Consider the following 140,884-nt stretch of genomic DNA (forward strand, 5'->3'; position numbering starts at 1 on the left):
CAGTTTCCTTTGCCTTGATTTCTATAGGATTTGAGGGGCTCCTGGGTGGCTAGGTCGGTTAAGCGTCTGACTTCAGCTCGGGTCATGACTTTCACGGTTCCTGGGTTCCAGCCCCAGAGCCTGGAGCCTGCTTCAGTTTCTGTGCCTCCCCCCGCCCCCTCTAAAAAATAAACATTAAAAAAAAGTAGCAAGAAAGGATTCGAAAAGGACATTCTAGTGCTTCTGGAGCCAGTTACCCCTGGTTTCAAACCACTGCCTCCTCCGTAATTAAATGTCCGACCTTTGCAAGTAACTCAACCTCTCTGAGCCCGACCCTGATGGACGTGGGTTCGGGCTTCAGCCCTGCCACTTAGCACGGGTGACTTTGGGCACGTTATGTCCCCGCCTGTACACTGGAGACAACACTATCTCCCTGGAGAGTTAGGAGCAATCAATGAATCAGTCCGCGGAAGGCCCACAAGAGTAGGTGATGAGCCCGTAGCGCAGCGCTCGCCAGCGGCTCCCCGGCACCCTGACTCCGGTCACTGGATCCCGGGTCCTCGAGGAGTTCGAGAACCACTCCGACAGTTGGGCTGCAGGCAGGGAGGCCGGCTCGAGGCGCCGGGCCCAGGCGCGACCCAGCGGACGCAGCTCCTCGCGCCGCGAGCCCCGCCCGCCCCTCGCCCCGAGGCCCCCCGCACGCCGGGCCGCCCCGCGCCGGGCACCGCCGGCCCCGGGAGGCTCGAGGCCTGGGCCGGACGCGGGCAGGCCACGCCCCGCGCGCACAGCCAGGCCGGAGCGCCCACGGCTACTGCCCCCGTCAAATTCCGGGATTCTGTCGCGATGAACCACCACCCACCGCGGAGTCTGGTGCCCGCTCGCCGGCCTCCATCTTTGGAGTCGGAAGAATGAGAGCGGGCCGAAGGGGAATCCCGGTTTGGGGAGACTGCGGTACGGCGGCTGCCTGGGGACCAAAACGTCTCTGAGGTAAAGTTGCAGCCTGAAGCGATTTTTTGACCCCCGACACTTAATGGGCTGCTGAAGACCCGGATGTGTCTGGGACTGGCCGAGGTACCCATTAACGCGCCCCCGCTAGACCATCCCCCTCCTCCGTTTAGGATTGGGTACTACGTACGCCAGTCATCACTTCTCCAGCCACTCACTCCTCAAGGGTGGGGTGTAGTCCCAGCATCCCGTCTCCTATTGGTGTGGCCGAGAAGAAGAGGGCGGGGAGGCCGGCTTAGGTCGCCCAATGGGCGTCGTGGCGTGTGGGGAAGGCGGAGCCGAGGCGCTTGGCAGCTGCCCAATCAGCGTCCTTGTTTGTGTGGTGCCGCCGCCGGTGCAGCCGCCGCCGCCGCCGCCGCCGCCGCTGCCCCCGTCTGTACCGCAGTGTCTGCTCCGCCCGCCCGCCCCGGGCCGGCCCGCCCCCCTCCCCCGCCCCCGCCCCCGGTCCCGTCGGCGGGGCCCGGAACCCGCTGTGCCGTCGCCTCCCTTTTTCGACGCCTCCGCCGCCGCCTGAGGAGGCGAGCTCGCCGGGAGTTACACCGCCACCGCCAGGTGAGGAGCTTTGGCCTAGGCCCGCCTGGCCGCCCGCCCGCCCGGGGGCGGTGAGCAGCGAGGACGGCAGGGAGCCGGGAGGAGGAGGAGGAGGAGGAGGAGGCGGCGGCGGCGGCGGCGGCGGCGGCGGCGGAGGTGGGGGAAGGGAAAGGTGGAGGGCGGGGGAGGGGAAGCGCCCGCGAGCCGACGCCCGCCCGCGCGCCCCCGCCTCGCGTCCCCCTCCCCCGCCCGGCCCCGCGCGCCCCCGCCTCGCGCTCCCCTCACCTCGTCCCCTCCCCCGCCCGCGCGCGCGCGCCCCGGCCGTTCCCTTCGGCCTCGCGCGCCCCCGCCTCGCGTCCCTCCGTTCCTTCTGCTTTTACTCTCTCTCCCCTCCCGCGCGCCCCGTTTCCCCCGCCATCCCCGCTTCCACTCCCGGCCTCCCGCCCGCCATGCGTCCCCTCCGCTCCTCTCTAGCGCCCCCCCCCCACCCTCTCCGCCCCCGGGGGCGCCCTCGGGGCGTGGGGGCCGCTCCCCGCGCGCAGGGCCGGGTCTCCTGGCCGCCGGGGCCCCCGGGGGGTCCGCAGGGTGCGGGCGGCGCGAGGGTTTTTCTTTATGTAGGTGAAGGGCTCGGCAGCGCGGAACCTGGCCCCTTTATTCCGTCGCCCTCCCGCCGGGGAAGGGAATTGTCCCCGCCCGTGTGGGCGCTTCTCTTCTGAGCTGAGTAGCGACTCAGCTGCCCCTGACCCCGCGGGGCTCCCGGGACGCCCTGCGCGTGCATCCCAGCTCGGCGCCTGGGGGTCGTCGGGACTGGGACCGGCCCTCCCCTAGCCACTCCGGGACCTAGCGTCCTTTCTGCCGCCCCGCCCGCGGCTGCCCCGAGGAGCGAGCCCCGCTGTGGGCGCCCTGCGCCAGCCCGGGACAGCCTTCCCCTCCGTGAAGGCTTGCTCGCCTCTTCGCACTCTTTCCAGACACAAGGTGTTAGCGCCCAGGGCTGGCGCCGCGGTGGGGACAGAGGCCCTGATGGCGGGTGGGTGGCATGTGCGTGTTCGCCGAGCCAGCTCTCAGCCTTTTTTTTTTTGCTGCTGTCATCCGGAGAACCGGGAGTTTTCTCGTTTCCGATGCGTGGTGGTGCGGAGGGCTTTTGTGTGCGCGTGGGCGAGCCGGGGGACGCTTACTATGTTTCGGCGAAGGGGAGGCCACACTGCAGCGCGAGCTCTGGGTAGCAGCAGCTGGGGCAAAGCGGTGTGCACAGATCCGCGGGGAAGAGCTGGTGCTTTTGAGTGTCTGAAACATTTTTATCTCTAAGAATTTAGTTTTGGGTAGACAGTGCGTGCGTGTGATACAAAGTGAATTCTTCCCTTCCGCCGGTGCTTCTTCGCAGTCCTCCTCCCCGTCCACTGATGTCCCATTGTTTTCTGGCAGCAGCAGTGGTGTCTGTGTGTTGGAGGCTAACCTGTTGGGGTGTTGAGTGCTGACTCCGCTGCTTTCTCTGTGCTGCCCTGACCTGCACGCTTCCTGGAAGTCTCCTTCACGTGCTTGGTGCCGGAGCCCCGCGGATAGAGTACCGTTCTGGAGTACCATTCCCGTGCGCGCCGCGCCGGGTGAAGGAGGCTGCCTCTGGGGCTGCTGCAGGTGGTGCTGTGGAGGGCTCCGGTACGTGTGCAAGGAGGGCCCCCCCGTCTGTGCCGCTCCTTTGGTGACCGACACCTAGTCACCGCTTGGGGATGGGCTGGGCCCAGCGTCCTCTTTCCTTGGGCGTCCTGAGCGGGTAGGTTGCCCGAGTACCGACGCGGTAGCGCTGTCTTCCGTTTGTAGAGGAGCGAGGGTTCTAGCCTAGCGGCCGAGGTAGTCAGCGTGGTGAGGAGCGCAGCAGACGGCTGTTGACCAGTAGGAATCAGAACCCAGACCTGCAGGCTGAGTGACCCAGTTTGAGAAGCGGTGAGGCCCCTGGACTTCTGTCCTGTTTATTCCTTGCTTGACCACATGTCCCTGAAGTGACAGGGACCCGTAGCTGGCAGCAGCATCCGTCTTTACCACACTGTGGTCTGCCTCCCCTGACGGTGTGACGGCTGTTAACTTCCTGTTTAGAGGCGGCTCGCAAAGGGTCTGAATAGAGGCTGCCTTCACACCCTTGTTTAGGGTCGGTGTTGACCAGGTTCCCTCATCAGCCCTTTACATCTGCGTTCTGGCGGTGACTTTCACTGCTGTGTTAGCATAAATCAGGCCACGGGGTTGGGGAGGGAAGAAGTGAAGATTTTCTCTGAACTTCATAGTCCCAGAGTTCATTGAAGTGCTGCTTGTCTCACCCCCTTTCCCCTTCCTCCTTTCCTTTTTCCCATTCTTCCTTTCTTTAATGGTGGTGGTTGGTTTTTTGTTTTTTTGGTTTTTTGGACAGATGTTTCTAACCCGCTACACCCTTCCTCCCCGCCGGTTGGGCCTGGTCAGACCTTCAGGTTGGTTGGAATTTGGTTACAGACCTGCAGCATGTGGGGTGGGGTCAGTGTGTCAGTAGTATTGTCCTCCTGATCTTAGGCTGGGTCCTCCGGATTCATCCTGGCTTTAAGGAGTGTGTTGTATGTAAACCAGGCCTCTTGTTTCAGTTTACCGTTCCCTCCTTCCTCACCTTCCCCACCCACCAGGCTGGAGGTGCGCGTGTAGGGGAGCAGCAGTTGTTTCGGGACTTTGGAGTATATTCCATGTTAGCCAACCCACTGGGACAAGCATGCTGACAAGCAGCCCTCTGCACTCAGAATGCTCGTGTTGCTGGGCTCATTGAGAAAAGCCAAGCCAACTTTGATTGATTAACACAACTGCTAGAGAAAGTGTAAGGTTTGGGCCATAACTCGGACGAAGGAATTTTCTTTCCCAGACCGTTTGCAGTATTGAACGGCATCATAACACATCAAGGTCCGGTAGTCAGGCATTTTCTGAAGCAGTTTGGAGGGGAGGGAAGAAGAAAAAAAAAAAAAAAAAAAGACACACCCAGATTGACTATAAATCTAGCCCTGGCGTAAAGCTGTCCACCTCTTGCTCAGGAAAAATCCAACCTATCAGACAATGCCACACAAAGTTGCAGTTCGCCTGCATTGGCTAAGCTTGGGAAAAGATGCATGAGGAAGTTCAGTTTTTGTTGAAAAGGGCTGGCTTTTGGGGGGAGAGCTTCTCTTAGCTGTGCTGTTTAGTTTATCCTCAGTATTCTATTTCTGCGATACTTTCTGCAGATCTTGGTGGCTCCAGAGTCCATAGAGCAGAGACCCCTGTATTCAGGTGGTAATGATGAAAGCATTGGAGGATAGATCTGATTTGAAATGCCTCCTTTTCATGTTGCATCTTTTACTCTCTTGCGGATGTATGAAATATTCCTGTGTAGTTTTTTGAGTTCATTCAGTTGGAGAGCAGTGACCCAGGGTGGTCAAAGAGCTTAGCCCATCTTTTACACTTCTTAGCTGGTGTCTCCCTCAAATCCTTTCATCTTTGTCTTAACGTTGCCATTAACTGGCAAGAAGCTATCAAGAGTTTTGGGTTATTGTACCAAAAGCAACAGGTGAATAAGAACACATATTTTGTTACTTTTGAGGTGTGAGACTGGTCAAATTCCAGACCTCAAAGAGCTCTAGTAATTGCAGAAGCAGCTTTGACAACACGTGAATTTAATTGTTACTAACCAGTAAACTATTGACAAAAAATGACAACACTTCCACATTCCTGAGCCATTTTCTCCTTGATTTTCACAGGTAATATAAAAACATACACATTTTGAAAATAATTCAAGTTATCATTACTTGAATCTGAAAGTCGTGCTTTAAACCTCTTGATGAAAAGTTTCTTGATGTTGTCTCATTTTGGGGGAAGGTGGAATTTGTAATCTCCCCAGATGTAGGCTGGAATGTCAGTAGGATTTAGATTAGACATGAGGATTAATAAGTACCCGTTATAGTTGTGAGGGATTAGAAATGTTAACTGGAGAGTTTGTGCATTTCTTACCTAGAAGTTATTTCCGAAGTAGCTTTTTGAGAGTATTTAAATTCAGACTTCCTGGGAGGAAGGTTGTGGGACTAGTAACTGGCAGGTGGGCCTAGTAGAACACTGGTATAGAGAATCTAGAAATCCTGGGTCAAATCCTAGTTTTAACATTTGTTAGCTACGTGACCTTGAAGAATGCTTCTAATTTTTTCCCCCATCTCACCTGCTCTTACAAGGCTCCTAATTTTTAAATTCTCGTATTCCTCAGTAAAAGTCTGTCCTTACAGTGGCCATCAAGATCTTAAATGATCTGCGGTTCCCTGCCCCTTCTCTGCTGACCTGTCCCTCTCCCTGTTGCTTACTCAGTTCCAGCTGCCTTGACTTGTTACTTAAATACATTAGTTACATTCTGTATCTTAGGATTTTGGCACTAGCTCTTCCTGCCAGTGGGAAATAGTTTTTCCTACAGAGATAATACAAATGACTAATTTCCTCAACTTTAAGTTTATGTTTAAATATGTCACCTTTTCAGTGAGGTCTTATCCTACCTCTTAAAATTGCACCTTCACCACCCCTCACCCCTAATTCTTCCATGCTCTATTTTTGTTTTTTATTTTTTACAAAAACTTTTAATATTTATTTATTTTTGAGAGAGACAGAACATGAGCTGGGGTGGGGCAGGGAGAGAGGGAGACATAGAATCTGAAGCAGGCTCCAGGCTCTGAGCTGTCAGCACAGAGCCCGACGCAGGGCTCGAACTCATGAACTGTGAGATCATGACCTGAGCCGAAGTCGGATGCTTAACCAACTGAGCCACCTAGGCACCCCTCTATTTTTGTTCTTTATAGCACTTATAACTTTATAACGCATTTGTTACATTTATTGCTTTTTTAAAAAGTTTATTTAAGTGATTTCTATAGCAAAGTGGGGCTCAAACTCACGACCCTGAGATCAAGAGTCACATGCTCCCTCTGACTGAGCAAGCCAGGGCCAGGTGCCCCACCCACCCCTTTCTTTTTTTTTTTTTTTTTTTTTTTTTTTTTTTTTTTTTTTTTACATTTATTGCTTACTGTTTCCCTTCCTATGATACAAGGTCCATGAAAGCATGGATTTATTTTGGTATTTTAATGCCTAATACAGTGCTTGATACATAGTTAATAAATATTTGTTGATCAAATGAGACTCATAACTGTTTTCCTAATCTCACAGTTGTTTATAACAAACGTACGAAATGTGATTAGCATAATATGGGATTTTAAAGTGTGAACTTCGAAGCATCATACAAATAATGATAAAATTACTGCCTTCCCATTGAAATGATAAATAACACTTGATTATTCAAAAAAAACCTTCATGTGTTCATATACATTATCGCATCTCTCTTAAAGTCTAGCCTCTTGTTTCTGGTGTTCTACTCTGTGCTAGGCTCCTCTGCCTCTGATTTCCATCCGTACCTCACACCCGGCGTGTTCATTGTCGGCTCCCCTTCTGTGTCACCTAAGCCAGCAATGGGTTGTCCAGTTCTCTCTTACTCATTATTTTCTAAATATTTCTGAATCAGTATCTCTTTCTCTATTTCCATTGCTGGTCTACTTTGGGCCTACAACTCTCATTTGGAAGATCGCCATGATCTCTTTGCTTTTAGTTTTGTTCCCTTTTAAACTCTCAATCATATTGTATTCAGAATGGCTTAACACAGAGATCTGATTATTCTCTTGGTCTTTCTCGAAAGTATTCAATAGTTTCCACTTGTGTAAAGGTGCAATTTAAACCTTTCATAGTATTCGGGCCCTGGAATCTTGGCCCTTGCCGTTCTGTCCAGCCTTGCATCTCTCCCTTACGGTTTGTACGTGAGCAGATACAGTTCTTCTGGTTCCTAGATCAGCTTCCAGGTCCCACCTCAAATGCTACTTTGTGGGAAGCCTTCCCTGACTTTCCCAGAGAGACTTAGATACGCTTTCTTCTTTGATCTCACTCTATAAATATTGCTTGTCTCCCCTCCGTGGTCTGTAAACAGCCTCAAAAACACCACGTCTTTCTACTGTTGTGTCTCCAGTGCCTAGCACGGCGCCCGTCACCTAAAAGATTCTAAAAATAGGAATATGAGAAAATGCCGCATACATTTAGAAGGTATCCCTTTTGTTATATTCTGGGGCAGAAGGACAGAGTTGGGAGTCCTGGCTCTGCTAGTTATCGTCTGTGTGACCTTGGTTTGGTCATTTGTAACCTTCAGGCCATAGTTTCCTCACCTCAGAAATGGGGATCGGAGAGCTGCTGTACACCCCAGAAATCCAGAGATTTCTGTCAGATGAGACCATACATAAAGGTGCTTAATAAGCTGTGAGACACTGCACACTTTTTACTGGTTATGTGCTCTCCTCATAACTCCTTTTTCTCGTTCATATTCTTTTTATCACTGAAGACGGAAAGACCCTTCTACGACAGGAGTTCTGTTCGCAGCTGTTTTCATCTGTAGGTGTGGCGTACTCCTGTTTCTCGTCTTAAATGTGACAGATTTAAATCTGCCCCAGTATCCCAGTGAACAGAAAAGGTCGCAAAATCCTGGGAAGTTTATACCGCTCAAGGAGTGTCTCAGTCATGGATTCTGTAATTTTTTTCTCAGATTTTTTTGGGTTGGATTTTTGCAACTTTTAGAATTTAAAAGAATTTTTTAAATGTAAGCTCTTTTTTCAAGCACTTTCTTTGTGTACAGGCTTTGTACTATTTTAATTCAGATGGTAACTCTGTGAGGGAGATATTGTAACCATTTTATAGATGAGAAAACCCAGTTTCCAGAGATGTTGTCATTTTGCTGGAATCCGTATTTGGACAACTCTGCCTGACCCCGAAAGTTGTGATCTTACCATTCTCCTAACATTTCTCACAGAGTTTTCTTTTGCTCTAAAAACAAAAGCAAAAGCAAAAACAAAACAAAAAATAGAATAGCATCTATCGGTCTTATGTGAAAAAAGTTCTGTGGTCATACAGTGTTTTGAAAAATTTGGGGTTACGTTAAGTTAAGGCACATTTCCTCCCAGCATGACTTCTCAGAGCCTTGCGTGTCTAAATACACGTTGTACGTCGGGAGTGGTAAAAGAATGGCTAAAGTATGCAAAGGCTCTCACGACTCCTTGACCATGAAAGAGCTTCTTAAGGTATTAGTGATCTCAGTGCTTGGAGAGTACTGTGCTTTGCCATTCTGCTTTCCTCTTTGAGGTGAAAGTTTTCTAAGGGTTGTCACTCTGGAATGAGGGAATTGATTGCTTTTGTGTGCTGGTTTTCCAGAGAATTAGAATGGTGACATTAAGCTAGATATTTTTTAGAAATTTCACTGGTATGGAGGCTGCCATTCCCCCCACCCCCCCACCCCCATGAGTCCTCCAAGGCGAGTGGCACCATTCATCCAGCTTGGCCTCACTTTCAGTGAACTCGCAGGGGGATGCTGCCCCCACCACCTTCGATCTCATGTGCTAGACGCAGGAGAGGAAGGTTGCAGTCTTGTAAGTGAACAGAAACCTGTGAGCCAAGAGCAAGAAGCCCTTCCTTTCTGTGAAGACGTCGCTGTCATACTAAGGAATCTGCAAAGCCCATCTGTCTTTCTCTCCTGTGAGGCATGCAGACCGACCTGGGGATCAGAGGACAGAAAGAGTAAAACCTTTGGTTTTTCAGTCCTTTGAAGGTGATATGTTTGTCTTGAAATTAAAACAAAACCGAGAAATTTGTCCTTACATCGTTTAAAGGCATAAAGGTTACCTGAATGGTGCGGACTCCTGAATTTCAAACTTTTATCTCCTACTTTGAGCTGCCAGTGAAAAGTATTGAAAATGTTTCCCCTGTAGGATAACATTAGTTGGATGGAGGAGCTGTTTTCTAATCGTTCTTTAACATATTTTATATGGCTAGGCTGATGCATTGCTATCAGAAAGATGGAAACAGTTGATCTTGTGAATTCCTTAGTGCCCTGGACAGGTTGGCTAGAAGACTGTGTATTAGATTCTATGAAAATTTGATGTGAGTGTCCTGACACTCTTGACATATACTAGATTTTGGCTTGTAAGTGTCCATTAGTAAATTAGTATGTTTCTCTGATGCTGTTTTGTTTGTTTTATTTCCAAGTAATAAAAAATGCTCTGTTCCTTAGCTGAGTGCTTTATATATTTGAAAGGCTTGGTTTAAAAAAAAAAAAACAAAACTTTTTTAAAGTTTCTTTATTTTGAGGGGCGCCTGGGTGGCGCAGTCGGTTAAGCGTCCGACTTCAACCAGGTCACGATCTCCCGGTCCGTGAGTTCGAGCCCCACGTCAGGCTCTGGGCTGATGGCTCGGAGCCTGGAGCCTGTTTCCGATTCTGTGTCTCCCTCTCTCTCTGCCCCTCCCCCGTTCATGCTCTGTCTCTCTCTGTCCCAAAAATAAACGTTGAAAAAAAAAAAATTAAAAAAAAAAAAGAAAAAAAAAAGTTTCTTTATTTTGAGAGAGAGCAAGCAGGGGAGGGCCAGAGTGGGGAGAGAGAGAGGGAGGGAGGGAGAGAGAATCCCAAGCAGGCTCTGCACTGTCATCACAGAGCCTGATTCAGGGCTTGATCCCATGAACCTTGAGATCATGACTTGAGCGAAACCAAGAGTGGGACACTTAACCAACCGAGCCACCCATGTGGCCCTGAAGTTTTGGTTTTTTAGAGTATTTTAAATCCAGGTATTTTGTGCCAAACAAATAGGAACTAGAATAATGGTTTCTGATTATACTAAGACTCAATACGAAGTTTTCATTAGCCTTCATTTTTAACTCTTCACTTTCTGCTTAGCATGCTATTTCCCATCTAAATTCTGTATAGTGCATCAGTATTGACTGAAAGGTTTCAAGGAATATGGGTGACTGGAAAAGGGTTTTTTTTTTTTTTTTTTTTTTTTAATGGTTATTTATTTTTGAGAGAGAGAGAGGGCAGACTACAAGCGGGGTTGGGGCAGAGAGAGAGGGAGAGACAGAATCTGAAGCAGGCTCTGGGCTCTGAGCTGTCAGCACAGAGCCCAATGTGGGGCTCGAATTCAAGAACTGTGAGATCATGACTTGAGCCCAAGTTGGATACTCAACCGACTGAGCCACCCAGGCACCCCTGGAAAAAGATTTTTTACAGCTGTGTTTTGCAGTGGACAGAAACATCTTAAAAATAACAAGTGCATCTTTGAAAAATCTTGAGGATTCAAGGGAATAAGACCTTTCTAGCCTAAATAGGGATGTAAAAATTTATTTGAAGTATAATGAGTTACTACAGTTCATGAGTAGTTATGAGTTGATTGTTGCGTGACTATTGCATCAAGATATCAAGGCTTTGATATCTATCTGGTATTAAATTGTTGGCTCCCAGTTCTGTCATATACAGAGTGGTGGATGTCACAGAAGTGTATAACCAAGGTTAGAATCTGGGCAGTTTTCATTTCCAGATGAAACCTGGTATTCTGGCTGGCCGAATACGATGACGTTCACAGGAGGGAATAAAATACAATTTGATAAAATTGTATCAAAAATAAAATGTTAGGGGCGCCTGGGTAGCTCAGTTGGTTAAGCATCTGACTTCTGCTCAGGTTATGATCTCATGTTTTGTGAGTTGGAGCCCCACGTCAGGCTCTGCTGACAGCTCCAATTCTGTGCCTCCCTCTCTCTCTGCCCCTCCCCTGCTCATGTGCGCCCTCATGCTCTGTCTCAAAAAATGAACATTAAAAAAATTTTTTTTTAATAAAACGTTAGGGGCCTGGATGGCGCAGTTGGTTAAGTTTCCGCTCTTGATTTTGGCTCAGGTCATGATCTCATGGTTTGTGAGTTCGAGCCCTGCATCCAGGCTCCACGCTGTCAGTGTGGAACCTGCTTGGGATTTTCTCTTCTCTTCCCCCCCCCCCCCCCTTCTCTCTCTCCCTCTCTGTCAAGGTAAATAAATAAACTTAAAATAAGATTTTAAGGGTCCCTGGGGGGCTCAGTCGGTTAAGTGTCCGACTGCGGCTCAGGTCATGATCTCTCGGCTCGTGAGTTCAAGCCTGCATCTGGTTCTGTGCTGACAGCTCAGAGCCTGGAGCCTGCTTCGGATTCTGTCTCCCTCTCTCTCTGCCCCTCCCCTGCTCATGCTCACTCGCTCGCTCTCTCTCAAAAATAAACATTAAAAAATAAAATTTTAAGGTGTCTGTAGTTCCTTTGATTCTGCCATCTTCTGGATTCAGTTGGGTTGAGGGTGTGAAAAGGACTGTATAAGGGGTACTGTTATGGTTCAAAAAATTATTGTAGGAGAATGGTGAAATGTTTTAGTCATTGTTTTATAGCTATATAGATTAACTGAAGAAGCCTTTGGACGTGGGTGTTTCAATTCTGTTGTTACTGGAGCTGCTTAGTGCATATCAGTGTGCTGTCTAGACTGGGCCCCGTTAGCTTTTGCTTGTTATTCTGAAAACCTTTGGTGTTGTGTCCCCCTTCCCCAACCCCCCATCCCTGAACCAACCATTCTCCGTGTTGTGCATAAATTGAATTCAGGTGTCTGGATATGAGAACACAGTCTAGTATTGCTACTACTCTTAGTGGAGATTTTTCACTTAATTACTTCAAAGCTTGCTTTCTTTGGTTAAACTAGAATAACTTTTGGACATGGTAATGATTAAAAGTATAGCTCCACAGTCAAAGTCCTGGGTTCACATTTCTACTCCACCATTTACTGGTAGTTGTAAGATCTTTTACTTACCTTTTCTGTACTGTGCAGATAGTAATTATTCAGTAAATGTTAGACATTCTTTTAAAAGATAATGGTGAATTTGCCACATAGTTTGTGGTCAAATATACATAAATTCACCATTTTAAGCATTTTTAAGTACACAGTTCAGTGTCATTAAGTACATTCTCGTTGTCATGCAACCATTACCACTATCCATCTCCAGACTTTTTCAGCTTCCCGTACTGAAATTCCCATACCTATGAAAAAATAACTCGCTATTATCCCTCCCCTGACCAGCTCCTTACAACCATTCTGCTTTGTCTCTATACATTCTACTGCTTTAGGTACCTCATGTAAGTGGAGTCATACAATATTTGTCCTATCGTGTCTGGCTCATTTTGCTTGGATGATGTTTTCGAGGTTCATCCGTATCTTGTAGTGTGTGTCAGAATTTCATTCCTTTTTAAGGCTAAATATATATCCCATTTTATGTATATATCACATTTTATCTTTTTATCTGTCAGTGGATACTTGGGCTATTTCTACCTTTGGGCTGTTGTGTATAATGCTGCTGTGAACACGGGTGTGCAGATATTTGTTTGAGTCCTTGCTTTCAAATCTTTGGGGGTATATACCCAGAGTTGGAATTGGTGGATCATGTAATTTTTCAAGGAACCATCATAACTATTTTCTGCAGTGACTGTACCATTTACATTCCCACCAGCAATGCACAAGGAGTCCAACATCCTTACCAACACTTTATTTTCTGCTTTTAAAAAAATTTTTTTAAATGTTTATTTTGAATTTTTTGAAGTTTATTTAATTTGAGAGAGAGTGCACATGTGGGAGGGGCAGAGAGAGAGCGCGAGCGAGCGCGGGACAGGGAATTTCAAGCAGGAGCACAGAAATCGACGCAGTACTGGAACTCAGGAACTGTGAGGTCATGACCTGAGCCAAAACCAAGAGTCGCACACTTAACCGACTGAGCCACCCAGGAGCCCCCTATTTATTTATTTTGAGAGAGAGAGCGTGCATGCACAGGGAAGGGGCAGAGAGAGAGAATCCCAAGCAGGCTCTGAACTCGGAACCATGAGATCATGACCTGAGCCAGTATCAAGAGTCAACTAGCTTAGGGGCACCTGGGTGGCTCAGTTGGTTGAGTGTCCGACTTCGCTCAGGTCATGATCTTGCAGTTCATGAGTTCAAGCCCTGCATCGGGCTCTGTGCTGACAGCTCAGAGCCTGGAGCCTGCTTCCAATTCTGTGTGTCTCTCTGCCCCCCTCCCACTTGCACTCTCTCTCTCAAAAATAAACATTAAAAAAAAAATTTTTTTTTTAAGTCAACCAGCTGAGCCACCCAGGCACCCCTTCTGTTGGTTATTTCTATAAAAGCCTTCCAAATTGGTGTGAAATGGTATCTTGCTTTTTTGGTGTTGTAATAAGAGTTTTTTCCCTGTGTGTGTGTGTGTGTGTGTGTGTGTGTGTGTGTGTGTATAATTCTTTAAATGAAAATTTTAAGGGTGAAATATTTTCATGGATATCAGAGCAATTTCAACCAGGAAAGAATATTTGAGTTTATGGCTGTGTACCTTTCCTGTTGCCGACAAGTCTTGATCTTTGAGGACTTTCATTGCTTTTATTCTCTTCACATTGAATATACATAATTTGAGTATTACTTACGAGGTTATTAAACTTAATTTAGGAGGGGTGCCTGGCTGGCTCAGTCCATAGAGTATGCGACTCTTGATCTTGGGGTTGTGAGTTCAGGCCCCATGTTGGGTGTAGAGGTTACTTGAAAATAAAATCTTAAAAAAAAGAAATTTAGGAATGTTGACTACCTAGTTTGTGAAATAAGATTATGTCAGAAAATCCAAAGCTCTGATCAGTGATGTGGGGTTATTCTTCCAGTTCATGGAATATAGATCCCAGGTGTTTTTCCCTATCCTAGATTTTTTCAGTCTAGGAAAATGACAGTTAATCACTCTGATAAAGAGAAAACTTGGTTTTCTTCTCTTGTTCTACCTGTCAGAGCTTTGTAACCACTTAAGTCCACTGGTTGTGGAGAACTAAAATACCCTGACCATTTGTATATTCATAGAATGTTTGTTGCACACCTACTATGGGAAAGACATATGTAGGTGTTGTAGAGTGTAAGTATAGAGATAAATGAGATAGAGATAAATGACACAACCTCAGTCTTGAAGACGATGTATAGCCCAGAAGAGAATATGTGTCTTAAAATAACTATACTACTTGACACAGTGTATGTATAAATTAAGTAACAGCATATTAGGACCAAGTGCCTTTTAAGTAGGAATAGTGCCTTTATTCAGCAGTTTTTACAATTCAGGTGTAAGTATGAGACAGGCTTACCAAATCCTGAGTATACTACTTTCAAAATCTCTCAATGTTTGCCCCAGTTGCTTAGTTTTAGCTATTGTGATTGCTTGCCCATATTCATTTAATACCTTGGATATGCTTTTAATGATGACTGACAACTTACTGAGCTTTTCTATGTGCCAGGCACTATTCTGAGCACTTCACCTTAATTAACTTGTCTAATCTTTGCAATATTCTAAAGGTAGATGCTGTTATCATTCCCATTTTACAAATGAAAACAAGTCCTGGAGAAGTTCAGTGACTTGCCTGTAGCCACGGACCTGTAAGCACAAGAGCTGGGATAAGGGGTCGGAAAGTCTGACCAGAGGGACGCCTGCTGGCTCAGCTGGTTAAGATTTGACTCTTGATCTTGGCTCAGGTCATGATCTAACAGTTTGTGGGATCCAGCCCTGTGTGGGGCTCTGCACTGATAGTGTAGAGCCTGCTTGGGATTCTCTCTCTTTCTTTCTTTCTTTCTCGGCCCCTCCCCCACTTGTGTGCTTTCTCTCTCTCTCTTTCTCAAAAATAAATAAACGTTAAAAAAATGTTAATAAACGGTGGGTTTTTTGTTGTTGTTGTTGTTTTGTTTTGTTTTTTTTTTTTGAGAGAGAAAGAGAGAGCGCGCGCGCAGGTAGGGGCAGAGAGAGAGGGAGATGCAGAATCCAAAACAACTCCAGACTGAGCTGTCAGCACAGGGCTCGATGCCGGGCTCAAACCCATGAACTGTGAGATCATGACCTGAGCCGCAGTCGGACTCTTAACTGACTGAACCACCCAGGCACCCCAAAATAATTAAACATTAAAAGAAAAAGAAGGTCTGACTCTTAAGCTCAAACTCTTGCACATTATGCTGTACTCTTCTACGTGTGTGTGCGCTTGCATAGGTATATAGATGATACACATGTGTGTGTCATTGTTTAGTGTCTGTAATACTTCATTGTGTGGCTATGCCTTAATTTACTTAATCTCTTTCCTCTGAGGGACAATTAGGATGTTTCCAGTGTGTGTATGCATGTATGTGTTTTGTCATAACCAGGGTTCCACTGAAACATCTTACATACGTCTTTGTACATTATAGTGTATCTGTAAGTAAAATTTCTAGAAATGTAATTTTTGGATCAAGGGTATACATATTTAATATTTTGTTAGATATTATTAAATTACTCTCCAAAAACGTGTACCAGTTTACATTCATACCAACAGGCTGTGAGAGTTTCTAAAACCACCCAGTTTTATAAATTTTTTTTTTTCAACGTTTATTTATTTTTGGGACAGAGAGAGACAGAGCATGAACGGGGGAGGGGCCGAGAGAGAGGGAGACACAGAATCGGAAACAGGCTCCAGGCTCTGAGCCATCAGCCCAGAGCCCGACGCGGGGCTCGAACTCACGGACCGCGAGATCGTGACCTGGCTGAAGTCGGACACTTAACCGACTGCGCCACCCAGGCGCCCCTAAAACCACCCAGTTTTAAATTTGACGGAAGTAGTGTGGCTGGACAGTGATGAGAATTGTCTTCAAGTATCTTTGGGAACACTATGTACTTTATTAGCATTTCTTTTCTTAAAAGCAGATATCTTTGAGTTTTGATTGTTGGCCACGTGACTGTAACCAATTGTTGGAAAGAGGAGTAGGCATTTAAAAGAAAAATTTGGGGGGCGCCTGGGTGGCGCAGTCGGTTAAGCGTCCGACTTCAGCCAGGTCACGATCTCGCGGTCCGGGAGTTCGAGCCCCGCGTCAGGTTCTGGGCTGATGGCTCAGAGCCTGGAGCCTGCTTCCGATTCTGTGTCTCCCTCTCTCTCTGCCCCTCCCCCGTTCATGCTCTGTCTCTCTCTGTCCCAAAAATAAATAAAAACGTTAAAAAAAAAAAAAAAAAAAGAAAAGAAAAATTTGGGGGGCTCCTGGGTGGCTCAGTTGGTTACATGTTGCGTCTGATTTCATGGTTTGTGAGATCGAGACCCTGGTGTTGGGCTCTGTGCTGACAGTGTAGAGTCTGCTTGAGATTCTTTCTCTTTCAAAATAAAAATACTTAAAAAAAAAGAAAAAATTTTCATGTTTGGAATGTGCCTCACCCCTGTCAGTTGTCAAAATCTAAATGTAAAAGTTTTGCTACAGTCATCTCTTGTCACCACAGTCTTTTTAGATCAGAACAGCTCCAGGAGTAAGGAGCACGTACAGTTCCCAGTCACTGACTGCTCACGTGGAAACCCCTACTGGAGTTCTGGCTGAACTCCCAATAGGCAGAGGCAGAGAGTTAAGCACTCCTCTGTCGGGAGGGTCATGCTGTTTTCAGGAGATGGGTAAGACCAAACGTCTTGTATAACTTAGATTTCCTTTTGACTAGTTTTCCTGCCTGTGGGTCATTTATTTGTCTTCCTCATTCTGTTTCTATGCATTTAGCGTGAAGGCAATTTGTTTTATTTAATAGCTTTATTTTATTTTATTTTATTTTATTTTATTTTATTTTTTTAGTGAACTTAGAACTTATTAGTAGGCATTAATAGGGTTAGAATAGAGGGGTTAACTTTGGTGGTACCACAGTCCCACATTCTTTATTTTATCCTATATTCAGAGCCTGCTGTACAGAGTAAAATGAAACAAACTTAGTTTTCATAAACATCCTTAGGGAATAATAGGATATTTGAGTAATTCAGGGCCATGAGATATTCAAAGTTACCATCTCCCTTGATTAAAAAAACATTGGAGACTTTCATTAATTATTGTTGGTGGTATTCTCTTGCTTAATTCCTATTCAAGAAGTCTGTTATCTTAGGGGTGTCTGGGTGGCTCAGTCAGTTGAGTGTCCCAACTACCACTCAGGTCATGATCTCAAGGTTCGTGGGTTTGAGCCCCGCGTCAGGCTCTGGGCTGACAGCTCAGAGCCTGGAGCCTGCTTCGGATTCTGTGTCTCCCTCTCTCTCTGCCCCTCCTCTGCGTGTGTGCGTGCTCTCTTTCTCTCTCTCTCTCTCAAAAATAAATATTTTAAAAAATTGAAACAAAAAAAGTCTGTTATTTTAAAATACTTCCAAGGAGCAGAGCTTGTCTTCTGGGCCAGCTAATATCAATTCTATCCGTCTCTCTCTGTTTTTTTTTTAAGATTTTATTTTTAAGTAATCTTTGTACCCAACATGGGCTCAAACCCACAACCCCAACATCAAGATCACAGCCCTACCAATTGAGCCAGCCAGGCGCCCCTATTATCAGTTCTCTTAAGGTTTGGATTATTGAGATCTTTCCTTTTGCTGATTGACCAAAAGATTTATATACACTATTTATCTTTATCTTCCCTTCTGCCTGACACTGGTTTTTGGAAATGAAAAGGAAAAGCAACTGGAATCAATTGTCTTATCAGTACCGACCTATTTGTGGCATAAGCTTCAATGAAGGCAACTGCAGAGGAGTTTCTAATTTTAGAATGTTGAAAGCTTAACACTTTTGATAGTTGGGCTGAGATTTATTCCTGGAGGGTTTTTTTTTTTTTTTAAGTTTGTTTGTTTGTTTATTTATTTATTTATTTTTAGAGAGAGAGCGAGCGAGAAAGAGAAGCCCAAGCAGGCTCTGCACCACCAGCGCAGAGCCTGATGTGGGGCTCAAACTCACGAATGGTTAAATGACCCAAGCTGAAATCAAGAGTCAGATGCTTAACTGACTGAGCCATCCAGGCACCCTCTTTAAACCTTAAGGGAAGGGAAAATTTTTCTCATCCATTTACTTAAATTGGTAGCCTTCTCCCCCTGCCCCCACCCCACCCTCAACACTCTGCATTTTTTTGGATAAAATTAGCTTATGGGCACTTTGGAGACTTCACTTGGGAAAAGGGGATAATATCAATAAAGGGAAAGTGCTAGTGTTCATCAGAGTAAACTCTGTGGAGGTAAGAACTATGCCTTATCCACGGTTGTAGCCCTTGCACCTAGAACAGTACCTGCCATATGATGTATGATTAATTTGTTGTGTGAATAGGAAATTGAAAATTTAAATTGTGGTATACTCATAATTGGCATTTTTTTTTTAAAGGTTATTATTTTGAGAGAGGGAGTGAGAGCATGAGTGGAAGAGAAGCAGCAGGGACGGGGGGCGATGGGGGGGTAGAGAATCCTAAGCAGGCTCCGTTCTTTCAGCACGGAGCCCATCCTGGGGCTAGAACTCACGAACTGTGAGATCATGACCTGAGCCAAAAATCAAGAGTCGGACACTTAACTGAGTGAGCCACCAAAGTGCCCCTCGTAATTGGCATTTTGTATACTATTTAAATGAATAATCTAGTTACGTGTATCAACTTGGATAAATATCAAAAGTAATATTTAAAAAAATGAGTTGATGTAATACCATATATAATACCATAAAAACTTTTAAACTTGACAAACAACACAGTATTTCTTCTTCTTTTTTTTTTAAGTAACCTCTGTGCCCAATGTGAGGCTCAAACTCATGACCCAGAGATCAAGAGTCGCATGCTCTACTGACTGAGCCAGCCAGGCACCCTGTATTTATCATATAGATATACCTGCATACATAAAATAAAAGTATTAAGAAAAAGCATGGCAATGATAAATACTAAATTCAGTATAGTAGTTACCTGTGAGGAAAAGAGAGGAAAATAGGATTGGAATAGTTAAGTCAGAGAGCTTCAGTGTTTTTGTGATGTTTTATTTCTTTTTTTTTTTTTTCCAACTTTTTTTTTTTTTTTTTTTGTAGGGGGGACAGAGAGAGACAGAGCATGAACGGGGGAGGGGCAGAGAGAGAGGGAGACACAGAATCGGAAACAGGCTCCAGGCTCTGAGCCATCAGCCCAGAGCCCAATGCGGGGCTCGAACTCACGGAGCGCGAGATTGTGACCTGGCTGAAGTCGGACGCTTAACCGACTGTGCCACCCAGGCGCCCCTGTGATGTTTTATTTCTTAAGTTAGGTGATAAGTAAATGGTTGTTAGAATATTCTCTATACTTTTTTGTAAATTTGAAATGTTTAATAAAAATAAATGAGAGGGGTGCCTGGCTGGCTCCTTTGGCAGAGCATATGACTCTCGATTTCAGGGCTGTGAGTTTGAGCCCCATGTTGGCTGCAGATATTACTTAAAAATAAGTAAAGGGGCACCTGGGTGGCTCAGTTGGTTAAGGGCCTGACTTCGGCTCAGGTCATGATCTCATGGTTCACGGGTTCGAGCCCCACATCGGGCTCTGTGCTGACAGCTCGGAGCCCGGATCCTGCTTTGGATTGTCTGCTCTCTCTACCCTGCTGCCTCTCGCACTCTGTGTGTGTGTGTGTGTGTGTGTGTGTGTGTGTGTGTCTCTAAAATAAATACACATTAAAAAAAATTTTTTTTAAATAATGAGTAAATGAAAGCATATAGATCAGGAGTCAGCAAACTAAGGGCTAGTAAACTTTGCTTGCTGCATGAGCTAAGAAGTATGAATGGTTTTACAAAGTTATAAATGGTTGAAAAAGGTCAAAAATATATTTTACTATATGCAAAAATTATATAAAATTCAGATTTTGGTGTCCATAAATAAGGTTTCATTGGAAATAACCATACTTTTTACATATTGTCTATGGCTGCTTTCACACTGCTCCAGTGTCACAGTTAGTAGTCACAACAAAGATGATGTCCACAAAGACTTAAATATTTACTATCTGGCCCTTTATAGAAAAGGCTAATCTGTGGTGTAGATGAATTCCAGTCCCAGATTAATGGTGGTATAACTGGACAAATAAGCTATTATTTGGTAAATGTTTGTAATAGGTTTAAGGTAGTTATCCCGAGATTGTGTTCTTTGAAAGAACATTTTATTCAGAGGAAAATCAATCAGCCAGGAATTGACTTTCATGGAAGTTTCAAAATGTCTACCCAGGAGTAATCTCATTTTGTTGGATGAATCCAAATCCGATGCCCTTTCCCCTTTGACTCCCTCTTTAACTTGCTTGTTATTAAAGTTCCTGATTCTAGTTTAATCTTGGATATTTGACAAGTTTGTTGCTGTTGCTGTTTTTTAGTAGGCTCCATACCCAGCGTGGAGCTCGAACTCACGACCTTGACATTAAGAGTCACACACTCCACCAACTGAGCCAGCCAGGTGCCCTGATACTTGACAGTTTTAAATACCTACCAGAGCTGCATGATTTGGAATTGGTGTTTTGGTAGCTCATTATTTCTTGTTTCCAACAACTTTTAGCAAACCAGCAGTGTTTTAGAGGAATATAGTATTTGAATATGCAAACATACAGTCACTGAAGTAAGGGCAACTTTTTTGTAATCCTTTTAGTTTTAAGATGTATTAAACTCTGGCCAAGCTTTGGAAACTTTATGGCAGAAGTAGTGATTTGAATCCATTACAATATAGTTGGTACTTTTTAAATACATAGTGCTGGGTCCCTAAAGAAGAAATTTTTCTTTAAAAAAAAATTTTTTTTTTAACGTTTATTTATTTTTGAGACCGAGAGAGACAGAGTATGAATGGGGCAGGGGCAGAGAGAGAGGGAGACACAGAATTGGAAGCAGGCTCCAGGCTCTGAGCCATCAGCCCAGAGCCCGACGCGGGGCTCGAACTCACAGACCGTGAGATCGTGACCTGAGCTGAAGTCGGACGCTTAACCGACTGAGCCACCCAGGCGCCCCAAGAAGAAATTTTTCTTAAGCAGACTTCTGCTTCAGAGTGACATGATGATTATTTGTAGAAAAATATTGATTTACTCAGTATTTCCTTGAAAAGCACTAATCTTACCCTTGCACACCATTGGGTGGTTTGAAACAGCACCAAAAGTCAAGTAACCCTGTTTCAGGTAAGTGTTGTTGTTTTGTTGTTGTCGTTCACGTTCTCTCCAGGTTGCATAAGATTATTCTGCTCTCATCATATTAGAAGAAATGGACAAGGGAAAAATCAGATGATTTGAGTGCTCTTCAGTTTTCTTCCTTATGGAAAGTGGGTTTTTTTTTATGTTTATTTATTTATTTTGAGGGAGAGGGTGTGCATGCGCATGAGTTGGGGAACCAGCAGAGAGAGAGGGAGAGAGAGAATCTCAAGCAGGCTCCGAGCTGTCAGTGCAGAGCCTGACGACATGGAGCTCGATCCCATGAGCTGAACCATGATATCATGACCTGAGCAAAACTAGGAGCCAGATGCTCAACCCAGCTGAGCCACTCAGGTGCTCCTAAAAAGTATTTTTAAGGGGCGCCTGGTGGCGCAGTCGGTTAAGCGTCCGACTTCAGCCAGGTCACGATCTCGCGGTCCGTGAGTTCGAGCCCCGCGTCAGGCTCTGGGCTGACGGCTCGGAGCCAGGAGCCTGTTTCCGATTCTGTGTCTCCCTCTCTCTTTGCCCCTCCCCCGTTCATGCTCTGTGTCTCTCTGTCCCAAAAATAAATAAACGTTGAAAAAAAATTAAAAAAAAAAAAGTATTTTTAAGAGATACTACTTTAGTTTTCAAAGCTATAGCTGCAGACTTTTTTAATTAATCCAAAAGAGATCTTAATAAAATTGTAATATAAAACTATAAAAAATAGTGAAACATAAAATGTCTAGAGTGATGACTCTTTTTTCCTAAGAAATCTATGGATGTATATGTAGAACATATAAGGAAGATCCTCTAAACTCCTTTGTAGTTAATATTTGAGTCAATATTGGAAATTGCTTTCTTTTTTTTTTTTTTAATTTTTTTTTTTAATGTTTATTTCTGAGAGAGAGAGACAGAGTGTAAGCAGGGGAGGGACAGAGAAAGATGGAGACACAGAATCTGAAGCAGGCTCCAGGCTCTGAGCTGTCAGCACAGAGCCTGATTTGGGGCTCGAACTCACAGACCACGAGATCATAACCTGAGCTGAAGTTGGACGCCCAACTGACTGAGCCACCCTGGTGCCCCAAGGAAATTGCTTTCTTGGTCTGAAAATTTTCCTGTCAACAGAAATACCTACAAGTCATTCTGTGTTTTGTTTTGTTTGGTCCCTCCTGCTTTCCTTTTTTGATTCAGATTATCTTACTGCTCTAAGTGGAGTAGAGAATCTAGTTCTTGTTGAATGGTGTTCTTGCTTGGGAACAGGCAACTGTCTTGATATTAGGAGCCATTATGTTTCATGACTGATCTCATGCAGACTTCTTTAATGCTAGAGATTGTCTTGTTAGAGGGATTTTTTTTTAATTTTTTTTTTTTTTGTACATTTATTCATTTTTGAAAGAGACAGAGCACAAGTAGGGGCAGGGCGTGGTGGAGCGGGGGAGAGACACAAAATCTGAAGCAGGCTCCAGGCTCTGAGCTGTCAGCACAGAGCCCGATGTGGGGCTTGAACTCACGAACCATGAGATCATGACCTGAGCCGAAGTCAGATGCTCAACCGACAGCCACCCAGGCACCCCTAAAGGGATTTTTGAAGAGCCTTTCTTAACTTCCAGAGTCAAAGGTACGAAAGTCTTGGTGAAAAGGATATGTGACCCCTGACCTCAGATGTGTTATCAATCTTAGAAATTTTCTTAGGTAAAAAGGAATAGGTAGCTTTTGCTGTGTGGCTAAGGGAAGGACCTGGATACTGTCAGCTGTCTTGAATTTAAGGGTAAATCATGTCATCAAGAAACATTTAGTGACTTCTCTTCCTGCCCCTCAGATGCCTTGGTTCTGTACCTCTTGCACCTGATTTCTCACAGCATTGAGGCAAGGAAATACTACCAGTCTCTTGTTAATCTTGTTTTTCTTTTTGTCATATTTTTTGGGTGATCTTCTCCCCCTCCAGATGTAATATACAAGTAGAAAAAGCTTTAGGGGCGCCTGGGTGGGTTCAGTCGGTTAAGCGTCCAACTTCGGCTCAGGTCATGATCTCACAGCTCAGCTCGTGGGTTGGAGCCCTGCGTCGGGCTCTGTGCTGACAGCTCAGAGCCTGGAGCCTGCTTCAGATTCTGCATCTCCCTCTTTCTACCCCTCCTGCTCACGCTGTCTCTCTCTCCTTCAAAAATAAATACACATTTTAAAAAATATTTAAAAAAGAAAAAGCTTTAAAAGATGACCACCTAAATGGAGGTCTGGAAGATTACCTCCACCCACAAGTCTTTTTCATGCTCCCTCCTAGCCTTTATCCTTCTTTCCCCACCCCCAAAGCTAGCCACTGTTCTGACTTCCTCTGCTAGTATTGTCCTACTTCGGGGTTGAGACTATTGGTAATAATAGCCACAGACCTCCTTGCGGTTAAAATCCTTTTGGTGGTGTTAAATATAATGGTTTTCAACTGGGAGTATTTAGCCCCCCAGGGGACATTTAGCTGTGTATGGGGACATTTCTGGTCCTCAAAACGGGTGATGGTTGTTACTGACATCTGGTATGTGGAGGCTGGAGGTGCTGCTACTGTCCTACAGTGCACAGGACAGTTTCCCACAACAAAGGATTATCTGGCCCAGAGTGTCCATAGTACTAAAGTTGAGAAAGCCTGTTCTAATAGCTAGTGCCTACTGAAGTTATTGTGGCCGTGAGTGGTACATTAGGTTGTTGAAAATCTGTTTTGCTTTTGAAACTTTTGTCATTAATCGAAAATCTTTGTAGGAGAAAACATATTTATTTACAGGGAACTCTTGAGTGTAAATTTCTTAAGGTAAATATTGACTACATGAAAAAATGATAAATCTCTTTCTTGATCATGTAAGATACCAGATCCTACCAACAGTCCCAGGTCTTTGTCTCCGTGTTGAAGAAAAGTGATACCTTTTGTCCTAAAGGCTCCATGTGCTTGTTAATGCTGATAGGCAAATCTCAGCTAATAGACTGCCAGCAGCAACCCCCTAGGTGAAATCCAGACCAGGCAAGTTGTCGCCTTTGGACTGGGTTTAGGTGCAGTTTCATCATACTTAATCTAACACTACTGTGTGAATATGTTCTGCCCTCGTTTCAGTAAAAAAAGATTCTTTGCAGGTATAGTGGATGAAATATACATCTAATCCTAGGCCAATTTTGATGTCTAGATTCTTATTTTTACATATTGCTATACATAGTTAACTATACAGTTCAAACCCCCCATTGGAATATTTCATCTATGAGTTTTGAATTTAAACTTCTCGACCATTTGTAGGGGTGCCTGGGTGGCTCAATCGGTTAAGCGTCCGACTTCGGCTCAAGTCATGATCTTGCAGTCCGTGAGTTCGAGCCCCGCGTCGGGCTCTGTGCTGACAGCTCAGAGCCTGGAGCCTGTTTCAGATTCTGTGTCTCCCTCTCTCTCTGACCCTCCCCCGTTCATGCTCTGTTTCTCTCTGTCTCAAAAATAAATCAACGTTAAAAAAAAAATTTTAAACTTATCTACCATTTACAAGTTAATTGCCTAAGCAGATATGTGTTAGTGTAACCCTGTATAGTATTACAATGCTAGATGAGTAATGTTTCTTTGACCCTGAAAGATCCTTTAATTTATCAGCATATTTAGTATTTGGTCAAGGAAATAGTTCTTCTAGATGTCTGATCTGTAGCCTTTAGGGCATCTTCACTAGTGTTCTGTGAACCACATGTCCCCTGGGGAGTGCATCTGGATGGGCCTGGGAACTCTGTCCCTTCCTTTCATTGTGCATGTATGTCTTTTAGAAATTATGTTAAGTTCAATCAGTATGTTTATTTTAAAGTTTATTTAAGCTTTGGTTAGGTAGTATATGCACATGATGCAGTACTCACAGTTGGAAAAAGAATTTCAGTAAAAAAGTGTATCTCCTTCTCTGGAGGTGGAACTTACCTGTTTGTTGCTATCTTTCAATAGATAAGGTGGACATTATAAACTTAAAAAGACTTTTCTGTCTCCCCTTTTTATTTATTTATTTGTTTGTTTATTTATTTATTTATTTATTAAAACAATTTTCTTAGGGGCGCCTGGGTGGCTCAGTCGGTTAAGCGGCCGACTTCGGCTCGGGTCACGATCTCGCGGTCCGTGAGTTCGAGCCCCGCGTCGGGCTCTGGGCTGATGGCTCAGAGCCTGGAGCCTGTTTCAGATTCTGTGTCTCCCTCTCTCTGACCCTGCCCCATTCATGCTCTGTCTCTCTCTGTCTCAAAAATAAATAAACGTTAAAAAAAAAATCTTAAAAAAATTTTTTTTAATGGTTATTTAGTTTTTGAGAGACAGAGTTGAGCTGGAAAGGGCAGACAGAGAGGGAGACACAGAATCTGAGCTGTCAGCACAGAGCCTGACACAGGGCTTGAACTCACAAACTATGAAATCATGACTTGAGCCAAAGTTGGATGCTTAACCAACTGAGCCATTCAGGTGCCCCTACCCCCCCCCCCTTAACCTTTTTTATTCTGAAGAATTTAAGATACACACTTAAATAAAGGGTATAGAATAGTTCACTTCTGTGTCCCTACCACCAAACTGCAAAAATGTCAACATTTTGCCATTCTTTAAAAAAAATTTTTTTTTAATGTTTATTTTTGAGAGACAGCAAGAGACAGAGCAAGAGCAGGGGAGGGGCAGAGAGAGAGGGAGACACAGAATCCCACGCAGGTTCCCGGCTCTGAGCTGTCAGCACAGAGCCTGACACCGAGCTTGAACTCACAAACTGCAAGATCATGACCTGAGCTGAAGTCGGACGCTTAACTGACTGAGCCACACAGACGCCCCAGCATTTTGCTATTCTTTACAGTTAATTTCAGTGTTGAAAATGTAGAGAAAATATTTTGAAGGCATGTAAAATTTAATAACACGAAGGTTTATTTTAACACTTAACTTTTGGTAACATCTACACCCAGCATGGCGCTTGAATTCGTGACCCTGAGGTCAAGAGTCACAGCTATATTGACTGAGCCAGCCAGGTGCCCCATGAAAGTTTATTTTAAATTTGATAGTCACACATATACCACTTTTGTGTTTCCTGATCTTTCCTTTTGTATTGGCCTCCATTTTTCTCATTAGTGTAATATGAGGAGATAATTGTGTGGTCATCCTGAAAGTTTGGGAACTGATACCTCCTGAGTCTACTGAGACTATCATAGAAATCTGAGTGAAGTGCATTCTGAGCTTGCCCAGTCAGGGCAGTAGGATGGACAGACTCTCCATCTTCAATCATCAGTAGTTAGTTAGATCATGCTCTAGCATAGAGCATTATTGATCTTAGGGAATCCAGGGTGATAGCTACTGAAACGTGGAGGGTAGACTTAAAAGTTTATGGAGGTTATTGACTGTGTAGCTGTAATAATTTTCTTATCTTGGTTTCTCTTTTTCCTTCCTGTTTGGAGACTCTTAAAGTCAGAGATTGAGTGGAACATCAGCTTATAGAAGGTAGGTGGCTTTTGGTTTTGTTTTGGCATTGTTTGTGACATCAGGGAATGATAAAGACGAGAGCAGTGTTCCCAACAAAAGTGAAAGATGAGAAGCTTATTGGAGAGTAAAATATCTGAAGCTCCAAGTGAAGCTGTTCCTAGTCTGGGAGCCTCTACCCTTGGAAAGGTAAACGGGGGGGGGGGGGGGGGGGACACTGGTGAATATTTAGTAACAGAAAGAAAGTCAAGTCAAAAAGTAGAATCTAAGTGCTTAGAAAATCTGTGGCAAAACATCATTAATAAGACTATTAAATCATGGCTTTGTGGCATGTGGCACTTAGTTGTGGCACTTAGTTGATGACCGGTGTTAGCACATTGAGATGTCTAGGTTGAGTTTTTCATTGTTGGATAAATTCATTTATTCTGATAGTTTTTTGGTGGCATCTTTAGGGTTTTCTACATATAGTATCATGTCACCTTCAAATAGTGAAAGTTTTCCTTTTTCCTTTTTTTTTTTTTTTTAATTTTTTAAATGTTTATTTATTCCTGAGTGAGTGAGCCACAGAGCATGAATGGGGGAGGGACAGAGAAGAGGGACACACAGAATCCGAAGCAGGCTCCAGGCTCTGAGCTGTCAGCACGGAGCCCAACGCAGACTCAAACCCATGAACCCCAAAATCATGACCTGAGCCAAAGTCAGATGCTTAACCAACTGAGCCACCCAGGTGCCCCACTCCTTCCTTTTGAGTTTGGATGTCTTTTACTTATTTTTCTTGCCTAATTGCTGTGGCTAGGACTTCCAACACATATGTTGAATAAAAGTGGTGAGAGTGGGTATCCTTGTCTTGTTCCTCTTTGAGGAAAAGCTTTTAGCTTTTTACCACTGAACATGATATTAGCTATGGGTTTGTCATATATGGCCCTTAATGTGTTGAGGTGTGTTCCTTCTAAACCTGCTTTGTTGAGATTTGTTTTCTTAAGATTTTATTTGGGGGGCACCTGGGTGTGTCCGTCTGTTAAGGGTCTGACTCTTGATTTCAGCTCAAGTCATGATCATTTTGTGAAATGAAGTTTGTGAGATCAAGCCCTGCACTGGGCTCTGCACTGGCAGCGCAGAGCTTGCTTGGGATTCTCTCTCTCTCTCTCTCTCTCTCTCTCTCTCTCTCTCTCTCCCTCCCTCCCTCCCTCCCCCTCCCTCCCTCCCTCCCTCCCTCCCTCTCTCTCTCTTCCCCTCCTTCCCCCCCTCCCCCCTCCCCCTCTCCTCCCTCCCCCTCTCCCCCCTCCCCCTCCCCCCCTCCCCCTCCCCCCTCCCCCCTCCCCCTTCCCCCTCCCTCCCTTCCTCCCCTCTTCTCCTGCTTGTGCATATGCTCTTGCTCTCTCTGAAAATAAGTATATAAACGTTTAAAAAAAAAAGATTTTACTTTTAGGTAATCTCTATACCCAGTGTGGGGCTCGAACTCACAACCCTGGGATTTTTTTTTTTTATCATAAATGGATGTTGAATTTTGTCAAATGTTTTTTCTGCATCTATTGAGACAGTCATTTAAAAAAAATTTTTTTTAGTGTTTATTCATTTTCTGAGAGATAGAGTGTGAGTGGGGGAGGGGCAGAGAGAGAGGAAGACTGAGAATCCTAAGCAGGCTCCACTGCTAGCACAGTGCCTGACATGAGGCTCGAACCCACTAAACCACAAGATAATGACCTGAGCTGAAACCAAGAGTCACTCAACCGACACTCAACCGACTGAGCCACCTAGGTGCTCCTGAACCTTTTTAATGTATTGTTGACTTTGATTTGCTAATATTTTGTTGAGAATTTTTGCATCTATATTCATCAGGGATATTGGCCTATAATTTTTGTGTATGTGTGGTATCTTTGTGTGGTTTTTGTATTATGTTAATGCTGGCCTTAAAAATGAGTTTGGAAGTGTTCCTTCCTCTTCAGTTTTTTGGAGTAATTTGAGAAAGGTAGATACTAAGTCTTTTTTTAACTGTTTGGCCGACTTCACCTATGAAGCCATTGTGCTGTGGACTTTTGTATTTTGGGAGTTTTTAAGTTATGGATTCAGTTTCCTTACTTGTACTTGATCTACTCAGATTTTCTGTTTCCTTGTGCTTCAGTCTTGGAAGGTTGTATGTTTCTAGGGATTTATCTGTTTCTTCTAGGTTATCCAGTTTGCTGGCATATCATTGTTCATAGTGGTCGCTTACGATCCTTTGTATTTCTGTGGTGTCATCTGTAACTTCTCTTTCATTTCTGATTTTATTTATTTTGGCCCTCTCTTTTTCTTAATGAGTCAGCCTGGAGGTTTATCAGTTTCATTTATCTTTTCAAAGAAGCAGAATTTTATTGTTCAAATAGGTATGAACATTTGGGGCTTGCCTGAAAAGACCTTGACCCTGCAAAGATACAGGGAAGGTACAGATAGGAGAGAATGAAAATACTTAGCAATCAAATATTAAGAAATGAGATGTTCTCAGACCTGGTCACTGAGTACCAGTAGATGAGAATAATAAGTTAGGGATTCAAGACTTTCCTAGTTAGGTATCTTGTGGGCCCTTGTTAGAAAGTTGCTTTGTTTTTTGGAAGAAAAGAATTATAATTTTGTAGGTGTCAGGTCCTAATTTAATGTTCTAGATGATTTTCAGGTTTCTGTTTCCTAGGGGTAGGCAGAGGAAGGAATTCCCTAGTGCTGATGGGAAAATAAACCACCCTTATAGAAAAGAATTTGGGGTTTAGAAACATGTTGTGCCACATGAGAGATGAAATACTCGATGTAATTTACTTCCTGTATTTCTTTATGGTGATTAAGTCATTGAGACTAGAGTTTGACAGTAGTTTTTTGTGCCTGTTTGCAGTATGAGTCAGTAGAGGTTTTTGTGACCTCTGCAGCAATCTTGCTTCCTGTGAACCCAGGAGTGGACTTGTTAAGGAACACTACTCTGAGAAAACCAGTGCTTCCTAATTCAGATGCTGCCTCAGGACAGGGAGTCTTGTTCCCCTTTCCTCCTCTTCCTGTGTAAGACCCACTCTGTGCTCTGCTTGATAAGGTAGTGTCCTTAGCTTTTATTTGGCTGTAACTAAAATTTTAATAGATACATTGTCCCAGTTAGGGGTAGACTTCAGTATCAGTCAGTCAGTCCCTATTTTATAATCCCCAAGTAATTGAAGACTGACACCCCCCCCCCCCTTAAGCAGAAGTTATTCTGTTTCAGCAATGAGTACACGTCACCTGTTTCTAGAAACTAAAACCAATATATTATTTTGGATGTCATTCCCAATTTGTGTATTAGGCATTTGGGAAAGCAAAATGTTTTGGTTTTTTTTAACTAATTTTTTTTTTAATGTTTATTTTTGAGAGACAGAGAAAGAACAAGAGAAAGCAGGGGAGGGGAAGGGGGGGAGGGGGGGAGGGGAGGGTGCGGATTCTGAAGCAGGCTCCAGGCTCCGAGCTGTCTGCACAGAGCCAGAGACGGGGCTCCAACCCATGAGCAGCGAGATCATGACCTGAGCCGAAGTCAGCCCCCAACCGACTGAGCCACCTCAGGAGGCACCCCGCAAAATGGTTTTTGGTTTTGGGGTTTTTGTTTGTTTTTGTTTTTTTAGTACTGCTTGATTGTATTGTATACTATTTCTAAATAATCTGGAAATGAACTCCCATCTCCTAAGAATTAACTTCTTTTGACTAAGCTTTTCTGGATTTAACTTAAAAAGTGAATCTTATTGATCATATGAATGGGGTTTTGGCTCTTCTGTAATCTGATTTGTTGTTGTAATAGTAATTTTGAAATATCATGAGCTGATTTATCCAAATAGACTATACCCACTGAAAACAGAACTGTAGAGAGTTTGCAGGAGAGGACTGACAGGTAGATAAACTGTGGCTCATTTTTCTTGGCCACCAATAAATAGCTTGTCCATTTTATACAGAATTTTAAGGTTGGCTTTTTAAAAAATAAATTTTATTTTCAACCTTAACAGTGCTTCTGATTTTGATCCTCTTGTTCCGAGTCCAAGGTCATAGGTTAAAATTGGCGCGAAAAAGTTAGCAGGTTATTTATAAAATTTGTGAAGAGCAAAGATGGTGACTGTATGGCTTTTGCCAATTTGTTCCTATTATTGGTGAGGTGGTTTTTTTTTTTTTTATGCGTTTGATTGTACAAAGTTCATATTTCTTTTGTATGAGTACCTTCAAGCTTTTAGTTGTAATTAATTTGAAGTCTTATTTCCTGAATTCAGATAATCATTTCTTTCTGTATCATGGTTACCCTTTATGAACTGGCCTTCCCAGTCATTTATCAGATGTCTTTTGTACGTATCTAGGTTATATGGACTTACTGTGTACTTTATTTTTTTTTTAATGTTTTTTTCTTAATGTTTATATTTATTTTTGAGACAGAGAGAGACAGAGCATGAGCAGGGAAGGGGCAGAGAGAGAGGGAGACACAGAATCGGAAGCAGGCTCCAGGCTCTGAGCCATCAGCACAGAGCCCGATGCGGGGCTCGAACTCACAGACTGTAAGATCATGACCTGAGCCGAAGTCGGACGCTCAGCCGACTGAGCCACCCAGGCGCCCCCTTACTGTGTACTTTAAAAAGAAGTCCTGGATCAAATCTTCTTGTGAGTGGAAATCATACATGGCTTGTTGGGACGAATACTGGGTATTATATGTAAGTGATGAATCCCTAAATTCTACTTCTGAAATCATAATTACACTATTTAACCAACTTGGATGTAAATTTAAAAAAGAAAGAAAGAAAGAAATCATACATGCCTGTCAAAGAACATGTATATTTTACCTCAGTTGTATTTGGCTAATATTTTCTTTAACCTAGTGGCTTAGAGTAGAGATCAATGAGGCAAGCAGAGTGAATTGGGCTCTTGAGTTTTGGCCAAGAAATGCTCAAGCCATCGTGGTGTAATGGAATGAGTACGGGCTTTGGAGCCAGCATCTACTATTGTTAGCTGAGTGAATGACCTCATTCAAATTTCTTAATTTCACCAAGTTAATTTCCATATCTGTAAAATAGGAAAAGGACCCTATCTTCTTGCTTTGTTGTATGGATTAAATAAATATTTAGTGCATTAAATTTAATGCATTAAAATTCTCAGTGAATGTTAGATCTTTTCTTTTTCTTCAGAGCATTACAATTTGGATAACAGTTACCAAGAAGTATTTTAAAATTTACAATTTTCAGCTCACACAATAAGCAGCTTGGTTTGGGATGATTATGATTTGGCTGAAAAAAAGCAGGGGTGTTGGCTGCCACATAGTTCTTAATTTTCCAGGATCTGAAGAAAAATACCTGTTGATGTGTGAGCATCTCTGGTACCTCTAGACTACTAATCAATTTAGTAAACAGAGGAGATACTGTGGTGAACATAGTGTACTGCTTTAGCCTGTGTCAAGTTGGAGAATTAAACTGCGTGCTAATGGTAATCACTACCAACTGCTTAGTTGTATCTAAGCCTTTCATACTGTCTCAAAGACTGGTAAAAATTGACCAGTGTTTAAAATGCAGTTAAGGGGCGCCTGGGTGGCTCAGTTGGTTAAGCATCCGACTTCGGCTCAGGTCATGATCTCGCGGTCCATGAGTTCAAGCCCCGCATCAGGCTCTGTGCTGACAGCTCAGAGCCTGGAGCCTGTTTCAAATTCTGTGTCTCCCTCTCTCTCTGACCCTCCCCCATTCATGCTGTCTCTCCCTGTCTCAAAAATAAATAAACGTTTAAAAAAAATTTTTTTAAAATTAAAATAAATAAATAAATAAATAAATAAATAAATAAATAAAATGCAGTTAAGTGTATTCAGTGGACTTAAATGAGCATGATGTCTGAACGAAAGTTGAAAAAATACAGTCTCCCCTGCCACGATTAAACATAGAACCTAGTGAGCTTCAGTTTGAAATTCATAGTTTGTCTCTTGTGGAAATGTATTGAATAAGTGGAAAATGGACTATTTTCTTGGCCCCATTTATCACAGACACGATGATTTCTCTTATCTCCTAAAATAGTACAGTACCTAGATCTGGAGACCTCTGATGGGCTTCTGTTAAGTACGACTTACTGTGACTGAGATATTACAACATCATCCACTTGAAGCTTAGCTTGGCAAAGTGTAGGGTTTTCCTCTGTAGTTTGTAAATTATTGAATGCCTTTTGCTAGTGGCCAGTACTGCCTATTTCAGATTTACCTCAGTATTTGTTTTCTGAAAACAGAAATTAATATCAGATTGCTCAGGAAAACTTCTTTTACAGACTGAAATCTTTGGGTAGGGCATAGATTATTTTTCTCTGTATTCTCTAGACTCTAGAAGCTTTAGCAGTTGGAAAAATGAGGGTTTTGTGAGAGATCCTGAAGGAAGTCCGTACAATTATGATTTGAGTTTCAGAAGCCCAAATGAGGCAGGTATTTGGGGTGGTTTATTGATAGGAGAGGTCGATTGAAAAATAAGGACACCCCCTCCCCCTTGTTATTCCTTGTTCCTGTTTATAAAGAACTTATTTCCTTAAACAAAGATCCTAGCGTAAGGGTCCTCCAGCGGGTACATGTCTAAAACAATTACTACCGTTCCCCTTCTCTTTGGTTTGCTTGGGTTTCTTCCCCACCACTTTCTGACCTTTTATGAGTACGTTTGAGAGATGAAAACTCTTTATAAAGTGATTGGAGACAGTCTCTCTAAAACAGAAAAAGGAAAATTAGGAGAAAGTTTCAAACATGTCTAGAGTCTCGATCAGTCTATAGAAGGACATAGGTGGTGTGGTAAGTGGTTTATGGTGGGTGGGACGTTGGCTGGAGTCTGAGGAGGAAGAGTTCTAGGCTGGGACACAGGAAAATGAGTATTGCAGCCTCACTATGGCTAGGCCTAAACCATTACACATTGTTCAGTTGTGGTAAAATATACGTAACAAGGACCTAACCCATTTTTATGGAGTGTACACGTGCTGTCATGACTACTTTGCTCGGAAACCGTGCTGTGATTTGTGCTAGATGTGGGTTCAGCTGCCCCGAGTGGTGTGAGTGGTGTGAATCTGCGTATACCTACCTGTGGGACAGCTCCAGGAACAGATCTCCAAGGAACACGTCTCCTGTCTTACTGATGTCTGTTCTTTAGCACTAGCAGTCGGGTTTATTTGTAATTTGGAACATGTTTTGTCATTGATGCTGTGATTTCCTGTCCTGGATGTTGGCTTTGGAAGCTAAACAGTTAAAGCATCATGATTTCAGAGGAAACTAGCTCTCATGAATGAAGGCAAAGTTTGGCACTAGGCCAGAATAATGGGGGGCAGTTAGGGTGGGGAGACTAACTGACTTTTGTACCACAAATGACATTTAAAAAATTAAGAGATAATTCCATGTCCTGAGGTTATAAACCGGCTTCAACTGGTTTCCCCCCCCCCTTTCTGCCCCCGCTAGGCATCATGGGTAAAAGTAAGCATCCCCCTGTTTCTTTTGTTTAATGTAACAGTACGCCATGTGATTGGCAGGGCAGTGCCCGCTTGGAGACCGGGTTTATGCAGGTCTCTCAAGGGGGCTGGCACGTATGGGGTCGTCCCTGTGCTATAGAAAAAGCCTTTCTTACGATAGAAAAGAGAAAGGGAGCCTCTCTCCACCTCCTCCTCCCAAAGCCCCCCACAAAAACAAAAACCTAAACCCATCTTTTATTCCTTCTTTTCCTCCTTTTTCTGTCCTCCCTCCCCCCATCCCCTTCTTGTCTCCAGCTTTCCTGGCAGCTAGAGGAGGGAGCAGAAAAATGTATACCTGTAAGTACTTTTAACTGTCCTTGCTCCCCCCTCCCTTTTTTCTTTATCTAAAAGCAGAAACTCAGAATTGCTCTGAGTTCTTCACAGCCTTTTCCTGACTGTGTGTAGAAGGTGATATGCTGAGGTTTCTAATGGGATTGAAATAATAAATACTGTTGCTTTTTACAATTTGTTGTGGAGTAATTGTTTCTCATACAGAGCTCCTTTCGGTTTGGATCCTCAGTCGTTCTGCTTCATCCTTTTGCTGTAATGGTCTCTGGCTTCTAGTTTTCTTTGAGCTGAAGCTATAAGAAGGATATTATGCTAAGGTTTCCTTTTTCTTTCTTTTTGAAAAAAATTTCTTTTGTCTGTAGCAGTGATGGTTCTACTCCCCCTTACCCTCACTTACTCCCCCCCCCCCTTTTCCATGTCAGCTTCAACCCTGCTCTGTGAATGGAGTCAGCCAGCTGACTGAGTGCTGGCATCACGCCAGCGGCTGCAAAGCAGTGAGAATGTGCGCGCGCTCGCGTGTGTAAGTGTGTACAGAACACAAAGGGAGAGGCCTGCAGCCTAGGAAATCACAGGCTATTATATAAGGAAGTCTGCGTCATCTCTGCTTACTTGGGCCGATGGACAAGGAAAAGGGGACGGTTTAGAGCAAGAAAAATACCCGTTTGATACACACACACACACACACACACACACACACACACACATATACATTTTTTTCCTTGCAGTCTTTAAATAAAATTAGATTTTTTTGTTGTGGCAAAATGAGAGGGAGCTTGTCTGTCCGAGTGACAGTGACTGTGTTCCTAGTGGAGCTAGTAACTCTTCTGGGAGGTGAAGCAGTCTGTTCCGCATCTGTTTTCCTGCCTCCATTTAGAGATGTGCCTGCTCAATGAAGAAGGGTCCCCAAAAGAGAGATGCTGCCTGGATTTAACAGCTGTAATTTGTTAAGATACCTCCCCCCCCCCCCAAAAAAAATGTTTCTAATCATTCCAGATTGCCGAGGGTCCAGGAGTGGATGGCCATGGGGGTGCTCTTAGGAGACACAAAAAGCCATATAATAGAGCAAATAATATCGGCTAACTACTCCTTTGAGCAACCCCCCCATTTCCTCTTTTATTTCTTATTATTGTTCTATTTAGTGTATTATAAAAATGCAGTGTTCTCCCCTGCCATGTGCTGCGGAGTTAGAGTTACACAAAAGGAAAGTGAGGTAGCACATGGAAAGAAGGAAAAAAATCTAAGCTTCCAGACTTTGCAAGTGTTGCAGTTTAGAGATTCACTTGGAATGATTGTATGTTTCATTGGTTATTAGGAGCTCAACATTCAGTTAGAAATTATATTTCAATTTACCACCAATTTACTCTGGTGTCTTTTTTCTCAGTTTCTCTTTATGTGCTTCCTGGCTGTGATACATACATGAAGCGGCTCTTGTGTTAGGTGGAGTGTGAAATAAAGTGTATTAATGAATAAAAGAGGGACATGCTGTTACAGTTGTTTTATGTGAGTTTATTTTTATTTCTTATCTGACCATTCAGAATAATGGTGCTGATATGCAATAATCAAGTAGGGAGAGTTTGGAATGGGAGGAAGCTTTTGAAGTACTTTATCCTATAGTAAGGTTTGTCAGGTTGCAGTCTAGAGGAAGCTCCTTAATTCAGTCTTTTTGTTATAGCCTATGAATTTGTACTCTTGCCACATTTTTACATCCAACAATCTTTGAGTATATGTATATTTTTCCCTTTGGCATATGAATTTTGGTGCAAGTGTTAAGAGGTGCACTCTGATCTGTGTCTCCCTCTCTCTCTGCTCCTCCCCTACACTCTGTCTCAAAAAATAATAATAATAATAATAATACATTAAACAAAAATTAAAAAACAAAAAAAGGGGGGTGTCTGGGTGGCCCGGTCGATTAAGTGTCTGACTTCGGCTCAGGTCATGATCTCACAGCTTATGAGTTCGAGCCCCACGTTGGGCTCTGTGCTGACAGCTCAGAGCCTGGAGCCTGCTTCAGATTCTGTGTCTCCCTCTCTTTCTGGCCCTACCCTGCTCACACTCTGTCTCTCTCTTTCTCAAAATCAAAATAATAAACATTCAAAAACACAAACAAAAAGACATGCATATGAGGTTATACTTTTTTGTGTCTTATCTTTTAATGTTTATTTTTTGAGAGAGAGAACACAAACAGGGGAAGGGCAGTGAGCAAGACAGAGACAGATGATCCAAAGCAGTCTCCACACTGAGAGCAGAAAGCCCGATGTGGGGCTCAACCGGGAGATCATTGACCTGAGTCGAAGTCGGATGGGGATGCTTAGCAGACTGAGCCACCCAGGCGCCCTGAGGTTATACTTTCTTTAAGGGTTGCTGGGTGGGATTTACCAGAGTAGCTGGCCTGAGCTTATTTCCTAGGCTGCCCCCAGTTATATTCCCCCCAGATAGCTGGGGCCACTCTTCTTTTCCTTTATAAATGAGTTAAGGGAGATTGTTTCCCAGTCGGTTGAATCCTGGGAGACAAAACAGTATCAGACCAGCCTAGCTCAAACCTCGAGACCAAAGATTCAGAGTTGTGAGATTCCCTGGTTCTTAGAAATAATAATTACCGGGGCGCCTGGGTGGCGCAGTCGGTTAAGCGTCCGACTTCAGCCAGGTCACGATCTTGCGGTCCGGGAGTTCGAGCCCTGCGTCGGGCTCTGGGCTGATGGCTCAGAGCCTGGAGCCTGTTTCCGATTCTGTGTCTCCCTCTCTCTCTGCCCCTCCCCCGTTCATGCTCTGTCTCTCTCTGTCCCAAAAATAAATAAACGTTGAAAAAAAAATTAAAAAAAAAAAAAAAAGAAATAATAATTACCTTTTTAAGTTGATGCTATTTTTAAATTCTATTTGGTAATGTTTTTTTCCATGGGGAATAACCATTTTACATGTGTGTATGTGTGGTGTTATGCTTACCTCTTACATTGGTTTATATTAAATATAAAGAGAACTGAAGATGTAAAGTTTATTTCACCCCTTACCATCATCTCTAATTTAAGATTCTGTCTGTATTGTGATGCTTGCTTATTGGACCGATAAGTTTTAAAAAAGATCTTTTGCAGCCTTTTATTTCTAACTTTTTTCCTGGTGCCTGGAAGCAGATTAGTAGGGATAATCTTACGATTAGGTAGTTATAATCAGTGAGGCATAAGTTAATACATTCTATTAATGGAAAGACTTTGTGTTTCTTCTCATAGGCCCTAGTTATTGTTTAGGAGTGGATGAAGAGTCGTTTTGAAGGATGCGTGGAATCTGTCCTTTGACCATCTCTGTCTCTATCACTTGTTTTAAGTGATGTCTGGCAGAGTTTTCTTTATATGTCAGAACTCTTGTACTGATTTATTATATGTGCTAGCATAACTATTATTATTTTTTTCTGACTTATTATAAGAGGGTGGGGGGGAGGATTGCTTACCTCCTATTCATTAGGCTTTTAGGCAACACACCCTAACTTGTCATATTTAAGCATAGAGGCCTTTATGATCCTTGGTGTACAATAACTGAACACTGTCACCTAAAGCTGGATCACCTAAGTTCTTGCATTCAGTGAAGTTAATGTGGTAGTTAATGTGGTAAACTCAGTGAAACAGAAGAAACGCTATAAGAGCAAGTAAATAGCAACCGGCTTTGCGTTCTTATTCAGAATAACTGTCTCACCAGTTTGGATCAAAAAACCAAAAATGCCAATATAGATAGATACTACATAATATGATGATTAAGAATATGGACCTTGGCTCAGTCAGTTGAGCATCCGACTTCAGCTCAGGTCATGGTCTTGCATAGTGGGTTTGAACCCTGCATCGGGCTCTGTGCTAACAAAGAGCTCAGAGCCTGGAGCCTGCTTCAGATACTGTGTCTCCCTCTCTCCCCCTCCCCTGCCCATGCTCGCTCGCGCTCTCTCTCTCTCTCTCTCTCTCTCTCTGTCTCTCTCTCTGTCTCTCAAAAATAAATCAATGTTAAAAAGGAAAAAAAAAATGGCCATTGAAGTAAGAGAGACCTTTGTGTTTGAATTAGGCTTAACTATTTACAGACTGTGAGACCTTGGAAAGTTATGTAGTTTATCTGTTTTCTGTAAAAGGATAATTATTAAAATTTAAAACTCTCCTATAAAGGGCTTAAATGAGATAAGGTATTATAAAGCACTTTAGAGCTTAGCCAATAAGAACTCAGTGAATGTTAACAACTGTTACTGATATTCTGTCTGTTGGGTTTACTGCTGTTTTCAGTGCTCTTACTAGTTTCTTTTAGCCAGTCTGTGGCTACCTCTATTTTTTATTTTCGTGATGTATTTTGATTAAGAGTGGGTTTATCGACCTACACGTTGGAAGAGTTTAGATCAGAAGTCAGCAAACTACTGATTGTTTTTGTAAATAAAATTTTATTGGAACACAGCCACACATATTTCCTTACAACAATGGAATTGAATAGATGGCCCACAAAGTCTGTAAAATATTTACTATCTGGGGTGCCTGAGGGGCTCAGTGGGTTAAGTGTCCAACTTCGACTCAGGTCCTGATCTCTTGGTTCATGAGTTTGAGCCCCACGTCAAGCTCCGTGCTGACAACTCAGAGCCTGGAGTCTGTTTTGTATTCTGTGTCTCCCTCCCTCTCTCTCTCTGCCCCTCCTCTCTGCACGCTCTCTCTCTGTCTCTCTCTCTCTCAAAAATAAATAAACATTAAAAAATTTTTTTTAAAGTGGAGCCTGAGTGGCTCAGTTGATTAAGCATCCGACTTCGGCTCAGGTCATGATCTCGTGGGTTGAGTACGAGCCCCAGGTGGGAATCTGTGCTGACAGCTTGGAGCATGGAGCCTGCTTCCAATTGTGTGTCTCCCTCTTTCTCTCCACCCCTCCCCCACTCATGCTCTTTATCTGGCTCTCATAAGTAAACATTAAAAAAATTTTTAATAAATAAATTAAATTAAATATTTATTATCTGGCCCTTGACAGAAGCAAGCTTGCAGACCCGTGGTCTAGGTCTAGATCACTTTTCCTAGAAAAGTGAGCCAGGAAGGAAGTTCTAGAAATCCAAAGGGAGGTAATTAAAATTGACTAAACTTAAATGAACTAGAAGGAGTGGGTTTTTGGTATGGGATTTTGTAGCCTGGCGGATAGCAGAAGGAAGATACGTTGACATAGCTGATATGAATTAAGGTGAAGGAAAGTAACGTTTGGAGTTGGTTAGATAATAGTATTGGGGCATTTCATATGGTGGTAGTAAAGAGCAGTACAGACAAGAAGGCTTTGCCACCAAGTAGTTTGCATTGAACCTGGGAGATAGGGGCGCCGGGCTGGCTCAGTTGGTGGAGCATGCAACTCTTGACCTTGGAGTTGTGAGTTTGAGCCCCACGTTGGGCATAGAGCTTACATTTTCAAAAATCTGGAAAATACATGAATTGGTAGGTTTCTTTATTAAACATGTGTATTAGTTGTCAGAGTGTGGTCTGTGGATTCCTTGGGATTCCTGAGAGCGTTTCGGAGAGTCTTGAGATCAAAACTGTTTTCTAGTAATACAAAGGCTTTTTTTGTTTGTTTGTTTGATTTTGCCTTTTTCACTGTGTTGACATTTGCACTGATGATCCAGAAGCAGTGGTCAGTAAAACTGCTGGTACCTTTGCATGAATCGGAGCAGTGGCATGAAACTATACTAATATTCATTGTATTCTTCACTGCTGTACAGTTTAAACTTGCAGTTTGAAAAGAAAGATGCAGTTTCACTTGAAGAGTATTTTGATGGAGTGGAAATAAGCTTTACTTTATCTTGACCTTTCAGAACATGGCTTTTGAATATTTTGTGTGATAAAGTGGGAAATGCTCATGAAGCCCTTCTGCTGTGTACTGAACTACAGTGGTCTCAAGGAAAAGGACAGTCGAGTCGCAGGCTAACTAGCTGCTTTCTTCGTAGAACCGTTCCTACTCGATGAAAGAATAATCAACACACTGTGGTCTGTAGACTTGGGTATTTGACAGACATTCTTGAAAACTTACAAGAACAACTTGATTATGTTTGTGCCCGGTGATAAAAGCAGAATAAAAATTAAACCAGAGTTTGACAGCTCAGAACTTACTTTTATGATGAGATCAGTGGTGACATTACCCAGTATGATTCGTTTTTATATTGTATAATGAAATATGTCAGCACTTGAAATGTACATGACTTAGTGGGCCAGAATTTTTCCAAATGACAAATGCATGATGTAACAAAATCACGTGTGGGTAAAAGATCTATTCAAAGTGTGAGATAAGATGGACCAATGGATTTTAATGTTACAGTGTGAAAAGTTCATTGATAAGGTTTCAGATTTCAAATTGCAACTAACCCTTGGAAACAGTTTTGTTAATTGAGGTAAAAGTCACATAACATAGAATTAACCATTTTAACTTGTATGATTCAGTGGCATTTAACACAGTTGCAGTGTTGGGCAACTACCACCTAAATCAAATCCCACAACAGTTTCATCACCCCAAAAGGAAACCTGTACCCACTAAGCCATCACTACCCATTTCTCCTTCCCTCAGCATCTGGCAACCACTAATGTGCTTCCTGTCTTTTTTTTTTTAATTTTTTTTCAATGTTTTTATTTATTTTTTGGGACAGAGAGAGACAGAGCATGAACGGGGGAGGGGCAGAGAGAGAGGGAGACACAGAATCGGAAACAGGCTCCAGGCTCCGAGCCATCAGCCCAGAGCCTGATGCGGGGCTCAAACTCACGGACGGCGAGATCGTGACCTGGCTGAAGTCGGACGCTTAACCGACTGCGCCACCCAGGCGCCCCACTGTGCTTCCTATCTTGATGGAGTATCTGTTCCGGATATTTTACACCTATGGAATCCTAGGACACATGTGACCTTTCGTGTCTGGTTCCTTTCACGTAGCATGTTCTTGAGGTTCATTCATGTTGTAGTGTTTATCAGTACTTTATTCCTTTTCACATCTGAGTAACATTCCACTTCAGGAATATACCGCATTTGGCTTGTCCGTGCATCAGTTGATGGACATTACAGTTTTTTCCACCTTTTTGGCTACTGTAAATATTACTGCTATACACATTTTTCTATACGTTTTTGACCGAATCCCTGTTTTCAGTTCTTTTGGATATTTACCTATATAAATGGAGTTGCTGAGTCATGTGATAATTCTAACTTTTTGAAGAACCACCAAGCCATTTTCCAAAGCAACTGTACCATTTTATGTTCCTACCAGCAATGTACAGTTCTAGGATTCCAATTTCTCCACATCCTCAACACTTACTATTTCCTGCCCTTTTTATTACAGCCATCTTAATGGGTGTGAGTTGGTACCTCATTGTGGTCTTAATTTGCATTTCTCTAATGACTAATGATCTTTGCATGTGCTTATTAGCCATTAATATATCTTCTTGTTCAAGTCCTTTGTCTGCATCTATCGAGCTTTGAGTATATCAAAGACGAAGGAATCCACAGTTCTGATCATTTGAAAAGATTGCTAGAATACCCTTCTCTGGTATCAGTATGAACTCGTAAGTTTTAATTTATACACCTGTTTATGTACACGTGTGCACATACAGAGATAGAAACAGATGTGTGTGTGCTTGTGCGTGTACACGGATTTCCTTTTTCTGAGAGGACTTGGAAGCAGTTACGCCACCATAGCAATGAGCACACGTGACACCAGGTCTTGTTTTCTAAATGCTATTGTCTGGGGGAAGAAACTCGAGTTCCTTGGAGAAGTGACTTAGGGCAAAGGAAAAACGTCCTTTGGACCTGAAACATGACGTGGCTACCAGAAGAGAATGAAATGCTAAAACAAACAAACAAACAAACAAAATGGTGTACCAACTTGAAGGAGCTTTCAACACCGGATCTGGGACAATTTGAAGAACAAAATAAGTAATGATAGTAACAGATTATAATCCATGGGATAAAATAAATATCCCTAAGCCCATGGTGCTGCAAATAAATATTTGAATAAATAAATACGAGACAGCCATGTATTATAGTAAAATTCAAATTAATAAACATAGAAGGAATGATGGAAACATTAGGCAGATACTAATAACTGTTACAGGCAAGAATTGTCTGTGAATGCTAAAGTTAGTCGGTGGAAGTTGGATGCAAAATGAGATTTTGCGTAGCCTCAGAGTATCTCTTCAGAGTAACGTTCAGTGGAGAAACCTGTCAGACCCACCTCCATCAAGTGATTACAGTTAACATCGTCATAATGCAACATGGTGACATCATGTGCTTGCTGAGAGGATACACTGAGAAGGGTACAGTATTGCTTTTGTGCTATTTTTGTCAAAAATACGTAACTTCAATCTAATGAGAAAACATCACATTAACCCAAATTTGGGGGCATTTTACAAAAGGGCTGGCTGCAAAAGTGTGAATGTGAAGAAAGAATAAAAACTGTCACAGTTAGGAGGAGAGATGTTGGAGATCCACAAGAGCAGTGTCGGGCTGCAGACTGAATGTGGAAGCAGGTATGGGAACCCAGCTGTCTGGGGTTAATGAAGCCAGACATTAATGAGATTTGCAAAAAAATGTGAAATAGTGCCACTCTTCTCACTGTACTGTTCTCTTTTTTGAGAAAATAGTTGTTGTTTTTTCTTATAAAGGATATGTCACTCATGTTAACTTGGAATGTGGGCTTTTTTTTTTTAATGAACTAACATTTTTAAAATTCTGTTTTAATTTCTAATATAGTGACTGTTGATAGCTCTAGCCACAAGCAAAATCTCTTTGGAGCCACTGATTTTTTTTTTTTTTTTTTTTTTACATTTATTTATTTTTGAGAGACAGAGACAGAGCACAAGTGGGGGAGGGGCAGAGAGAGAGGGGGAGACACAGAATCCGAAGCAGGCTCCAGGCTCCGAGCTGTCAGCACAGAGCCCGATGCGGGACTTGAACCCATGAACTGCAAGATCATGACCTGAGCTCAACTGGCTGAGCCACCCAGGCGCCCCTGGAGCCACTGATTTTTAAAAGTGTCTTCTTAAAGGGATCCTGAGACCAAAAAGTTTTGTGAGCCAGGAGAGTGTGCATGATAACTGCAACAAAGACCCCCCCAAATAGGATGGCCCAGACAAGATACAAAGTATCTCTTTCGTGTACTTGCCTGATGTCCACGGTTCTTGTTGCTGTATTGCTTCATGTGGTAAGCTCAGGAATCGAGTTTCTCTGACATGAACTTTTCTGCTGATGCCCAGGACAGTGGTTCACATGCTTTAGCGTACATAGTCACCAGGAGGGCTTGTTAAAACACTACTGCTAGTCCCCATCCCCAGCAGTTCTTTTTCTTTTTTTCTTTTCAATGTTTTTTTGGGGGGAGGCAGGGGGAGAGTGAGCACGCGTGCGCCCGCGAGTGAGCGGGGAAGGGGCAGAGAGAAAGAGGGAGAGAGAATCCTAAGCAGGCTCTGCCCTGACAATGCAGAGCCTTATGTGGGGCTCGATCCCACAAACTGTGAGAACATGACCTGAGCCAAAATCGAGTTATACGCTTAACCAACTGAGCCACCCAGGCCTCCCTTTTGGGGGATTTTTAACTTACCTGACAGTAGGTGATGTAGCAGTGAATAATGTAGACCAGTCTTTCACTCCACAGACTTTAAAATTCAGTGGAGGGAGAAAACCGACAATAAGCAAATGCAAAAACAAAATAAAAACAGAAAGCAGAAACAAAACAAAACAAAACCACGTAGTAGAGTGCGCCTGGCTGGCTTAGTTGGAGGAGCATGTGATTCTTGATTTCAGGGTTGTGAGTTTGAGCTCCGTGTTGAGTAGAGATTACTTAAAAATAAAATATTTTAAAAAAAACGAGTTTGGGTGTCGTTTGTAGTTTTAAATAGTCGGATCCATGCTGTTCTACCTAAGAAGAGCTAAGACAGTTTCTAATTCAATGTCATATATGTATGTAATTCTTGCTGCTTTAATTTGGAGAAGTGAGTCTTGCCTCAGCAGGAAGTTGATAAAAGGGAATTGTACTTTTCTTTGAACCCCAGCTCCTTTCTTTAAGCTTGATGCTTTTGCAGCAGCTTCAGGAATATTTGCAGTAATCTGCCAGCATCTCTGTAGTTGTGTCAGATTGTTTTCTCTGATTGGCCAGATTTATTTCCAGTTTGCCAGATATCGTTAGTATAATAAGCACTTTAGAGTCAGATATGTTGTGTTTCTATCCTATTGGGAGAGTAGGGTGGTCTCTTTTGATTCTGTGTTATCTAAATCTCCTCTTAATGGAAAATTGTTAATAGAGATCCACATCGATGCGCTTGGTCACACCTTTACTATTCCACCAGTTCCTGGATCCTAGAGATTGCTACCACTGGAACTGTGTGGAAGCAGTCTCTGAAGTGCTCCAATGAGGGGTGCCCAGGTAGCTCAGTTGGTTGAGCATCCGACTCTTGATTTCAGCTCAGGTAATGATCCCGAGGTCATGGGATCAAGCCCCATGTCGGGCTCTGCACTGAGCATCGAGCCTGCTTGAGATTCTCTCTCTCCCTCTGCCCCTCTCTTCCCCTCCTGTGCACAGATCTCACTCTCTCAATAAACAAAGAAACAAAATGATCCAATGAAATGGTACATTTGGAGATAATTTCACTCTTTGTAGCATCTAAGATGAAACCTGTTGTGTAGCCATTTTGTTATCCCTTAGGGGCTCTTACCCCCATCTGAGGAATCGGTTTCAGAGTTTGGTTTATATGTGTGTAAATTCCTTTTGGGAGCTGAAATAGGTTACGTTCTGGGAAAGTGCAGAGTTAATTGCCGGGAGTGATTGGCAGTAGGAGGCATTAGGTAGCTGGGAAGGAACTCAGCTTTCTAGTTTGCATCTGGGTGGCTTGGGTAGCTTGAATATGTGCAGGACAGGACCATTGCTTGGCAGGGCCTGCAAGTGCAGTGTGCTTCCGGTTTGGTGGCAGATAAATGGCTGTTCGTTCTGCTGCACGGCTGCAGGGAGAAGGCACAAGCCCCCGGTCTCTGAGGCACTGGTGAGATAGATAGAATTTGCACGTATGAGTGTGTCTGTCCCTTTGAAGTACGCGGATTGTCGTTGGGAGACTTGAGTAGGCCTGCTCTTTGTGGGATAACTAGGTAGCTGGGCTGCTGCTACAGCATTCTCCCTTCTCCGCTATGACTAATTTAGTAGATAGAGCTGTAAATATTCTTGAAGGATATCTGGAGAAAATTTTGTGAGGCCAGAATCTTGGGAGATTTTCCAGTGGCGTGTAGGTCACTGTTTCCCTGTCACCACCACCACCTCCCAGCTCTTGTTTGCTCAAAATGTAGAAATGTGGTTACTCTCACCATGAATTCAAATGCCTCTGGCTTTTATTAGTCTGTTTATGAATGTGTGGGTGTAGTAAACACATGCTTCATGTGTGTGGTGCTGTTTGCATGTACGTACCTATGCAAGATAATAATTGAATAAAAGTCTTCAGTGATGGAACGGAACATTACAGGCGACCGCCATCGGTGAAATGAAGCGGGCACCCCTTGCCGTCCCTGGTGTGGTAGAAGGGGCATGTCCTGGGCACTGGAATTAGATCTAGGTTTTAACCGTGACTCTCCTGTCGTGTGTGACCTTGGGCATGTTTATTTAGTCTTTCTGAGTCTCCGTTACCTCATTCATAGGATGTGTGGGGGAAATACAGACTGTACTGAGAATTAAGTGAAAAACTGTTGCTGTGGTTCTTAATCCACAGTTTTGGTATTAGCCATCACTCAACTGTTGTTCTCCTATTTTGCCTTCTTCTTTGCCCCCAAACACACCTTGCTACTTTTCTTCCTACTGAAATACACTTTCCCCCAACTGTTTTCAGATTTGTGTGATGAATGGTTTATCTGGGAAGAGGCTCTCCCGAACATGTGTGTACAAAATATACTTAGGAGATCTTCTGAGCAGGGTGAAAAATCTCAACCATTCAAAACTCTTCTTTCCTTCCACCCATTGTGGGTGGGGTTTTATCCACCCTGGGATGAAACATGAAAAATACTTGTTTTGTTTCTCCCTTTCAAGTGTTATCCCAGTAGTATTCCTCCAGAAACGCTATATTTGTTCTATTTTGCACAAAGAAAAATGGAGTTTTCTAGATGAGTTCTGGAGGAGATTGGAAAAATGTGGCTTGCTTAGCAATTTACAACCTAAATTGCTTATTTGCCTGTTTCTTTTGTGAAAGTTTAGGCCAATCATTCTTAAACTGTAAAGTGCCTAATAATCAGCAAGAAAAACAAAATGCAGATCCTTTGCTTAGGAAATTCCAGTTTCTTACTTTGAAATGGGCCTGTGAAGAGGCATTTTATTTTTTAGTTTTTAATCTCTCTTTTAAGTTTTTATTTATTTTGAGAGAGCAAGAGAGTCACAAGCCTGGGAAGGGCAGAGAGAAAGAGAAAGAATCCCTAGCAGGTTCCACGCCATTAGCACAGAACCCAGTGCCGGGGCTCGATCTTATGAACTGTGAGATCATGACCTGAGCCGAAATCCAGAGTCAGATGCCTGACCAACTGAGTCACCCAGGTGCCCTGCGATGATGCATTTTAAATAAATACCTGTAGTAATTCTGGTACAGGTAATCTAAAACAACACTTAGAGAAACATCGATTTAAAGTAAAAGAAAAATGACAAAACTAAATGTCTCAGGTGCCATCCACGGATCACACCTTGGTCTGCGTTGTCTTCTATAGAGATACTTCTCCAAACCTTCTCTAGGGGAGGACCAGCTTTTTGTTTTGTTTTATAATACAGCATGGGCCAATACGGTGAAATGAATTACTAGAAAAGGAAGATTAAAAAAGATACACAGAAATACAAACCCAATATTTTTTATTGTTAGATTCAGCAGGCAAAAAAATTACTCTGTGAGGTTAAAAGAAAAGTTTCTACATGCTTACTCTCAGCTTATGCTTATCTTGTTGCAAAGTGATAACTAACAGTTCACTGGCCAGCATCAGCCCATGGGCTACACTTCGGATAGTGTTGTTCTTCAGAGATGAAAAGGATTTTGTGTTGCAACTGCCAAGCTGGAAACAGCTGGTCTCTTCTGCAGTTCCCAGGAAGGCTGATTTTTTCATCTATAAAATTGAGACAGTTTTACTACTTTGCCTATCTTATAGGAATGTTAGGAGGGCCGTATAAAATATAATGTGTGTAAAAGTACACTGCAGACTTAAAAAACTAATGTAAGTTATATTAATCATCACAAACATTTATTGAACATATTATTTAGCAGGGAGTTTGTCAGCAACGAGGGATGTAGGGAGATATGGCAAAGGGCTTACTATTCATTTTATGTATTTGCCACATGAGGTTGGCAATATGCTGATTAAATTCCAGATTCATAAAATTTCCTAGACTTGAGCAGTCTTGCTCTGAACTCCAGGAGCATTCTATTTTTAAAATACGCAACTTTGTGATATTATTTTTTTGTAATAGTTCTGAAATAAGAATTTTGAGGGGCACCGTGGTGGCTTAGTCAGTTAAGCGTCTGACTCTTGGTTTTGGCTCAGGTCATCTCATGGTCTGTGGGATACAGCCCCGCATTGGGCTCTGCACTGACAGCAACAAGCCCACTTGGAATTCTCTCTTCCTCCCTCTCCACTCCTGTCCCACTCACGCACACACGCTCTCTCAAACTTTTTTTAAAAAATAATTTTTGAAGGCGTATTCATGCTTGTCTAATGGACTGGAAGCATTTTAGAGGCAGGCACCCTTTTCAGTTGAAGTTTCTGGTGCTCCTTGTGTACGGGTCCTTTGCTGTTAATCAAGGAGATTTCCCTTCTCCCAGCTGGCTCCCAGTTTCAGGCTTGCTATCCAGTCCCACACCCTTTCTCTCCTTTGCCCAGCTCCTCCTCTCAGAGCATTTGCGGAAGATGGGGATCCTTGATGTCAGGAATTCATTCACCCGAAAAATTTTTGAGTGCCTGTTATGTACAGGTTAGGTGAAAGAGATAAGAAAATAATACATATGGTGCACCTGGGTGGCTCAGTTGGTTAAGGGTCTGACTTTGCAGGTCATGATCTCGTGGTTCGTGAGTTCAAGCCCCACGTCGTGCTCTGCGCTGACGGCTCGGAACTTGGAGCCTGCTTCGGATTCTTTGTCTCCCTCTCTCTCTGCCCCTCCCTTGCTCACTCTGTCTCAAAAATAAACATTAAAAAAAAAACACAAACGTATGATTCCTGACCTCTGGGATCTCACAATTTTTAAGGGAAATGCACACGTAGTTCAGTAACAAGATCAGTACTGACATGTTCAAAATGTTTTGAGAACACCGAGGGAGGGGATGAGGAAACTTTCATAGATGAGGTGACCATCTAATTTACCATCTAAATTGAGACTCTATCAAAGGGAAAAGGGGGGCTTTTTATCATCGTGAAGGGACAAGAGGTATAAACTGGGACTGTTCCATGCAAACTAGTACACACTGTCACCTATTCGTAAAAGATACGTCTTTGTGGGCGCCTGGGTGGCTCAGTCGGTTAAGCGGCCCACTCTTGGTTTCAGTCATGATCTTGTGGTTCATGGGATGGAGCTCCACGTCGGGCTGTGCACTGATGGCATGGGGCCTGCTTAAGATTCCCTCTCTCTCCCCCCTCCCTCTCTGTCCCTCCTCTGCTTCTGTGCTCTTGCTGTCTGTCTGTCTGTCTCTGTCTCTCTCTCAAAATAAATATACTTGAAAAAACTGTCTTTGTATAGTGTTAAAGAGTTGGAAGATTTACTAAGTAAAGAAAATGTCACAGTTATGAGAGAATATATAGGTGTGCCAGACCCATATTATACTTAGGGACAGGAGTGGCAGAAGGTAAGGTTGCTAAGGTAAATTGGGACCAGGTGATGTAGGGACCTATGTGCTATTGTTGGAGGTAATGAGAAGTCTCTCATATTAAGGCTGGGATGGTAAGATTAGACTTTTTTCTTTTTTTAATGATTGTTTATTTTTGAGAGTGAGAGAGACAGAGTGTGAGGGGGAGGGGCAGAGAGGGAGACCAGAATCCAAAGCAAGCTCCAGGCTCTGAGCTGTCAGCACAGAGCCCAGTGCGGGGCTCAAACTCACGAACTCAACCATGAGATCAAGACCTGAGCCGAAGTTGGACACCCGACCCACTGAGCCCGGCGCCCCCCCCCCCTTTTTTTTTTTTTGAGATCACTTTTACAGGCTATGTGGAAGGTGAATGGGGTGGGGGCAGGGGAACCTTTGATACTGAGACCACAAGATCATATTTAAAGTATTTGCTGTAGATTAGGAGAGAAAATAGGATATTCTGAACTGAAGAGTGTCAGGAAAGTTGGAAAGAACAGAGAGACTCCAGAAATACTTAAATCCTTAGAGACATTTAGACTTGTGGGGAAAAGTCACTCTGCTTCCAAGATACCTGCTTCTGGCTTTCTTCTTACCTCAGACCACCCCCCATCTTCTTTGCTAGGTGTTCTAGAAATGTTATAATGCGTAAATGTTGGGCTCTTCTCTGTTTGCTGTCTCTGTTTCTAAATGATTTTGTGTACCCCTGTGACTTCACACTCTTGCCTGTATGCTTAGGGCTCCTGAATTTATGGCTTCGCCCTACACATCTCTTAGCTCTAGCTTGTGTCTCATAGGTTTTTCAGAGTTAATGTCTTAGAGCTACACTTTTCATTTTTCACTCTAAGCATAGCATTATTCACCATTTTCATACAAGGCATCATCATGTGCTTTTTCTCACAGTTCACATCCAGTACATCAGGATTTCTCTTGGCCCTTCTTTCAAGGTGTGTATCCTAACTGATACTCTCAATTCAAGGCCGCACCTGATTTGGTCCCTCGATTACCTCTTCTACCTCGTTTCCTACCACTCTCCCTCTGGGATATGGCATTTCAGCTTCGCTTTTTTTTTTTTTAAATACTGTTTCTTGCACATATTAAGCACGTGTCTTAAGCAGCAAGAATTTCCTGACTTGCTCCATTCTCTCTCAGATACATTCAGACCTCACTTCCTCACTTCATTGAGGACTTAGCTCAAATGTTCTCTCTTTAGACAGGACTTTCCAGACTGTGCTTTAAGAATAGTTTCCCCTTGGGGCACCTGGGTGGCTTAGTCGGTTAAGCGTCTGACTTCAGCTCAAGTCATGCTCTAACAGTTTGTGAGTTCGAGCCCCGCATCGGATTCTGTGCTGGCAGCTCAGAGCCTGAAGCCTGCTTGCGATTCTGCGTCTCCCTCCCCTGCTTGCACTCTCTCTCAAAAAAAATGAATAAATGTTAAAAAAAAATAATAATAAAGAATAGTTTCCCCTTCCCCCTCCCTCATCTAACACTCTCTAACCCCTTTTGATGCTTAACCTGTTTTGAAGGTACTTACCACTGCTTTATATGTGTATATTTTATTTCCCACTAGAACATTAAGCCCAGGAAGATAGAGACTGCTCAACACTGTATCCTCAGTGCTTAGAATAATGCTAATAACAGGTAGCAGGCATTTCACAAATACTGTATTTCATAGAATCTAAGGAGTATCCATGCTCTGTCCAGGCACGCTCCTCTCCCAGTGCCTCCAGCTCTTCACCAACCTGCAAGTTCCTGAACCCCGTATTGTTTGGATTTTACAGAGGCTTCCTCACATAGACATGGTGTATCATTAACTCAATTTCCAGCCCCTGCCTGGAGGATGGGGATGAGGAGTGAGAATTTCAAGCTTCTAATCAGGGCTTGGTCTTTCTGGTGACCAGTCCCCACCCGGGAGTCCTCCAAGCACCCACCCGGCATCACCTCGTCCGAACAAAAGATGCCCCCAGTGTTCTTATCACTTAGGAAATGACAAGAGTTTTAGGAACTCTGTGCCAGGAACCGGAGGCAGAGACCAACATACGTATTTTCTGTTCTGTCACACAAGCCCAGCAGTAACCACAACCATAGCTCGGGAGGGCTACGTGCACTTCACCGTAATGTTGCTGCTCAGTCGAGGGTCACTGTCCGCGTTCTTGTGGCACGTTACTTTCCTGTTCTCTGTGGTCGAGTTAAAGGCCTCCTTTTGAAAAAGGAGTATGTTCTGTTCTGCCTGCTCTCTTTTTTTCAGTTAAAACAATCTAAAAAGTTTTTAACTTTTAAGAAATATGAAAATGTTTAAATATATCTATATAGTTATACATAACAGTGAACAGCTTATGTAATTGCCATCTTCAGTTAACAATATTTGCCATATTTGTTTCATGATATATAGCATATGCATATTTTTTCTGAACCATTCCAAAGTAAATAATTTACTTCTTACACTTAACCAACTGAGCCACCCAGGCACCCCTGTTTATTTGAAGCCGAGAGACATGTCTGGTCTGAAAAGATACCGAAGTAGTTATTATGAATATAAAGTTTACACTTTCAGATCATTTTTGACCTTGGGAGACCATAGAACTCTAAAACTCTTTGCAGTTGCATTACAAAACACCTGGTAATGCTGGATAAAATATAGCAAACTTTTTTTTTTTTTTTTCCCTTTTTAAAAAACTTCCTTCTCGGGGCGCCCGGGTGGCTGAGTCCGTTGAGCGTCCGACTTCGGCTCAGGTCATGATCTTCACGGCCAATGAGTTCGAGCCCCACATGCGTCGGGCTCTGTGCTGACAGCTCAGAGCCTGGAGTCTGCTTAGGATTCTGTGTCTCCCTGTCTGTCTGCCCCACCCCCGCTCATGCTCTATCTGTCTCTCTGTGTCTCTCTGTCAAAAATAAATAAACATTAAAAAAATTTTTTTAAATAAAAAATAAAAAACTTCCTTTTAAATGCATAGCTGAGGGACATCTGGGTGGCTCAGGCGGTCAGGCATCCGACTTCAACTCAGGCCATGCATGATCTCACGGTTTGGGAATTTGAGCCCCGCATCAGGCTCTGTGCTGACAGCTCTGAGCCTGGAGCCTGTTTCAGATTCTGTGTCTCCCTCTCTCTCTGCCCCTCCCCTGCTCACACTCTCTCTCTCTCTCTCTCAAAAATAAATTAATATTTAAAAAAATAATAAATGCATAGCTGAGCCTGAAAGAAATAAGGAAAATCATCAAGGACAACAAATGAAAGGTGAACTGACAATGAGCAGGGTGTATGTGACTTAATGCTGTGACAGTTCTGGCGCTTTTCTAGTCTCAGTAACCAAAAGACTTGGTTTTAATGCTTATGAGGGTTCCAGAGAGACAGCATTAGGCCTAAATGGAGCAGAGTTAGAGATGAGAATCCTCACAGAAGACTGGGAGCCTTTATTTTTTTTTTGTTTTTAATTTTTAAAAATGTTTTATTTATTTTTGAGAGAGAGAGAGAGAGAGGGACAGAGCGTGAGCAGGGGAGGAGCAGAGAGAGAGGGAGACACAGAATCCAAAGCAGGCTCCAGGCTCTGAGCTGTCAGCACAGAGCCCAACACGGGGCTCAAGCTCGGGAACAGTGAGATCATGCCCTGAGCCGAAATCAGACGCCCAACCGACTAAGCTACCCAGGCACCCTGAAGACTGGGAGCCTTATAAATTTTTTTTTTTTTTTTTTTTTTTTTTGAGAGAGAGAGAGAGACACACACACACACACACCCGGGGGGCGGGGGGGGGGGGGGTGGGCAGAAAGAGACAGGAATAGACAGAGAGAGGGAGGGAGGGAGGGAATATCCTAAGCAAGCTCTGCACTGTCAGCTCAGAGCCTGATGTGGTACTCGAACTCACGAACCATGAGATCATGACCTGAGCTGAAATCATGAGTCAGACACTTAATTGACTGAGCCACCCAGGTGTCCCAAGGCTGGGAGCCTTGAAGGCTCAAGAAAAGGAGGTGACCATAAAAAACTCCATCCCTTAGTTCAAACAAACAAGGAAACTTGTAGAACCTAGAACTCTGGGTTCTGATTAGGGATTGGTGGGAATATCCCCTGAAAAATTAAGTATGGGCCTACACTCCTACAGGGTTAAATTATTTTTGTCTTGATATCCCCAAGCTGAGAAGTAAATATAAAAAATATTTGGAACCCTTTATGCCCTTGGGGTAACTGGCAGGAGCATATGGAAAACTACTCTGGAGGAACAGGTCACAGTCCAAACCACAAAAGTCCCAATGAAGACAAATCTCACAGTAAAAAAAAAAAAAAATAATGGGGCGCCTGGGTGGCTCAGTCGGTTAAGCGTCCGACTTCGGCTCAGGTCGTGATCTCACGGCTCGTGAGTTCAAGCCCCGCGTCGGGCTCTGTTGCTGACAGCTCAGAGCCTGGAGCCTGTTTCAGATTCTGTGTCTCCCTCTCTCTCTCTGACCCTCCCCCGTTCATGTTCTGTCTCTCTCTCTCAAAAAGTAAATAAACGTTAAAAAAAAAATTTTTTTTAATAAAAAAAAAATAATAAAACAACAACAACAAAAAATAACAAAAAGCACACACCAAAAAAACCCAATTCATTTACCATGAACAAGAATCACGTAACAAAAATCAGTAGGAACTGAGACTTAAGATAATAAATCTCTTGATTACAGTTTATAAAATAAGTATATTTAAACAGTTAAGTACAAAGATTTTGAAAGAGTAGAAAAAATGCTTTGGGGGAGACAGACTTGAACAATGAACCAAATAAAATATCTAAAAATGCAGAATATGGTCTTCTATTCAGCAGGTATTTATCTAGTACATTTTATGGGCCAGGCACTGAATAAAATAGGAAAAAACAAACAAACAAAAACACCTCTGCCAAGGAGCTTAACATTTTCATGGGTAGGAAACAGACCACCAAATATAAACGTGGAATAGTAGTCATAGAAAAGAAGGAAAGCTTGCCATTTGCGACAACATGAATGGATCTTGAGAGCATTATGCTAATTGAAGTAAGTGAGAGAGAAAGACACCGTCTCATATGTGGAATCTAAACACAACACAACAAACAACTGAGAACTCACAAACTCACAGAGAACAGATTAATGGTTGCTGATGGGGGTGGGAAGATGAAATGGGTGAAGTTGGTCAAAAGGTACAAACTTACTTCCAAAATAAGTAAGTTACAGAGATGCTTGTTAATCCATGGAGATGGAACGGACAGCATGGTGTGACTGTAGCTGATGATGCTGTATTATATATTTGGAAGTTGCTCCAAGCAAGTAGATCTGAAAGTTCTCAGCACAAGAAAGAAATTTAACTGTATGGTGATGGATAGTAAGACTTATTGTGGCAATTACTTAATATGTGTAAATGTCAAATCTTTATTATGTACATCTGAAACTAGTTTAATGTTACCTGTCAATTATATCTCAGTTTTTAAAAAAGCATAAATGATCCTAAATTAGAATGAGAACCCAGATATATGAAGTCCTGAAGGCCAAGTGAAGAAAGCATTTCAAAAAGAAGGAATACTGATTTGTTTAAATAGTGCTGAAAATTCAAGTCAAATGAGGACTGATTTTTTTTTTTTTAAGTTGAGGGGAAAAAAAACTGTTGGATTTGGTAGCATGAAGTTAATTAGTGACTTGGAAAAGATGGTTTCTTTATGTTGAAAGAACAAAATCTGAACTGAAGTCGTTTCAAGAGAAAGTGGAGACCATATAGAGGACACTTGAGGAATTTTGCTGTACAGTGTGCAGGGAAATGGGGCAATAAATGGAACAGAATAAGAGGTCATGGGAAAATTTCCCCAAAGTAAAAGTAGTACACCAAGTTGGTGTGAAGAGATGGAATGATTCTCAGCATTTGCTGAATGATGGAACCAACGAGGGAGTATATTTCTTATTTTCGTTTTTTAAAGAGAGCGTACATTGCGCATGAGCAGGGGAAAAGCAGAGAAACTGTGAGATCATGACCTGAGCCAAAATCAAGAGTCAGACGCTTAACTGACTAAGCTATCCAGGCCTCCCCAGTTGGGAGTTTATTAAGGCACGGATGCTTGAGTCCTATGGCAGACCAATTAAATCAGAAGCTTTAGGAGTGGGACCTCTGGTATCGGTTTGTCTTTTTGTTTTTTTGTTTTTTTCCTACAGTTCCTCAGATGATTCTAATGTGTATTCAGAGTTGATCTGTTCTGCAGTAGATCAGTGAAATTAAAAATTCAGAAGATGTGTTTGTTAAACAGCATATTCAACATAGCTGAAGAGAGAATGAGGAACAACAGGAGAAAATTGCGCAGAATATAGCACAGAGATAGGAAGAAATGGAAAATACGAAGAAAAGTTTTGAGACCTGGAGACCAGAATAAGATGACCCAAGATGTATCTCAGGGGTTCTAGCATAGAATAGAGGAAAATGGAGATGGTAATAATATTCAAAGAGATAATGGCTGAGAATTTTCCAGAATTGTTAAGTATATGAATCTTCAGGAAAATACAACTAATCCTGAAAGGATGAGTAAAACAAAACACATTAGAACGCATGAGTGATACTAAGTTTTGTAGGATGTCAAAGACAAAGAACTTATGAAAGCAACCAGGGAGGAAAAAAAGAGTTCCACAAAAGAATGAAAATTAGACTTAAACCAAACTTCTCAACAAGAAAATGCCAGGAAAGTATTTTCAAAGTACACAGAAAAGATACCTGAACTAGAATTCTATTTTCACTCCAGAGTGAGGAGAAAATAAACATTTTCAGGTAAATTTGAATTGTTTAGCAGCTGTGTGTTCTACTAAAAGAATTAATAAAGGATATGTATCAGGAAAAGAGAATTTGAATCCACTAAGATTGGCAGGACAAAAAGAAGTTTGTTGGTAAATCTAAATTAGCTTTTACTATATCTAATGCACTAATTATGACAAATTTGATAGGAGCTAAAAAACAAAATAGGGTTGAAATAAAACAGAGAAAATGAAATAAAGAAAATTGAAGTCAGTCCAGTTGATAGAAGTCATAAGAGACCAAAAAAGAAGCACAGAACAAGCAAGATGGTAGAATGAAGAGGGTAGAAATAAAACGAAATATATTAGTGGGGCGCCTGGGTGGCGCAGTCGGTTAAGCGTCCGACTTCAACCAGGTCACGATCTCGCGGTCCGTGAGTTCGAGCCCCGCGTCGGGCTCTGGGCTGATGGCTCAGAGCCTGGAGCCTGTTTCCGATTCTGGTCTCCCTCTCTCTCGGCCCCTCCCCCATTCATGCTCTGTCTCTCTCTGTCGCAAAAATAAATAAACGTTGAAAAAAAAATTTAAAAAAAACCAAATATATTAGTAATCATGATAGTAAATTTAAATGAACTAAACTAGGCAGCTAAAAAAAACCATTAGGTTTAATGGAAAAATTCAGGTAAATACTGTAAAAAAGACACAGAAGTTTAAAAAAAAAAAGGCACAGAAATTGAAATTAAGAATGGAAAAAGATGTTTCAGATGTTTCAAGTAAATCAGAAAGTTGATGTGCTCATATTAACAGAAAAAATAAGGTTTGAGGCCATAATTAGAGGAACTTTTAAGATACAAGTAAATATAAATTATAAAGGAGAACTTTGATAAAGGAAATTTTAAATGACTAAAAAATATTTCATCTTCGTTTTTAAAAGTTTTTAAGATTTTTATTTTATTTATTTTACTTTTTTTAGTGTTTATTCATTTTTGAGAGAGAGAGAGACAGAGCGTGAGCAGGGGACGGGCAGAGAGAGGGAGACACAGAATCTGAAGCAGGCTCCAGGTTCTGAGCTGTCAGCATAGAGCCCGACGTGGGACTCAAACCCACAAACTGTGAGATCACAACCTGAACCAAAGTCAGACGCTTAACTGAGCCACCCAGGCACCCCTAAGATTTTTATTTTATCTTATTTTATTTTATTTTATTTTATTTTATTTTATTTTATTTTATTTTTTAATAATTTAATGTTTATTTTTGAGAGAGAGAGAGAGGCAGACTGCAAGTGGGAGAGGTGTAGAGACAGAGGGAGACACAGAATCTGGAAGCAGGCTCCAGGCTCCAAGCTGTCAGCACAGAGCCCGATGTGGGGCTGGAACCCACAAACTGTGAGATCATGACCTGACCTGAAGTAGGTCACTTGACCGACTGAGCCACCCTGGCACCCCTAAGGTTTTTATTTTATTTTATTTTATTTTATTTTATTTTTTAAAACGTTTATTTATTTTTGAGACAGAGAGACAGAGCATGAACAGGGGAGGGGCAGAGAGAGAGGGAGACACAGAATCTGAAACAGGTTCCAGGCTCTGAGCAGTCAGCACAGAGACCGATGCAGGGCTCGAACTCACGGACCGTGAGATCATGACCTGAGCCGATCCATGAACTGTGAGATCGTGACCTGAGCCGAAGTCGGACGCTTAACCGACCGAGCCACCCAGGCGCCCCAAGATTTTTATTTTAAATACAATCTATACCCCGATGTGGGGCGCGAACTCATGACCCCAAGATCAAGAGTCAGTCACATACTCTACTGACTGAGCCAGCCAGGCACCCCTGTTTTTAAAAGAAATATTTTGGGGCGCCTGGGTGGCTCAGTCGGTTATGCGTCCGACTTCGGCTCAGGTCACGATCTCACAGTTCGTGGATTCAAGCCCTGCGTTGGGCTCTGTGCTGACAGTTCAGAGCCTGGCACCTGCTTCGAATTCTGTGTCCTCCTCCTCCTCCTCCTCCTCCTCCTCCTCCTCCTCCTCTTCTTCTTCTCTCTCTCTCTCTCTCTCTCTCTCTCTCTCACACACACACACACACACACACACACACACACACAAATAAATTCTAAAAAAAGTTTTTTTAAAGCTATGTTTTGATAAGTATGATATTCTGGGTTGTCAGATTTTTTCTTTTACTCCCTGTTGCATTGTTTCCAACAAGAAATCTGATATCCTTATTTTTGCATAACGTGTCTTCCTTTCCCTCCCCTGTCCCAGCTGCTTTTAAGATTCTGTAGTAGTTCTGGGCAGTTTAATTATGATGTCCCTTGGTATAGCTTTCCTCATGTTTCTTGTGCTCAGGGTTTATTGAGATTCTTGGATTTGTAGGTTTATAGTTTTCATTGTTAATTTTTAGCCATTATTTATTCATATATTTTTTCTGTCCACTCCCATCTCCTTTCTCTGAGGGACTCCAGTTACCTGTATGTTAGACTGCTTAAAGTTGTCCCCTAGTCCCCTGATACTCTTCTTTTTCATTCTTTTTTCTTCTTTTTTTTAAGTTTTTTTAAGTTTGTTTATTTTTTTTTTTTAATTTTTTTTTTCAACATTTATTTATTTTTGGGACAGAGAGAGACAGAGCATGAACGGGGGAGGGGCAGAGAGAGGGAGACACAGAATCGGAAACAGGCTCCAGGCTCCGAGCCATCAGCCCAGAGCCTGACGTGGGGCTCGAACTCACGGACCGCGAGATCGTGACCTGGCTGAAGTCGGACACTTAACCGACTGCACCACCCAGGCGCCCCGAAGTTTGTTTATTTTTTGAGAGAGAGAGAGAGAATGCGCAGGGGAGGGGCAGTGAGAAAGGGAGACAGGGGATCTGAAGCAGGCTCTGTGCTGACAGCAGAGAGCCTGATGTGGGACTCGAATTCATGAACCATGAGATCGTGACCTGGGCTGAAGTGGGACGCTTAACTGAATGAGCCACCCAGAAGCCCCTTATTCTTTATCGGTCTTTGATTTGGGGTGATTTTTATTACTAGGTCTTCTAGTTGATTAAATCTTTTTTCTCTAGTAACTAATCTATTAATATCATCCATTGTGTTTTTTAACATCTTTATTGAGGTACATTTTACCTGCCACAAAATTCAGCTATTTCGAGTGTACAATTTAATGGTTTTAGTATATTCAGAGTTGTGCAGCTATCCCCACAGTCTAAGATTAGAACATTTTCATCGCTCCAAAAAGAAACCCCTGACCCATAAGGAGACATTCCCCATTTTGACCCTCTCTTCAGCTCTAGGCAGCCACTAGTCTTTCAATTTGCATAGATTTGCCTAGTCTGGATTTTTCATGTAAATGGAATCATACAATATATGGCCTTTTGTGACTGACTTCCTTCACTTAGGTAATGTTTTCAAGGTTCATGTATGTTGTAATTCTTTTCTTTAATTTCTTTTTTTTTAATGTTTATTTTTGAGGGAGAGAGAAAGCAGAGTGTAAGCAGGGGCAGGGAGGGGCAGAGAGAAAGAGGGAGACACAGAATCCGAAGCAGGCTCCAGGCTCTGAGCTGTCAGCACAGAGCCCGACGCGGGGCTCGAACTCACGGACCGTGAGATCATGACCTGAGCCAAAGTCGGACGCTCAACCGACTGAGCCACCCAGGTTCCCCGTAATTCTTCTTTTCTTTCTCAACTTTATTTATTTATTTTGAGAGAGCAAGCACTAGTGGGGGAGGGGCAGAAAAAGAGAGGCAGAGACAGAGAATCCCAAGCAGGCTCCACACTGTTAGCATAGAGCCTGATGTGGGGTTCAGACTCACAAATTGTGAGATCATGACCTGAGCCAAAGTCCGTCAGATGCTTAACTGACTGAGCCTCCCAGGTGCCCCTTTGTGTTATAATTCTTATCAGTACTTCATTCCTTTTTGTGGCTGTGTGTGATATACCATTGTACGGATCTACCATATTTTGTCACTTGGTGGGCATTTGGGTTGTTTCCACTTTTCAGCTATTATGAATAATGCTGCTGTGAACATTGATGCACAAATTTTTGCATGGAAATAATGTTTTCAGTCCTCTTGGGTGTATACCTAGCAGTGGAATTTGTGGGTCATTGGTAACTGTACATTTAACTTTAGGAGGAACTGCCAAGTTCTTTGCCAAAGTGATTGTGCTGTTTCACATTCCCACCAGCAGTGTGTGAAGATCCCACTTTCTCTATGTGTTCCCAGCACTTACTTCTTTGTGACAGCCATCTTTCTGCAGCTCTCACCTCTGTGGTTCTCTGCCCTTCTTGAAATCTAGCTGCCTTTGTCTCACTGCACCCGTGTCTCCATTACTTGGGCTTACAAGATGCCTCGCTCTGCCTCAGGTCCCCCTGCCTATACCATGTGCTTGAAACTCTCAAGACAAGAAATGAAGGCAGTTGGCGAGTTCACCTCATTTGCTTCTGGCTCCTGTGGGATCCTGCCTTTGTTGCCTGATGTCCAGTGTCTTGAAAACCCTCATTTTGTGTATTTTGCTGGGGGGGGGGGGGGGGGGCGGTGCGGGGTGGTGGGATTTGTTATTTCAGGTGGGAAGTTAAATCCAGCCAGCCATGTTAACGCCATCTTGGCCAGACGTGGACTTGGCATCATTAAATATCAGCAAATTGATGCCTAATTGTTGAACTGGAGAATGGGTTACTAATCTGTATATTTTTCTTGTGGTGTTCCACAGCAGTTAAATAAACTAGAGCTTCGTGCATTCACTTGGATAAATTTTAAATATTAAAAAAACTGAATATTGAAAAGCAAATGAAAAAGATATGTACAAACACTACTTTTTTTTAAGTTTATTTTGAGGGAGAGAGTAAAAGTGAGGGAGCGGCAGAGAGAGAGAGAGAGAGAGAGAGAGAGAGAGAGAGAGAGGATCCCAAGCAAGCTCCACACCATCAGCACAGAGCCCAGCGTGGGGCTCAAACCCACGAACCGCGAGATCATCACCTGAGCCAAAGTCAGGAGTCCAGCCCTTAACCGACGGAGCCACTCAGGTGCCCCTACAAGAGCTACTTTTTAAACTGTAAAAACTTACAAACTATACTATATGTTATTTAAGGATATATATAGCAATAATCTTATAAAAATGTTCATAGAAATGATAAATCCATCCTAATGCCCCTGGGGAGAGAAGGAGAAGAGAGGGTAGAGAACGGTTTGGACATGAAGTTACACAAAGTGCTTCGACTGTACCTGTAGTGTGGAATTTCTCTCTTTGCCCTCCCCTGCTCTTGCTCGCGCGCTCTCTCTCTCTCTCTCTCAAAGTAAATAAATAAATTTTAACAAAAAATGGGGAAAAGACAAGAACAGAGTTTTCACAAAGGAGGATTTACATATGGCAGATAAACACATAGAGAGATAATCAACATCATTAGCCATTAGAGAAATGCATGTGAAAACTGTAGTGAGCTACCACTCCAGAACTCTCAGAGTGGCTGAAATAAAGAATGAGGGTAGCATCAAATGCCGGTGAGGATGTGGAGAAACTCAACTTCTCAACCACTGCTTACGGGGACATGTGACGATGTAACTACACTGGAAAACGCATTAGTGGTTTCTTCTGAAACTGAACATTGGGGCAGGTTAGGCATTCAAGTCTTGATTTCGGCTCAGGTCATGATCTCGTAGTTCATGAGTTCAAGCCCCGCACTGGGCTCAGGCCTGCTTGGGATTTTCTCTCGCTCTCTCTCCCTCTCTCTCTGCCCTTTCCCTACTCATTCTCTCTAAATAAATAAATAGACTTTAAAAAATTTTTAATTAAACAGTAATCTGCCATATTACTGAGCAGCCACTCTCTTAAGCATTTACCCCAGAAAAATGAAAGCTTACGTTTCTGCAAAAACTTGTGTATGAATGTCCATCACAGCTTTATTTGTTACAGCAAAAAAACAAAAACAAACTAGAAACAACTCTGTTGTCCTTCAGCAGGTGAATAAATAATGGTACACTCATATATCATGGACTACTAGTCAGCAATAAAAAGAAACAAACTGTTGGTATGTGCAACAACTTGGATGAATCTCAAGAGAATTATACTAAAAGCCATTTTTAAAAAGCCAACCTCAGGGGCACCTGGGTACCTCAGTCAGTTAAGCATCCAAGTCCTGATCTCTGCTTAGGTCTTGATCTCAGGGTCGTGAGTTCAAGCCCCGTGTTGGTTTCCATACTGGGCATGGAGCCTACTTAATTAATAATTAAAAAAAAAAAAAAAAAAAAAAACCAACCTCCGAGTTGTATACTGTGTGGTTCCCATTATATCTGTGAAAAGATGAAATTTTCGGTATGGAAAACAAATTGGTGGTCATCAGGGTTTGGGATGTGGTTTGGAGGTGGTAAAAGGGTGGATATGGTTATCAAGTGGCAGCAGGAGGGGCCCTTGAGATGATCGAAATGTTGACTCTAATGGATAAATGCACCTACAAATGTTGGTAACGTTGTGTAGAATGAAATAAGCAGATTAAATGGGACTCCTGGGTGACTCAGTCAGTTAAGCGTCCGACTTCGGCTCAGGTCACGATCTCACAGTTCGTGAGTTCGAGCCCCACATTGGGCTCTGTGCTGACAGCTCAGAGCCTGGAGCCTGCTTTAGATTCTTCTCTCCCTCTCTCTCTCTCTGCCCTTCCCCCACTCATGCTCTGTCTCTCTCTCTCAAAAATAAACATTAGAAAAAAAATTTTTTTAGGGGCGCCTGGGTGGCTCAGTCAGTTGAGCATCAGGCTTCAGCTCAGGTCATGATCTCACAGTTTGTAGGTTCGAGCCCCGCATCAGGCTCTGTGCTGACAACTTAGAGCCTGGAGCCTGCTTCTGATTCTGTGTCTCCCTCTCTCTCTGCTCCTTCCCCACTCATGCTCTGTCTCTCTCTTTCTCCTTCAAAAATAAACAAAAACATTTAAAAAAGTTACCAAAAAAAATTTTTTTTAAATAAAAAGTCTTTAGATTTGGGGGTACCTGGCATATGACTCTTGATCTCAGGGTTGTGAATTCAAGCCCTGTGTTGGGTGTGGAGATTACTAAAAAAAAAATTAAGTTAAAGTCTTCAGATTAAGGCAAGTATTAGAATTCACGAGAAGGGTATATTTATTTTATATACAGTAAAACCATGGATTGCGAGTAACTTGTTCTGTGAGTGTTCCGCAAGACGAGCCAACATTTCTAATAAATTTTAACTTGATAAATGAGCGATGTCTTGCCCTATGAGTAGTATGTCACACCAAATGTCACACGATCACAACTAATGGCCCCCATGCAGAAAAGCGTTGAAAAGAAAGGCAGTGAGAAGGAGATGATTATGGTGGAAGTTACGGAAATCATCAAGAAGTACAAACAAGGTATACAAGTGACCAAAATTGCAAGATTTTATAAGAAGTCGATGTCAACCATTTGCACAGTATTAAAGAAGAAATAGGGAGCCAAATGCAGCAAAAGGAGTCACGAGATTATCAAAGCAACGGCCAGGTGTTCTGGAAGATGTAGAAAAGTTGCTTCTGATTTTGATAAATGAGAAGCAACTAACAGGTGACACTGTGACCGAGAACTTTATCTGTGAGAAGGCAAAGGCCTTGTACACCGACCTCATAAGTAAACTGCCAGGTATGTCAACAGCAAAGAAGCCTTCAAAGCAAGCAGGGGACGGTTTGATAACTTTAAGTGGCATCTGTAGTGTTGTGAGGCACACAGAGACTTGAGTTTGGACGCTAAGGCAGCTGAGGTGTTCGCTACCGAGTTCCAGAAGCTCACAGCTTCTGAGTGTTACCTGCCAGAGCAAGTTTTTAACTGAGATGAGATGGGGCTTTTTTGGAAAGAGATGCCAAAGAGGATGTACATTACAGAAGAAGAGAATGTAATGCCCGTCACAAGCCCGTGAAAGACCGTTTCACCCTCTTGTTTTGTACTAATGCAAGTGGGGGTTTCAAAGTCTCATTCCAAGAATCCACAAGCTTTCAAGAAATGCAAGGTGCAGGAGAACCAGTTAAATGTTCTGTGTGGGTCCAACAGCAAGGCTTGGGTCCCTCGGATGTTGTTCGTTGAATGGATCAATGAGGGCTTCGGTCCTGCAGTGAAGAAATACCTTTTAGAAAAGAATCTGCCACCCAAAGCCTTGCTGGTTATGGGTAATACTCATACTCAGCCTCCAGGCTTTGAGGACGACTTACTGGAGGAATTCGAGTTCATTAAGGTCAAGTTCCTTCCCAACACCACTCCAGTCCTCCAGCCCATGGATCAGCAAGTCATTTCAAACTTTAAAAAGCTTTACACCACAGCACTACTTCAGGGATGCTTCAAGGTGACTGAAGGAACAAACCTTACCCTCCGAGAGTTTGGGAAAAATTGTTTCCACATGGTGAACTACTGCCTGAAGATCATGGATAAAGCCTGGGATGGGGTCACCAAGAGAACCCTCAGTTCTGCTTGGAGAAAGTTGTGGCCTGGTTGTGTTCTTGGACTTGACTTAGAGGGGTTTGCTCATGAACAGCAGCCGCCGGTTGTCGATGAAACTGTGTCCTTAGGGAAGACCAGGGGACTGGAGGTGAATGAGGACGACAGTCGGGAGCTGGTGGAAGAGCATGGCCCGGAGCCGACACCGACAAACTGATGGGTCTGCATCGCAAGCAGCAGCAAGAGGTTATGGGGGAGATCTCGTCTGCAGGGGAGGAGGAGAAAAAGGCCGAAGAATCCTCACTTCAAATGAGATTAGGGAGATGTGTAAAATGTGGGAAACAGTGAAACATTCTGTAGAAAAGCACCACCCAAATAAGGCTGCAGCAGTGCGAACGATGAATCTGTTTAATGACAATGCAATGTCCCATTTCCGTGAAATCCTCAAAAGGATGCAAAGTAAGTGTCATTGGATAGGTTCCTTGTTAAAGGTGCACGAAAAGAAAAGGATTCTGTTGAGCCAATAGATAGGAATTCCATTAGTGAAAGTGAAAGTCGTCCTACCCAATAACCCTCCTCTCTCTCTTGTCTCCTTCACACCAGCCATGAAGGTTTTCAAAGGTAAGTGTAGGTTAATTTGTTTATTTTTCTTTATATTTTCTTTATTATTTTGTATTACAGCATTGTAATCATTTTTATATGAATATTTTTTGGTTGTGGAACAAATCATCTGAGTTTCCATTATTTCTAATGTGGAAATTTGCTTTGATATACAAATGCTTTGGATTACAGGCATGTTTCTGGAATGAGTTATGCTCACAAACCAAGGTTTTACTGTATATCTTACACATACGTGTGCATTATATATAATATATAAAATATATATTATGTATAAATATATAAAACATAAGGATGAGTACATATATGGGTGTATAATATTTTAAGTGAAATATTTTCATTTCTACTTAGAATTTTTAAACCAAAGTATTTTATTTATATTAATTTTTTTATGTTTATTTGTATTTGCGAGAGAGAGCACATGCATGCATGGGCCAGGGACAGAGAGAGAGGGAAAGAGAGAATGCCAAGCAGACTCTGCACTTCCAGCGCAGAGCCCAACGTGGAACTCAAACTACCGAACCGTGAGATCATGACCTGAGCCAAAATCAAGGGCTGGTCGCTTAACTGACAGCCACCCAGATGCCCTCAAAATACTTTTAAATTTTTTTTAAAGGGATACCTGGTTGCCCCAGTTGGATAACCATGTGACTCGTGATCCTCTGGGTTATGAGTTCAAGTCCCATGTTGGGTGTAGAGCTTTTTTTTTTTTTTTTTTTTTTTTTTTTTCTTTTTAAACTTCTGCATCCAACATGGGGCTTGAACTCATGGCCCTGAGATTAAGAGTTGCATGCTTCACTGACTGAGCTAGCCAGATGCCCCAGAACAACTTATTTTTATGTGTTAAAGAAATACTGTTTTACTTTTATACAACTACAGGCTTAAGTTTTATCAGTTTTGAAAATTGGGGTTTGTCTAACTTAACTGACAAAAGTTTTCTGTTATCCTGTGATGTGATTTAGTGCGAGAGCAAATAGAAAGGGCTTATGCATTGCCTAGTGCACAGCAGGCATTCTGTAGATGTTAATTCAGTTTGCTCATCCCTCCAGCCTCTTCTCTCTCAGGCTCCTCTGAGTCTTTGCTGCAACCTGGATTCTGGTTTGGCGTTAACAGTAAGATGGAAACTTGACAAGCATGGGTCTAGAGCTGTGTTACCATCTGGCCATTCTTGTTTTTTATAACAGCAGCAGATTTAAAGCTGGGCGTTTTTGAGGGCACCTGGGTGGCTCAGTCAGTTAAAGTGTCAGACTCTTGATTTCAGCTCAGGTCATGATCTCACGGTCATGCAGTCGACCCCCACATTGGACTCCAAGCTGGGTGTGGATCCTGTTTAAGATTCTCTCTCTCCCTTTGCACCCCCTACCCTGCCCCTTGCACGCGTTCTCTCTTGCACTCTCTCTCACTCTCTCTCAAAAGATAAATAAAATAAAGCTGGGCATTTTTGTGCTCTAATTGTTGGACATAATTAACTACTGTCTTCCTGGAACTCTCCTTTAGTTTGTTGATATGTCTGGTTTTCCTGGTTTTCCCCCAGCCCTCTGGCTATTTCTTAGTTTCCTCTGACCAACCAACCCTTAAATAAATGTAGGTATTGCCTAAGGTTCTATCCTTGGCCCTCTTTTCGAGTGATTATATATTAATTTTTTTTCTGGGCAGTTTCACTCACTGCCCATACATTACTTCCATTACCTCTTCTACCTGTCCAAATATTCATCTCCGCTCTGGCCCAAGTGCTGGCTCTTCTGTTTGTTTGCCATGTATCCACCTGTTTTTTGGATATGTCCATCTTGATTCCACATGGCACTTTTTTTTTTTTTTAACGTTTATTTATTTTTGAGACAGAGAGAGACAGAGCGTGAACGGGGGAGGGTCAGAGAGAGAGGGAGACACAGAATCTGAAACAGGCTCCAGGCTCTGAGCCGTCAGCACAGAGCCCGATGCGGGGCTCGAACTCACGGATCGCGAGATCGTGACCCGATCCGAAGTCGGCCGCTTAACCGACTGAGCCACCCAGGCGCCCCCCACATGGCACTTCTGACAGTCTTCCATTAAGATATTTTCAGTTTAGGTAACAGAACAGAAAACCTAGCTTATACTGGCTTAAACATTAAGGGAGTTTATTGGTCTGTGTAACTGGAATCCAGAAACTAGCTTCAGGGCAGTTTGATGTGGCGCAGCTGTGTGATTAGCTCCCATCTCGGTGTTCTGCTGTGCGCAGTGTCTGCTTTATCTGCAGGCTGCCTGCCTTCCCTCATGGTCACAAGATGGCTGCCAGCAGCAACATGCCAGGACTGCATATGTTCACACTCATATTCCGGAGAAGAGACTATAGGAGCTGGGGACTGAGATTTAAAAGTCAGGGATGATTCCCAGACTTCTAACTTTTGCATCTAGATGAATTCAGTCCTCTTCATTGAAACATAAAGGCAGAGAAGATGGATTCCTGAGAACACCCAAATCCTTACTTCAGTTACATGCACATCTGTCTCCTATTGGGTTGAAATTGTTAAAAGACAGTGACCTAATCCTTTTTCACCTCAATTCCTAACAGCTTAACAGCTAACCCTATACCTGGCACATAGTATATATACATAGTGTTTGTGGGGGATGATAGACGGATATGCACATTCACGAATACCCAACCTTGCTTCTCAGAATTCTCCAGCTCTGATACATCCCTCTGTATAATGGATTCTTGAAGTGAGCTACACCTGCATTGGGATTCCAGATTCACTCTGTCTAAAGCTTTGCAGTCTTGGGATACTTGATTGAACATTTTCCCAGCTGTGAAGTAAGGCTGATACCACTTGCTTAGTAACTTGATAAGGAAATTTAAATAACACATGGTAGGTGCCTAGCAGTGTGTTTGGCTTTTAAGTAGGTACTTAAGAAAGATGAGCTGTTATCATCAGCAGCCCAGAAGAAACAAACAAACAAACAAACTGGGTACACATTAAACGGCAAAGTACAACATTTATTTTACAGGAAATTAACTTTTTACTTTATTTTAAGTGGGCTCCATGCTAAATGTGGGGCTTGAGCTCACAACCCTGAGATTAAGCATTGCACTCTCCACTGACTGAGCCAGCCAGGCGCCCCTATTTTATAGAATTTTTGTTTGGCTTTTTGGAGAGGAATTTTTGTGTGACAAGTTTATATTGAATATTATTTTCACAGCTTTATGGAGTATAATTTAAGTTTATGGTTTAGTGATTTTTTTTTTAGTAAGTATACAGAGTTGTAAAGCTATTCCCACAATCCAGGTTTAGAACATTTCCATAACCCAAAAGGATCTCTTGTGCCATTTTTAATTTGTCTGTTACATTGGATTTTTTTTCATTGCGGCAAAATATACATAACGCAAAATTTACCATTTCCCCCCTTCTTTCCCTTTTTGTTTTCCTTTTCCTTTTTAATTTTTTCCCAAAATTTAACATTTTAACCATTTTTAACTATATACTTCAGTGGCTTTAAGTTCATTCACGTTGTTGTGAAACCATCACCACTGTCCATTTTAAGAACTTTTTCTTCACCCCAGAGACTCTGTTCCTGTTAAATCTTAGCTCCTCGTCGCCCTTTTGCCACCCCCAGTCATGGGTAGTCTCTAATCTACTTTCTGTCTCTCTGAATTTGCCTATTCTAGGTACCTTACATAAGTGGAACCATAAAATATCTGTCCTTCTGTATTTGGCTTACTTCACTTTGCATGATGTTTTCAAGATTCATCCATGTTTCATTGGATTTTGAGACAGGCCCAGCTATGAACACATAAAGTTGGAGCTTACAATAAGATCAGTAAAGTCAAGAATGGGCAAGGAAAATTTGATCAGAGTTCTCAAACCATCTCTTGGGAAAGATTAATTACCTTAGACAATCAAATATCTGGTTCTGGTTTCTTCCAACTTTCAGTATATCCATTTATTTCATTAGAGTATGATAAAAGGGAATTACCTGAGCAGTATTCAACTGTTTGTATAACCGTTCAAGAAGCCAGGATAATGATGCCTTCCCAAACTCCATTCAGCCCTCGGTTATCGAGTTTTGTTGCTTTGTCTTCTGATTTCAGTGCTCACAAATATAATTTGTCTCAAAACTTAGAACACGGTACCATATTAATTTACATTTGTATATCTTGCTGTGTGCTTTTCTGGAGTATTTTTTGCATCTAGGTGTATGATCAGTTGAGTAACAGACTTTTCCCACCTACAACTCCCCATGAGATTCTTAGTGGACACTCTCAATATGAGGTGTGCATCAAGTTACCTGGAACACTGTTACTGTGGAGTTAGAGCCTAACTCTTGCTGTTCTGTAGTACTGAGCTTTCCAGTTTCCACCTGGGGGTATTTTTCAGAGGTATACCACTTTAGAAATAACACATACCATGGGGCGCCTGGGTGGCTCATTCGGTTAAGCACCAGACTCTTGATTTCAGTTCAGGTCATGATCTCACAGTTCCTGGGATCAAGCCCCAAGTCGGGCTCTACAGTGACAGCGTGGAGCCTGCTTGGGATTCTTTCTCTCCCTCTCTCTCTGCCCCTCCCCTGCTTGTGAGCACACACATGCACTCACTAAATAAACATCTCTCTCTTTCTCTAAATAATAAACATTAAACAAAAAAAGAAATAACACAGATCTTTAGGCGGACCTGTAGCTACAGAATGTCTGTATGTTCTATAACATGTCTGTCTGAAGCTGTTAGAACAAAGAGGATATGGAGAAGTTGGAACCCTCCCCCCCACGCTGCTGGCAGTGACACAGAATGGTGCTGCTGCTTTGGAAAGCAGCCTAACGCTTCTTAATGTTGAACAAAGAGCTGCCACAGGGCCCAACAGTTCACTCCTAAGTGTACACCCAAGAGAACTGAAAACACGTTCACACGAAAACTTGTACACAAAAGTTCACGGCAGCTTTGTTCATAATAGCAAAAAGGGGGGGAAATCAAATGTCCACCAACTGATAAGTGGATAAACAAGTAGATTATCATTTGGCCGTGAAAAGATACCAAGTACAAACACAGGCTTCAAACACGAATGAACCTTAAAAACATGATGCTCAGTGAAGGAAGCCAGTCATATATTGTATGACTTCATTTATATGAAAAGTCCAAAACAGGCAAATTAGGAAGAAAAAGTAAATTAGTTGGGGGCAGAGAGACTGCTAATGGATATGGGTTTTCTAGGGGGGAGATGATAAAAATGTTCTAATATTGATTGTGGCAGTGGTTACACAACTCTGAATCAAAACCACTGAAGTATGCACTTTAAAAAGGTGGATTATGTGATGTGTGAATTATGTCTCAATAAGCCTGAGCTTTTAAAAAGAATTAGGGGCGCCTGGGTGGCTCAGTCGGTTAAGTGTCCTACTTTTGACTCAGGTCATGATCGCACTGTTTGAGCCCCACGTTGGGCTCCGTGCTGACAGCTCGGAGCCCGGAACCTGCTTCGGATTCTGTGTCTCCCTCTCTCTCTGCCCTTACCCTGCTTGCACTCTGTCGCTGTCCCAAAAATAAATAAACATTAAAAAAACGATTTTTTTAAGAGAGAATTAAGAAACGTTACCGAAAAACTCCGAGATCTAGCTTCTGATTTTTTTTTTCTGATCTCCAAAATGTCTGTTTCCTTTTGTTGAATACTCTTTTATTGGCTACTCTTCTTCTTTTTTTTTTTTTTTTTTTTTTGGTCATACCCAGAAAAGGATCAAATAGCTCTTATTTTACTCCTCACTGCAAGAAGGAAGACACTTCAGAGGGCGCATGGGTGGCTCAGTCGGTTAGGCATCCGACTTCGGCTCAGGTTGTGATCTCACGGTTTGTGGGTTCGGGCCCCGCGTCCAGCTTTGTGCAGGCGGCTCAGAGCCTGGAGCCTGCTTCAGATTCTGTGTCTCCCCCTCTCTCTGCCCCTCCCATGCTCATGCTCTGTCTCTCAATAATAAATAAATGTTAAAAGAAAAAAAATTTAAAAAAAAGGAAGATGCCTCAAGCACAAACATATTTTTCTTTTCAAGAGCACCAGTTAACATTTATAGTCTTCTCTGTCCTGCTACTTAAGTCTGTGAATCATTGGACCTCATGTCGTATCTTCAAGTATAGAGGAGGTCATAACCCTAGGGCATAGAAATTAAATTTTGTTGAGCATCTTCATGGGGTATCTTCAAGCCCCACGTCAGGCTCTGCTGGCAGTTCAGAGCCTGCTTGGGATTCTGTCTCCCTCTCTCTCTGTCCCTCCCCTGCTTGCTGTGTGTCTCTGTCTCAAATAAAAATAAAACTTAAAAAAAAAAAAAAACAGTTAAATTTTGTTGAGCACCTTCTAAGTACCCACTTTTACAGATAAGATTGAGATTTAGGGAGGTAAAGTAACTTATTAAATATTTGATCTTATAAATGTAATTAGCAGTTTGAGCCTATGTTTCTAGACTCAAAAAATTTTCTTTCCAGTGCCTCGTTGCTATTTCCTACCAGGAAAACAGCCCTGGATTTTCAAGTGTGGAAGAAGTTCTGTATTTAGATTTTGTTAGTGTAAAAAAATCAAAGTGAGAAGGGAAAATGATAATTTTCTTGCCTTTAAGCTGCATAAATAGAGAAAGTATTCCCTCCTATCAGCCTAAACACCTGAATCTTTCATTAAAGCCAGGTATCTTAAGATACTGACTCTATCTGTATAGCCTTGAGGCGGGTTAACTGCGGGCCCTTCTGATTCTTGCTGCTTGCAGACAGTTGAGGCTGCCCGTTAAACGCTCTTTGTTTCGTTCAGCTTTCTCTTTTGTCTCCAATAAGATAAGCCAATGAAAGATATGCCTGAGTGGCCCGAGGAACTTCCCTGTCCATGAAAGAGGTCTTTTCCAGGAGAAGAATTTGGTGTGAGAGGTAAAACCAGTGCGGATGGTTTGAGCATACAGGCACCGCAAAGCAGTCACAAAAGAATGTTTCTTTTCTGAGAGATGTAGGCTCTTAATGGACCATCCAGGTGAGTAGAGCGGTGATATAGTCAGGACCTCAACAACTAGAAAACACTTGAGGCTTACTTTCCACTGCTGAAGTTGAGTGGAGAAATCTCCTTTAATACAGGTGTTCTGGGAAAATGGAGTGTTGATATTTACCTCAGTGATTTTTTTTGTCGTTGTTTTTAATTTTTTTTAATGGTTTTATTTAATTTTTAGAGAGGTAGAGTGTGAGCAGGGAAGGAGCAGACAGAGAGGGAGACAGAATCCGAAGCAGGCTCCAGGCTCTGAGCCGTCAGCACCCAGCCCGACGCGGGGCTCAAACTCGTGACCTGTTGAGATCATAACCCGAGCCGAGGTGGGACACTCAACCGACTGAGCCACCCAGGCGCCCCTAGCTCAGTGATCTTTGAACTGCCCTGTAACGATGATTCTTTTTTGGTAAGATCGACACTACGTGGGGCTCAAACTCACAGCCCTAGATCCAGAGTCACATGCTCTACCGACTCAGCCAGCCAGGCGCTCTTGTGATTCTTCCGAATACCTTTACCACCCATCCTCTTTCTTTACGGACTGTTTAAGGGATTGTGTTCCGATCTCACTTGTATTTTCCTTCCCACAGGATGGATAGGATGACAGAAGATGCTCTTCGCCTGAACCTGTTGAAGCGGAGCTTGGACCCGGCCGATGAGCGAGACGATGTCCTGGCTAAGCGACTCAAAATGGAGGGGCACGAGGCCATGGAACGCCTGAAGATGCTGGCGCTGCTCAAACGGAAGGATCTGGCGAATCTCGATGTGCCACATGAGTTGCCCACCAAACAGGATGGCAGTGGTGTCAAGGGCTATGAAGAGAAACTCAATGGGAATCTCAGGCCTCATGGCGACACCAGGACTGCTGGAAGGCCAGGCAAAGAAAACATCAGCGATGAGCCTGTGGATATGAGTGCCAGGCGGAGGTATGGCTCAGGTCGGCTGCCTCCGGCAATAGGGTCTTCTCATAAACAATGGAAGTGGAGTGGAAAAGGAAAGAATTCCAATGAGAGGAGGTGTTTTTCATCCTAAACCTCCTTGGGAGAAAATGTATGTGTGCCATCTGGCTTGACCGTAAATTCCTCTCATTTCCAGATGAAACTCGGTGCCTCATGTATTTGCTTAGCATACAGAGAATCCTATAGCTTGTGCCCTTAAGATAAAGTGGTCGTCTCTGGATGAAGCAGGCACCATAAAGCTGATAATGCCAGTGGGAAGTGAGATAACACGCGCTCCACTCTGATCTTACAGCCATTTTAGGAGGGCCTCAGTCTTTTCTTCAGACCATCCTGAGAGGTTTAGAATGTTTGTCCTGGAGTCCCAGCTTCTGGTACATCCAGAAGCATGGGGCTGGCTTTTCTTGTGTGAACAGGGCAGTCGCCTTCACGTGGCAGTTCTCTCCGTTCTTGCTTTGTGTGTGTACCGCCCTCCGTGGGCTCCACGCACACATAAGCGTTCATCGTGGTTCACATGCTCAACTCCTGTGCGCCCGCTCTCACACGCACACATCTTCACGGGGCTTCTCTCGGGCATCTGTCAAGGTTGAGTACTTGAAACAGTGGAGCACGTGCTAAGAAGAGGTACTGGCTGAGCCAGTCGTCCGTCGTGAGAAGACTCACGACTTCCGAGCCAGTGAGTCACAGTGAGACCACCTTCGCTTTGAGAACATTCAGTTTGTTAATTGTTCGGATCCAGCTGATAGGGCATGGGAAGTAATCTTTGGTGTCCACTTGCCCTCCTGCTGACCCTGCTGAATTTGTCTTAGGACTGAAGGAGGAGGGAACAGTTACAGCCTTACCTGCGTTTCTTTTCTCCAGATTTTTTGTTTGTTTGTTTTTTCTTTTTTTTATGTAAGCAGGCTTCATGCCCAATGCAGAGCCCAACACGGGGCTTGAACTCATGACCCTGAGATCAAGACCTGAGCTGAGGGGCGCCTGGGTGGCTCGGTCAGTTAAGCGTCCCGACTTTGGCTTACGTCATAATCTCACAGTTCATGTGTTTGAGCCCCACATCAGGCTCTGTGCTGACAGCTCAGAGCCTGCTTGGGATTCTCTCTCTTCCTCTTTGTCTCTGCCCCTCCCTGACTCGTGCTTTCTGTCTCTCTCAAAAATAAACATTAAGACCTGAGCTGAGATCAAGAGTCCGACGCTTAACTGACTGAACCACCCAGGCGCCCCCACTTTCTCTAGCTTCTAATGTACACTTATAAGTACTATCCCAGGATTCTTTTTTTAAGCCACACCCAGTGAGGGGACATTATTCTTGGTAATAGCATTTAAAACCCTTAGGAAACTTTAGATAAATTCCCTATTGGCCATAAAACAGGAGAAAAATCCTCAGATAGCTTGGAAGCTATATGTAGTGTGAGCCGAATATTATGAAAGTAGATTAACCCTTAGATCCTTTGGGGGGAAAAAAGGAAAGCAGATGAATGAGATCATGCACCTGAGCAACCCACTTGCCCCGTAACTACCCTCCCCGCTCTGGAGCAAGTAACTGATCCTACTTGAATGGGGAGGAGGAAGAGGAGAAATGTTGGACGGATTCCTCACATCCCAAATTGGCCCTGAAAGTGCATTTTTCATAGAAGCACTGTCACACATTTTGGTGAGATCTCACTAGTGCTATTATTGGTATTGTACTAAATAAATAAAGTCTGTATTAAAAAGTCAGACTACCGGGGCGCCTGGGTGGCTCAGTCGGTTAAGTGTCCGACTTCGGCTCAGGTCATGATCTCACGGTCCGTGAGTTCGAGCCCCACGCCGGGCACTGTGCTGACAGCTCAGAGCCTGGAGCCTGCTTCAGATTCTGTGTCTCCCTCTCTCTCTGACCCTCCCCCACTCACACTCTGTCTCTGTCTCAAAAATAAATAAACATTAAAAAAAAATTTTTTTTTTTTTTAAAAAGTCAGACTACCTTGAAAACCCTACCATTGCATTTGATTTTATTTTAGAGGAATGAGCTTTGAAACTTGAGCCTCTGGAAACTGGGAGCTGTTTTTAATGGTCTCCAGGAGGGGCTCCTGGGTGGCTCAGTTGGTTGAGTGTCCGACTTCGGCTCAGGTCATGATCTCGCGGTCTGTAGGTTCGAGCCCTGCGTCGGGCTCTGTGCTGACAGCCCGGAGCCTGCTTCGGATCTCTCTCTCTCTCTCTCTCTCTCTCTCTCTCTCTCTCTCTCTCTCTTTGTCTCTCTCTCTCTCTGTGCCCCTCCCCCACTCATGCTCTGTCTCTCTCTCTCTCTCTGTCAAAAATAAATAAGCATTAAAAAAATAATAATTAAAAAAAAATAATAATGGTCTCCAGGAAAAGGGGGTTGATGTAAACAATCTAGATCCCCATTCTACATGGAAAACTAGGCCCTACTGGCCTCTGTCACTCTTCTTCCCTTTCCCCAGATACACTGACAGTTATTTCTACTTAGCCCCAAGCTTTTTCTAAGAATGAATGGGATTGATAGATTGTTCAACAAGGAGAGCAACAGTTTCTTTGATATGGACAAAAGGAGAGAATTTAAAAGCAGAAATAATGAAGAGCCCGTGGTATCAGTGATAGCCCTATCATAATCGTCATCAGTTGGACAGGTTACAAACTATATGAAATCAGGTGTATGTGAAACCAGCGTTTGCTTATGTTTTGGAATGCTAGAAAAACACAGCAGTTTTCTTTCTATTTAGTTGTTTTTACTACCAGAAGGAGGATCAGGAGGTACACAGCTTTTGGGAACCTGCCAGTCTGAGTCGTGAGTGACGTCAGCAACAAGTCAGGCTTTTAGTAATCTCTCTCCGATGGCTGGAGTTTCATACTTAAGAACGTCAAATGATGTAAATCACATACATGTTTGGGAAAGTGGAAAAATCATTTCTGTTCCTGGAAAGTTTAATAAATGAGACCAGAATCCCAGGTCAACAAGTAAAACAAACAAACAAAAAACTTGAAGAATGGGACAAAACCTGGGCCTCACCTGGCCTGTGCTGCACCTGATGTGGGTCTGATCACATCCAGGAGTACAATCTCAGGGTTGTTCTCAGAGACAACTTCCCAGCAAATGCCGCTCGTTTCCACAGCCTCCATCCAGGAATGGCTCTGCCTGTCTTGTTGCTGAGCCACCCCGAAGCAGCAGGAGGCACTCATTTGAGCAAGGAGGAGTCCCTTAGCTTCGAGATAGTCTTGATGCGTGTATCCAGCCCTGAACAGAATGGAAGGAGATTGGGACTGTTGGTGTCAATAAACATTGGAGAACCAAGTGAAAGTAGAAATCTACCAGATCTCAAAATCATTCACCCATGTTGGTGTCAGGGATGGGCGGGGGGGGGGGGGGGGGGGGGGCGGGGGGGCGGCAAGGATGAAGGAATGTAGAAATGAGAAAATCACCAGAAAATGAATTCAGGTCAGCTTGACCATTACTCCAGCATTGTGGGGTTAGGGAAAGAAAGGCTCTTCTCCCTCTAGTGGCTTCTTTTTCTGTGACCCCACACGCTCAGCTGCCTGGGACCAGTGCTTGTAGAGCAATCCAGACAAACCTAATGGTTTCCAAGACAGTCGTGTGTGTCATTCTGTGCCTCTGTTTTATGTTCTCAGCTAAATTTGGTTTATTTTACTTTTTTTTTTTTTTTTTTTTTTTTTTAATTTTTTATTTTAGAGAGCGTGTGAGCGGGGGAGAAGGGCAGAGGGGGAGAGAGAGAATCCCAAGCAGGCTCCGTACTTAGTTTGGAGCAGAACCCGACAAGGAGCTTGGTCCCATGACCCTGGGATCATGACCCGATCTGAGATCAAGTCAGATGCTCAACCAACTGAGCCTTCCAGATGCCCCAAATTTGGTTGATTTTAGGAATTCAGCCCAGTTGAGAAACTGAATGCCTAACCCAACTATCCAGGGTATTTTGTTCAAAGCCCCTGGGCATCCATGTCCCAACAGCAGCTGAGACAAGAGACCCAGAGAAATGGTAGAAAGGCTCTCAGGACTAAAGGTCTGTGGGTGTTAAGGATTTGGGTTTCATGTTTAAGTAAGAACTAAAACACATTGCTTTTTTTTTTTTTTTTTTTTTTTTTAATTTTTTTTTTTCAGCGTTTATTTATTTTTTTTTTTTTGGGGGGGACAGAGAGAGACAGAGCATGAACAGGGGAGGGGCAGAGAGAGAGGGAGACACAGAATCGGAAACAGGCTCCAGGCTCTGAGCCATCAGCCCAGAGCCCGACGCGGGCTCGAACTCACGGACCGCGAGATCGTGACCTGGCTATAGTCGGACGCTTAACCGACTGCGCCACCCAGGCGCCCCTAAAACACATTGCTTTTAAGTCTGTGTATTCCTAACTGTACTGAAGAACTCAAGGAAGTAGGGTCTGGGAAGATATCTTTGAGTTAAGAAATCAGAGTTAGGGGGGTACCTGGGTGACTCAGTCGGTTAATCCAGCACAGGTCATGATCTCACGGTTCGTGAGTTCAAGACCCATGTCAGGCTGTGTGCTGACAGCCCAGAGCCTGGAGCCTGCTTCACATTCTGTGTTTCTCTCTCTGCCCCTCCCCAGCTTGCACTGTGTCTCTGTCTCTCTGAAAAATAAATAAACATTAATTTTTGTTTTGTTTTTTGTTGTTAAGAAATCAGAGAGTCAAAAGATGTGGTCATTGGTTTGGGAACCTGAGGCATTCAGAATTTCCAGAATTCTGGTCATCCAGCTCTTAGGGAGTGCCATTTTTATCATCTTAGAGAAATAAGTATGATGCTTTTAACTAGCCCCAAAAGACCAAAACCACAATTGTCTAATAAGTGAGAACTGAAATACAGGGGAGCCAATGAGGAGGATTTAAGATTTCAAAGTCGTTTCTGGAGAGTTTATTTTTGAGGGAAGATGCTGAGTACAAATCTGGTAAGTAGATGCCAGGTCCAGAGATGCGGTTTAGGAGTTTCGGTGTGCCAGAAGCCGTAGACTTGGCCCGGTCCTCCCCCTCAGGCGGCTGGCACAGCACCTTCTTGTGTCCTAACTTGGGACTGCCGCTGGGGTTGTCCCGTAAGCTCCTCTCCGTCAGCCCTCAGGCAGCCAGGGCCGCGCGGTGCGGTGGACCGAGCTGCCTCCACGCAGTGGGCGTTCCGTACCTCAGCTCTGCCCTTGCCCTTCTTCCTCCGCCAGGCCGGCTGTTCCCTGCCTGAGCCTCTGCGTGACTAGTGAGACAACCCAAAGGGAAGTGAGATACAGGGCAAGCGTTTAGAGTTTTGATTCAATGGATGTGATAAGAACACTCACCTCTCACTCCCACTTCTGAAGCCAGTCACCGTGTGTCTGGTCCCTGCACAAGGAATTCGGATGGAGAGCACACTTGCTGAGGATTTGTCACCACTCACATCTTGGTGTCGTCTGTGTCCTAAGATTTGAATCTCCTGACTGAACTGAGACAGACCTAAGTTCCCTTGGATTCCTTTGTTCAGCGTGCAAAAGAAGTTTTCTTAATTGTTGAAATACCTTAATTTTTTCTTTTCTTATCTAGTGAGCCAGACCGTGGGAGGCTGACTCCCTCCCCAGACATCATTGTTTTATCTGATAATGAGGCTTCCAGTCCCCGCTCCAGCTCCCGAATGGAAGAAAGACTCAAAGCAGCCAACCTAGAGATGTTTAAGGTAAAAAAAGAGAGAAGAAAGATAAAAAGATTTCTTTCTTCATTTTTGCTCCTGTTTAGTTCCCTAAGAGACCCAGTTCTGTTTTTTTTATAATTTACTTTTTTTTAATGTACCATCTTAATAATTTAAGTTTATGTATTTTTGAGAGCGAGAGAGTGTGAGCAAGCAGGGGAGTTGCAGAGAGAGAAGGAGAGAGAAAAAATCCCAAGCAAACTCCATGCTGCCAGGGTACAGCCCGACACGGGGCTCGAACCCATGAACCATGAGATCATGACTTAAGCCGAAATCAAGAGTCAGATACTTGATCGACTGAGCCACCCAGGTGCCCCTATAGTTTACTTTTTGAATCTAAATAACTACCCACAGGGGCACCTGGGTGGCTCAGTCAGTTAAGCGTCTGACTTCGGCTCAGGTCATGATCTCGCAGTCTGTGAGTTCGAGCCCCATGTCAGGCTCTGTGCTTACAACTTGGAGCCTGGAGCCTGCTTCAGATTCTGTGTCTCCCTCTCTCTCTGCCCCTCCCCTGCTCACATTTTGTCTCTCTTTCTTTCTCTCAAAAATAAATTTTTTCTTAAATAAATAACCTGTTGATGAAACTTTTTATAAATCTCAGCTTCAAGGGCATTTTATTTATTTACTTTTTACTGTTTTTTGTTTGTTTTTTGAAAGAGAGCACGTGCACAGGGGAGGGACAGAGGGAGAGAGTCTTAAGCAGGCTGCACAGCCAGTGCAGAGCCTGATGTGGGGTTTCATCTCAGAACCCTGGGGTCACGATTGGAGCCTAAATCAAGAGTCAGGTGCTCAACTCACTGAGCCACTTAGGTGCTACTATTTTTTTTTTCAAGATTATATTTTTGGGGTGCCTGAGTAGCTCAATCGGTTAAGCATCTGACCTCAACTCAGGTCATGATCTCACAGTTCATGGGTTTGAGTCCGTGTCAGGCTCTGCACTGGTGGTGCAGAGCCTGCTTGGGATTCTCTTTCTCTCTCTCTGCTCCTCCCCCACGAATGCTCTCTCTCTCTCTCTCTCTCTCAAAAATGAATACATAAACGTTAATATATATATTTTATTTTTAAGTAATCTCTACACCCAACATGGGGCTCAAACCCACAACCCTAAGATTAAAAGTCTTAGGTTCCACTGACTGAGCCACCAGCCAGGTGCCCTGAGGGCATGCCCTTTTAGAGGGCATTAAGAGAATCAAGTGAAGAAGATAGTGTGACAAAGCATATTCAGTATAATTTATCTTTGGAAAGTGAAAACTCAGTAAGTCACAGAAATAAACTCTTGGCTGGAACCACTGTAACCTGGTTCTCATGATGTGGAGAAACTCCTAAGTTTTTATGTATATCTAGAAGAAACTTGGCTTAATAAGTTCTAGAAACAGTGTTTAAAAATTTTTTATGTTTTATTTATTTTTGAGAGACAGAGAGTGAGCAGGAGAGGGGCAAAGAGAGAGGGAGACACAGAATCCGAAGCGGGCTCCGGGCTCCGAGCTGTCAGCACAGAGCCCAACGGGGGCTTGAACTCACAGACCATGAGGTCATGACCAGAGCTGAAGTCAATGCTTAACCGCCTGAGTCCCCCAGGCATCCCTGGAAACAGTGTTTTCAAGAACAGTTCCCTTTGCATCTCCCTTTGCCCCGTCTTCTATTTTGCCAGGAATCTGGTTGATTAGCATTTATGTTCTGTAAGCATCTTCTGAGCACCTGCTGAATCCCTAGCCCTGAGCTAGATCCAGGGACACAGAGACAGTAATCCCCATTACTAGTCCTGCTTCGTGTGCAAGATCCAGAGCTCAGCCCTGGAAGAAGAGACCATCTCGCAGGAAGGGGGACTCTGGGTGCCTGCTCCCGTAGCTGAGGGACCTGGTGTTTCCTTAGGGGAAAGGCATTGAGGAGCGGCAGCAGCTCATCAAGCAGCTGAGGGACGAGCTGCGATTGGAAGAAGCCCGGCTGGTGCTGCTGAAGAAGCTGAGGCAGAGCCAGCTCCAGAAGGAGAACGTAGTCCAGAAGGTACTGACTGCGCCCTGGAAGCAAGGGGCTGGGTCTGACGGTGGCCTCACCCAGGTAGGTTCAACTGGGTGGCCCGTTCTTGTCCAGTTCCGTGCTTTTTAGTTTCTAAGAAGAGTGATTTCTTTTTTCTTTTTCTTTTTTTTTTTTTTTTTTAATTGTAGGCCCTAATCAAGAAAACCTTGATTCCATTTTTCTCGGTTTTCCTTCTGGTCAACAGAAGCTTCACACTGGGGATTTTTAAAGTCCAGGAGTGTACCAGACTTCTGCCTCTGTTTCTTCATTCTGTCTTCTCTCCCCCCAGACCCCGGTTGTGCAGAACGCGGCATCCATCGTGCAGCCATCTCCTGCCCATGGGGGACAGCAGGGCCTGTCCAAGCTTCCCTCCCGGCCTGGGGCCCAAGGGGTGGAACCACAGAGTCTGAGAACATTACAGGTGCGTAACCTGCCTTGGGGCCCCGTGTATCCCAGCTCTGGTTTGGGACTTCTGTGACGATCGTAGAAGAACCTGGCCGTGGTAGAGGTGCTGGTGCTGCCCACAGTCCCGTTGGTCCCTCCTCGCTGACTGGCTGTGTGTTACTGGGTGGCACAGTGGGACAAGTAATCCTCCTCTTCCCACTGTGGTTTTTCTTCTCCGGAGGTTTCTAGCTTAGCCCTTTCTCATCTAGGAGTAGACAGAATTCCCGAGTCTCGCTGTGTTTCTGTTTTTCCACTCAGCCGTGTGTTATAGGCAGTGTTCTCTCTCTAGCATGTTGGTGGAGCGTTTTACCACCTATGACTGCTTCCTTTCTTCTTCTTCCCCCTCAGGGTCACAGTGTCATCCGCTCCGCGACCAGTACCACCCTCCCACATATGTTGATGTCCCAACGTGTTATTGCACCAAACCCAGCCCAGCTACAGGGTCAACGGGGCCCACCTAAGCCTGGCCTTGTACGCACCACAACACCCAACATGAATCCTGCCATCAATTACCAACCGGTGAGAAAGTCCTAATATGGAAACAGAGAAGTCTTTTCTTTGCTTTCCCTGTTGAAAGGACCACAGACCGTACGGTTTGGGACATAGAGAAGCCCTAGGACAGCCAGGGTAATTGTGGTAGAGCTTGTATCGATCGTAGTGCCCAGGGTGGAAGCTGGAGGGACTCCCTGGGAGTAGGAGCGGAGAAGGGAGGCTGTACGGCAGAGCGGCAGCAGGCTCACACCCGCCTGGAGGAAAGCAGCGGGGGTCAGGGGAAGAAGAGGCCTGAGGATGTGGGCCAGAGAGCATCCCCCGTGCTTGTGTTCCTCCGCCTCCTAGCTTCTGTCGTTTTGTCGTTCTGTCGAGGTTGGACACCTCGTCCTTTTTTCTGAGTTTCAGGAAAGCTAAGTTGTCCCAACTCGGCTCAGGTAGTGTTTTCTGCCACCGAAGCAAGAATTCGTCCTTCCCCCGCACCCCGCCACTGACCCTGTGCTCCCTCCATTCCAGCAGTCGAGTTCTTCTGTTCCCTGCCAGCGCACAACATCCTCTGCCATCTATATGAACCTCGCCTCCCACATGCAGCCGGGGACTGTGAACAGGGTGTCCTCACCCCTGCCGAGCCCCAGTGCCATGACCGATGCCGCCAACTCCCAGGCTGCCGCCAAACTGGCTCTTCGCAAACAGCTGGAAAAGACCCTCCTGGAGATTCCGCCGCCTAAACCTCCTGCTCCCCTGCTTCACTTCCTGCCTAGCGCGGCCAATAGCGAGTTCATCTACATGGTGGGCTTGGAAGAAGTCGTACAGAGTGTCATCGACAGCCAAGGTGAGGCTGTTTTTTGTGGTCAGTCTTTTATCTACACAGGAGGTTGCCAAGCCTGATTGACCTGGGCCGCGTATCCCAGGGCGCTGTGTGACGTCAAGTAACCTGTTCTTACTGTTGTCAGACCACCTCCCGTTCGTTACTCGGAAATGCCTTTTGTATGTCTGTATATCTTAGGCTTAACATTTGTATTGTATTTTGTAGATCGTGTATATTTTTGGCAGGATGTCATTTGGTCCTTTTCAGTGGTGCCCAGCACGATGTATACACAATTTGGTGACTAGAACACTTACGTGTAACATCAGCGCTTGTGTGGCATTGCGCTGCGTTGTTACGTTCAGTCCCTGCCACTTGAGGACTTACAGGTGGGAAAGTAGGTGTACTGACTGAGTAGGTGACCGTGACCAGGTGGAAGCTGTGAACCAGAGCTGACCCAGACTGTGAAGCATTGACACTACCAGAAGTTATTAAGCCTGAGTTTCCAGACATGTGGACTTAGGGGAACACCTGACGGTGGAGGAAAGTGCCTGAAGGGCTCAGCATTGACTCTAAACAGGTCTAATTCGGACACTGGTAACTAAACGGTGTAAATGTGGCAGTGCGGTCTGAGGTCAAAACGTGCTAAGGAGCCTGTGTCGCGGACCCAGGTGGAGTCTGCCGCCCTGTGAGTTAGCACGCTTCCTTCTTGCTGTACTAAAAGTCCGCAAACCCGGGTTCTTGTCTCAGCTTTGCCCTCAGGAGCTCTGTTTCTTCGTGTCCTCCTCTGTAAGTGGGGACGGTACCGTCTGAATTCCCTGAAGTGACGTTGTTACAGTCGAATGAAATAAAAGTTATTTTATAAACTGCAGAGTACTCTTCTTGTAGAGTCTCTTTCTGAATTCAGCAGAATAACCTCCTGAAAAATTCATTTGGTGAAGAGAATCGGGAGATGGGGAGATGCGAAGGCCCTGATTGCTCTCTCTGTTGGCATCTAGGCAAAAGCTGTGCCTCACTCCTGCGGGTCGAACCCTTTGTTTGCGCCCAGTGCCGCACAGATTTCACCCCTCACTGGAAGCAAGAGAAGAATGGTAAGATTCTGTGTGAGCAGTGTATGACCTCCAACCAGAAGAAGGCTCTAAAGGCCGAACACACCAACCGGCTGAAAAATGCTTTTGTTAAAGCCCTACAGCAGGAACAGGTAAGAATCCTGATGTCTCCCCAACCACCTACTCAGGTTGGGTTTTCCCAAAAGGTAGCTCCTTCTAGTTTTTAGAGGATTTGTCTGTGCGATCCCCACAGTCCTGACGGCCTGGAGGCCCGGGTTCCCTGTTCCTCCCCGTACCGATCTGTCTGCTGATCTCCATGTGACTGTCTCTGGTGGGGCAAGAGCATGAATGACAGTGTGGTCCAGGGTGGGGACAGACAGGAGGCAGACATGTGGCTTTCCCTGGTGGCAGCCGAAGAAATCCCTCAACTTCTTGCCCTCCTCAAACAAGTGGATTTTGGTGGGAGGGATTATATTTGTACTGGAAATCTCTCAGAGAGGCCGAATTCTCTGCAGTCCATATTTGACAAGGGAATGACCCAGGAGAGAGTGGACTGTAATGTGGCCCGGCGAAGAGGAACGGCAAGGAGGGAGCAGGCGTGCCCTGCGGTCTGGGCGAGGGGAAGATGTGTTGGGGAGCTTGGATCCTTCCCCTCAGTCCTGCTTCCACCCCACCACCCATCAGACCCCTTTGGGTGGCGTCCAGGGACCTTCTGGAAAACAGGTAGACAGGAGTCAAAAATAAAACCTCCGTAAACTGCTCACCATCACGTCCGTCAGCTGGTTGCCACCACCCAGGCGTCTCCTGCCAGCATCTGAGCGCCGGCTTTTCCTGGACAGACGGACCCCTTAATCAGCACAGCAGGGCTAGCTCCTTGTGCCCAGAGCCCCAACTTGCCTTCTCCATATCCCTCCTACTTGTCGTGTCGGCAGCAGTAGAAATAGGAGGAGCCCTAGGTTTCCTGGGTAGGAAATTGGGTGCTGTCCTGCCAAGTTGACCTGCTGACTCCCGACAGGAAATCGAACAGCGACTACAGCAGCAGGCAGCCCTTTCCCCCACTGCGGCTCCGGCCGTGTCCAGTGTCAGTAAACAAGAGACCATCATGAGACATCATACGCTTCGGCAGGTGAGGCCGTCTGGGGTGGTTTGCCAGCCGTGGATCCCAGCGTGTCCGCCTTTGCTGGGAAGTCCTTCTTCCCGGACCCCTACCCCCCCACCCCACCCCTTCCAGCGCGGCCACCTAGTGACCCACTGTCTGCTCCCTGTCACAGGCTCCACAGCCCCAGAGCGGCCTCCAGCGCGGCATACCCACATCTGCCCGTTCCATGCTCTCCAACTTCGCGCAGGCGCCCCAGCTGTCTGTGCCTGGTGGCCTCCTTGGGATGCCAGGTAAGAAGCAGTGATGGGAGGGGCCTTCAGGCTAGCAGGCCGCTCTTCCGCTTCTGCGCTTTCTTTAGGCCTTTCTCCCTTCACTCTGGTTTTTTAGCATGTTTGCTAACTTCATGGTCCATGCAGAGCACAGCGCAATAGGGTTCTGGTGGTGAAAACAGCACAGTCCCTGCCCTTGTCTGTTCACTGTCTGGTGGCCCCGTTGGTGGGTGTGTGGTCACTGACCTCGACGACAAGAGCAGGGTCAGCTGTCCCCACCCTGTTTGAATGGTGGAGGGCTGCTGCTTCACAGAAATCCAAAGCGTAGTCCACGAGTGCATCCCTGTGTCTTCATTACTCTCCTCTGTTTCTCTGACTCTCCCATCCCGTCAAGACCGTGTTTGTTCTGTTCCTGGTAGGACTGAAGTTTCGAGAGGACCCCTTTCCCTAAACGTGGGGTGCAGAGGGGCAGTTGGCTGCTGACATAACACTTACCTAAGTCTGGACAGATGCACACAACCTCTGGTGCCCCCGCCCCACCTCCAAGTCCACGCCCCCGAGTCCTCCCAGGTCATACCTGGGACGGTCACCGGGTCGTGCAGCCAAGAAGATGCTGCTTCCTCTTCTAACGCCTGCCCCTCCCCCCCTCCCCCCCACTCCCGCTTTTGTCTCCTGGGTCCAGGTGTCAACATTGCATACTTGAACACCGGCATCGGAGGACACAAAGCTCCCAGTTTGGCAGACAGACAGCGGGAGTACCTTTTAGACATGATCCCTCCCCGGTCTATAGCGCAGTCCATCAGCGGGCAGAAATAACGCCTGTCCACGTGCACTGCCCCAGCCTTGAACCCTTTACCCCTCCTCTCCCATTGCCCCCAACTTCCGTCGCATGCAGTGCCTGTACTGGTGCCTACCATACACGGAAAACAGAAAACAGAAGACAAACCTAGAAATCAACAGGAAAACGCGCCTGCCCTGCCCGCCACCCCTCTCTCACTGCTGCGATTCTGCCGCTCTTGTCTTCTCTCCGGTTTTCTTTCACAGTGAGGTGCTCTTCACCTCGGATGAGGTCAGAGTGAGGTCCTGGAGAGAGAGAAATCTAAGCCCTCTGACGTGTGTTTCTAAAGTTTTTATGCTCTAATTGTTATCATTTTTAATGATGTTGTGTGTCCTCCCCTTTGTTCAGTGGACGGTTAAACCTTTTTATTTTCTCAATATTTTTCTTTTTCCCTTCTTTTTTTTTTCTTTTTTGTAAACACAGATGACATTCAGATAAATGACAGGAGCATTGCAGGGGGTCCCCAAGCAGATATGACTGGCAACGTTGGGGGCAGAAGTTTTTAATGCACTTAACCTGGGGATGGGGCAAGGTGATGGCATCAGATAGGGAGGACATCAGCCCTTGGTGTCTCTGGGCTGGACAGTCTGGGAGGTGGTGTTTTGTACTGAAGTTGGGCTCTAAGAATGAGGGGAATGAGCCTGGAGGGAGAAGCTTTAAAATGTAACCACCGCGGAATTGACCCACAGAGAAACGGGAGAGGGACATGGGGACAAGTATAGTGCTGAGCCAAGGAGGACGGAGGCTGGTGTTGGCCTCCTGGATGCTCTCCTGGTCCCAGTGGAGATAGAGGTCTATTCCAGGTCAACTAGCCCAAAATTATTTCACCTTACTTTCTTTGTAAAATCCCCCCCCCCCCCACCTTTTTAATCCTGATCTGCTCCTGGTAAACTCAGTCCCCAAGTCCCGTCTATAATCCGGGAGGCGTAGCTGTTCCCAGCCTGAGTTAGCCGGTGTCCTGGGAGCTGGGCGGGACATACTGAGTGAGACAGAGAAGGGAAGAGAGAAGGGCTTTCTCTCCCAGCAGGTGAGACCCCATCTGTCTGTCCCACCCTCCAGCCAGGAGGAGGGAACAGGGATGCCTCACCAGCTTGGAGTCCTGCCCTGGTCTGCTGTCCTGAATGCAGAACCCACTGCTCAGAGCCACACAACTCTGGTCAAAGCCAGCTCTGGGTCTCGGCTGCAAAAGTAGTTGTGGTGTCCCCCTCCCAAACCCATCTCCAGAAATCTATTAATTTTCCTTTTTTGTTGTTTTCAGCTTTTTCTTGAGCGCTACTAATGTAGGGAATGAACTGAATTGTGCAATGTTGCTGTTCTGGGGATAAGAGAGGTTAGCACCCCATCTGCCCACACCGTGGGGGAAGTAAGAGGGGGACCAGGCTGTCTCTGAGGTAAAGGAAGCCCCTAAAAGGCAGGGGTTTCTGCTCTCCCGTAACACTCACCTGCCTCTCCAGCTCTAGAAGCTGCCAGAGTACAGAAAAGGGATACACTGAGCAGAGACGTGTGAAGAGGAGTTTAGAATTTTGCCCTTGAAAGCCACCTGGGAAAGTTCCCCCACTTTTATTTTAAAAAATTAAATAATGTTTTTAAAGTAAGAAGGCACTTTTAAAATTAACACACACACAAACTGCACATCTTGCCCATAAAGTTTGTGGGTCAGTGGGGAGAAGGAGCTGGAATCAGGCTCAGTCCCCCCCCCTCCCTATACCCCAGAGCCACTGTGGGTTACTCTACTGGCCCTACGGGCCTTCCTGGGTTTTTTCTTTCCTCCCTTCCCCCAAATTCATTGAGCACTTAATAAAGGAGCAGAGATACAGCCTGTGTCTGGGCTCCCCCAGTGGTGAAGTGATCTGAAGCTAGATGCTAGTAACAGATAGTGATGGGCTGTTTGGAGTATTTTTCTGGGGCCTGTGGTGCCCCTGACTGTAAGTGGGGGAGAGGGGGGATTATGAAACTGGGTCTGGGGTTATTTTAAAATTATATATATATATATACATATATATATAAAAAGATATATTCTTACATCTTTGCCCTCTGTGCTTTGAAAGCACTGGATAAATCGTTTGGTTTTGCTTTTCTCTCTTCCACGAAATTGGAAGCTTTTTTATTATTTTCTTTCTTTTTGTTTTTTGTTGTTTTTTTAAATTTTCCCTGCAAATCACCTTGCCTTGTGGCATGTCTGTCTAGCCTCTTCCGCCCCACCCGCCATGACAAAGTGCCATTTCTGTCATGTCTCCCCTCCCCCAGCTCGGAGGTACCAGGTGCCCAAGTTTGTCAGTTGAGATTAAAAGTAAGGAACAGAGAATGTGCAATACCGTCTGGTTGGGGGCCATCCCTGCCCTGAGCTGAGTCTCCTCCCTGGGAGCCAGGCCACCTGTGATGGGGTTTGGAAGTAGGAAGTGTAGACGAGGGGGGGAGCTGGGAGCCATGGGGAACGGCCCAGCCTAGTGCCTGGCGGGGTGCTGAGGCGGTGGGGGGGGGTGGTGGGGGTGGGCTGGGGGTGGGCAGAGCGGGAGCCTTCCCAGTTTCTCCCCTCAGGCTCAGTCACATAGAGGCTGCTCAATGACTAGTTTAGCTCCGTGACCCTTTGCTCAATCGCTGGTGTTTGATTTCTCACTTCTCCCCATTTCCATACCCTTCCCTGGGATTAGCGATGGGGGTGAGTTTTCCTTAATCATGGTGAAGTACCAGCCTTTCACTTCCTCTTGCTCCCGCCCTGTCTTCCTTACTTCTTGAGTTTTTCATCACTGATCACCTTGTGTCCCTCCCAGTCTCTTGTCGCTGTCCATCCCCAGGCTGAGCCCGTACACACTAACCCTCGTGCCTAAAGATAGGAAGAAAGGCGACCCCCTGTTCAGAGTGGTCCTCCACCCCAGTGCTCTGAAGCTCAGGGGGATGGCTAGAGCGAGGGCCCCCGCTGGCTCTGCCTGGCTCCCCCCCCACCCCCTACCCCCCCCCCCCCCCCCCCCCCGCATCCAGAGGCTCTGAAAGTAGTCGCTTGTGGCCGGTGGCTTCCTCCCTAGACGCCTGAAACGGGTAGATGAGCGGGGGGGGTGGGGGGGGTGGGGGTGGGGGGGGGTGGGGGGGGTGTAAGGCTGAGGGACAGGGGTCCTCCTCATTTGTAGATTTTTTTTTTTTAATTTTTATTTGCTATTTTTGTCATTTGACCACAGCATCTGGACTTTCTCCATCCCTGGAATAAGTATTTTTTCCACATTTTTGGATGTATGTATGGTAGACAATTTTTTTTAAGACACAAAGATAAATGTTTTCCTGCTTTGGTTACCTTTCCTTTCCCCCTTTAAAAGGAATTAGCTATAGAACTGCTTTGTAAAGATGCTTCTTGGTATTTTACTTTCGTTCCTTTCCCCAACCACTCCTTGCCCCAGACCCCTGCAGAAGGCATAACCCTTCTCTCCACACCCCACCCACCCAGCCCTAGGCTCCCCTGCCCTCCAACAAGACTTTCATTAGCTTATGATACTTGCTGCCGAGATGTTATAACAAGGACTCATTCGTGTATATAAGCTATTTCTTGATCCATTTAAAAGGAATTGTACATTGTGTAGAAAAAAAAAAAAAAAACTGAAAAAGAGAAAAAAAAGCCCTCGCCATGGATATTGTGAAACTGTGTTACGTCGTTTTGTAATGTGCCCGTTTGTGTATGATCCGTGTGCAAAAGGGTTTCTGGGGAAGGGGCGGGGGTAGGGAGGCAGGGCTGTGGAGGCCGGGGCGGGGGAGTGGGCCGGGCCCAGCACGCGGAGACTGGCAGCTGCCCCCACCCCATCCCTCCCGAGAGACGCCACCCCCCCCACCACCCACCCCGATTTGTGCCTTGCCCCCCCGCCCTGGAGTAGCCCCTCCGGGTCACCAGCACTGCCTTGGCAGAGCCCACCCCCGACCCTAAGCCGCCCGCCCCCCCCCCCCCCCCCCCCGCCCCCAGCATTCGGCGGATACTGCGGGGAGGTGCTGGGGGCTGGGGGGCAGCCGGGGAGCGGGGCAGCTCCCGGGGGCATTGAAACCAAGTATTCTTATGAATTGTAATTGTATTTGCACTGTTTTTTTCCTCTGACTGCATCAGCATATATACAATATACCTATATAACAAAATTCAGTGTCAAGCTTTCTTATGCAAGGGATTTCCCCCACCCCACCTTGAGCGTAGATGACCAGGGGTGATAGGGTCTCAGCAAAGTCACCCCAAGAAAGCCTCATGTATCACGTGCGTCTACACGTGCTTTTAGGCTTCGTCAGGGGGGTGAGGCTGGGCCACTGAAAGCTGGGGTTCCCGGTCCGTGCTGTCGAGAGTGGAGAGCCACAGCACACAGGGTGGGGTGGCAGTGACCTGGGGTCCTGCCCCAGGCTTTCCCACTAACTTGCTATGTGCCCTTCGGGAGGGTTCATTTTCTGGGTCTCTGTTTTCTTGTCTGTGAAGCGACAGGGGAGATCACCTGGCCACGAAGTGTAAGATTCCGTTTCATGCTTCTTTCCTCACCTGCAAGACCACAGCTGGAGGTGGGGAGAGTGGTGGGGCCGCAGATGCAGGGAGGGCACCTAAGTGCTGCGGTGGCTGCGTGCGTGGCCCGGCCCGGCCCCGCCATTACTTTGGTTTCGGGAAGGGCAGCAGAGTGAGGTCGAGGTGTCAGCAGAGCCGTGGCCGCTTTGCCCTCGGGCCCCTGGGGTGCTGGGGGCAGTGGTGCCCAGGCTTCTGGTCTGGCCGCCTGCATTCTTGGTGAGCCGCACGGCCGCGTGGCGGAGCTCAGATGTACCCACTTCTTCTCGTCTCCCTCCCTCGGACCTCATCTGAGCCCTTGCAGGCGGCTCCCCACAGCCTGGTCCTGGGCTCCCACATTCGAGGCCCCCCTTTCCCCCACCCCACCCCAGGAAGCCTGGAGAGGGTCTGGGACGGTGAGTGAGGCCTGAAGGTCGGGCAGCGTGGGGGTGGGGTGGGGGGCGGGGCTGGGGCGGGACCGGCCTCTCTGAATGGGGGTTGGGGGCAGGACCCTTTTGCACAGGCTCTAAGTTTCCTTTTTTTTTTTTTTTTTTTAACCTCATTCTGATTTTCTGCATTGTGTTTGGAAATTAAAATGAAAAAACTAAGACCAACAGAAACTGGTTTTCAAAAAGGCAAATACACTCCCATCCGTTTCAGATGCTGCTGAGTGCTTCAGCAGCAACAGATTCAAATAAGCTAATTTTTGGAGAAAGGATTAAAAGAAAAAAAACTTTGTAATATTTATCACTTGCAAGCTATGTTTAATAAAGAAAGGAATGGTTTCTAAACTTTCCTGTGCCTCGTGCTTTGGTCCATTTAGGGGCGATCGGAAGACGAGCTGTCGCCTGTGCTCCCTGCGGCTACGGGGCAGCTTCGGCTCATGCCCCTTCTGTCCACCACGATGGTTCTTGAGAGCCTGTGCCCACTGTGTGTTCTTGTTCCTCCACCCTTATGTGGAGCCCGAGCTCTGGAGGCCACTGACCTCCCATTTCGGGTCAAGAGCGTAGGGAAGGAGGCAGCACTGAGCAGAGGCTGGGCCCCCAGCTGTCCTGGCCTCCCCTCCCATCATAACCACTCTGGTCTCTACTGTGACACGAGGCTTCTAGAGACGGCAGCCTTGGAGCCACAGCTCGCTCTGCCCTGCTGGCCCTCAGTCTGCGTGCAGCACCCGGAGACACCGGAACCCTCCTGCCACCTCACCCTGCTCCCCCAAGTGTTCCTTACGACCCAGAACATGAACCGGGTCCTAATTTATTTTGTCCATTTTCATTATTTCCAACAACGCACTTAGATCGGGTCCACCCAGGGGACAGGATGTTGTTTCCTCAAGGACTGGAAGTTTGGGGCTGTTTTTAACCCTTCGGTCCCGGCCACATTTCATGGTGTAGGGGCAGGGCCCGGCCCCACTGGGGTCTTGTCATCGGCACCAGCGTCATTCCAGGAGCACAGAGAAGACCCTGTTGGGGGGTCCCCCTCCAAACCTGGGGTTTTTCGGGGTGCCTGGGTGGCTCAGTTGGTTGACCATCTGACTTAGGCTCAGGTCATGATCTCACTTCGTGAGTTCAAGCCCCACGTTGGGCTCTCTGCTGTCAGTGCAGAGCCTCTTGTCTCCCTCACTCTCTGCCCCTCCCCCGCTCACACTCTCTCAATAAATAAATAAATAAATAAATAAATGAGTTAAGATAAATAAGCCCTGGGGTTTTTTTCCTCCAAAGTCTTCCCTCCTTTGGTACAATACAGGACAGCCCTTGGAGGGACAGTGGAGCCCTGGGTGTCACGGGCTGGCAGAGGGAGGAGGAATCGAGGGCAGGGACGGGGTGCCCCATGCCTCTGCAAAGGATTCACAGCCACCAAACCCCAACTCTGTCTCCTTTCAAAAAGAGCAGTCAGATGGGGAGGGACGCCCCTGAAGAGGGGCCAGTGCTTTGAGTCTGAAAAGGGGGGAGATGGCCATATGGCGGCTCAGAGAAGCAGCTCGCATCAGTTCAGCTGTTCAGGACTCATGTTAGGACCAAGGGGCAGGGAGGGGCTCCTTTGCCCACCTGCCTCCCTGCCTCAGGACCCCACTCACCAGGGGTGGCCAGGGCCACCTCACGCAGGGAGACCAAGCGGGAGCTGCTGTTAACCATCCCCAAGGTCCTTGAACGCCTGCAGCTTGATCCGGTACAGGGCGGCCGGCTCTGCGGGGAGCACTAAAGGCTCAGTGCCAGGGGAGAGACCCTGAGAAGAGGGCAGGGGAGCCATAAGGAGGGTCAGGGCCTCACCCAGATCTGTGTTGAGGAAGGAGCTGACGCTTCAGGCAGGAGCAGAGGCCCCTCAAAACGAGCAGCCAGCAGCTTGCGGTGAGAGTGTGACGCCATGGACTGGCCCCAGGAGGCCTGCACGGAGGTGTGCTGAGCACTTTCGTGGAGAAACCAACCCCAGGGTGGCTGGAGTTGCAGAGGAGATGGTGTGAGGCTGACTGCCCTGCCGCCCGTGGTGGAGGCGGCAATGGAGGCAGAGTCCCGGCCGGCACCCCCTGCCGCAGATGGAGTAGGCCTTGGCCGTGGCCGGAGCCAGGTGGGAAAAGGCGTGCCCAAAGCAGCCCTCTACCCTCGGCCTCTTGGAGCTTGGGGCCAGCTGCCTCTGAGGAGCAAAGCAGTCTGGCAGCCTCGCACCCATCTCGACCCCCTTCGCCCCACAAAGGGGGCACCCGGTGCTCGGCTGTGCGTGCCAGGTCCCCACACAGCAGGGAGGGGGCTACAGAAGTTGGAGCCAGGAAAGGAAAGGGCAGGAGGCCGTGGGGAGACACCAGAGGGCCACAGACCCCGAGGCCCAGCAAGAGTCCGGACAGGGCTGGGGGGGCACGAGGAGTGGGGGGAACTGGCCCGGGGCCCCACCCATCAGGTACAGGGGTGTCGGTCCACACCCACCCTCCCAAGGAGGCTCCGCACGTAGCCAATGCGGTCCCCGCTGGAGGCAGGTGGTTCCCAGGACATTTGAATGGCAGAGGTGGAGAGAGGGCCATGGTCCACAGGCCTCCTGGGGCAGGGGGTTGCTCTGGGTCGCCTGTCACAGCCAGGCGGGCACTGGTCTGCATCCGGCATTGTTCTCTGCCACACATTGGTAGGTGGCCTCGTCCTCCCCTGAGAGCCGCACCGGGGTCAACGTGCTGGGGAGACACACAGCTGCTGGGGGCTCCTTCCTACCAAGCTCCAAGGTGGCTCTAAAGGAGGGGGCTGTCTCCAAGACCACAGACCCGGTGTACCCACCCCCTGTGTGGGGGCGTGACCTACAGTGAAGCAGGTGGAGTAGAGCCGCAGGGGGGCGGGGGGGGGGCAGTTGCCATGTGGACTTTAGATACAGGCGGTGGGCACGAGTGCCTGGGGTGGCAGGAGGGAGAGGTTGGGACCCAGGAACTGGGGGTACCTGTTGCTGTGGGTCAGCTGAACGTTATCCCCAGGACTCGGCACCTTCCCATTCTTCAGCCAGACCAGTTGGGGCTCACGGACACATTGGGCCATGCTGGTGAAGGTGGCACTGCCGCCTGGAGGCTGGGACAAGGACTGTGGCCACTGGACAGACTCCGGGGGAGTTGGCTGACGTGGAAGGGTCCTGAGGCCCATACGTCCTGTCCCCTCCTGCCCCTCTGTCTCCCCACACAGTCTCCTGTGGGGGAAGAGGGAGCCCCAGGGCGCCCCCACCCGGCTCGCCCTGCACCAGCAGGACACCTTGCGCCATGTGCCAGACCCAGTGCCCCACTGAAAGCACGGACACCAGAACTTGGATGCCCTCCACACGGATGAGCGGCCGTCCGCGGGGAGGCCAGGGGTCAGGGCTGGGAGGGAGCCACGGGGTGGGGCTGGGGCTCCAGCAGGCAGGGCTGGGCAGCCGTGTCCCCAGGTGGCTCCAGGAGACCAGCGGCCACAGGTGGCCCCTGGCGACGCACTCTGGCGCCACTGTCTGGTGCACTGGTGCACTGCGAGCGTCAGGCTCTGGGGCCCTGCAGCCTCCGCGGGGATCCCGCTGTGGGATGGAAACAGGGAGGCGAACCGTGCGCCTCCCGCCGCACACCCCCTCCTCTCCCAGGGCACAGGTGAACAGGCCTCGGGGCGCTCTGGGCAGCTGCTAGTTCATTCCCGGTTTCCGGACGGATACAGCAGATGGCTCCCCCAAGGGCTGTGCCAGTAAACCTCAGGGCTAAGGCACCAAGCGGCCCCAGGTTACACTGGTGGGGAGGGGAGACGAAAGCCGCAGTCAGAACAGGTGCGCGCCAGCCCCACCCCCACCCCGCCCTGGAAGCAAGGAAGGGGCAGGGGCCAACACTTAAGTCACGGGCAAACCAGGCTCCCCCATGTTTTCTGGGCTCCCCCAGAAAACAAGCCAGCCCCGCTGAGAACTCAGGGCATCTCAGCTGCTCAGGAAGGATGTAAATGTGTTTTGAAATTCACTACTATTTGGGTTTAAACCCAATCTGCATTTATACCACCTTCTCCCATCTTATTAGGTGACTCAACAAATCATCAGTGGGGGCTGGCCAGTGCCAGGCACCGACCTCATCCGGGGGTACAACTGTGAACTTGGGGAAAAACGTACGTTTGTTGCCCCTTATCTGGCTACTTTGTATTTTATGCAACTTTGTAACAGATCTTAAATCCTTTCAAAAATGTTCTTTATTAAGAACCTCTGGGGCAGCCTGGGTGGCTGAGTCAGTTAAGCGTCCAGCTTGGGCTCAGGTCATGATCTCACGGTTTGTGAGTTCAAGCCCCGCGTCGGGCTCTGTGCTGACAGCTCAGAGCCTGGAGCCTGCTTCGGATTCTGTGTCTCCCTCTCTCTCTGCCCCTCCCCTACTTGTGCTCGCTCTCTCTCTCTCTCTCTCTCTCTCAAAAATAAACACAAATTAAAAAAAAAACAAAAACCAAAAAAAAAACCTCTCATACAAAATTTTGTCTCAAGACCCTAGAATAGTTGCCTTTTCTTCCTTTTTCCCTCCCTCCCTGTCCTTCCTTTTTTTAAAAAACATTTTTTAAAGACTTTTTTTTTTTTTGTTAAGTTTATTTATTCTGAGAGACAGAGAGCTGGGGAGCGGAAGAGGGAGAGGGAGAGAATCCCAAGCAGCCTCCACAGTGTCAGCTCAGAGCCCAAAGTGGGCTCGATCCCACAGCTGAGCTGTGACATCCTGACCTGAGCCCAGATCGAGAGTCGGACCCTCAACTGACGTCAATACTGGGCGCCCCTTACCAGACCCCAAGCAATGTCCGCGCCCTCCGAGGGCCTTAAACCAACCCTGGGCTGAGTCACACGCTCCATCAACTGGGCCAGCCAGGTGACTGCCTGCCTGTTCCTTCATCCACCAACCTCACAAACATATATGGGGGACTGACTTCGGCCGGGCGCCCCTCAAATTGCAAGCGCTTTGACTTCTCCGAGCTTACACAGGAGAGGCCGAGCATCGGAGAGGGAAGGCAGCTAGTCCAGGTCGGAGGAGCGAGCAGGAAGGGGAGGAGGCTGGGCCCGGACGCGCACGCCGCCGGCAGCTCAGTCCCCCGCCACCCCGAGCTCCCGGGGGGTTCGGAAGTCCGCGTCCCTGGTGCCTCTCCGAGGGGAAAGGCCTGCCCCAGGGGCGAGCGCATGGCCGGGGCCTCGGCCCCCCCGGCCCCCCAGCCCCTGCCCCCGGCGCAGTCCACACCGGCCGCGGCTCCTTTCCCGCGTTTCCCCGCAGGTGCCTCCTCCTCCTGGAAGCGCTCGGCTTCCGCCCCCAAGTCTGGAAGCGCGGCGACGGCTCTGCCCTCCCGCCCCGGACGCTTGGCCAGCAGGAAACGGGAACCCCGCCCGGGCCTCCTTCTGGCCCCGGGGGAGCTCCTGACCCCCGCCCTTTGCTCGCCGCTTCCCAGTCGGCTCCGGACCAGGGACCCAGCTCCCCTGCCCTCTCCTCGGCGCCTCCCTCGGCGAAGGGTCGGGACGCGGACACAAAGGCGCCACGCGCCGCCCCGGGCCCCTGTTGGCTGCACGCGGGGGCCCCCTAGTGGACCCCGCGCGCCCCGGCCTCCGGCTCCTCGCGGGCTCTGCGGCCCCCCCGCCCCCTCCCCCGGGCCCCCGGGCCCCGCACAGGCACCGAGCCGCGCCCTTCTGCTCCCCGAGGACGAGGAGGCGTGCGCACCCCGCACGCACACGCACGGACCGAGTCCCGCTGAGGCCCACGCGGACTCTGCCCCCCAGACCCGCCAGGGGTCCCGCGGTCCCCTGCATCGGGCCCCAACCGCTTGTCACGCGGGCCCCTCCTCCATCACGTCGCCTGCGGCCGGCAGGTGGGACCCGCCTCCGCGCACCGCGTGCTCGCCCCTGTGCTGCGGGGGCCGCCGCGCCCCGACCCCGGGCTCCCTCTGCCGCGCTCTCACTGCCGAAGCCCCGAGCACCCCTGCCCCAGCTCCCACACACCCCTCGGCGCCCGCGCTGACCGCCGGGTGTCAGCTGCGCACCCCGGCGGTGGGGGCGGGTGCCCGCGCCGGTCACGTGGAGGCCGCCGCCGGCAGCGGTGTGACCCTGAGGGTGGCCGAGGGCAGGGCCGCCCCGGGAGCTGTGCCCCCAGGAGGGCTCTGGGACCCCCTGCATCAGGCGCGCACACACACACACACACACACACACCCGCGCTCCGCCTCCGTGATTCTGGGTGCTCGTGGGAGCGGGACAGACCTGGGGCGCCGGGCCGCCTCAGCCCCCAGCCCGGCGACTCTCCGGAGGCCGTGTCCTGTCTGTGCGTGAGCCGGCGCTTTGCCGTCCTGCATAAAAATCGTTTAAGATTGGATTTTGTAGGGGACACCGGCCGGCTCAGGAGGTGCCTCTCGTGACTCTCGCATTCGGTCGTGAGTTCAAGCCCCACATTGGGCAGAAAACTACTCAAACTATACATACAGGGGCGTCTGTCTGGGTGGCTGAGCCGGTTGAGCGTCTGACTGGCTCCGGTCATGATCTCAAGGTTCGTGGATTCAAGCCCCGTGTCAGGCTCTGTGCTGACAGCTCAGAGCCTGGAGCCTGCATTGCATTCTGGCTCTTCCTCGGTCTCCGCCCCTCCCCTGCTCACTTTCTGTCTCCCAAAAATAAACGTTAAAAAATACTATATATATAATGTTTTATTTATTTTGAGAGAGAGTGAGCACAAGCAGGGGAGGGGCAGAGAGAGAGAGTCCCAAGCAGGCTCCACACTGTCAGTGCAGAGCCTGACTCCGGGCTCGGGGCTCAAACTCATGAAATCCTGAGATCGTTTCCTCATCAAGAGTCAGATGCTTAACTGACTGAGTCCCCCAGGCGCTCCCGTAAATTGTAAATTGTATTTGACAATTGCATTGGTATAAAGACAAATACAATCCATTTTCATATATTCAGTATTATATTCATTGTTGTCTTCTGGCTTTAAGGAAATTTAGAAGAGAACATCTCTGTGGCCCCTGAAAGGCACTGTGCACGCTGTGTGACAGCTACATTAGCCCCGTGGGTGCCCCCGTGCCCTCTCATCTCCTGCCCCCAGCAGGAGCCCAGTCACCTCCTTGCCAGCCGGACGGGGTCTGCCGGCTCACCGGCACCCAGAGCGGTTCCCGGCCCGGTGGTGCTGGTGGACTCGGGAAAGGGGGAGGGGGGAGGGGGGCCCACGCGAGGGCAGGTCGACCAGATGCAGGGAGCCGTCCTGGCATCAGGGAGGCACTGCCGTCACTGGCCGGGACCGGCCGGTCCCGCTGCCCCAACATGGGCACGGGTGGCTCCCCCTCCACCCGGCAGGGCAGCGGCGGTGCTCCCACACGGCCACCACGTCCCCCCGCTCCGAGCCTGCCGAGTGGCCTGTGGGGACAGTGGGAGAGGCCTGGACATGGTGGCCTCCCAGGGCCCACTGCCTCTGGCCTGGGGGAAGGGAGAGGAGGCAGGACTTTATGTTGGGGGCCTTGGGGCAGCAAAGGAGGGGGTGGGGAGCAGGGCCGGGCCACCTGCTGTGCGGCTGTCAGCAAGGCCCAAGCCTGGCGGGCCACTGTGATTGATGGTCCCGGCAACGGAGAGGGGCTGGGGCGGGCGCCGTGCTGAGGTCAGGGGCCCCGCTGGGGATATTGTGCTCCCCCTACCCCCGCCTCCCCTTCTCCCCTTCTGCCCACAGAGTCAGCTTCCCAGGACTCCCGGCTCTCTGCCCCCTTCCCCTCCCACTGCCCCGACCCTGGCCCCCAAACAGGGAGAAACACACACTCACACACACTCACAGACACACACACTTGGACTAAAGACCCCAACCTCACAGACCACTCTGTGTTCTAGACACAGGTTCCGTCCCAGACGCATACTCCCACAGAGGGCACGAACGTAGGTCACATTGATAGATGTCCCTACAGACAGTCACAAACACACAAGCACAGAGCAACAGTCAGGGGCTCAGAACACAAGCAGAGCCGTGAACCCACATGCATAGACCCTACACGCCTGCAAATGTAACTCGGCCCACGAGGCCGGGTGAAGACCTGCCAAGCACATGGGGGTGGAGAGGCAGGCAGACCCAGGGTTCAGCCAGCCTCGTACCCTCAGAGACCTGTGCAGTGGGGAATCTCTTGGTCCTTGACTCTCCAAGCCCCTCTGCCTAAGAGCCGCTCCTAACCACTGGCCTGCACGACCCCAGCTCCCCTTCTTCCAGTAGCCCCAGGACTGGAGCTCAAGTCCCTGTTCCCCAGAGGCCCTGCCTGCACACAGCTGTCCATACAGCCTGCCTCCTGCACTGACCCCTGCTGTCCTTTGCCCCTCAGTCCTCTTGCACCACCCTCACCCCCTTTCCCAGCCTTGGAGCAGCAGGAGCAGTTGAAGGACCCGAGTCCTCGATGGCCCGGACCCTCAGCCTCTGGTACTCCCCAGGCAGCCCTGGTCTTCTGTCTTCAGCCTGGGGGCCCCCCTGGCTTGTGGGCATCTCCCCCCCCCCCGCCCCATCCTGGAGGGCATGCTGTGGGGGCTCTGGCCTTGCTTTGGAAGCCTGGGATCTGGGGGGATCTAGGGAGCCGGAGGTCGGGGAAACAGGCCGGAGGCTGCTGTCCTTGCTAGATCTGCCCCGGAGCTGGGTCTCTGTTCTTCCAGCCTGAGCCCCCTCCCCTCTCCCATCCGCAACGTCCCCTCCTCCCAGGGCCAGGACCTAGACACCGGGACAACTGGGGCAGGGAAAGGAGAGGAGAGGGGGCCAGTGACAGAAGGGCAAAGTTGGGGGGTCATGTCTGCCCCTTTCCCTGGCCTCCAGAATCCTCTCCCCGTCTGTTAGGCCCACTCCCTTTCTCCCTCCCCAGCTTCAGTGAATGATCCTCAAGTTCCAGGAAGTTGGGGCCTCTGCCCCACTAAGCCATCTCTGGGGACCCAGTGCCCAAGCAGGGGTGTTTAGGAGTCCGATTTGGGGTTCTGGGGAGGGATTCAAGGCCCCACCCTCCCAGCAGAGTGCTGTCCCAGGTTGAGCCAGGGTCCAGCATGGGGGGGCTCATCCCATTACTGTGGTCACACCCCCTGTCCTCTCTGGTCACCGTGTCGCTTTCCAAAGCTGTTCTCTCTGTTCTTGTTGGAACAATGGATTGAGGCCAGGCTCCGCTGCCCCGCTCTAAAGAGAAAAGAGAGGTTGGACCCTCTCTTTGCCCAGCTGACCATCTAAACCATGCAAAACCTGGGGCCACCCTTCTGCCAAAGGAGCCAGAAAGGGGCTGTTTCTGCAGCACGTCCCTCCCCTAAACTGCAGCCTCCCCCCAAAAAGCAGAGCTTCTGGGAGGGTGGCAGAAGGGGGGGGGTCCCCGTGAGAGAGGGCGAGGAGAAGAGGTGGGGGCGGGGGAATCAGGTTGGGGCAGAACGCAGCCCCAGAAGCTCCAGCCGACCCTGGGCCCCTTCCCCTCACCGTGTCCCTCCTCCTCTGGCGCCTGGCGCCTGGCGCGGCCGTGGGCTGGTCCCCTGTCCTGCACAAGCCCCCCACCACAGACTTCAACAGCCAAGCAGCCATTTCTTCCTCTCCTCCTTCCCCTTCTCCTGTCTGTCTATCAAGTAATCTCCACGCCCAACGTGGGGCTGGAACTCGCAACCCTGAGATCAAGAGTCACAGCTCCACTGACCGAGCCGCCCGGGCGCCCCTCCCCTTCTTCTTTTTAAGATTCGGTGACTGAGAGACGGTTCCCGCCGCCGCGCGGCTCACCTGTCCCAGCCGTGCCGCTCCGCCATCTGCGTGGAGTATTCTCATCACCCGCCAGAGAATCATACCCATTAACAGCCACTCCCCATCGGCACCGCCGGCCCCAGGCAGCCGCTCGTCTACCGTCTGGTTTCGCTTATTCTGGAACCTTCTCTCAAGCAGTCATGCAGCCCGGTCCTGTGCGTCGGGCTGCTTTTGCTCAGCTCGGCGTTTTCAAGGTTCGTGTACGGAGCACTGCGCGCCAGTGCTGTATTCCTTTTCCTGGCTGCGTCCGGCCAAGGATGGGCCCACTCCAGCCTGCTCATCCAGCCGCGGGGACGCCGGGGGGTCACCGGCTGGCTCCACGGTTTGGCTGCTGTGTGATAATGCTGCTGGGAACATTCGCGTGTGAGTTTTTGCGTGGAGACACGTTTTCGGTTCTCCTGGGTGTAAACCTGGGGATGGAATAAAGTGAAGTGACCTCCACGGTGGCCTCGGGCTTCGAGAGCTCATCTGTGGGTCCCACGCCCCTTTGAGAGTCTGAGGAGCCCTCCCTCCGAGCCCTCCGGGGAGGTAGGCGCACATTCCTGCCAACCCGGGCAACTTCTGCACCAGCCCCCGGGGTGGGAAGCGCTGTCTCAGGGTGGGGTTCCCACAAGCTGCCGCTCCTGTCTTCCCTCCCCAACAGGTAACAGGGCCCGGCCCTGAACCCTGGGCTTTTCTGAGCCGAGTTCCCTGGAGTGGGTCCCTCGCAGGTGCCCCTGCAGGGCACTGGGACGTCCCTCCCCTCCCTTCCCTCAGGTCTCTCCTCTCAGCCGGACCTCTGTCCCTCCCGGGGCCCTGTGCCTGCCCTGCTTTCTCAGCCTCCCCATCTGTGGCCGCAACAGTACCAGGCCCTGAAGAGATCGGTGTCCTAATCCCGGGAAGCTACGAATCCGTTAGGTGACGCGGCAAGGGCGAATTCAGGTTGTAGAAGAAATGACGGTGACGAATCCCTGACCTAAAAGTGACACGATTATCCTGGATGATGCCGGCGGGCCCCATGTGAGCGCCGGCGTCCTGAGGCGTGGACGAGGCTGGCAGAGGGCAGCGGGACATGGAGGCCAGGGTGAGGTGAGGCCAGAAGGACCCCACCTGATGTGGCTTTGAAGAAGGGCGCAGTCGGGGCGCCTGGGTGGCGCAGTCGGTTAAGCGTCCGACTTCAGCCGGGTCACGATCTCGCGGTCCGTGAGTTCGAGCCCCGCGTCGGGCTCTGGGCTGATGGCTCGGAGCCTGGAGCCTGTTTCCGATTCTGTGTCTCCCTCTCTCTCTGCCCCTCCCCCGTTCATGCTCTGTCTCTCTCTGTCCCAAAAATAAATAAAAAACGTTGGAAAAAAAAATTATAAAAAAGAAGGGCGCAGAGAGCCCAAGACTCCCGGGGACTTCTAGAAACCGGAAAAGACCAGGGATAGATCCTCCTCTGCAGCCTCCCGAAGGGACGCGGTCCTGTCAGCACCTCGAGTTTGGCCCAGGAGACCTGTGTGTGACGTCCGTCCTACACAATCAGTTGTGATGTTCACACCACGACCTTTGTGGGAATTTGTTACAGCAGCCCGGAAGACTCTACAGGATTTCTGCCTGTTGCGTTCCGACATTGTCACACATGGCCTTTCATTTCACATCTGCCTGGTTTGCTTTTGTGTCTTCGCCACCGAGGGAGAGTTCCATGAGGCCAGGGACCTTGCCCACAGCCCGGAGCACAGGGCCAGCTCTCCACATTTGTTCAGGGGAACGCGGAAGCTGAGCCCGGCAGCCTTGAAAACCCAAGCCCAGAACTTCCTCAGGCCGGACCGCCTCCCTTCTCAGGGCCTCGGGGCCGCTGCCCCAGCCAAGCCTCCTTCCTACAGGCCCCGGAAGGTGCCAGGCTCCCGGTGCCCTCGGGGTGATGTCCCAACGCTGGGCATTCCTTCCGAGGGTCTGCAGGTCCCGGTCCTGGCCATTCCCGTGGCTCCCCGGGGGGCTCCCATCGCCCTGGGCCTCACCACTTACTGGGGCTTCGCAGGCTCTGTCCCCCTGCTCAGCACACCTCACCTCTGCCTTTTTGCTTTGCTGAAGCATTTTCAAATTAAAAAAAAATTTTTTTAATGTTTATCTATCTTTTCAACGTTTATTTTTTTGGGGGGGACAGAGAGAGACAGAGCATGAATGGGGGAGGGGCAGAGAGAGAGGGAGACACAGAATCGGAAGCAGACTCCAGGATCCGAGCCATCAGCCCAGAGCCTGACGCGGGGCTCGAACTCACGGACCGCGAGATCGTGACCTGGCTGAAGTCGGACGCTCAACCAACTGCGCCACCCAGGCGCCCCTGTTTATCTATCTTTTGAGAGAGAGAGAGAGCATGAGTAGGGGAGGGGCAGAGAGAGAAGGAGACACAGAACCTGAAGCAGGCTCCAGGCTTCAGGCTGTCAGCACAGAGCCTGACGCGGGGCTTGAACTCACGAACCGTGAGATCGTGACCTGAGCCGAAGTCAGATGCTTAACAGACTGAGTCACGCAGGCACCCTACTGTCATATCTAATAAAGGTAATAATTTCTTTTTATTTTATTTTGTTTTATTTTATTTTATTTTATTTTATTTTATTTTATTTTATTTATCTTACTTTATTTTAAGTAAACTCTACCCCAATGTGGAGCTGAACTCACAACCCTGAGATCAAGAGTCCTATGCTCTACCAACTGAGCCAGTCAGGCGCCCCAGTTATTAAGTCTGTAAGGATCTAATCGAAAGCACACCATGTCCCCAACCCCCTGCCGTATATCACTGAGTTGTTTGTTTTCCAGTAGAATTAGCCATAGTCCGGCTCAGTTTGATTTCTTCGGTGTCATTGACTATATTCTTCTACAAATGTTGACTCTGGAAGCTCAGTTAGATTCAGTCTCCACTTTTCGGGAAGAAAAGTGAACAGGCGGTGCTGTATGTGACATGCTGCAGCTCTTCCGGAGGTTTGCAGGCCTGGTGGTCCCACGTCTAGTGATTCTATCAGTGACTAAGGGCTTCAGAAGGTAACAAGGTAACAACCTGATCCCCCCATTGTAAATTCCCAGCAACAGCCCTGTTACTTTGTTGAGAGTTGCAAAATGGTGATTTTCCAGTTCTATCATTCCTTCCTCATTGATTTATTTTTATTTTAGAGAGAGAGTGGGAGAGAGAGTGTGTGCCTGAGTGGGGGAGGGGCAGAGAGGGAGAGAGAGGTTCTTAAGCAGACTCTTTGCTTATGGAAGAGGAGGAGGAGGAGGAGGAGGAAGGAGGAGGAGGAGGAAGGAGGAGGAGGAGGAGGAGGAAGGAGGAAGAGAGGGAAGGAGGAAGAGGAGGAAGGAGGAGGAGGAGGAGGGAGGGCAAGGAGGGGTTCTATCCCAAGACCCTGGTGTCATGACCTGAGCTGAATTCAAGAGTGCGATGCTCAATCCCCTGAGCCACCCCGGTGCCCCCCTTTCTCATTTAGTAACTGGAAATTCTTTGAAAGAAGACCTTTCCCTCACCAACTATGACGATTTGGTAACCCTGTGATACAGTTCACACAGGGAAGATTTACGCAGGAAATAGAATTCACACAGGGACAAATGCCTAGTTAGTTGCCAATTTTCAGAGTAAGGAGTTGTGTCCAGTGTGTTTCTCTCCCTTTATCCTCGCACCCAGTTGCCTGTCACTCTGAATATTTTGTATATTCAAGGTTTCGAGTGCATTCGTGCATCTCTGTGACATTCAGATTGCCCTGTTTTAGGCAGTGGGAGCTCTGTGTTCTTTTGCTGTTATCCCATGCTCCGACATCTTTGCTTTCCAGAACAAGATGCCCCAAAGCCTGTTCTGGGTATTTCCTGCTCCAGCCTGGAATCAATCTTTTCTACAGGGAGCTGGGCACCGGATCTCATAGCTGTCAGATTGTCCATTGCTTCTAGGCTCTTCCAGTAATGTTACAAGATTTTTCCCTCACTTATTTTATACTCACATGTTTCCCCTCTTGCTCTGGAAGCAGGGACTCCTAGTGTGTGTGTTATTATACAATACGTCATAAAATAGTTCTAAAGAGTAACACCAAAGCTACTGTGAACAAGTACACTACCACATGAAACGTAACATAACTTTATTTGTCCTTAGGGAAAAATGAACTCTTGCAATATTATTTCCGTACAAAAAATAGATAAATTGTACTTCATCGAAGTTTAAAACCTTTGTGTGTTTTTTTTAATTTTTTTTCAACGTTTTTTATTTATTTTTGGGACAGAGAGAGACAGAGCATGAACAGGGGAGGGGCAGAGAGAGAGGGAGACACAGAACCAGAAACAGGCTCCAGGCTCTGAGCCATCAGCCCAGAGCCCGACGCGGGGCTCGAACTCACGGACCGCGAGATCATGACCTGGCTGAAGTCGGACGCTTAACCGACTGCGCCACCCAGGCGCCCCAAAACCTTTGTGTTTTAAAGGACAGTATCAAGGAAGTGAAAAACAATCCACAGAATGAGAGAAAATATTTGCAAACTATATATCTGACAGGGAACTTGAGTCCAAAACATATACCAAAACATATCACAACTTAACAATAAAAAGATAAATAGCTCAATTATAAAATAAGGAAAGATTTTGAAGAGGCATTTCTTCAATGTTTATTTATTTTTGGGACAGAGAGAGACAGAGCATGAACGGGGGAGGGGCAGAGAGAGAGGGAGACACAGAATGGGAAACAGGCTCCAGGCTCCGAGCCATCAGCCCAGAGCCCGACGCGGGGCTCGAACTCCCGGACCGCGAGATCGTGACCCGGCTGAAGTCGGACGCTTCACCGACTGCGCCACCCAGGCGCCCCATGAAGAGGCATTTCTTGAAAGAAAATATACAAATCGTACGTGTGTGAAAAGACGCTCGACGACATTGGCCATCGGGAATGTGCAACCAAAACCACATCATACTTACTAGGATTGTTACAGTCAAAAGGCAAGTAATAAGTGTTATTGAGAATGCAGAAAAATTGGAACACTCGTACATTGCTGGTGGGAACATAAAATGGTGCAGCTACTGTGGAAAAGTTTGGGGGTTCCTCACAAAGTTAAACATAGAGTTTCTATGAGACCCAGAAATACCATTCAAAATACACACAAAAGAATTGAAAATGTAAGTGCGCTCAAAAACTTGTACACAAATGCTTATAGTAGTATTATTCGAAAAGCTTAAATGTGGAAGCTGTCTAAATTCCATCAACTGATGAATGGATACACAAATTGTGTGTGTGTGTGTGTGTGTGCGTATTTTTTAAGTTTATTTATTTTGAGAGACAGAGAGAGCGAGAGAGCATGAGTGTGAGTGGGGGTGGGGGCAGAGAGAGAGAGAGAGAGAGAGAGAGGGAGAGAGAGAATCCCAAGTAGGTTCCACGCTGTCAGTGAGCATAGACCCTGACTCAGGGCTCGATCTCATGAACCAACAGATCATAACCTGAGCTGAAATCAAGAGTCAGTCACTTAACTGAGCCACCCAGGTGCTCCTTTGTAAACTGGGAGGTTTTTTTTTTCTTTCCAAGTTTTTATTTAAATTTCAGTTAGTTAACTGTACACTGTAATATTAGTTTCAAGTTGTAGAACTTTTTTCAGTCTATCAATCTGTCTGTGATCTCTGCCCCTAACTCGGGGCTCAAGCTCACAATGCCAAGAACAAGAGTAGCATGCTTTATTGAATGAGCCAGTCAGGTGCCCCCCACCCAGGTGTAGGATTTAGTGATTCATCACACATACAACACCTGGTGCTCATCGAAAGTGCCCTTCTTGATACGCATCACCTATTATACATCCAATTGAATCTTAATTGGCCATAAAAAAGGATTAAGTACGGATACCTACCACAATGGCCATGAACCACAAAAACCTTACGCTATCAAAGTCACCGTACACAAAAGGTCAAATATCGTATGATTCCATTTCTTTTTTTTAAAAATTTTTTTTTTCAACGTTTATTTATTTTTGGGACAGAGAGAGACAGAGCATGAACGGGGGAGGGGCAGAGAGAGAGGGAGACACAGAATCGGAAACAGGCTCCAGGCTCCGAGCCATCAGCCCAGGGCCCGACACGGGGCTCGAACTCGCGAACCGCGAGATCGTGACCTGGCTGAAGTCGGACGCTTAACCGACTGCGCCACCCAGGCGCCCCCCTATGATTCCATTTCAATGAAATATCCAGACTAGATAAATCTATAGGGACAGAATGCAGATTGGTGGTTGCGGACGGTTGAGGGGCAGGTAGTGATAGAAACCGCTGAATAGATGAAGCCTTTCACTTTGGAATGATGGAAGTGTTTTGGAAGCAGGGATAGTGGTGCACAACCCTGTGACTGTACTCAATGCCACTGAATTGTTTACTTCAAAACGGTTCATTGTATGTTATATGAGTTTTACCACAATAAATTATTATTTCAAAAGTAGTCATGAGGGACGCCTGCGTGGCTCAGGTGGTTAAGCGTCTGGCTTTGGCTCAGGCCATCGTTCCACGGTTCTTGGGTTCGAGCCCCGTGTCGGGCTCACTGCTGTCAGCGCGGAGCCCCCTTCGGATCCTCTGCCTCTCTCTGCCCCTCCCCGCTCCAGCTCTCTCTCTCTCTCTCTTAAAAATAAACATTTTTTAACAAAGCAATAAAGTATCAATACATGTTACAGCATGGATGAAGCTTGAAAACTTGATGCTAAGTGAAAGAAGCCACATGCAAAAGGCCGCATACTGTGTGAGTGCATTAATGTGAGTGTCCAGAAGAGGCCAATCCAGAGACACAGAAAGCAGTTTAGTGGCTGCCAGGGACTGGGGTGAGGGGAATGGAGAGAGATTGCTAATGGGATTTCTTTTGGGGGTGATGAAAATTTTCTTAATTATCTAAATTATCAGCTATGGCTGCTCAAATTTATGAACAGAGTAACCCCCCCTGAACTTTACACTTGAAAATGGTGAATTTAATGGTATATCCTAACTAAACTTTTTATGTCTTAATGAACTTAACTAAAATTTTTCCCTCATAGAGTTAACTGCTGGTTACCAGAGGGGAGAGGAGTAGGGGGATGGGGGAAACAGGTGATGGGGAGGAAAGAGTGCCTGTCTTGAGCATCGACTGATGGCCGCAAGTGGTGAATCACTGTATTGTACACCTGAAACTAATATTACACTCACTGTATGTTAACTGGAATTAAAGCCAAAATTTTTTTTAAATGCGGCATTTAATAAAGACAATTTAGATCTAAAACAAATTTCTCCCCGCTTCTGCCCCCTAGAGGCCGAAAATACAAACTGCAGGCACACTTTCAGCTTCACCGGGAGAGCAGGCAGCCCCTGGTGCGCAGGCGCCTCTCAGCGTCTAAAGGCGCCGAGCGACTCGCCCCGCCCACTCAGAAGCTTCCTCCCACGTGCCTGGCAAGCTCCGTTCGCGCATGCGCCGCGAGGCCGGAGGCTCCCCGGGAACCTGCGGGCCGGCGTCCGGAAATGGCCGCGTCAGCGGCCGTTTCCGGCCGCGGGGGGGCGGGAGGCGTCCGTGGGCCGGGAGCTCGGCGCCGACCTTCGCGGGAGCGGTGCCCCGAAGCCAGCGCCGCTTGGGGGGCCTCCTGCCAGGTGGGCCCCGCGGCGGACGCAGGTGCCAGGGCCCAAGGAGTGGGTATCTTAAGCCGTGCGGGCCTCGTGGTCTGTCACGACGGCTCGCCTCGTCTCCGTGGACCCCGGGATCCCACGTAGTCTTCACACGTCATGAAATATTTAATCTCTTCAATCACATAAATGCAAAATCCACGCTGAGCCCGCTGGTTGTACAACCCCAGGGACCACGGTTTGCCGCCGCCTGGCCAGTGCTGGGCCGGCCTTCGTGGGGCCGCGCGGCCCGAACCCCGAGCGCCTGGGCGCACAGCGCAAGTTAAAACCATTTTACTTTAATGGTTTTTTTTCTTTAAAGGAAAACCAAATTCTTTTGAGATTTATTTTTAATTGTGCTAAGTGGGAAACTTAACTCTTTTGGATCTAAAGCGTGGCTTTTTGCAGCTGTCAATTTCTGCTATCAGTGATCACCTTTGTACTGAGGCTGCGGCTTGAAGACGAAGACCAGCCCCGTCCACCTGCTCTGAGCCTGGGAACAGAACTCCCTCCTCCTGCTGTCTTTGCTAAAGTGCCTTGGCTCAAGGGCATGCACCTCCCAGATCCCACTGACATATTACACTTGGTATTTGTGGGATTGCAGAGTGAGGCATGGGGACAGGACTTAGGCCAGCCAGCTACTGTTCATTGCCAACGCGTGGCTCATACGTAATTTAAAATTTGCTAGCAGCCACATTTACAAAAGTAAAACAAGTGGATTTTTATATGGTTCCTTTAACCCAATACATCAAAAAAATACTATTTCAACGTATAAGTAATATAAAATAAAATAAAAATGAGGTTTTTCTAGTGCTGTCTTTGAAACCTGGTGTGTATTTTACACCTACGGCACATCTCAGACTCGGGGCATTCAGGCACTCAGTAGACACCTGTGGCTAGTGGCCACCATATTGGACAATGCAGATTTAGGCCAAGTGAAACGGATCGTGGCGGGCGGGGAATGTGTGGGGTTCATGGTGGAGGAGACAGCTGCTCAGCTCATCGTCCTGGAAACGGGCTGGGTTAAGGGTCTTAAAGGGAGCAGCTGCAGGACATGGCCCCTGTCAGCCAAGAGACACCTGCCGACTCCCCCCCCCCCCCCCCCCCCCCGCAACTTGCACTCTGGGTTGAATTACAGGTGAGCTGAATGAGCTAAATCCCTCATCTATTGGTCAGTTTGAGAAGTCACCTACACCTGAGTGTGCACCTCAGTCTGTTGGTGATGCTGAACTGGGTTTGCTGGTGGAGGGTGGGGGCCAGGTGTATACTTTGGAACAGGAATTAGCTGAGGTTGTTGGTGAGGCCCATCCCCTGACCTCTCATGTTGGGGAGAGGAGTTGGAACAGGAAAGATAATCCAAGGGAAAGTAGCAGAAACATCGAGGACCACAGCTCAAAACAGGGGGCCTTGTTTATTTTTTATTTATTTATTTTAAAGTAAACTCTACAGGGGCGCCTGAGTGGCTCAGTCGGTTAAGCGTCCGACTTCGGCTCAGGTCATGATCTCCCAGTTCATGGGTTCAAGCCCCGCGTCGGGCTCTGCTCACAGCTCGGAGCCTGGAGCCTGCTTTGGATTCTGTGTCTCCCTCTCTATCTGCCCCCCCCTTTCAAAAATAAATAAACAAAAAATTAAAAAAAAAAATAAATAAACTCTACACACAGTGTGGGGCTTGAACTCACAGCCCCAAGATCAAGAGTTGTACGCTCCACCGACTGAGCGAGCCAGCCGGGGCCCTGACGGGTGGGACTTTAGTTCTAGGAGAAGCGAGAGTTCCATCATTGCAAGCTTTTAGATGAGCTTTTCTGATGCTTCATTTGGGGGCCTCTCTCCTTCCGTTTCCCCAATTGCTCTTGCTGCCACAGGCGCACGAGCGCTCTGAGCCCTGCTCCAAGGAAAGGCTCCCAAGGCTCCTCAGAACCCGGGGGGCCCCAACCTGGGCTGCTGCTTCTGGGAGCGTTCGATTAGGATTTAATAAAGTTAGAATCATCCGAACTAGGGGGCCGAGTGGCCCCACCCTTTCCCCTCACTAAGAGAAGTGTCGAGGGCATCCTTGTCCGCAAAATCAAACCTGTTTTCCCTGGTGGGCTCTGTTCAGCCCAGCCGCACCCGTGTCTGTGGAGACGCGGGGGGGCAGCGTTTCTATCTCTGCCCACCTCTGCTGCGCCACGGCCCCCAGGGAGTGAAGCTGGGAGGGGACACCCCGCACAGGTAGACATCATCCGCCAGGGACTCCCCGAGGACAAGGATCACATGGGGTCACCTGAGAGGAAAAGGCCCAGGTCCAGACATGGAGCTCGGGCCTGTGTGAAGTCAGGGCAGAGACGTACGTGGCTCTGTGCCAGGGGAAAACGTCGGAGCAAAAAGCGGCTCCGCCGACAGGGAAGACGGACGCCACAGATCAGAGATTGGCCCTGGCCCCATTTATTACAAAATAATGATTACAAATCTGGTATAAAAAAGACCCCGGGGGAACCCTGGCGCACCTGCCACACCCCCACCCCACAAAGCCGCTCCCTCAGACACCTTGGCGGGGAGGGCTCTCAGATGCGAAGGTCCCCAGCCAGGAGGGCACTGTACCGGGCAGGTGTGAGGGGCAGGTAGGCACCCCCAGCCCGGTCCAGAACGTAGAGGGGGTCAGACAGTGCGCTCGGGTTAAAACCCTCCTTTGTCATCCGAACCTTCTGCTGCTTGAAGGTTTCTGTGGTGGCCAGAGACTCCTGGAAGGGGTGTCAAAAGGGGTTGAAGGAAGGAAGGGGTACTTTGCCTGAATTCTGTCAAGGGGCAGGTCCCGGGAAAGGAGGCATGAGGTCAGGGTTTGGGATAGGGGGTCACAGAGAAGGAGCCAAGCCCGGAGGGGGGCATGAATGACGGACAGAGTGCACACCCAGGAAGGAGCTGTTCTTTCCCGCCAGGGATGGAGCTGCACAAGGACCCCCGCGTGGGGTCTGGAAGCCGCTGGCTGCCGCGGGTGCAGGGGCTGAGAGGTGGGAGCAGGAGGACTCGATTACCTGGAGCCTTAGGAATCGAGGCCAGGCGTAAGGCGGCAGGTTCTCAGAAACGTGGCTGTAGAGCTGCTCAAGGTCCAGAGAGTAGGGGGGACGCAGAACCAGGGCCGCCATCCCAGCCCTACCTTCGTGCCCTGGTGGTGTCGGGGGAAAGGCCAGCTGTTGTGGTGAGCCGCTCTCAGGTCTCATGTTCCCTGTGCCCAAGTAATACCAGTCCAGGGTGGCAGGCCGGCTGCCCTCCACCTCCCGTGTCTTGGCACCTGGCACGGTAACTCCGTAGACGTTCACCTCCTGAACAAAATCCAGGGACTCCAAGGCCTCCGCCACCTCGGTCGTGGCCACGTTCTCCCCTTTCCACCTGCAAGAGGGCAGAGATTCGGGGCCTTATGGGGGTGTGGGGAGGACGCAGTCAGGGCGCCAGACGGTCACAGGGAACAAGGTCTGAGAGGAGAGCTCGGATGAGTGGCTGGGTTTGGGTGGGAGTTAGGGAGTTAGGTTTAGGGGGTTTGGGTCACAGAGGTCAAATGTCCAGGAAAGGAATCAGGGTGTCCTGGACAGATACCTGAAGGTGTCTCCAGTACGATCTGGAAGCGAAGAAAGCCTTGGTCATCGCAGACCCAGCAGGTCCCCAGTGTTGAAGAAAACATCTCCAGGCCGGAAGACGTCCTTCAGCAGCTTCCCGCGGTCCAGCTCTGGTCCCCCAGCATAGCCGAGGAAGGGGGACTGTTGGCTCACTGGGGCCACCAGCAGCCCAGGCTCACCTGCAGAGCCGCTGGGGTCAGGGGGAGCTGTCCACCTCGCCCAGAGCTTCCTGGCCCCTCACCCCACTCTCCAATTTCAACCCTCTGCCGGCTGCACCCCCCCCCAACCTGAGCACCAACCTGTAGATGTGGCCACACAGTGCCCCTGGGTGTCCCGAACCGGCTCCCCTGTGGTGACATCATAGCGAATCAAAGAGAAGGGGAAGACATGCTGGGGGAAGGGAGACCCCGGCACTGGGTCATTTCAGTTGCACGAGCCCCTCCCTGCCAGCCCCCACCTTCCACGGGGTCTCCAGCTCCTCCCCCACCCCTTACCTTGTAAAGCCAGGAAGCACGCCCCACAGCACCTGGCTGGCCCGTGTAGTTGAAAGTGGCAACATTGCCCTCCGTTAGGCCATACGTCTCCAGCACCTGCAGCGGCCCGAAGCGCCGCACAAAACGCTCCCAGGTGTCCGGGCGCAGCCCGCTGCCCACCACCAGTCGGACCTTATGCCCCCGTTCCGCCTGGCTCTGAGATGAGGGGAGATGGGCAGAAGGTTCAACAGCAAGATGCCAGCTCCCAAAAGGGAAGCCCCGGCATCCCAGGCCCCTCACCCCACCCTGCCTGCCGTTCTCGTCCAGCCCCCAGGCAGGCGTCCCAATGTCTCCTGCCAGCTGCCCATCTCCCTGCCCAGTGGCGGCAGCTCTGCCCAGGATGTGCCCACGCACCGGGGGCTGGTTGACAAGGTATCGGCACAGCTCCCCGATGTACTGGACCACCGTCACCCCGTGCTGCTGGCAGTCGTCCCAGAACTGGCCAGCTGAGAACTTGGACTTGAGCACCACTGTGGCCCCTGCCACAGGTGGGGAGAGAAGGGAGGAAGGAAGGTGAGACTGAGGGCTGTGGGGGGAGACCTGACCCCCTCCCTCCCGGACACCAGCCTTCACTGCAGTGTCCTTCTGGGAAGGCCCTGCTGGGACAGTCAACAGCAGCCCAAGGTGGCCCTCCTGCTTTCCCTCCGGTGCCCCAGAGAGGTTAATGCCCTCTCCCTACTTCCTGTCCCCAAACAGTGCATCCTGTATGCCTAGGCCCCCAAGTCCCAACCTTCTTCTCCGTTTGCTTCTCCCTGGGCTGACATGCTCGGCCCTTCCCCCACCTTCCCCCACGTGGAGCCTGGAGGCCTCCCTAGTTCCTCAGTGTCTAGGTTGTGCGGGTGATGCTTCTCCATTGCAGCAGGAGCTCTTGGAGAGGAGATCACTGCCTCCTCCCTCGCCTGGAAGCGTCCCCAGGTGAGCGTACCACAGTAGGTACTTAAATAAACGTTTGCTAGGAAAAAAAAAGTTTGCTGGACGACTGAAGTTTGGGGAGGGTCGAGGTGGGAGTGGGAGAGACTGACCAATGCCCAGGCAGCCCACAATGCCCAGTAGGGAGCCAGACATGTGGTAGAGCGGGAGGGCAAGGTAGATCACATCCTCCTGGTGGGCACCGCACAGCTGGTAGAAAACCCTGGCACTGCAAGATCTTCAGGTGGCTGATCCGTGCAGCCTTGGGGAGGCCTGTGGGTGATGGGGGACATGGGTGGAAGGGTCTGAGCTCCAGGCCCCGCGCTCCCTCAGCCCCTGCTGGGTAAAGAGGCAAGGCTGAAGCTGACGCCAAGCTGTCCTGGAAATGGCGGGAAGTTCAGGGAGGTGGAGAAATGAGGAAGCGCGGCAGAAGCGAATACAGTCGTGGTTGGGATCTTGGGATGGGCCCGGGGAGGGGGGTGGAGGAGTGGCCTAGGAGTTGAGGCCACGGTTCCTGTTCCTAGTGTCTTGCCTTTCTCTGCCTTAGTTTCTGGCAGGGGAGTCTGGTGTCCCGTGCTCACCCGTGGTGCCGGAGGTGAAGATGTACAGGCACGTGTCCATTACGCTCTGGGGGGCAGATAGGTACCCGGGCACCGGCTCATCCGCTTCGGCTGAGGCCTCCGCCAGCACATCGCTGATTCCGGCCAGACGGGTTTCGGGGCCTGCAGCCCACAGATGGAGCCCCATGGCTCTCAGGGGCCGGCAGGTCAGGCTCCAGGGACTCCAGGAGCTCTGGATGGGGTGGGAAGGCAAAGCTCGGCGGCCCAGAATGCCTCCCCACCCCGCAGCCCACTTGCGCCGCCCTCGCCCCTCCCCACCACCTCACTCCTCCGGGCGAGGGCGAAGGGTGCGCATCTTCCGTCACCGTTCTGGGAACCGCAGACGCAGCCCCAACGCTTCGCAAAGCCGAAGCCTCATATCCCCAAGCGCCCTTCCCAAGCCCCTGCGAGTCAGCTGGGCCCCTTCTGCAGTCCCGGCCTCACCTGGCGCCAGCACCAGCGCGCGCGCGCCGCAGCTGCGGAGGCAGTGCAGGAGGGGACCCCGGCGCAGGGCGGCGGGCACAAAGGCCGCGCGCAGGCCGGCCTTGGCCAGCCCGAACCAGAGCCACAGGAACTCCGGGCAGGCGGGGAGCAGCAGCGCCACGGTGGCCCCGGGGGTCAGAGGGGCCGCGGCGCCGGCCGCCCCGGCGGCCCGCTCGTTCCCCGCGCCGCCGCCCGACCCCGCGTCCCAGCCCCGCGCGCGCAAGAAAGCGCGCGCAGCCCGGTTGCTCTGACGCTCGGCCTCCGCGTAGCTAAAGCGTCGCGCGCCGTGAATGAGGAAGACGTGCGCGGGGCGCTGCCGGGCCAGCTGCGCGAGGCGCCAGGCCAGGCTGCAGCCCCCCTCGGGGCCCCTCGGGTCGGCGGCGGCCGCGGCCAGGGCGCGCGCCCGGAGAGCCCGATTGCAGCGCAGGACGCGCACCGCGAAGGCCAAGTCCGCCGCTAGCCAGCGCAGCCGCGGCCAGATGTGCAGCGTCCGCAGCAGCAGCAGGAGCGGCGGCAGCAGCAGCAGCGGCGGCAGGCAGCAGGAGCCCGGCCATGGCGCCCTCGTCCTCCGCTCGGCGCCGCCGCTCCCTCCCGAAAACTGGGGCCGCTCGCTTTTGCGCGGAGACCTCGCCTTCCCGGGAGCGCGCGTGCGCAGGCACACGCCCCTTTCCCACCCCCCTCCCCCCCCCCACGGGCGCGGAGCCGAGGCCAGGAGGTGCGTGGGGGGCGGCCCCGCGCTCCCCGCCCTCCCCACCGCCGCGCTCGCTCCCCGACGGCCGGGAACCCACACCCTCCCGGGGCCGGGTTTTCTCCCACAGAGCTTCCCGGCCCGAGGCCACCCCAGCGTCTCCCCAGACACACCGAGGAACTCGGGCCTCCGGGCCTGACCCGCGCCCTCCACCGGCGCCAGCAGCGGCGCCAGGGGATGGCTGGGGGCCCGGACGGCCCGCGCTCTGGAGGGGCGACGGCGGAGGCCCCTCCCTTCGGGCAAGGGCGCCAGTAACTGGGGCCAGTGAATGCTTTCCATCCAGGTTTTAATTGGGGAGGAGGAAACGGGAAGGATGGGGGGGGGTTGGGGGCGGGGGTGGAGAGGCCGGAGTAGTTAGCTTTGAGGGAGGGGAGACTGGATTCCTAACAGACCAGTTTGAAGGCGGGGTCTGTCCTCCACCCAGACGTCACTCCTCCCTCCTCAGTCTGCCTCCCGGCCAGCCAAGGGGCTCTCTTCTGCGGGGACACACGGATGGGCAAGTGGCCAGGCCGTGGAACAAAGAGGGTCCTTTCTCCCTGGGATGTGAGTGCGGTCACTAGGCGCACTTCGATCCTTCAGAATCCGAGTTGGGGCACCCCTCACCCCCAAGCCGTCCTCCGGTACTTGGTGACCACATAGACCTACTCAACTGGACAAATACTTATGCCGAGGAGAGAGGCGCAGGGAGGGGCAGAGTTCAGCAGGTAGGGAGATGGTACCCCGACAGGTCAGGGCCCGGCCCACAGCCCACAGCAGCAGGGAGAATGGGCAGGTGGGCGGTATAGAAGCCAGAACTCCTCTTGCTCCAGACAAAGGGGTGGGCAGGAAGGCAAGAGGGGACCTTGAGGGGCCACAACGGAGAGGGATGCCCTGTAGGTGCGCAGGGTAAGTGGGGGCAGCTACTCCAGCACAAATGAGGTTCTGGCTTGTTTTATTGTCATTTAAAAACTTTTAAAACGCGATTATCTCTGCCAACAAAACAAAACAAAACAAAACAAAACCGACAGAGCCAAGGAAATAGGACCATTTGACAGTTCTGTGGACATGGCTCCCTCTAGGGAGTCCCAGGGCTCTGGCCCAGCCTGGGGTGCCAACATCAGGTCAACACAAGCTTCTAGGCCGGTGGGGCCGCGGCCTCCCTCTCCGGTCCCTGCCTGAACTCTTGCGGCACCTGCCCCATGTTAAGAACAGGCAGGTGGACCATGTCACTGACGAAATGCCCACTGCACGCAGGAGGACAGAGGGCAACTATGAAATGCGTGTTCAGGGCAAACCAGGGCCTGATGGGTAGCGTGGGAAGGGGCACCCACACACCTTTCTTCATTCCCATACCTGGCCTCTCTGGCCAGCAGCCCCATCTGCCATTTCTCTTCTCTTTGGGAGGCTGGGGAGGGGCAGGGGTGGAAGACCCGCACGGGCCAGGTTTCCCGCAGCCTCTGGCTTCGGCGGGATGTGAGTGGGTAGGAGCAGCAGTGTGATGGGGCCGGAGGCCCCTGGAGAGGAAGGGGGCAGGGGCTGGGGCTGCACGGCGGCTTCTCAAGGCTGAGCCAGAGGAGGCAGCGCGTCCTTCCCACCAGGTGAACTTTGGGCTGGGGGACAGAGCGTCTCCCCACCATCTCCCCAGCCCTTATTAACCTCCGAAACACCAAGGGGAGGAGGGCAGTCTGACCAGGGTTGGGATGGGGGACACAGGGCCTCAGTCACTGTCAGACCCCACCGCAGAGGACCCTTTCCGTTTCCGCTTGGTGGGCTTCGGTTTTGCGTCTTCTTCCTCCTGAAAGAGATTTCAGGGGTGGGGGGTGTCGTTAGCCTGGGCAGCTGCTGGCCCCAACCGCACCTGCTCCCCCTGTGGCTGCTGTGCACGGTGGCGGGGGTGCTCACGGAGGCACTGCTGGAGCCGGACTCTTCCTCGGCGTTGGGCGGCTGGGTGGCGTTCTTGCGGCTGCGGGGGCTGGACAGAGCTGCTTTCCTCCGGCTCTTGGGTGGCTTGGTGGACGAGTCCTCGTATTCCTCAGCCAGGGAGAAGAGATCGCTGAACCTGAGGGAAAGAAGAAGGCGCCCTCAAGCACACTCGTCCCAGCCTCTTTTCCTGCCCCCTGCCCAGACCTGTTGCCCTTGCTGGTCACTGAATCTTCATCCCCAGCAGGCTTCCTCCCCCGGGCCTCCCACCGCCTCCCGAGGCCAGAAGTGCCAGGAGCCTTACTTCATCTTGTGGGCCTCATCACAGCTTGCCTGCACGTGCTGCAGGGCCTGCAGAATCGGGGTCTGGCTAAAAACTGGAGGGAAGAGGGAGAGCGGGGACGGAGGGGCAGTGAGAGGGACAGGAGCTCATTCGGCTCTCCGGCCCCCACCCCCACCCGTTCGAGGGCCGGCCTGAGCCAGGGCAGTGCCATGCACGATAGGCTCGGGGGTCTGTGGTGCATACAGTTCTGCTTGGTGTTGGTCAGGTTGAGACGAAGGTTGTCTAAGTGCTCCAGGATCTGCTCCAGGGTCAGCTGGGCCAGCTTGCTGCTGGAGCTCCTCAGGCTGCAGGAAGTGGCGTGGCCAGAGTCTGAGCTGAGGGGAGTGGGACACCCTCTCCACCCCGCCACCCCGAGGCAGCCCCTAAGGGGCAGGCCGGAGCAGAACAGGGGCCAGCCACAGGGCGTCGGGCCAAGCGGGGAAGGGGCCATCCTGGACCATGCAGCTCCAGGCCACCAGGTGTCACCCCTAGCCAGGCGGACAGCAGGCCCGGGTCCTACCTCTGCCTCTTGCGTGGGAGGCTGTTGTTCTTGATGAGCAGGGACTTGATGTGCTCAGCCAGCAGCTCATCATGCTTCATGCACCAGTGCCGCAGGATGCTGGTGGTGAACTGGTCATCAGGGTGGCACGGCCGACTCAGCACCATCTTCACCATCTCCTCGCTGGGCCTGGGTGCGCGAGAGGGGTGGGTGGGGGGTGCTCAGGGACCCCTGCTCTCTCCTGCCTACTTATTCCCCAAACCTCAGCCCTCAAACCCCACCCGAATCTGCAGCTTCCTGCTCTCACGCCCTCTCCCTCTTCTCTCTGGGCCCAGGAATGCTGGTTCCGTGCTTTGCCGAGCCAGGACACAGACGTGATTCTGCGGTTTCTGTGGTGGTAGCTGGCACGTGCTGGGGAAGCGGCTCACCGAGTCCCCCCCACCTTGCCCAGAACAGTCAGGAAATGGGCCAGGGAAGCCAAAGGACAGAACGGTATTCAGCCCGAGAAGGCGCTGGGGAGGGGCTGGCGAGCCACAGCCCCCAACCTGCCTACTTCCTGAAGGACATTCCGTACCACCTCTAATCTCTCAGGAGAGAGCAGAGAAGGTGGAAGGTGGGCAAGAGATAGGAGGGAACGGACCCACAGCTGCTGGGAAAGCGCCAGCACTGGAGGGTGGAGGGGCCTCCTCCACGGGGCCTCCGGAGAAGGGGGGATGGGGAGCAGGAAACAGGGATGTCCGGTCCCCACCCCACCCCCTCCTCCCAGGGCAGCTCCTGGTGGGCAGGGGTGCAAAGTCGAGAGGAAGCCCGGATCCCAGGGGAGCTGCTTGGTTGTAAATCATTGTGGGGGAAGGGCAGAACAGCAGATGTCCACAACAGGAAGAAGTGTGGCCGGCTTCCTGAAGGAGCAGGACAGGAGCCCTTTGCAGGGGGGCTATCTTTTGGGACACTGTGACTGGGAGCTAGAGTCCCCGCAAGTAGAACTCACTTCTCTCTTCGGAGCTGAAGCAACAGGCAAGACAGGGCCTCTGGGTGCTCTGTGGGGTGGGGGTGGGGGGCAGAGGCTGTTGAGAGGGCGGCAGAATTCCAGGGAGAATCCTAGCACGTCTCCCATCCCCCAATCCACAGCCACTCAAAGCAGCAAGGATGGTCTTCCAGGGTAGAACAACCCGTCCCTGCTCCCGAGCCCCCGGCTCCTGCCCGGCACGGCGTGGGCCGGCTTGCAGGACACCCCTGAAGAGCGGAGGTGACCGACAGGGAGCCTGGCCTTCAGCACTTCGCCTTCCGGAGGGGCAGCGGTGGGGCCCCAGCCTTGCCCCGTCCCTCCCCCAATTCTCCCTGCCCGCGACCCTACTCACCTTTGTATTTGAGGTGCTGCAGGATGGGGATTATGGTCTCCAGGGGGATGTTGTGGGCCAGGAAGAGCTGCCAGGCACAGTACTGCTCAAAGGTCTCCCAGTCCAGGCTCTGGACTGCAGGGGACAGAGAAAGGGGTGCGTTCTCTCTCTCATTAGCACGCACACACGGGGCTAATCCACAGACTACCAGCATCCCAAGCAGGGCTGGTACACAGGCGAGGACAGTGACCCTGACGCTGCAGTTACTCTCCCTTTCCACACAAAGTGTTATTTTCAAAGAGTTCATATCGCTTCTGTATTCCCACAGCCTAAGCAAGAAACAGATCCAGAGACACTGCCCAAGACCACACAGCAGGGCACAGCGGTGGTCCACCCCATCCACAGCCCCAGAGTCAGCTCCGCTGTTACTAGGAAATACCCAGGGCTGCCACGCCTCTCTCCCCCAGGTGTCTGAAGGGGTCTGCTCACTTACTGAGAATATTGAGGACTGAGTCCTTTCGAAACATAACCAGGTTCCCCATCATCACATGGCAGACCAGCTCCTGGAGCTAAGGACGGGGAGGAAGAAGGCAAAACCCATTGGTTCTAAAAGAGGCCAGGAAGCTAGTATGCAGGGAGAAGCAGGAGGCCTCACACAGGGAAAAACCAGGGGAAATGAAAACCTCGTTTAAAGGGCTGGGGATGAAATGATGGATGCTGGGGTATCTGAAGGATAAAGGGGCTGGTAAAGAGCAACAGGCCTGTTTGGAGGCAAAACATTAAAGAACAAACACACACACAAACAAACCATTAAAGTGGTTTCCACGCCCAGATAACAGAGGGAGAAGGGCAACTTGTCTCCCTGGCTGGAGTCTGGGCCCCGACCCATCCCAGCCTGTGCCTGGGGAGGAGGGAAGGGCTGGGAGGCAGAACTGTGGGACAGAATGTAGCTAGGAGAAAGGCAAAGAAAGAAGGGCTCTTCTCTCCTGAATGGGGCAAGTGAGTGGCGACAGGGGCAGAAACGGACCCGGGCTCAGTATGAGAACGCATTAGCAAAGCTGCAGTCTCCCGGGGTCTGTGCACAGTGGAAGGCCAACGGCCTGATTATTTTCACCCTGCGCCCAGGAGAAGGCCAGCTGAGAGCGAAGAAACAAACAAACAAACAAAAAACACCACCTTCTCACTTTCCTTGTGGAACTGGAGTGTCCAGATAATACAGAGAATGAGCCCAGGCTGCCTCCCAGGGGTCCCCTTCCCTGCTAGCCCCCCCGGCCTGAAGTGCACACAGGTGCAAGCCAAGGCCTTGGCTCCCGTCAGCTGGCCCCCCACGATGAGACCTCCTTGTGCACCTGCGCAGAGTCGATAACAGCCACGATCATGTTCAGCAGCTCGCCGCTCCGCAAGGTCTCATCTGGAAACTGGACAGAAAAAGACAGAAGCTGGGGCAAGAGTCCAGGGTGCCCCCGTTGGCTTGTACCTCATAATCCACCCCCTCTGTTCCCGCATGCTCAGGGGATGGCAGGGTTAAGCAGGATGGTGGGGTCCTAACACGAGTCCCTAAACAAAGATCCAACAGCTGTGAAGCCAGGACTCTAACCCTTTAAGAACTGAAATTTGTTCTCTTTGTGTCTGTGTGTGTGTGTGTGTGTGTGTGTGTGTGTGTGTGTGTGTGTGGAAAGGAATGGGGAACCATCTAGAGATGAAACCAGAACCTGAAAGGACTGGACGTGACGGTGAGTGCCGAGCTGCAGCGGTGACAAAATAAACGCTCCTGTCTGGCAATAAACACAAACCCGCTCTATGCTAGTCCTCGGGCACAGAAGGGAAGGTGCGGAGTGTGTTTGGGGTGTACGAGGGGCAGGAGGCTTCCCTTCTTGAGAGGGAGCAGAGGAGGAAACTGCCGCGTGCTGGTCATGCCCCCTTCTTCCGCCCCTGCAGCTTCTGGGGAGATCACAGTTCCTCCTGTTGCGCCCACACCCTGTTTCCTGATGTCCCTGTGCCTGGGAACTTCGCCCAGAGGAGGAAGAGAGGGTACCTCCTCCGATGTCCCAGTTCCTAGAGAAGACAGTGAGTGAACAAGGAAACGCAAGTCTCCACCACAAAGGCTGTGGTCTTTGGGAGCCACTAGAGAGAAACTGAGGGTGAGCCATCAGATGGCTGGAGGGCCTGTAGTGTGTGAGTGTGGCTGCGGCTGGGGGACCTGTGCTGGGTCCAGAGGGTGTGGCCGGAGCTGGGAAGCCAAGTGTACAGGCCCAGACCACGTCTCACACCACAAGGCACAGAACAGGAGACATTTTGTAACTTTTAACAGAGGGGGGCCCATCGAGCCGGCAGGCGTGGGTGAAGTAGGGTCAGGGTCGTATGCAATGAGGCACATGGTGTCGTGAGCCTGCCCTGCGCAGCCGCGCCCGGAGCCCGGCAGACACTGACCTCTGTGTAGATGGAGGGCGTGAGGTGGCACAGCAGCCGCACGTCGTCCTCCTGACAGGCCTTCATGTCCATCATCAGGCAGGTGTGCAGGTCGCCCAGCTGGGTGGCCTGGGCAAAGGACTCATACAGGTTCATCTTCCCAGCAGCGGCTTTGCTGCAAGACCAGTTGGGCCTGAGCCAGCAGCCCGTCCCCTCAGTCGCCGCCCCCCACCCCACCCCGGAACCCCTCTGCTGCCCCTGATGCTCTGGGCAAGTCTGTCTCGTGGCCCTCTCCTGCCTTCCTCAATGCTCCCGACAGGGCGCTGACCACACACAGTGAAGCTGCCAACTGGTGACCGTCGAACACAGGACAGGGCTCAGATCAGGCCAGAAAGCCGAGCAATGAAGGCAGGAACACAGGCAGGCCCCCACCTCACATCACATACGAGCAATTGAGAAGAGGTTATAGGCCTGAACATAAGAACTGAAAACCACAGTCTTGGAAGAAAACACAGGAGTAAATCTGCAAGATACCACAAGCCCAAGTGACAGAAGGAAAAATAAACATGACTCAACAACACATAAAACTTCTGTGTCTCAACGGGTGCCATCAAGGGAGTGAAAAGACAACCTGCAGAATGAGAACATATTTGCAAACCAGATGTTTCATAAGGGACTCGTATCCATAGTATTAAAAAACAAAAACAAAAAAAGCCCCCCAAAAACAAAAACTCTTTAAAAAAAATCAACAATAAACAGATGAATAACTCAATTAAAAAAATAGGAGAGGAAGGGACACCCGGGTGGCTCACTCAGTTAAGCATCCTACTTGACTCAGGCTCAGTTTGTGAGTTCAGGCCCCATATCGAGCTCTCTGCTCTCCACACACAGTCTGCTTAGGATCCTCTATCTCTCTTCCTCTCTCTCTGCCCCTCCCCCATTCATGCTTGCTCGCTCTCTCTCAAAAATAAACATTAAAAAAAAAATGGGAGAGGATCTGAAGAGACATTTCTCCAAAAAAAATATGCAAATGGCTAATAACAAGCACACAAAAAGATGCTCAGCATCATCAACCATCAGGAAAATGCAAATCAGAACCACAAGACATCACTTCACACCCATCAGGACAGCTGTCATCAAAAAGCCAGATAATAACAAGTATTGGGGTGCACGTGAAACACTGGAACCCGGTTGCTGTCAGGCAATTCCTCACAAATTTAAAATTAGGGGTGGCATTTGACCCACAGTTCCACTCTTGTACTCCGGGAAACTGAAAACACATGTCTAGGTAAAAATGTGTCCGTGAATGCTCAGAGCGTCTCTATTCACAACAGACAAAAAGGCAGAAACAAACCAACATCCACTGACAGGTGAATGGACAGACCGTGGTGTGTCTATGCAGAGGAACAGTATTTGGTCACAAACAGAAATGAAGTACCAATCCGTGCTACGAAGGGGATAACCCTCTAAAGCGTTACACTAAGTGAAAAAAGCCAGTCACGAAAAATCACACGTTGTAGGATTCCATTTATAAGAAATACACAGAAAAAGTAAATCTATAAAGACAAAAAGCAGAGCAGTGATCAACAGGGGTGAGGCGAAAGGGACAACGGAAAGGTGACTGCTAAGTGGGACACACATTTGTCTTGGGGGTGACGAAAATGTTCTAAAGTAACCAGTAGCGATAATTTGTACGACTTTGCAAATATACTTAAACCCACGGAATGATGTGCTTTAAAGCTGTTATCAGAGAACACCCAAACACACAGGAGGCCCTGGTGAGGACAGCTGCGGCAGGGAGTCCGCGTGCCCGGGGAGGCCCCTACCCACCTGGCCCTCAGGTAGTACAGCAGGTGATAGCCAATCTTGGGCTGTTTCTGATACAGCTCGGACAGGAGGTCCAGAAGCAGAGAGAAGCTGCTGTTGTCCTCCTGCATCTGGCACAGGTTCCTGGACGTGACAGACGGGAGGGAAGGACAGAACTTGACGTGGGGCAGACTCTCCTGTGGAGCTTCTGGAGAGGCGTGTCTGTGCCCCCTGCAAACCCCTTCCTTCTGGAAAGGGAGACCCATTACCCCAGGACAGAGGCATATGCCTGGTGAAGAGGGATGACAGCACGGCAGTGCCCCCGAACGGCTGGGTCCTTACCTAAATATTAGGTAGAGAGGCTTTCCCACAGACTCCTCCAGGGACCTGCGGGAGGGGGGTGACATCTAAGGGTCCACGCGAGTGGAGAAGGTGGGCTGCAGGCAGATGTTATGGAGGCTGGATGCCAGCCCGCTCCTGTCCTGACCAAAGGTTAACTTCCTACTGCTACAGAGAGAACAGGTTCCCAACGAGCACCACAGTCTGCATTGTGACTGTCATTGAAAATGTGATTTCTGGGGCACCTGAGTGGCTCAGGTGACTAAACGTCCAACTCTGGCTCAGGTCGTGATCTCACAGTTTGTCGGTTCAAGCCCTGCATTGGGCTCACTGCTGTCCCCCTCTCTCTGCCCCTCCCTGGTTTGTGCTCTCTCTCAGATATAAATGAACATAAGAAAGGAAAAAAAAAAAAAAAAAAGAGAGATTCCTGCCCTTCAGGGAAGACCCAGGCAAGGGTCCAATCCCACCTAAAGCAGCAAGGGCTGGGGCCCCTGGGCTCAGTAGCAGCAGCAGGGCACCCAGGAAAAGGCGCTAGAGGCCACTGTCCCGTGCTCTGCATTCAGCAGGCAAAAAGAAATCCTTAAGTGAACGGGCACACGTTGAGACTAAAAATAAGCGAAGAGAGGGACGTTTGGCTGACTTGGTCGGGAGAGCACATGGCTCTTGGGCTTGGGGTTTTAAGTTTGAGCCCCACACAGGGGTGTAGAGATTACTTGAAAATGAAATTTAAAAACAAACAAACAAAACAAGTTAAGAGATGGTTTCCCTCAAGTCCACAGCAAGATGCCTCCTGGACTGGGGCTCCAAGAGCACACTTCTGGCTCCCAGAAGCCTGTGGGTGGTAGAGGGGTCAGGAGAGAGATGCCTTACTCCTCAGTGATCTCCTCAGGCAACACCTCCCCTCGGAAGTGGGCTTTGAAGAGTTCCTGCAGGCAGGAAGCAAGGACGGACAGCTGCTCCGAGTCAAAGTCTTCCTGGGTGGGGACAGAGGGGGAAGATTCTCACCGCCTGACCCAAGCCTTACTGCCCCACCACCCAGAGCCACTGTACTCATCTGCTGCTACCTCCAGGACCAACAGGTCCTTGCCCACCAGAGGGGACCCGTGTGGGAGACGGGAAGGAAAGAGTCAGATGCTTGGGTGGGGAGTTCTACTCTGGGCGGGCTGGGCTGCTTCCTCCTGGGCCGGGGGGGGTGGGGGGGGTCGGTTCTCCTCACCTCCAGAACCTGGTCCACGATTTCCTGCATGACCTCACACTGGGCCTCGGTGTCACTGCAGTGCGGGATGGAGAGGAAATCGCAGGGACATACATGACAGCAGAGGGCAGGACACACACCCAGCAAAGCACACTCACGCACAGACAAAACAAAGGAGGCCTGTGTGAATCCAGGCTTGGGTGGGGGCAGGCTTTAGGGCAAAATTTGCTGCTCTCCGGGCAGAGGCCCTAAGAGAAGGGAAATGCCCACCATCCTGCTCTGGTGCTCAGAAGCTCTTGTCCCTGGAACCTGTGGAGTTGGGGTGCCTGGGGGGCTCAGTTGGTTAAGGATCCAACTTCGACTCAGGTCATGATCTCACAGTTTGTGGGTTCCAGCCCCGTGTCGGGCTCTGTGCTGACCGCTCGGAGCCTGGAGCCTGCTTCGGATTCTGTCTCCCTCTCCCTCTGCCCCTCCCCCACTTGCACTCTCTCTCTCAAAAATAAATAAACATTAAAAAAATTAAAAAAAACAAAAACAAAACCATGGAGCGAGAAACAGGTGCTGGGGAACGAGGAACCTCACAACCTAACAGCAGAAGGCACAACCCCGGAGCCCCCACTGCCCCCACCCCACGCCCGGGCACCCCACTCAGTACCAGGGGGGAGGCTGGGGCTTGGCCTCCCGAGCCTGAGGACACGACCTGCACCCACCTCCCCTTCTGGAGCTGGAGCACTTTGTCCCTTAAGGACTCATCCAGTTGGTCAAGATACGGGGTGATATCCACTGGCTCCTCCACGACAGTCTCCTTGATAGGATGGAAGCGGAACTCCCTCTTCTTTCCTGGAGGGAGGAATTCACGAAAGCAGCCATTTGCCCAGACCCCAGCCACAGGGACAGCCCCACACGCCGGGTGTGCAGGGGGCCCGCAGCGTCGCTCCCTGCATGTGGGCACACCCAGGCTCCGGAGCAAACAAGGGCAGGGCTCCGTGCCCTGGAGTCCCGTCTAGTAACCCTGCTAACACAACTAACCTGGGGGCCAAGTCCACAGAGGCCAGGCCGCTCCTGCCACCTGGTCCCCTCGGGGCTGACACCACCCAAGCCCCTTCGCTGTTGCACGCACCTCTGCTGCTGAGGTCCTCCTCGTCGTCACTGAAGGCTGCCTCCGCGTTGTCGTAGCAACCCTCATCCTTGTCTGACATGTGGTTGTCCATTTCCACGGAAACCGGCTCCTCAAGTTTGACTTGGGAGGAAAGAAACAAGGCATCCTGTGACCTAACGTGGCTGACACCCTGGAAAGGGGAGGCTGGGGAGCAGGTGGGCTTACAGGGAGTTCATGACCTGAGGGCATGACAGACCCTGGAAGGACACCTTCGTGCCCCCACGACCTTCCACGATGTGCAAGGGTTTCTGCCAGGAGCAAGAATGGCAAGGGAAGAGACTGCTGTGCTTAGCTCGTGTCGGCAAATAGGTGAGACCAGGGACAGTCCCAAGGGCTCTTTGCTTCAAAACCGAGTTGAGAAGCTCTGCTTGGCTTCAGCCTCACCCCCAAACACAAAAGGGTGTGTGCGTGTGTAACTGGGAGCAAGACCCGAGACCCAACACGACCCCTCGCCTCAGGGGCCGGGGCGCAGAGAGAGGGGAGGCAGACACACATCCCACCAAAGCCTTCCCTGTGGAGGGGGAGGGGAGGCTATTTAGTAAGAGAAGAAACAGGCGCTGAGGAGCAAGAGAGGTCAGCAAGAGTCAGGGAGGATGAGACAGATGGAGAGCCAGAGAAGACAACACATAAACACATCAAAAGAGAAAGTGGGGAAGGAGAACCTGAACCGGACAGTCACAGAGGTGGAGACCCGCACTGGGGAGACACCCTAGACGGCTGAGAGCCCTGGGCGTCTCTAACAGGTGACAGAAGGGAGGGTTCCATACCTTCCACAGGAGGGCTGGGTGAGCTGCAGAACTCAGGGAACTTCTCCCTCAGCATTGCCCGCAGCTCCTTATCCAACTTGGGGTTGTCGAACAGGGGAGCCAGATGCCTGGTGGGGGGGGGTGGGGGACACGAATGAAGGTCCACATTGCAGCTCCTCACTTCTAATGCGGCGTGCACTTAGAGAGGTCTACGACCAACCAGTAAAGCTGGGCCATACTCAGAGCCTTGGGTTATGATGGGAAGACAGAAATTTCTCTAAGAGTCAAGAGGACATATTCCTAGCAGTCTGAGGCGGAGCCGGTACGCTCCATAACAGTCAAGAGAAAAGGCTCAGCAGTGGTCTGACACTTTCTGAATGTGCCTGGCTTAGGGACACAAGAGAAAACAACCCTTCCTCCCACCTGCCTATGGGCACATGAAGTTCTTACGCCAAGACCCGTTTCTCCACAATGTGGTTGAGGGAGGAGAAGACACCCTGTCGCACGTGGCCCTCCAAAGGTGGATAGAAGTTGGGAATGATCTGGAAGGGAAGGGAGGGGAGAATGAGCACATGACTTGCCATCCAGAGTGTTCTGCTGAACCAGATCTAAAAAGCTGCTTCAGTTTTGATCAGAAGACACTGGGGAGTATGACTACGGAAAGGTCTGGAATGGTCCTGACCATTCCAAGCTGCTACAATGGTTAATTCTTACTAGACCTGGCCTCAGAGAGACCAGATTCTACCTTAAGTCATTATCCTTGAAGTCGAGAAAGCCCATGGAGACATGGAAAGATCCCACAGGAGATGGCGGGAATAGGGAAGGGGAGTGTTCACTGACTTGGGGGCAGGACCTATGATTACAGCTGCTCCCACAATGAAGGGCACTAGGAACACCTGTAAGGTGAAGGGGACACACACTTACACGGCACATGAAGTCCAGGAGTGTGGCAGTAATGGCTGGGTGTGGCTTCATGGAGTGGTGCATGACCAGGATGGCTGGTTCTGGAGAAGGGAGAATTAAAGGGTCCCCACTTCAGGTAGTCTGTCCCCAATTCCATGAAACAAGGCATCAAAATATAGGAATGGTTCCAGAGAGCTGTATCCCTACCCCCTATTCCCACTGAGCAGACCCAAAAGCAGACAACCCCAAACAGCTCCTAGCCCTCATCTCCCTTGTCCAGCATCCGGCTTAGAAGAGGGAAGTGGTGGGAGAGGAAAAGCAGGGTGCGGCACAGCCCTCTGCCTAGGCCACTCCACCGGAGCCCCAAGCATAAGGCTCTTGGGCAAAAGAGAGGGAGTGAGTGCTTGGCCTCACAAAAGCAATCTTCCTTCTACATCAAGGGCGCCCTGGTGAGGAACAATCGAACTGCTCCCAGATAAGCTGTCTCCCCCGACGCTGCCCTGAGGTTTAGGACCACCGTCACCGAGACTAGGCAGTGGCCTGGGAGATGGGGGTGGTGTTGCCTGCTCCCAGTCACATACCTATGTTCATAATGCTATCCTTGTCTGGGCTAAAGAACAGCCAGTCGTAAAACAAAGCCAGCTTGGCATTGGAGGCAGCGACATTTGACTGGAAGAGAGAGGTGAGAAAGAAGGGCTGGTTTCATCAAACAGCTCCCTTTCCTGCACAAGCGCAAGGCAGCCTCCAGGGTTCACATGGCTGTGCATCTAAGAAATAAATTCAGTTCCTAGTGAGACAGACAGAAGCCTCCAGGGGTGAGGGGCACCCAAGTCTGCATACGAATGAGACTGGCCATGGTCTCACCGACCAAGGGGCCAGGGATTGGCCTGGGTTCCCGTTCGTTTGTCCAGAAGAACACATCCCTGCTCCTAGAAAAGGAGAACGGGGCCTAGCTGACACAGCACTCAGACCAGGGCCTAGGCTGCCCCTCCTGGGCTCCTGGGGCACATTGCCGGCTGAAGGACCCCTAGGAACAGCCTGTGATTGTGTCTGAATCAGCACATTCCGAGGACCCAGTCAACAGGGGGAGGAGAACTCTGTTGGAAGAGGTCAGAAGGTAGAAGCCAGAGAGCAGACAGTTTGGAGCTTCCTTACCTAAGGAACAGATAGGAACATGCTGAGAAAGAAATGGCTCCCCTGGTTTGCACAAGTATCCAAAGCTGATGCCAAAAGCCTAGGAAGTGAGGGTCTGAGACAAGCCCTGAATCTGAGGAAGGAGCCATTCAGAGGAGTAACCATATATGGTTCTTGGAGCTAAAAGTAAAGATAGGGAGGCCTCAGAAATCTGGGCTTGGGGACCAGCAGTAAAGACAGAGAACCTATCCAACCACAAACCCAGATGGGAAATACTGAGTGTAGTCAACTTCCAGAGGGACAAACCTAAGCAGGACAAAGGCTGACACTCAGTGGGAAGAAAGTGAAGGGGTACTGCTGGGTAAGGGTCAGGAGGCCAAGAGTCAGGAAGAAGCAAGGAAATATGGGAGACTCAAGGGACGAGGACCCTTCACCACCCAAGAGCCTCCACCCTACAGCCCAGCCCCTCACCGTGCACGTTGTCAGGAGCCAGCCGATGATGGCCCATCGGGGCAAGATATCTGAACTCAGCACTTCGTTAGAAGGGTGGACAACCCCACAGATGTAGCGAATGAGGTCACAGCGCAGAGACTGACTGTCTGGGGTTGACAGGTACTGGCGCTGGAACCAATCCTGGTAGCGCTTCTGCTGCCCAAACCGCACCTGGAGGAAGGGGGCGCTGGAGGAACTTGGAAGGAAGGGCGGGGTCTCGGGCGGAGGAACGGGAGGACCACTCAACACTAGGCGTGACCTACACCTCCATCTTGTGCTTCAACTCATTCACTAACTCACATTTTCTTCTCAGGAGAGACCTTCCTTCCCAAAGGAAGACTTGCTGATTTAAATCTTCCTTGACTGAAAAAAGTTGCCAAGAACCTTCCTCACTCACGTCTTGTGCCAGGGTTGCCTTCGTTCCTGCCACCAACCTAATGTCCCAATTGCCCCCAACTGTGACTGCAGCTGGATTTTGGTTCCTTCCTCCTGTTCCAGTCACTGAGGCTCCAGTTGTAAGCACTTTTCTTATCTTTTCTTATTTTCGCAAGCCCCTTGTGGCCAGCAAGGAATGTTCCTCGAGAACAAGGACTGAGCCTGACAGAAAGCTGACCAAAAGCTTTCTGATGTCGAGTGACTAAAGGGTCACTATCCCAGGTACACAGACTCTCCAAAGCTTCTTGCAGCAATTCCTTCCCCCAATCAGACTCTAACGTGGTTACAAATAGCAACACTGAGTAAGAGCAGAGATCTGGTTTTCCTCTTCTATTCCCCAAATTCAACCAAAACAGAGAGCAGAAAGGCTAAAAAGAAAGCTATGTCTAGACCAACACTGTCCAATAGAATTTTCTGCAATGATGATGGCTACTGAACCACAACTGAGGTACGGAATCTTTTATTTTACCTAGCTTTAACTAATTCACTTATTATTTTTGGCATTTATTTTTAGTAATCCCTACACTCAACGTGGGGCTTGAATTCAAGACCCTACCTTGAGATCAAGAGTCACATGCTCTACCAACTAAGCCAGCCAGGTGGCCCTAGCTTTAACTAATTTAAACTGCAACCCGAAGGTGGCTACTACATGGGATAGCACAGATCTGCGCGGTTCTCCTGGATGACTCAGGAAACCGAAAGCAGACTAGGCCAGAAGGCTCCCCAACTCCAGACTGGCTGTAGAGGAGCTGTTGCCTGGAAACTCTGTTAAACAAACATAGATTCCTCAATCAGATTATGTGGGAGATTGGGATCCTGGGACATGTATATTTAACATGCTGCTCACCCAATCCTGCTAGAACTCAGCCATGTTTGGAAACCACCAGGCCAAAGCTCTTCCTGAGAATTCACATTTGGCCATAGGAACGGTGGGTTTTCCAGAATGAACACCTCTCTATACGCTTTTACACACATTTCACATTTGTAAATTACATAATTTGTGTATAATTTTTGGTTTAGCGATGGTTTTAGATAGACTGAAAGCTTCGCAAGAGCTCCAACTATACCTCTTTTACTGAACGCCGTATCCCCAGCTCATGGCACCTGCCCAATGCCAGGTAGATTGGGTACCCACTTGGCCACCACTCTGCCAGCCAGCACTCAACGGTAATGCATCTGCAGGCTGGAGGAAGAAGCCCAGCTAACCTGCAGCTTCTGTTCCTGCTGCAAAAGATTAGCTTACCCGGGAGGTCATGAAGAGGAGCTTAGTCTCCATATCTGGGGTTAGACGACATGCCAGAAATTTTCGGGATGTTCTGGACTGAAGAAGCTGCAGGATACCTGGACCAAGTATGTAAGGGAAGAGAAAAGAGAGAAGCCTGAGGACCTTCCAGAAGGAGTAGAAGGCAGGTGGGGAACCTGGGCCAGGTACTTATGGCCAGTGGTCTTGCTCATGGGGAAACTCTAAGACCAGACCAAGAGAGGTCAAGCACAGATACAAGTGGGGGCTCTAATCAGCATCTGAATGTTCTGCTCCAACCAACCACCATCCCCAGGACCCAGATATATTACTTCTTTTCTGTTCCTGGCCGTTCAGAGCCCCCTACTCACAATATCCAGTTGGCAACATGTGGGAAAGTTAGGGGAAAACATGGGAAACCCTAGCCTCTCTTTCTGCTCCTTATGGTCCCATCCCTGGGTCCTGGGATTAATGTGGTTGTGGTATAGGCACGGGCTCTGGAGTCAGACAGACCTGGATCCAAATCCTGCCTCTGACACTCACTAGCTGTGTGGCCTTGGGCAAATTACTTAATCTCCTTGAACCTCATTTTCTTTATCTGCAAATATGGAAAGTAAAATATCCATCTTACAGGGTTGTCCTGAGGATTAAATGAATCAACACACGTGTCTAGCACACACGTAAGCACTCAAAACAACTCAACACATGTTCAATATAAGAGCAATACAATATAAAGGAGGACCAGGACCTTCCCCTCCTTTCCTGACTCTCCAGGGCTCAGACAACTGTTTCCATGTGCACATGCGTGCGTGTTGGAGGTGGGGAGGGACCCTGAAAAGGGGAAACAGCTTTCAAAAGGACCTTGTCAGGGAGAGGCACACAAGACTCCCTCTCATGAACAGAATTTTGGCTAGGCTGGATCCTTGGAATTCAGAGGCAAGACTGATCCCAGGGAGAAGCACTCTCTTACAGGGCTAATCCCAGCCCCTCTGCTGACTCAGTCTCACGAGCTGACCTCTGACTCCCCTGCTGGACCCAGTGAGCCTGGAAACTGGCCATCAGCTCACCTCCCAAGCCAAAGAGCTGTAGGGGGAGGGGGAGGAGGAGGAGGAGGATCACGGCTCTGCCTCAGTTTTTCTTGGGACCAATGGCAGCAGCAGTCTGCCAGGCAGGGGCTGTCTGGGAACCCTAAGAATTGCTCTGGACCCCTGCCACCCCCACATCCAGCTGTACTTGGCAAAACCTGCCCTGTCCCAAGCTCCCTATTTCTGGCTGCCAAAGCCTCTCCTACCCTCCAGCCTCTGCCCTCTTGATTCACTCAGCACATACTCCGAACTCCCACCTCTCAAGGGCAGGATGCCCTGGCCCTTCCTTACCTGTGAACTGAGGACTTAAGGCCTGAGGGTTATGGATAATATCTTTCCAAAGCAGTTCAAATTCTGGTATCCTGGCAACATTCTGAAGTAGTCGTACGAGGTCCCGGCCAATCATCAAACATTCCATGAACTTGATGAGGGGAGGGGGGACAGGAGAGAGAATGAAAACACGGATAATTTACCTGCTGCAGGGAGGACCAAGGAGCAGCTCGTTCTAGGGAAGGAAGGAAAGAGGGCCGAAGGGACCAGAGGATTTCTTCTGGCACCAAAGGACTGGCTCCCAGCTGCTTGGGGGAGAGAGCTGGAAGCCGGGGATGGACATAAGGAGGATAGGTTACTGGTAACTACTAAAGCCCTGTTGACTTTCACATGAATCTACTCCTCTCTCCTCCCAGGATGGTTTTGACCCAGATCGAGAGACTACAATTCCAAAAGGACAGAACAGGCAAGCTAAGCCCCAAACACCTTTCCCCAAACTCCCCTTGTCCAACAGAACAACCTATGGTAATGGAAATGATCTCCATCTCTGTGCTGTCCAAAAGGGTCACCATCAGCCACAGGTGGCTAATGAGCACCTGAAATGTGTGTAGATAATTCAACTAAGGAACTCAATTTTAAATTTAATTTTGATTAACTTTAAGTTGCCACATATGGGGAGTGGCTACTGCATTAGAGATCAGAGCTCTGGGACCTCTCTTGGGAGATCTCGGAGTGGACAGTTCATAATCCCACTTGACCACAGCCATCACCCAGGTGTGGGGGGGTTGCATAATAATGGGCAGCCGGGGTCTGTGGTATACAACAGTGTCCATGAAGAGGGCCTGGAAATCCCTCCTCCAGGGACAGCAGTTCCTGGAGCCAGAGCTGCTCCACGCAGATTCCCACCTTCTCCCTTGCTCTGTTTCGGAATGATGGAAAAACACCAGGCCTTAACCATCCCCATCTCCCCAAAATGACATCTCTAGCCTAGGTCAGCTCACAAAACTTACACAGGTGTCCCATCCTAGGGTTCACCTGCCCACAGTCTTAGCCCTCACCCGTTCGCGAAGCAGCGACATGCAAAAGTCCACCTCCTTCTGCCGCAGGGCCTGGAGCTGGGCAGTTCCGTGGTGGTCGACGATGAGGCGGAGGTACGTGTAAACAGCCATGGCGATGAGGATGCTGCTCTTCAACACCCATTCCCTGCAGAAGGGGGGTGGGGGGGTGGGGGAGGAAACACCTGGCATCTGCGCTCTGTCCAGACTTGTTCCTCCTCCCAGTTCACGCCCACACTTGGTTCTGGGGCCTCAGAAATGTCCAATGATCGACACTGGGAGGAGGATCTTTGATTTCTTGACTATTTGCTCGTGACCATCTTGGACTACCAACTGGCTCAGGTAGGGACAACCTCCTACCACTCTACCAGGCGCCCAATGGAGATAAGCGCTGACTGAAAGCAATCTTTCTTTTTCACATAACTATTGACCTTCCAATCAAATGCTTGCTCATTGATGCACTCGTTCAAACATTTACTGAGCACCTGTCATGTATGTGCCGAGCACCACGCGAGGTACTGGGGACAGAGATTAAACTACAGCTTCTATCCAGCCCAGAGAATGGGGAAAGAGGTTCTAGAGGTGTCCCAAAGCCAGCAGTTCTTACAGAGTGGAATGAGGACCTCCAGAAGCTAAGACACCTTGAGAACGCTGGCAGTTTTAGGGTGTACTGTGTCAGCCCTGCCACTGTGCCTGCCACGAGTGGCCCTCCATGCCATACAGGGTTCCCTGGCTCTCTGGCCACTGCTCCCACTCCCAATGAGGTACCTGCCCTAAATCATAATCTGAAAAGAAGAACATGATTTTGGATGGCAAAGCCTATTTCCTCAGGAGTTTTTAAATTTCCCTGGGGGGAGGGGGTAATGTGCTCCCTGCTGCTTTCAAAAGGGTAGAAAGACAGTGGGGAGAGGACAAAAACTCCAATGCTGTCTCAAAGTGCCAAAGCTGGGAGCTATCTCCCTCAAGCAAGTACTTATAAGGCCTTTGGCACCCCTGCTGGAAGCCAGGGAACCAGAGAAACAAGTTTAATTAAGCCAACCAGGCAACATCCTGATTCCGGAAAAGTGCTCAAGACACCTAATTAAAAGACTCTGGTCTTTTCCTTTCAGAGAGTGAACGCAGAATCCAAGGACAATGGGGAGGCCCTCCCCCATGTGCTACCTGTTAATTCCATGGCCCTAGAAACACTTGGGGAGGAGGGAGAAGGGGAGATGTGGAATTAGACTTTGTTTTGTTTTGTTTCTGAGACAGCAAGTGAGCCAGCGCATGTGAGTGGGGGAGGGGCAGAGGGAGGAGAGAATCCCAAGCAGGCTCTGCGCTCTCAGCACAGAGCCTGACACTGGGCTCGATCTCAGGACCGTGAGATCATGACTGAGCTGAAATCAAGAGTTGGACACTTGAAACCGACTGGGCCACCCAGGCATCCCAAGAAGATGGTTTTAAGCATCTAGGGACTCACTTGCACCAAAAGATTTGAGTTTTTGTGGGGTAGGAGCAAAGGTAGGGCAGTTATGTGACACCTGTACACGGAGACCGCTCCCAACTGCCCAAATGAGGAAAATGCAGCTTTACAGTACCAGAACAGAAACAAAATGAGAATGATCATTTAGGAAGACTGTCAGCAAAGGTGATGAATGTAACTGAGTCCTGGGATGGGTAATAAAGAGAAAAAGAAAGTGAGACCACTGGACCCAGGACACCAGACAGGCACAGACACCCTGCAAGAAAGTGCTAGGATCTCCCGGGCTGTGCAGCGGCACCAATGGAAGTGCCTGAGCCGGAGCCGCAGCGGAGAGCCCAGCCCAGGGCACTAGGTGGCGCTGCACGGCACCTGACCCAGCCCTCCGCTGGGGCAGTGCCCAGAACAAGTGTGAATAAGGGAGGAAGTCTGTTCTTCTGAACCACAGGAAATATGGACATTTGACTACTGTGGTGGCCTCACACAAAACAGACTCAGAAGTCAAGCAACAGAAGACCAAGAGGAGGCCTTGCCCCCAACAAGTTCAAATACGGAACAGCCCTTATAAAATTTCTGGTCCTTTGATGGGAAAAAGAAAGAACTGGCCAGAAGCCCAGCGTGTCCCCCTTACGTCCTCTACCACCGCAGCCCCCCAGCCCTGTGTGCAAACTTGAGCAGAATTCCTGGGCCCGTTACCTCCTCACTCCCATCTCAAGACAGCAGGGATTGTTGGGTGGAGAGCCTCAGAAGGGAGAAAAGGGGTACCTGCCAGGCCCGAGTGGTTGGCTGGCCCCACTCTGCTGAGCTCATTCTCCCATGTCTCCCCCCAAAGATAAACATTCCAAGGAGGTCTGGATCAAAAATAAACCCTTATCAGATGAAGCTAGTTTTTCCTGGGTTCTGAGATGTTTTGGCAAAGACCTCTTCCCCACCCCTTAATCCCCTGGGCCATACCATACCCTTGATTCCTCCACTTGCCCTCCCTCCCCCTCTCTAACCCTAGGTGTTCTCAGGCCGCCCACACCTGTACCCATCATGGCAGACTCTACCTCTGCTCTGTCAGGATATCCAGGACACTCTCTGCCAACCAGATATTTTTTGCAGTAACATCTCCACCTGATTTCAAAGGGGGAGAAAACAACGAGAATGGCTTTCATTAGCAAGTCCGCTAATCCAACACAGTTCTTCACCCATCCTGTTTCTCCATCCCTAACTGCTATCCCATCATGGAGGTTCTGAGTGTTGGAACACCTGCTTTCTGTTCACTCATGCTTTGAAGTTTCCCCTTTGCTTCCACAGAGAAAGGAAGGGAAGGTTCTAGAATTTTCCAGAAACCAGAGCTGCTACTTTTCTATAACCTGGGGGTTGGAGTGGGACTACTCTGACCCTGGAAAGGCAATGTCTAGGACAGAGACATGAAAAGCCCCTGGTTGGAAGAAAGGGTGACATCTCAAACAGGGCCTGAGATACAGGCAGCCAATGACAGTGGCCATCCAGCATCAGGGTGTCCCAAACCAAGTCAGGCACATCACAGGCCAAGGGTTTCTTGTTTCAGGCACAAGACAGGCCACGGTCTTCTGTGCTTGCTATGGAACTTTCTGGGGCAAAATTACATGTGGCAATGCCAGACCAAAGTCCGAGGATGAGAAGCGGAGACTTAGGAAGACCAAACCAGGAAAGGAAACACCAGGAGGTAAAGGAGCCAGCACACCATCATGCTTGCTCCTTCCTAATTTAAAAAGTCAGTGTTGGGCCGCCTGCGGGGGGCTCAGTCAGTTGAGCATCCGACTTTGGCTCGGGTCGTGATCTCATGGCTCATGGATTCAAACCCTGCGTCGGGTTCTGTGCTGACAGCTTGGAGCCTGGAGCCTGTTTCGGATTCTGTCTCCCTCTCTCTCTGCTCCTCCTCTATTTGTGCGCATGTGTGTGCGCTCTCTCTCGAAATAAGTAAATAAACTTTAAAATTTTTTTTTTTTTAACGTTTTTATTTATTTTTGGGACAGAGAGAGACAGAGCATGAACGGGGGAGTGGCAGAGAGAGAGGGAGACACAGAATCGGAAACAGGCTCCAGGCTCTGAGCCATCAGCCCAGAGCCTGACGCAGGGCTCGAACTCACGGACCGCGAGATCGTGACCTGGCTGAAGTCGGACGCTTAACCGACTGCGCCACCCAGGCGCCCCAGTAAATAAACTTTTAAAAATATTTACAGAAAATTTGCAAGAAAAGTACTTTTCTTGAACTATTTAGAAGTAAATTACAGACATAATTTTCCATACTTTAAATTTTTTTTTTTTGTAATTAAGTACAATTCACATACTGTAAAATTCACCCATTTAAAAGTATACAAGGAGGGGCGCCTGGGTGGCTCAGTCGGTTGAGTGTCCGACTTCAGCTCAGGTCACGATCTCACGGTCCGTGAGTTCGAGCCCCGCGTCGGGCTCTGGGCTGATGGCCCAGAGCCTGGAGGCTGCCTCCGATTCTGTGTCTCCCTCTCTCTCTGCTCCGGTCCCCCGTTCATGCTCTGTCTCTCTCTGTCTCAAAAATAAATAAACGTTAAAAAAAAAAAAATTAAAAAAAAAAAAAAAAGTATATAAGGGGTGCCTGGGTGGCTCAGTCAGTTGAGTGTCTGACTTCAGCTCAGGTCGTGATCTCTCAGTTTGTGGGTTCGGGTCCTGCGTCAGGCTCTGTGCTGAGAGCTCAGAGCCTGGAGCCTGCTTCAGATTCTGTGTCTCTCTCTGTCTCTGCCCTTCCCTGGCTCATGCTCTCTCTCTGGACCCTCCCTTGCTTGTGCTCTGTCTCTCTCAAAAATAAACATTAAAAAAAAAGAAAAAAAAAGTCAGTGTCCACATAGTCACATATCACACAGGGTAAGGTTTATGCACATCAAAACAGGAGCACCAGGGTTACAGACAATCTTTTTTTTTTTTTTTTTTTTAATTTTTTTTTTTTCAATGTTTATTTATTTTTGGGACAGAGAGAGACAGAGCATGAATGGGGGAGGGGCAGAGAGAGAGGGAGGCACAGAATCGGAAACAGGCTCCAGGCTCTGAGCCATCAGCCCAGAGCCCGACGCGGGGCTCGAACTCACGGACCGCGAGATCGTGACCTGGCTGAAGTCGGACGCCCAACCGACTGAGCCACCCAGGCGCCCCTACAGACAATCTTAAAGAGGAAGCGAGGAACCAATGGGAATGAGGAGATAGCAAAGCAGGGTCATTTTTAAACAAACACATGTGATTTGGGGAAAAGAGGCAGCATGGACAGGCCTCTTGGATATTCAGTGACTCGGACTGATGTCACTGATGCCAATGAGATAATAAAACCTAAATGTCAGGGTCTCTCCAGTGACATAGTTCTTTCCTCAAACTGGTCCCATCAGATGTCATAAATATTTGGAAGCAAGAGTTTGGAATGCAGAGGTGGAGCCAAGGAAGATACCCGGGTTTCTGAAAGCATACAATGTCACGGGAACAAATCATTTGCCCTCCCCTCTCTTCCCATTCCTTCCAGATCCTTCCTGATCCAACATGCCATGAAACCCCAGAGTAAGGACTGGCCAAATCAGGCCAACTATTCTACATCATGCCCTGAGTCTGGCAGGAAGGAAAACAAGGCAAGGCAAGACGTATTGCTTCAAGAGACCACCCCCCCCCCCCCCCCCCCGCCCTGTGATTTTTCCATTGCTTTCTGCATCATTGTGTGGCCGGAAGAGGCCTGTCTCAGGAGAAAACAGTCCAGGCAACCCAGGAACTGAAACCCCAAGGCCCTTCACTGTCCTCCACAGCCTGCACCTAGCCTCTGGGCTCCTCTCTCTGCTTCCCCCCCTTGCCATCTACTCACCAGCAATCTGCTTCATGAACGTCATGCACACACCGTCAGCTCCCAGAACCGCACTCTTCACTAGTTCCCGCACCAACCACACCAACTAAAAGGGAGAGGAGAAGACGGATGAAGAGAAGGGCCTGCAAATTTGAGGAAAGGGTGAATCCAACCACGTTACGGTTTAGGTGTACGAAGGCAGGGCATGTTATCCCTGATTCCTCTGTCCCTTCTCTTTAAGAGGGGATCCAAACTCTAGCATGTCTTTGAGCTGGATCTCTCTTTCCTTCCCGGCCTTACCTGAGTACGGCAGGTATCCTGCAGCTTCAGGTACTTCTCCATAAGTATCTGGTTGATCTTGTTCAGGACAATATTCATGCCGTCGCGACTCACCAGAGCCAAGTCCCGGTAACACTGTGAGAAGCAAGGTCGTGAGCAGCCGGTAGGCTGAGGACAGGCTCCCCCCGCCACCTTAAATACCACTCATGGGATTCAAGTGGCCCCTGTGGATGCTGCCTTTCCACAGGGCTCCTCCACCCCAACCCCACCCTGGCCCTGTCACACACGGTGGGAAAAGGAATGCAACTACTCTCCGAGAAGGCAGAAAAGCCTCCTAGGAAAGGCTCCTTGACCCCCCATGTCTCTTCTTAGAAACTGTCACCCTGTTTCATGCCACAAGCTGAGCAAAACCAGGTGGAGGCCGTCTGCTTTTCATCTGCCAGTGAAAGGTCACTGCAGGATGGGTTTGGTTGAACAGACCAGAAAGGACCTCAAAGAGGTTTTTAGACCTGTATTGACTCACCCAGATGAAGCAAAGGGCTAGGAGCATTAGGGTAAAGGATCCAGGGACCAAGGCCCCAGAAAGAAAGGGCAGGACCAAACTGAACTTCTTTAATTAAACATCATTCTTCTTTTCTCTGGACTGCCCTTTGCTCTGCCAAGACTGAAAAAGGAGGGGTCCTTAGGTGCACCCAGCCCTGGGAGAGGTGAGGCAGAGTACGCCAATCTTTGAATGCTCCTGCTCCCCTTCCTGAGAGTGTTCTCACCTCTCTCTAGAGAGAGCAGACTCCCAGAGGAAGGCCTCAGGAGGCCTCACTACCCACTGAGCTCCAGGCTGTCAGGGTCTCAGCACAAAGGGCACCTTGGAAACACACCTCCTACCTCGGAAAGCCAGTGGCATCAACAACGATAGCAAATATGCTAAGCTAACATGCACTGACACTGTGCTCCATATTACACATATGGTTGCATTTGAATCCCGTAACAACCCTCTGAAATAGGTGCTACCAGCTCTGTTCTTACAGATGAAGAAAGAAACAGGTACAAGGGAGTAAAGTAACTTGCCCCAGGTCACTGAAGAGACAGAAGAAGAGCCAGAATCCAAGTCCAGGCAGTCCCGTTCTAGATTCCATGCTTGTCACACCTCTCTGCCAGTGCTAGAAATAGCTGCGAGAAGAGGCTACTGGGGAGGGAGGTGAGGACCTAAGGTGGCTGTGAGACAACCACATCCCTAAGCTCTTTCACCCTCAGTGTCCGGAAGGGAAGTGCTCCTCCTGCGCTCCGGCCTTGATATAGGAGGGACTCCTGAGCCCTTAGCTACTGTTACTTCCTCCGGCCTCTACGGCCCGTAAGTCAAACGACTGATCTGATAAAAACACCAACGCTTCAAGATCCCTCCTGTGCCACAACTTTTCATACCCTTTTCATTCCCAAAGGAGAATTTAATTATCCTCTGACTCCATCTGAGATCAAAAAGTACAAGCAAAAGGGAGGGCGCCTGGGTGGCTCAGCCGGTTAAGCGTCCGACTCTTGATTTTGGTTCAGGTCATGAGCTCATGGTTCTTGGGATGGAGCCCCATTTTGGGCTCTGCATCTCCCTCAGTCTCTGCCCCTGCCCCGTGCACATGCGTGTGCATGCGCGTGCGTACTCTCTCTCAAAAATAAACGCTAACAGTAAAAAAACAAGCAGTACAAGCAAGCAAGGGAATAATTAATTAATGGATAAGGGAACCCAGTGAGCTACTGTCAATGTGGTGGTTGGTAAACGGTGCTTCTGCCCTGGAGCCTCCCTGCCCTGGAGGTGTGACTTACAGGCTGGGCACAGAGGAGGAGGGAGACAAAGGCAGAGGAAGATCCATGTCAGGACAGACAGAGACCAGAGTCACCAGAGAGGAGCCCTGTCTGTTCCATAAAGAGCAGAAGCGCAGAAGAGACCCGGGACAGGGAAGGAGGACAAGTTTCTCAGGAGACACAGGGACAGATGAAGACAGAAGATCCTGTCTGTCTGATCCCGTGTGCCATGTGGGGCCTTACCAACCACACCGTAGCTAACACATGCAGCTGAGCACCAGGGCACCCCTTCCGGATGCTGTCAGTTGCCTCACCAACCCCTGTGCCAGTTTTCTGACTGGCTTGGAAGAGAAGTAGATGGGGAAAAAAAACCCAAAACAAAACTCAGTGGGGACCAGAGAAGAGAAGCAGAGAGTCTCAGAAGAAAGGAAAGGTGACAGGATGGCATGGAGGCAGCACTTGTGCCCCAGACCCTCCAGGCTGGGCCCAGGCAGCCT

At 48.4% G+C, this 140,884-nt stretch overlaps 3 protein-coding genes across 6 annotated transcripts in view; 1 reads left to right on the top strand and 2 right to left on the bottom strand.

The window, feature by feature from the left end:
• Positions 1–1,300: 1,300 nt before the first annotated feature.
• GATAD2B (GATA zinc finger domain containing 2B) lies at positions 1,301–90,894 on the top strand. Of its 4 annotated transcripts, none has more exons than XM_047840067.1 (11): positions 1,301–1,536; positions 72,567–72,902; positions 78,457–78,586; positions 80,471–80,602; positions 80,904–81,035; positions 81,407–81,577; positions 82,064–82,379; positions 83,351–83,553; positions 84,417–84,527; positions 84,673–84,790; positions 85,452–90,894. In XM_047840067.1, the coding sequence occupies exons 2-11, from the start codon at positions 72,568–72,570 to the stop codon at positions 85,583–85,585; spliced, it is 1,782 nt and encodes a 593-aa protein (XP_047696023.1). In that variant the 5' UTR covers positions 1,301–1,536; position 72,567; the 3' UTR covers positions 85,586–90,894. The 4 variants fall into 4 exon arrangements, with proteins under 4 accessions (XP_047696023.1, XP_047696024.1, XP_047696022.1 ...); XM_047840068.1 differs by lacking the exon at positions 1,301–1,536 and adding an exon at positions 2,507–3,168; XM_047840066.1 differs by lacking the exon at positions 1,301–1,536 and adding an exon at positions 42,813–42,978 and having other exon boundaries at positions 82,067–82,379.
• Positions 90,895–110,252: 19,358 nt separating this feature from the next.
• Positions 110,253–114,992, bottom strand: SLC27A3 (solute carrier family 27 member 3). The gene is given in 14 exon segments (XM_047839886.1): positions 110,253–110,571; positions 110,863–110,993; positions 111,120–111,217; positions 111,422–111,446; positions 111,449–111,476; positions 111,478–111,620; positions 111,741–111,831; positions 111,936–112,130; positions 112,329–112,453; positions 112,997–113,102; positions 113,104–113,156; positions 113,465–113,639; positions 113,641–113,675; positions 113,927–114,992. Coding segments are annotated over 14 exon segments (2,448 nt in total). The 3' UTR covers positions 110,253–110,394.
• Positions 114,993–115,627: 635 nt separating this feature from the next.
• INTS3 (integrator complex subunit 3) overlaps positions 115,628–140,884 on the bottom strand; it is a 39,065-nt gene continuing 13,808 nt past the window's right edge. Inside the window, exons 4-30 of the mRNA XM_047839836.1 lie at positions 138,618–138,731; positions 138,339–138,423; positions 135,547–135,613; positions 133,042–133,186; positions 132,005–132,134; positions 130,632–130,729; positions 128,933–129,124; positions 127,909–127,996; positions 127,349–127,428; positions 126,875–126,966; positions 126,446–126,552; positions 125,640–125,759; positions 125,230–125,359; positions 124,541–124,595; positions 124,195–124,298; positions 123,328–123,372; positions 123,010–123,129; positions 121,201–121,354; positions 120,120–120,188; positions 119,264–119,339; positions 118,792–118,905; positions 118,422–118,470; positions 117,455–117,622; positions 117,139–117,239; positions 116,917–116,989; positions 116,595–116,751; positions 115,628–116,487 (exon numbers count right to left, since the gene is read on the bottom strand). Of these exons, the coding sequence (XP_047695792.1) occupies positions 116,410–116,487; positions 116,595–116,751; positions 116,917–116,989; positions 117,139–117,239; positions 117,455–117,622; positions 118,422–118,470; positions 118,792–118,905; positions 119,264–119,339; positions 120,120–120,188; positions 121,201–121,354; positions 123,010–123,129; positions 123,328–123,372; positions 124,195–124,298; positions 124,541–124,595; positions 125,230–125,359; positions 125,640–125,759; positions 126,446–126,552; positions 126,875–126,966; positions 127,349–127,428; positions 127,909–127,996; positions 128,933–129,124; positions 130,632–130,729; positions 132,005–132,134; positions 133,042–133,186; positions 135,547–135,613; positions 138,339–138,423; positions 138,618–138,731 (2,811 nt within the window). The 3' untranslated portion in view covers positions 115,628–116,409. The remainder of the gene's footprint in view (positions 116,488–116,594; positions 116,752–116,916; positions 116,990–117,138; positions 117,240–117,454; positions 117,623–118,421; positions 118,471–118,791; positions 118,906–119,263; positions 119,340–120,119; positions 120,189–121,200; positions 121,355–123,009; positions 123,130–123,327; positions 123,373–124,194; positions 124,299–124,540; positions 124,596–125,229; positions 125,360–125,639; positions 125,760–126,445; positions 126,553–126,874; positions 126,967–127,348; positions 127,429–127,908; positions 127,997–128,932; positions 129,125–130,631; positions 130,730–132,004; positions 132,135–133,041; positions 133,187–135,546; positions 135,614–138,338; positions 138,424–138,617; positions 138,732–140,884) is intronic.

Source organism: Prionailurus viverrinus, chromosome F1 (assembly GCF_022837055.1).
Source record: "Prionailurus viverrinus isolate Anna chromosome F1, UM_Priviv_1.0, whole genome shotgun sequence".
NCBI lineage: Eukaryota > Metazoa > Chordata > Mammalia > Carnivora > Felidae > Prionailurus > Prionailurus viverrinus.

Coding starts and splice junctions, on each gene's coding strand:
- GATAD2B (XM_047840065.1), top strand. CDS start 42,926: ATGTTGGAGATCCACAAGAGCAGTGTCGGGCTGCAGACTGAATGTGGA. Junction 81,036..81,406: donor AGAGTCTGAGAACATTACAG/GTGCGTAACCTG, acceptor CTTCCCCCTCAG/GGTCACAGTGTCATCCGCTC. Junction 82,380..83,350: donor GAGTGTCATCGACAGCCAAG/GTGAGGCTGTTT, acceptor GTTGGCATCTAG/GCAAAAGCTGTGCCTCACTC.